General features: G+C 40.3%; 4 protein-coding genes across 10 annotated transcripts; 2 read left to right on the forward strand and 2 right to left on the reverse strand.

Annotated features, from left to right (window-relative positions):
- The first annotated feature begins 29,725 nt into the window (after positions 1–29,725).
- Positions 29,726–56,585, forward strand: LOC132992525 (ceramide transfer protein-like). Of its 7 annotated transcripts, none has more exons than XM_061061872.1 (19): positions 29,726–30,075; positions 33,583–33,717; positions 43,752–43,868; positions 44,029–44,094; positions 47,924–48,031; positions 48,155–48,293; positions 49,279–49,362; positions 49,684–49,841; positions 49,946–50,077; positions 50,172–50,258; positions 50,387–50,479; positions 50,645–50,716; positions 51,767–51,862; positions 52,013–52,145; positions 52,327–52,397; positions 52,484–52,612; positions 52,704–52,833; positions 53,547–53,683; positions 53,772–56,585. In XM_061061872.1, the coding sequence occupies exons 1-18, from the start codon at positions 29,965–29,967 to the stop codon at positions 53,672–53,674; spliced, it is 1,989 nt and encodes a 662-aa protein (XP_060917855.1). In that variant the 5' UTR covers positions 29,726–29,964; the 3' UTR covers positions 53,675–53,683; positions 53,772–56,585. The 7 variants fall into 7 exon arrangements, with proteins under 7 accessions (XP_060917855.1, XP_060917857.1, XP_060917856.1 ...); XM_061061873.1 differs by having other exon boundaries at positions 29,727–30,075; positions 49,985–50,077; XM_061061874.1 differs by lacking the exon at positions 44,029–44,094.
- A 38-nt stretch (positions 56,586–56,623) lies between these two features.
- Positions 56,624–68,538, reverse strand: LOC132992524 (3-hydroxy-3-methylglutaryl-coenzyme A reductase-like). The gene is made up of 20 exons (XM_061061871.1): positions 68,411–68,538; positions 66,589–66,776; positions 65,691–65,802; positions 65,502–65,589; positions 64,268–64,352; positions 64,033–64,138; positions 63,495–63,601; positions 63,256–63,375; positions 62,596–62,729; positions 62,155–62,489; positions 60,811–60,959; positions 60,431–60,625; positions 59,885–60,043; positions 59,641–59,798; positions 59,170–59,275; positions 58,871–59,041; positions 58,612–58,752; positions 58,303–58,461; positions 57,785–57,939; positions 56,624–57,679 (listed from the first exon to the last, which is right to left on the reverse strand). The coding sequence occupies exons 2-20, from the start codon at positions 66,748–66,750 to the stop codon at positions 57,631–57,633; spliced, it is 2,691 nt and encodes an 896-aa protein (XP_060917854.1). The 5' UTR covers positions 66,751–66,776; positions 68,411–68,538; the 3' UTR covers positions 56,624–57,630.
- A 4,760-nt stretch (positions 68,539–73,298) lies between these two features.
- On the forward strand, positions 73,299–77,458 carry LOC132992466 (beta-1,3-galactosyl-O-glycosyl-glycoprotein beta-1,6-N-acetylglucosaminyltransferase 4-like). Its single transcript, XM_061061765.1, has 2 exons — positions 73,299–73,502; positions 74,709–77,458. The coding sequence occupies exon 2, from the start codon at positions 74,710–74,712 to the stop codon at positions 75,997–75,999; it is 1,290 nt and encodes a 429-aa protein (XP_060917748.1). The 5' UTR covers positions 73,299–73,502; position 74,709; the 3' UTR covers positions 76,000–77,458.
- Positions 77,459–90,972: 13,514 nt separating this feature from the next.
- lhx5 (LIM homeobox 5) lies at positions 90,973–110,106 on the reverse strand. The gene is made up of 5 exons (XM_061061655.1): positions 109,247–110,106; positions 106,887–107,110; positions 105,775–106,052; positions 102,039–102,204; positions 90,973–92,365 (listed from the first exon to the last, which is right to left on the reverse strand). The coding sequence occupies exons 1-5, from the start codon at positions 109,417–109,419 to the stop codon at positions 92,016–92,018; spliced, it is 1,191 nt and encodes a 396-aa protein (XP_060917638.1). The 5' UTR covers positions 109,420–110,106; the 3' UTR covers positions 90,973–92,015.
- Positions 110,107–144,179: the final 34,073 nt, after the last annotated feature.

Consider the following 144,179-nt stretch of genomic DNA (forward strand, 5'->3'; position numbering starts at 1 on the left):
TAAGACCATCTGCAACGAGACTGATTATTTGAACATACAGTAGTTATTGTTAATAACAATTAAAAAAAAAAAATCCAAAATAAAAACTTTCATACTGCCTTTTGATCGGTAAAATATTTTTTTAAATTCTGTTTTGCATATCTATATCGAGCGCCAAAGTCGACACAAATGAAAAGTTACTCATAGGCGCTTTGAAATGCTCAACTCTGCAGCTTAAAGCTTCCATATTTGAATCATAATCACCTTTCATGTTGTTAGTTTCTGAAACCTAGACTAGTTTTGCATGAAAAATGACTTATTTATCTGATACTGCATGGTGTATGTAAAAACCCTAATTTCAGCCTCTGCCTGAAACGGTCATTTCAACTGTTGTCTCTTTAAAGCCCCCCTCCCCACGTGCCCACTTTTCTTCTGATTGACCAGTGCTGTTGAAGCCTTCCGGAGGGCAGAACGCTGCAGGGCTGCCAGGGCCGCCAGGGGAGGTCTTGCTTGGAGAAGAGAGCCTATGTGAGCGGTTTCAACGGCTTACGCAGAGGCTTGAAGCCATCCCATGAAATTCTTGGTTTCATATCGGGGAACTATTGTGCGATGTGCAGAACAAGCCGTTTAGCGCCCTCTGCAGACTCATCCTGGGATTACTCCGACATTCAGTTACCTCATGATCTGAAGCTTTTCGCTTAGTGTAGGCATCTTTCATTGTAACACTTTATGTGAGTTTTAAAATGGACAACAGCACAATAGGTCAACTTTAATATAACATTTTTATAGCCTATACAAAAAATAGATTAGCAGGTATCCAAAATTTGTTCTTCTTAATTTATATTTGATGTTGTGCATATTTTGGGACACAACTTTCAGTGACAGGTAGGTATTGCTTGCAGAGTTTTGTGCATGTGTCTTGTTAGGAAAAAGATAACTTAGGTCGGCTCCCAACACAGAAATATCTTTATTCCAAAGGAAGCATGCTTGATATCTAGATTATCAGCCTGCTAACTAATTAGCCAGGGAACTAGACTGTAACACTTTGAAAACGTAGCTTTTGCCAACCCTTCACTCCTCTCTTGCTCCAGCCTCTGGACCACTTCTGGCTCCAAAACATACAAACTCATACAGTAGAGTTCATGATTGCTTAATAAGAAGGCTTTTTAAGGTCATGATAAAAACCTATGATGGTACTGTGTGCATGTTTCTTTTCATCTCTGCACCCCTGCGTTTTTTTTGTTCCAATTGTGTCCCAAAAAAGAGTTCAGCGCGGACGTCTGGGCAGAGAGAGAGAGTGTTAGCAATCCCCAAAAAGCCCATCCTTCCCTACATGGCTGAAGAAGAGGCCATTATGAACTCGAGTGAATGAGCTCTCCTCTCCTCCGCTCTCAGAAATAACCATTACGGGGGGGAAATCTCGAGGAGCGAGGAAGGAAGCCTGCGAGGACGTCCCTCTTACTCAGTCACATAAAAATGCAGATACATTTGCATTTCTATCCAGCAGCTGTTGTTTAATTTGAGGGCTGAAATGGATGAAAAACCAAGCACACACACACACACACACACACACACACACACATTATTCATATCAGGACACACGAGCACGAGCACACGCACACGCAGCAGACAAAGTACTCTACTGGAACTAATTCACTCCTGCATTAACATTGCATGAGCGCGGTTCATGATGTCAGAAATCATGATCTGGGTATGCAAATTATTTTCTATGTCTTTTAACCTTTTTTTTTTCTTTCTTTGCTCTTTAAAAACCAAAACCCAAAGAGTTTGTTAATTAAAAATGTTTTGCAGAATTTAAGCAGGGGAGGGGTGGGCAAAGAGAATAAACAACATAAGAGGAATGACAAAGAGAAGTTCAGGTTAGAGTTACAGTCCAGCAAAACAAGGCTTAAAATCAACAAAAATGAAAGACCCATTGCGGCTCTTAACCTATGGATGTTGGTCCAGACGGCACATAGTCGACTGTACATCTACCTTTGAATGTATGTATCCACTCTACCGTTATTGCAGTCCATAATCTGTAACTCTGCAGACCGGTGACAGGAATGACCGACACAATATAACAAAAAGTCAAAATAGAGGGAATATTTCCACATATTCAAAGTATAAGCTCCCCTCTCCGCCATCTTACTTGCTGAATAAACTAGCTACTGTACACACATGCTTGCTGAAACATCTGAAAGCTGACCTGCTCATGCGCAGCTACCTGCAAGAAACAGAAACCGCAGAGGAAACAAAAGGAAGAGGGGAAATGCAGCATTTTTTGTCAGTACAGAATTATTTTCATGAAAAGTAACTATTAACAGATTACTTGATTTGCTGAACCGACACTACAAAAAAAAAAGTAACCAGAGTACCCTAACAGATTACTTTGTAACGCGTCATGTCATGATTTGGTTTCTTATTTTCAGAGGTTTTCTTGTTGTTTTTAGTTCTCATTCTTGTCTGATGGTGTTGTTTCCCTTGTGTGTTTTCTAGGTTAGTGTTTCATGTGTTATTTTGTAACTTTGTTTCTTTATGATCTAGTGTGTTTTGTTTCATTCTTGAGTTCTGTGTGTCTTCAGTGTTTCATGATTTAGTTTTGTAGATGTCCTCAGTGTTGTGTCCATTCCTTCCTCTGTGTGTTTCCCTCCATGTTGATTGCCCTGATTGTCCTCACCTGTGTCTTGTTAGTCTCACCTGTGTCTGATTACCCCATGTCTATTTAGTCTCTGTGTTTCTTCCCTTCTGTGTCAGTTCGTTGTATGTTGTTGGAATGTCAGTTTTGCTCGTGCTCCTCTGTGGCTCCCTGTTTTTGATCCCTGTGTTTTTTGTTGTACTTTTGAAATTAAGTTTTGCTGACTTTGGCCTTTTTGTTTAAGTAAATATTTTTGGTTTCTGCACTTGGGTCCACCCTCCTTGTTTTTCCAACCGTTTGTAACAGCGTTACCCCCAACACTGAACTGGACTTACATCCACCTAACATTAATGATAATAAAAATACATTTTATTCACAGTATGTAGCACCCCTCTGGGTTACATCAACACAGATAAGGTAAGTGAAATTAAAAACAAAAAGAAGTTGTGATCAAATTGACTAAAAGACAATAAAGCCACACATATCAGACTTGGAGATGTTTTCTAAGGGATCCAGAACATACAATAACGACATGCACAGATATCACCAGAGTCAGATCACATTAAAGCCACAAAAAGTGTTTTTTTTTTAAGAGTTAAAAAAAAAAACAGTAAACAAAAAAATGCATGCACAAAATATGTGTTGGACCTGTTTCCTATCAGGCAGCAAAAGAAAAGACATGATCTCATAATGTTGCATAATAGTTATGTGGGATCAAACCTTTCCAAAGCTGTAAGTTTGATAACCATTACAATGCATCTGTTCCCGCAGTGAGAAGACATTTACATGAACACTGGTGTGCGTCTCTTGTATCGCAACCAACTGTAAGGAAAGCTTAACTGAATGAACTGGACATTTAATCATCATCTCCAAGCCTCCTAATATTTCACTCTTAAGTGAATACACTTCGATAATGTACTGCAGAATTGTTATGAGTAATTTAGCTGGATGTGTGATATGGAGTTTAATTGATTTCTAATTATACGCGCTGGTGGGTGCATAATTTCACGAGTAGAAAAAAAAAACAAAGAGGGGTGTTCACTAAGGTCTTCTTTAGAATGCATCAGGATGCACTGCTTTGTTTTCCCTGTAATTACACACTCCACTCATCTCCCTGCTCATATACTTTATATACACACACACACACACACACACACACACACACACACAAACCCACACACTTTAAAAAAAATGTACTGTGAGAGAAAAAGGTAATTACCTGTTTTGGCCATAACTTCCATTCCACTGAGTAAGTACTTTGCAACATGACAGAGTTATTAAAAACGAAAAAGGACAAACTCTATTCAAGGCTGGAATAAACATTAACCAAGTACATCATAAGCACTATTTATCTGGAAATGACATAATAGCACAAACATGAAAAAGAAACCGATCAAAGAAGTGTTAGACAAACAACAAAAAAGTAAATTTGCAGTTTTTTCTTTGTCAATGAGATCTGTCGGCTTTGAAGAGAGGGATTTATTGCCTGTTTTTGTTTTCAAAGGATCTTTTTCTAAGATAATTGATTCAATGAGTCATTCACAGTTTCACTGTACTGGTCGAGTGTACTTAGACTTGCATGGCTTAATCTTTGTGAAAAGCATATTCTACCAGGTAGCCTCAAACGTGGTCACAGGCACGCTGGGTTAAGTTTTTTTTGCGAGTTAGGGTTCGGGTTGCTAAACGTTTATCTTTTCACTACCCATGGCCATCAAGTCCAAAATCACACACTATTCACTATATGTATATATATTTTTATATAAGGATTTGACAGAGTAAACGTCAGCTTTTCCTTATGATACTGAAAGTCACAAAAAGGTGTTCACTAATAAATGACATGTGGTCGTTTTCATTGTTTCTTCTGCCTTTCTTTGATGGGACAGCTGAAGCGAGACAGGACATGTTGGGAGGAGAAAGTCTGGGATGACAGCAGACTGTATACATATATACTGTATATATGAACGTAATCTCAGTGACATCACCCATTGGTCTCTGAAGCAGACTTTTGAAGCCCATTGGTGGCAGTTGTCATATTGTAAATGCTGTCTCAAATCAACTCTCAGTCAACTTTTCTTATCCCTCATAAAATCCACCCCCTGTACCGTGTGTGCTGATAAGACCCAGGTTAACAAAAATACTGGAATTACACTTTCTGTTTAATAACAATAGACACGCAATAAATAAAAAGAGAAGTGTCTGGTTCTGACTTCTTGTTCAGGCGGACGACAACGAGCTCAAATCAGCGTCCACCCTCTATTTGAGCTCAATAAGGAGCTTGAGACATTGTGATCCAGTTGAGTGACATTCAGTAACAAGGCAAATGACCTTTTGAAAAGCCCTGCAGGTTAAAGCAAGGTCAACTACACGTCTGAACATAGAGGGGTGAAGGGTTGCAGAAGAGGAGGAGACTATAAGAGCGAGGGGGGGAAACATTTACAGTAAGGACAAAGAGGAGGATTTCCAAGATTTTTCAACCTGGGCCCAGCTTTGAAATATTTTTGCGCTCTAAATTATTTTAGGATACGAAGGTTTTTTTGTTTTAAACAGTTGATCGCTTCAGTTGGCTTTCACAAAATGGGCTCTGTGGCCGCAATAAAATCTGGGCTGGAGACAAAAAAAAAAACAGTGAAAGTATGTCTACCAAAAATATTTACGACCAAAGTTGGTTATACTTAGTGAAAGACTTTCTTTTATTAAAAGTTGCTCTATCTGCTCTATTACCAGCTGAAACTCCCAGGAGTTGTTTTTCTTTTCCTCTAAAAGAGCAACAAAAGCATCTTACTCTTGGCAGAAAGGTCAAGGTCAGAATGGTAGGGATCTTTTCTTTTCAGACACTTAAAATAAGCTGGTGTGTGGTAAAAACAAAAAAAAAGATAATAAATCTTTGCTTTAATGATTATTTTGAAACCATTACACCTGCAGGCTGTGGCCGTCTACTTACACGATGCTGCAAAGTTTGATAAATCTGATGTTTACAAATCAAAACATGCCTTAAAAGTATTGCAGTTCCCCTTCAAGACTATTTTATTCCCTTATGTTGCCTGATACCACTGGGATATTTTAATGTGTGAACAGTGATATTCAGCCTCTTGGGAAGGAATTCAAGTCGTGATGCTTTTAGTCGCTGCACGGCGGTCCTTTAAATAGCAGCTTCAATGTGGTGCTTTATAACACATTGGAAAGAGACTGGGTATTTCTGCAAAATGAAAAAAAGAGAGGCAGCTACTCCAGAAATGGAGATTTAAAAAAAAAAAAAAAAAGAACATGCAGTCGATAAAACCTGATGGTAATGCTATATTTGACGTCTTTCTCTTCCTCTAACCAGGAAAGTTCAGCCTGATCTGCCTCTGCTCTGTGATCTATTACCCCACAGAGAGTGGATACTTGTTGTGGTGAAACCCTGCAAATGTCAAAGTGTCGCGTCATTTTGCTCCTCTGAGGAAAACATGACGCAAACAGGTTATTTAAGAAGCACAAGATTTTGTTCTTTTGTTTCTTATATAACAGTCTGTTTTAAAACCATCTAATGTGCCATTTCTTCTTTGGAGAAACTGTTTATACCTGCAGCTTTTGTGCAAAACATTTCAGCTACATCATCACATATGTATTATTACCTTAGGCTTTCTACTATAAATGTCTGCATTGTGTTTTTTTTTTAAAAACCTGCAAGCACCAAACAACCAAAATGAGCATTTTGCAAGTATAAGAAACCCCTTTTATCATAACCTTACGACTGTATCCGTACATTTTCTTTCTTGAAAAAAATAGTGTTTCCTCTCTGTTCACAGAGATAACACCACACAAAGAATCAGGCTATTTTCTGAGCATTAAAAAAGGACCAAGTTACCCAGTGTGACATGAACCTGATGATGCTGGGGAAACGCTTCAGGGCAGTAACCCTCCTCTCTTCTTTCACTTTCTTTTCCCGTCATAGGAACAACTAAAAGCCAGAGGATTAGAAAAGAGGGAAAGCTACCATCGTCGAAGCGCTCTCTGCTTTTGAACTAAGTAAACGCACTGCAAACAACGTCTGTGTGTCACTCTGAAGTGTTTCAGAGCGGGCACAGAACCATTGGAAGAGGATATTAGAAGGAAGTAGCAAGTAGGCGTTATGTACAGTAGACTCGCACACCATTTATCATGGTTCACTGGCTTTGAAAAGGCATTTCTTATTCAACGATCATACTTTTACCTTGGATAAGTATAGCACTAAAATAACCCAAATAATGTAGTCTTTTAGACACATGACGCGTCACACACTGGGAGTTACAATAACTTTAACATAAACCCATTTGAGGCCATAGTGCATGCTCTAAGGAACCACACAAATGTTCAAGCAATTGGTAAGTAAGGTGACTTGGTAAGGGGTGACAGATGGGTCAAAAAACATTGGACTTACACCCAGAACATTCAAGCCTAAAGTCACACTTGAAACTTGGAGACAACAGAACTATTTAAATTCACATTGTGGTCAGTTTCCTCAATGGAAGATGATTGCCAATTACCACTGGGGATGAAATAAGTATATTTGTTAGTTCAATTAAGTTAAATACATTTACATTTATGACATTTCGTTGGCACTTTTTGGAAAGAAGTCCATTACAGCAGGATGGGACATTTGCACCAAGTGTTCTGGGAGAAAACCATGTTGAGTCTTACCAATCTATCCAATCCCTACCTATGAAGGTACTCTGTGAACTACCTTACCTGACTTTTTCTTGGCTCCTGTCCTAATTAAAAACAGACACTAGAGTAAGCTGCCTAAATTTGCAATAAGCTGCTTGCACAGATGACTTGTACTGCACATTTTTTGGCGAGGACGGTCTCCTGATCCCACCTGCCTCAAACATACTTTTAAAGTTTTCCTCATTATGATTTAACAGTAGTTTTTAGAGTGTAAAAGTCTTTGGTTCTGCTTAATTCACTTGAGTGTTTACTCCCTTTTCGGTGTGGTCCACGATAGGTGAATAAGACCCTTCTCCTCTTCGTAAGTTCTTCCTGGTTAACAGTGGTCAAACTCACACAAAGGCTTTTATCTGAAATACATCAGCAATGATATATTTTTTCTTTTACAAAACTGAACTGGCAAATTTTGCTTTGTTGGTGTACCAACAAGAAACGCCATCTGTGTGTGCTTGTGTATGTGTTTGAGTGGGTGTATAGATGCTGTCAAGGGCATGCATGAGTAAGTGTCATGTGAAACTTAATGCAATGAGGCATGTGTGGGCGTCCGAATAGCCAGGACACATCAGTCAAAGCAACATGTAATTATTGAGTTGACCTATAGACTAGTGGGAGTGTGACTGACCAACAAATGGCCATTCATTAAAAGTCAGCAAAATGGAAGGTTTTCTTCAACAACTGGAGTAAAATAGACTCTCACTGTGATGCGGATTGTTTAATATGGGGATAGTGATGTAGACATTAGAGCCCTCGGGGGGTAGGGGGGAGGGGAGTGGGGACTGTCAGGAAAGAGAGGGTGGAGGCCTGCAGGGCGATGGTCCCCTGAAATGAAAACATTTGTGGTCCGCACCAAGAACCACAGTGTGCCTGAGGTACAGGGGAGGTAGACCATCTATTATGCACTGACTTGTTTTATCCCACAGGTTAAGAATCCATCCAGTTTTATGTCATTGTGTGGCGATAAAAACAAACAATGGCGGTAACCAGGAGTGGGGGGGAAGAAACCGCTACCTGGTAAAGGGGTTCAGCATACATTTTCTGCTGGATGTGACTGGACCAGAAAGGTTTAAAGGAATACTACTATATCTCTGGGAAGTTCGTTTTTTTTTTTGCATAGAAGGAGAAGGGAAATAACCACTACTCTCTTGTCTGTGCATAACTAAGAAGCCAGAGCCGGGAGGCAAAAAGCATGGTTAAAACAGCGGAGTGCAAAAAAATACTGTTCCTTGGTTGTCCTATTGAAGCTGGCCACAAAAAGCCAAGGAATCCCCGTTAGGTCCGATATTGAAATGCCAATTTTGACAGCAGGAAAAAACATGTTTAGCCTGGTTTTTAAAAAAACAGGTTTGGTCTCTATAGCTCAATTCTTTATTTGTAAAAACTGCAATGTAGGTCATTTTTATACCAAGGCTTGAGGGACTGAATTGACTGACAGGTGGGTGCATTGTAGCTGTTTGCCAGGAAACAGCTGGAGCTTTATGTTTATAAGTTAACTAAGACCAAACCTGATGTTTTAATTTGTTTAACCTCATTATCAAAGATTTATTTGTTTAATGAAAATGTTCCATTAACGGTTAGGGTTAGGGTTACAAGTCAAGCAATAACAGAGCTGATGTTTCCAGCTGAAGCTAGTGGCTAAATATTGACAATACCACACGTAGGCAGTTGGTTATGCCAGCAAACGTCATGAGGAAGCGGCTAGCTCATAAGCTAACCAAATGCTAATGCAACTAGCATATAATACAAAAGGTCTTGTTATGGAGCGTTGTCATTGAGTTATAAAACCACTTTTAATGTGAATGAAGGAACTTTTTTTACAATCTCTCACTCTCTCTGTTATCCACACACACACACACACACACACACACACACACACACACACACACACACACACACACACACACACACACACACAAGGGTGTAGGAGGTGGGCAATGCCATCCCATATTGAGCTCCATAATTTGTCATCTTCCATTAAGATGGAGGATAATAGATGGATAGTGACAGTGATGTTAATTACTTTCCCCCCTCCTTGTCAGCCAGAGGTTGGGTGAAGAAGAGACAGCAGGAGGGAAAGAAAGAAAGAACCTCCATACTCCTCTACTTACTGTCCTTTACATTTTCTATCGGATTAGTTCATCTTAGAGGTTCAACCTCTCTTCTATCAGCTCTTGATTTTAATCCAACACTTTTCTTTCAGCTTTTCAGCCCGTTCAGTTTAACAATGCAAATACATCATTATGTTCGTCATTGTCTCATTATTGTCCTTTTGCTGGACTCGCCTGCATTTCTGGACAAATCTTCCTTTCTGTACGATTTCCAGACGACATTTTGAGGACTTTTTTTGAAAATGCAAACGAAAAAAGAATTCACTTTTTAGTGGCCTGATCAAATATCATGACGTATCGTTATATTCTTGTCTTCCTGTGAATCCAGAATCGATGTTGTGATATTATTGTTATCGCAAGTTTTCCTGCCATTCACACTCCTACAAATGTGAAACACTGTTAACCATCTTTCTTCTTTTATTCTTTATTTCAAACGATTAAAAAAATAGATGAAAATAAATAAACGAATGGAAAAAAAATCTGTATAAAATAAAAAAAAATAAAAAAGCCAATTTCAATATAATACACATTTGACTCGTTCGAAAAGGGATAGGAAGAAGCCGAGGCTTGTCAAGTCCTACCCCCATTCTTCACCATTAACAAATGCAAAATCCAATAAAATAAAATAAACGGACATTACAAAAAAAAAATACTCCAATCGAGCTATTAAGTAAATCTTTAAACTGACGTAAGAATTTAACAAACACAAGAGCTTTGGTTCCCAAGACTGAAGATCAACGATAATTTTATAGCCTGCTCAACAATTGAATATAATCTATCGTATGGCGAGATATTATTCAAGAAAGCTCGGTTGAAAAGAATGCAGCCATCGGGGTTGAAATATGGAACGTATGGAGTGACAGCAGCACTATGAAGTATTGACTTCTCCTCATGGAGCTTCATGTTTGATTAAGTGTCCGAGAGCGGCAGGAGATGATACATGGGAACGTAAGGTGAGGGTTAAAGAAGAGACTACAAATATTGATCAATGATAGGGTGGTAAACAGAGTGGGGGCAGAAAGCAGAGTGATATATAACACGGTGCTGTGGAAGCCGGCGGAGAGGGAAGAGAGGCACTTGTCAGACCATTACTTAAATTTTCTTGACTGCCGCTAGCATTTTTAAAGAGCATATGGTGACAGGGTGTGAATATCTGTGATACACATACGTTTGGTTGTGTGCCACTTTGCACCGTGGGAGATTTGGCTACATAATTGAATCAATGCACATGGGGGCAAATATGACTCCTCCAGAAATAAGCGTAGCCTATATGACACGTCTAATCCTATTACGATGCCACTCAGCCCCCTTCGTCTAACAGCCTCACGCTCTAAAGATGTCATATGGCGCCGGCTCAGAGGAACCGAGAGAGAGAAGTCATATTCTGCCACACTCAATGACCAATTTTCTACAGAGCGTTGAAGATATTTAATTGTATCTGGTGTCACCGTGACTCAGCAAGAGGTAGAAGTGAAAACAGCCACAGTCATCATTGAAGTAGGAAGTGCAGAATATTGTAATTATACATGAATCATAACCATTTTAGCAGTAAAAAAATCAAAGTTTTGCAAAGGTTAAACACGACTCGTGACAGGATGAATGGATTTCAGGTAGAATTCCTCCTCTTTCCGGCACAGCTTTAATTAAAGGGTACTATGTTAAAGCTCCTGTGAGGAGTTTTCAACTGCTAATGAAACAGACGGAATCTTCTTTGTATCTGTAACCTCTTCAGATGAGGCCATTGAAGCATTGGGAAAGAGTTTTTTGTCATTGATGAGCATTTACAAGAGCAAGAGGAGCTAAGAGATCGATGAACTGCTTTGTCGACGGAAACTTAAAGTTCCTCATGGGACCGTTAACAGTGGTGGAATTAATATGCAAATCTGTCTCCCGCTCCTGCCATGAAAAAAAAAAACATTGGCGGGAAATATCTGCAGCCCTCCAGCTGACTATGTGTTATGATTTAGCTGCTAGCGGGCTTGTGTTTATTGGTGATGCAGATTGTGAATGTGTGAAATAGAGTTGCCGGTATGTGTTGGCTATCTGAGACAACTGAAATCAAACTCCGTCTGATGCAATTTTTCTGGTTGGCAATTGTGAATTCTCCGTCCAGATTGGACTTGTAAAGAGTGGGCTCTCGGGTTGTGCCCAATAATCGGGTCGTTCAGGGTGAGGTACATAAATTGTGAGCTTTGGAAATGACTCAGTCATGCAGTGTGAGCTGACATTTCGCCACAACTTTTCTGCAAGCGTACAGCGCTGCAGAGTTGTAGAGTGACGCTACACTGTGTGTCGTAAAAGCTCCAGTTTCCAAAAGGCAGTCTGGATCAGTTCTGTTCTGTACGGTACCACTTACTGGTGTTTACACTGTCAAAAGTTGGGAATGGTACAAAAAGAAAAAAGAGAAAAAGACGGCTCGCACACTGAAGAGATAAAATCCTCCAGATAATCAAATTCACTAGAGTCGTGACGTTCTGAACAGACCTGCTCTTCATCCGGACTCAGTGAGATGAAGTCTGATGACGAGCGGTTCTGCTCGATACGTTCACCCTGGTGAATTATATTATCTGGAATATTGGAGCCCAGCAGTGTGTGACATGTCCTTCTTTTTGTTTTCTATGACATTCTTGCTTTGACTCAGCAACCTGCCTTTTTTGGGTTGGATGCACATGTTTCTAGATTTATTTTACAATGATACCAAAATAAACGATCTGTACCATCCTACTTTTTTGCAAACCTTGTGCTAGGGTGTGAAGTGTAACAATCCAACTCTGGGCAAATTCCTTTGCTACAGTGGTAAACTCGCAAAAACACAAAACGTGCCGTGTTTAACTATCTTGTGGATTCCAAGAGAGCATAACAAGGCTGGCTAATGTCAGGAAGGGGCGACCTCTGAGGTGTAGAGCTCTGTTGAACGTCCTCCGTTGTTACCCTTTATTTACTGTGACGCGTTCTTCTTTTTTGCTGGATTTAGTGGCGGGCTACACTGTGTCGCACTGCCATGTTGTCATGCTATTAATTAGCTGAAGCCACTGTCGCTATGCCGCTTACACTCGCTTACCAAATACGAGCTATCAGGTTGTAGTACAGTACGGTTTGGCCGTGGAAACGCAAGCAAGATCAGGGTTTACAGAATCAGAATCAGATTTCTTGGCCATGTATGTTTACACACACAAGGAATTTAACTTCGGTGAACTGTGCTCTCTTTTGTACAGGTACAACATTAAATATCAACAATAAACATAATAAGAAAAGATTAATATTTACATGACTAAATATGAAACAGTGCAGTGGTGAATAGTGCAAAAAATGCTGAAGTAACATGATAATAAGTAAAATGCAGTTATGTGACAGATGGGTCAATTAAGATGTCAATTACAGTATTTACATAAATAAGTGTGCGTAGATTTATCATTTAAATTAAATAATATATATACATATATGTATATTCACAGTGACGGTTTACCATGCCAACCTGTACTGATCCAAACCTGACTGTTAACCTGTTGGATAAAGAACAGCTGATATTCATTTAATAATGGCACGTCATCTGAATAAGGTATTAGTCAGTGTGTTCACTTACCAATTTAAGCCTGGTATTCTTGTGTCCTCTTCTAATACCATAAGGACTTTTTTGTTTGTATGCTAAAATGGTATACATGGTATATCGAGCTTCAGACTGACCCCTGGGGTAAAAATCTGACGCTCTTTTTTGCTATATCTGGAACTACTTCTGGTCTGTTGAGAACACACCTTTCTTTTATTTATTACAGTCCATATGGCAGCAACAATGATGGCAGTGAAGACACCGACAGAAGGTAGGAGATCTATAAAGGATGCCATTATATCCACCAGAGCAAAGCCAGTTGGCAGAGTTTGCAGAGACAATGTAATAAGTTGCCCAAAACTTCCCCAAAGGCACAGAGTTGGGGGTCAGCTCCTTGATCGCTTAATGGGTGTGTTCAGGCCAGAAATGGGCTGGGGTACGTGATCTACGTGCACAAGTAGCAGCTGGGATATTCAGGCCAGATGTGCATTTCTACATGGTCCACTAGTCAATGCACAACATACTCCAAGAAGGCTGTATTTACATCCAAGTCTTCCAACAGCTGTGGCAACATCATACTATCTCTTTTTTATTTTTTTGGACTTTCATTAAAGGCTTTATATGTGATTTTTCACACTTAAATAGAAATAAAGTATATCCTCTGAAAATAACTCTGTGAGTCATGACTGTCTACAATGGGTGTAACACCCGAGTCCCACTGTCTGTGATGTTTTCAGAGTTTTCAGAGTCCTATCTTCAGTTTGTTTACATCGCCCGGACGGCCGGCTGACTCCTCCCCTCGCGTATAAAAGTTGTTTAATTGAGGGACTAGAGGAAAGAAGAATAACATACTGTACTCACTGCTTAACTGTGTTTCTAGCATGCTAACACAACAATGCACCACAAGTTGTTTTGGTTTCATGCTGGTGCTCAAGGGCGACATCTGCTGGATCAAAAAATCGCATATAAAGCCTTTAAATTAAGCAGACTGTCATTATGTCATAGGCGTGATCACATCACACGTCATCAGTACTTATCACAGCTAAAAATACAAAATACAGCACATTAAGAATACTGTCTTAATAACGTCTACCATAACTGTTTCACTAGTGGGTCTAATAAATGTGAAATAGAGTACTTGAAAACTGTGGCTGTTAAATCATTCAGCATCAATGTCGGCGCAAACCTTTTAGAAATACTTCAAAGTGCTGCTGAGGATCGCAGAGGGAGCCAGTTGTGCCTTTTTCTGGCAGGCAAAGAAAAAATCAAAGGAAGAAATCTTGGAGGCATACGGTTGGAGAAAAAGCTTGTGGGAGACTCGGAGATGTGAAAGCCGGGAGAGAGAGATGTATGAGATGGAAATGTAGTGAGCTGTCTTTGTGTGTTATGTGTCATCATATCTTTGTGTGACATTGATGAGAGCTGATTTGCATTACACAGAGGATCCCTTTTTTTTTTTTTTTTTTTAAAGAATGAGGCAGATGAGCGGTGAAGGGAGTCAGAGATTTCCCTCCCACGCCCGCATGTCTCATGCAACGCTACACCGTCCTATGACTCACAGATGGGAATTCCTCGGGTGGTGAATCCTGCTGCTACAGTATATCCTCGGCTCAGCACTTTTTATGTGAATTGAGCTGACAGGTTAAAGCCATAAATGAAACTCTCTCTTAATTACTTCCATAACAAGCAGCCATTAGTTTGTGCAAGCCGAGGCGAGGACACTGCATTGTCCTATTAGTTTGCACAGTGGTTTGTCGCATCCATCAGGGCTCCTTTTTGCTCTACTAAGTGTGCAGATAATGTGCTTTCTGATGCACTGCAGCCAATAAAGGGCCCAGCTCAATCTACCAGACCTCCACTTTCCTACTCTACAAGATAAGCAAACATGTGGATACTGCAGTATATAGGAGAGAAGATAAGAATAGCATCTTACTCAGCTCTACACAGTGGTGCAGACATTTTCAAATACATCTCATCGCTGGTAGAAGTGCCTATTCAACACCAGCATGGAAAGAAAACGTCTAGAGTAACATGGTTTGATGCCACTAAAATAATAACCAGTTAAGCATCTTTATGGAGCCTTACCCGGACAAACCTTTTTCAATCTTAACCCACACAGAAATCCAAATAATCCAACAGGATTAAAGATATTTAATAGGGTTCAATCATAGACTCTGAATATTAATAGATGAACCCTGAGTGATGTCAGCCATCTGTTACAGCGGGCGACTCCAGAGGCTCATCGGCAGCAGCCGCCATGCTGGAAATCCTGTCTCAACCTAATTTTCAGTCAACTTAACGACAGACTGAGAGCTGGAGCTGAGGTGAGTTTTAAGCCTCTTGACGAACCGTTACAGTGCACCCACCTGTCAATTACGTCAGAAAAATTCACCCCTCTTACAAAACTAGAATTCTCTCAGACATAAAAGTGTGTACATTTTTTCTCCCCCAAGTACTGACTTCCATCTAATATGGACCTAAAAAGAAATCTAAAAAAAAAAGGCATCAAAAAGATATAATCAGACACCATGAACAGACAATTTCAAATATATCAAACCCGAATATCTGAGCCTCATTCGAGACATACATCATGTCTTAACTATTTGTGATTCTGTATTTTGCCAGTGAGGATAATACCTAATCAGACCTGTTCATATAATAATTTATTAGATATGGCTCAGTCATGTGTTGTGGGGTTGTTTACATACAGTACTGTGTATATATATTAGTAAAATATTAGATAATTTAGGGCAGGAATGATGCTTAAATGTAACAAAATATCAGTGTAATGCCATTTTTAATGATTATACTGTATGTCACAAAAGGACAAGGCAGCATTGTGGCACAGTGACAGTCTGTTTTTTTTTCTCTCCAGGTTTTCTCACACTTGGACACAGAGTATGATCGAAGCAGATGGTTATCTTGAAACCAAGTTATAAACAGTTAATAGATTTATGGATTTTACGCTCCAGCACTGTGTGTCGTGAAAGTGTCGGTCTCTGCCCCTGCAGGCTATTTGTCCTCGTCCTCCTCAATGTAATTTAATTAAGATTAGAACTGAAAAGGTCTATCTTCAGGCTGAGAAAAAAAAAAGCATGTACAGCATATCTTGTAGTATTTGCTCAGCTATACTGAGCCAACACAGCACACAGTCAGAAGCAAATACATGAGAAACAGAAAGGGGACAGAATCATTATTTTTCTTCAAAGTGACCGGGACATTATCAGTCAGTGGAGCTTTTTTTTTCCACTGGACATTTTGACTTTCGGAAAGCAGAAAAATCAAAGATTATTTCTGAATGTGTTTTGGACAGTGGTGACCTATACTGTGCATACTGTGCATACTGTGCATCATTAACTTTAATCTTTTTTTTCTATAGTAGCTGCTTTTGACAATACAATCTCTAGAATAATTCTTGCTTTCTTATATTTGGAGAAATCTGTTTTTTTAAACTCTTCAGCACCATGGAGAGCGACACAGAGTCCCAGCAGGCTTCTTCTTCACGGCTGACATTTAGACTGGTCAAACACAGCTGGAATTAATAATATCACCGGTGGTTGATTAAATTTGTCTGACAGATCCAGGGTTGTGTTGTGCTCACTGCCTCTCTGGTATAAATCACTGGGACACTTCAGTGGAGCACATCCAGCATTAATGATATCAAAGAACAGCTGTGCTTTTCGGGCTGTGACGAGTGAAGATCTCTGCTGATTATAACGGCCGTTGTTTTGCACTTTGTTGTATTTGGATGAATCAAATGAGTGTATTTTATGTGACCTACAAAAAGTGCACATAATAAGAAAGAACTGTAGGTCGCATAACACTTTAGTTTTATAAGCAGAGACAGAGAAGTGTTGAACATGATATTAGAGGACGGAGAACTAGTTTGTACTCAATCCTGGGTTGTTGTTTTTTTTACAATGATTGAGACTTAATGTATTTTACACATATGTAATTTATTATTTACACTACCCTAGCTCGCAGTCGATCTTGCTTTACATTGCATCAATGCAGCCAGAAACTGTGCTCAACACAAACAGCCTGTCAGAACTCAGCCAACACTGTGAATCTACCAAGTGACAAATAAAAACACAAGTGACAGTATGTCAAATCTCTTTTATTCATGAAGCCCACATTTTATTTTATTTTTTCTTCAGGAAAGCTTTACAATCTGGCCATAAGACGTTCTCTTATTTTTAAACCAAGGTAAAGTCTAACATGAAAAATAGAGACACCCTATGAAGAGCAATAGAGGGAGGATCCCCCTGCTAGGACTGGTATGTGTCCTGAGTGGCCATATATGAGTAAAACTGATTAGAAAATAACACACAAAGTGTTCAATGTTGTTGTTTTTTATTTCAAACAATAGACATGCAGAATAGTCCAGTCCATGGACACACAAGCTGTTAAGAAGTTTTCATCCACCAGGTGTCAGAATATACCTTCACTTACATGTTAGAAAATCTGATTTACTGACCTGCAAGAAGTCTCTCTCATTGGTGGACCAAACATGTGCTGAAGTCGACCACTAAGACGATACAATTTATCGTAAAAAAAAAGTGTAGTGTTCATATCAGTCGGCTCGATAGACTGCACTTTATTTTGTGTGATGTTTAATTTCTAGCAGCAGGTGTCGTTATGATTTGAAAGTCTATTTATTCACTTATAAATATCTTCTTAATTTATCTCACTGCATACTCAATCTAGAGCCAATAACTTCCATTTGCTGCCCTCATTAATATCATAGTCAGCACACATAAGGAGTCATGAAATGGTCACTGAAATCTGTTGAGAGCGCTATTCATTTTATTAGATTAAAATATTAATATTTTGAGGGCCGGTGGGCTAGCGGTTAGTTTGTCCTTGGAGCAGGCAACCTAGGTTTGAATCCGACCTGTGGCTTCTTCCCCACATGTCTTTTCCCACTCTCATTTCCCGATTTCCGACTCTAACCACTGTCCTGTCTCCTTCAAAAGGCATAGAAAGCCCCCAAATAAATATTAAAAAAATAACAATAATAACAATATTTGGCACCATCGATTTGATAATTCTATCACAAGTCACCTCAACTCTGTACTACAGATTATTTGCAAAATGTAAACGAGCATTTCAAGAGCCAATCCATGGGCGCTGATGGCCTAGCGGTCAGGTCATGCCTCATGTATGTCGGTTCAAATCCGACCTGCAGCTCATTTCCGGCATGTCGTTCATACTCTCTCCCTGGTATCCTTCTCTATCCACTGTCCAATCAAATAAAGGCAAAAAGCTCCAAATATATCTTTAAAAAAAAAACAAAGAGCCATTCCAGTATTATCCCGAGAAAGTATTACACCGCCCAGATGTTCTGCTTTGCCCCAGCTGGTGGTCATTGCACAGCGTTTTTGTGTTCTGCGCCGCTCTGGCGTGTATGAGAGGAGGACCATCCTCACTCATGCGGGTGACGACTGTAATTCCACTGGAAAAAGGGGAAACCGCTGAGTCGGCAAAGACTGCCTGTCTTGGGAAGGTCAAAGCATTCCCGTGTCACTGACAAATGAGCTGTATTTCAGGCTGCCGTTCTGCTCTGTTGTTTTTTACAACAGGGATGGAGAGAAGAGTGAACACACACACACACACACACACACACACACACACACACACACACACACACACACACACACACGACCAGACCACCTGAAAATGTACTTTTAATGCTCCACTCAGTGGCCATTGTGTCACCCAGATAAACAATCGACTAGTGTAACAGTAGAGACCAACACAATGCTAAGTTAAAATTCATTGCTAATATGAACTGCTTTAACCACATACAGTCAGTCACAACCTGCATCCTGTTTTCTTGGCTACACTGAAACAGATACATTCAACGCGTCATAACAGCGGACACCACTCGCTTTCTCTCTCTCTGCTCACCTGCAGAGGTTTTTTCCACAACTAGACGGTGGGAGCGTGTTAAAGGCTTTATATGTGATTTTTCACACTTAAATGTAGAACTCAAGTATCTCCTCTGAAAATAACTCTGTGAGTCATGACTGTCTACAATGGGTGTAACACCCGAGTCCCACTGTCTGTGATGTTTTCAGAGTTTTCAGAGTCCTATCTTCAGTTTGTTTACATCGCCTGGACGGCCGGCTGACTCCTCCCCTCGTGTATAAAAGTTGTTTAATTGAGGGACTAGAGAAAAGAAGAATAACATACTGTACTCACTGCTTAACTGTGTTTCTAGATCACGCTCATTTCAGGTAAATTTACATGCAGTGTGAAGATACGAGCATAATAAAGATAGCTAGCATTAGCATGCTAACACAACAATGCAGCGCGAGTTGTTTTGGTTTCATGCTGGAGCTCAAGGGCGACATCTGCTGGATCAAAAAATCGCATATAAAGCCTTTAAGCACAGCGAGAAAACAGAGGCAGTGTAGGGCGGTCTGTGACTTATTAGCGTTTCTGTATAATTGTTGTCAAATAGTAAAATAAAAGTAAAAGCCATCTAACCTTCGTACATTGATTTGTAACCATTTTTGCTGTCTTGTTTTTTTTTTAATTACAGAGGTCCAGACCTCAGTGTCCTCACAGCTGGTTACGGCCAGAGGTGCTGTTTGTCAACAGGCGAGGCAGGCAACTGCTTGGGGGCCCCAGACCAGTAGGGGGGCCCCCTGAGGGCTCACAAACTTAAACCAAAGCAGTGACCCAAAATGTGCTAATTTTGCAACGACAGTAGGAGACCTCCCTAACGGGGCCCCCATCTGACAGCACTCACTCTCATTGCCCTGCTAAGCATGGCAGCATTATTGCTGTGAAGTTTGTGGATGAAAGTTAATTATGAAGAGGAATAATCCGTCTATAGGAGAGAAAACAGAAACAGTTAAGCGTTGGGACACTGGGAGACATGATGGGGATAAATGTGGGCTGTAGGGCCTCCAATTATTTCTTACCTGGGGCCCCAACAGACTCAAGAATCGCAACTGGTTACGGCCATGCTTTTAACCGCTGTATTAGATTACATAGATGTTTATTCTTTTTCTTCACTTGTTTTAGAAGTATAATCTCTAACCTTTCCTCCCTGAGGTTTCTAAAAATAGCTGCACCTCTTATTTCATTGAGTTTTGTATAACTTAATTTTCTCAAACAATTAAAAATGTGTCTCTGTGTGGTTACCTGTCATTGTTGTCTTATCCCTTAAACCCTCTAGTTGCTTCTCTGTGGGTTGATTGTCTGCTGGATTCAAACCCACAGCCTCTTCACATGTATGTATCCTATATTTTTATAGTATATTGTTTGGCATCATCTTATCTGACTGACTTATCTGGTATGGTATGAGAGGCTAGGATGATTACACTCAAACATTATGACAACTTCTAGTGCATACATTAAATCTTGCTGAGTCAGGTCAGATTGATTCTGATAGATTCACAGTATTAGCTCAGAGTTCCCTCTCTGTTTCCTTTCAAGAGGCTGCAAATAATGAAGTCCAAACCTGGTTCTGTCTCTGTCTCGTTGCAAGCTGGAAGGGCTTTATCTCTCCGTAATGATGCTGGCTATAATATATGTCCTCTGTATCTTTAACGGGGTGGATGTCTGTGACGTTATAGGGTTGTTTACTCAGCAGCTGAGAGAAATGTTAACTCTCTTTTCTGTTGTAAGCAGACACCTTCAGAAGAATTGTCTTCATTTAAAAAGGACCGTTGTTCGTGCTCATACATTCTTTCATAATCAGAGGATGAGTCAATTACCTAATGAGGCTTTGCTCTGGGTCCGTGCTCCTGACCTGAAATATGTGTCACAATTAATAAAGATGTCAAATCGCTTTATTTACATGGAGGCCAATTTCCTTCTGATTTCACGCTCCGGGTCGGGCTCAAATTCTACATGATGTTCTACAGCTTTGTTGTAGGTTTTCAAATTGAATAAATGTAGAAAATCTCATGATTTTTTTAAAATCATTTCAATGCTTTTAAGTTGATCTGCAAATAAAATGACAATAGATTGCGACACTGCCTTTAACCTGGTTACTTACTAGCTGTTTACGTCCCCCAGGCTTCATCCATCTTTACATTCCATGACAGTTCTTTGAGACTAATCAAATGCACCACAAAAGTACACAACAACAACAACAACCACTATCAATCACAGTAAAGCATTCATAGATTTACTAAATACTTTGTGCATACACTGTGTGCAAAAAAACAACTGCAGCACTGGTGTTACTATGGAAGCAGAAATACCTCCTGCTAGCTAGCAGCTAACTGCCAGCTGTAGCTAACGTTAGCCTGTGACTCAGAAAAACGAGTAAAACTGACTCAATGTGTTTTATAAAGTTTTAGCCGTTTTAATTTAGCACACTCTATTAACTTACTGCAATGGATTTGTATTACTCTAAAAACAGCAGGCAGTAGTGGTGAAAAAAAAGAGTCTCATTCTTGTATTGAATCATCATGTTCCTCGAGTTAAACCGTTTTCAGACTTGCAGACTCATTCTGGCAGCTCTGAAAGAGTTCCTCTCTGTTATGAAGCGTCCCACAGCTCAGCGGCTCAGTGTTTCCTCTTTCAGCAGACAACTTTGATGCTGTAAATCAATTATGGAAAATAGCTTAACAAGTGTAGCGTGTCAAAGTGCTTTAGTGGGGGGGGGGGGGGGGGGGGTGGAGAGGGTGTGTGTGTGTGTGTGTGTGTGTGTGTGTGTGTGTGTGTGTGTGTGTGTCTGTGTCTGTGTGTGTGTGTGTGTGTCCTACAGTTACTTTCTGTGCAGGTTCTCAGTCATGCAGGTCATCTGAAATTCAAAGCTTGATCCAAAGGCAAGTCTTTAAGATCTTCAACCAAGTCCATTCGCCTTTTGATCAAGCTTCAAAATTTACGGTTCTTTTCCATGTTTTCTTTTTTTACTGGACATTTTGGCTAACTAGAAAAATAAGCGCCTTCCATTTTTTTTGTTTTGAGTTGCTGTATTTATATTAATAATTAAATAAATACACTTTTTTAATACATCTTTTATTCCTTAGAAGTTTGTCCTACTTTGCTCAGAAATTAATACAATTATATGAACTGAAATTCTTCTCACACTTTTTTGCTTTTATGATGTAGTATCATTTATTTTGACATTGCCTCCCTCTGCACTGTATATCATTTGGTGTCTTTGTTATTTTGTATAATTTATACTGTGCAGAAATAGAATTTAAAAAACTAAGTCTATTCACAACTCCTTTTTGTTCTGTATGGCTGCTGTATTTGAACCTTTCTTTATATTTGGCATAATGTATTGCAAAGAATAAGTAGTTATATAAGTTTAATGAAAGTTGTTAGACTTTGTAGATTATATGAACAAATAATAAAAAGCTTATAATATGCCATACAATAATAATAATAATATTTATTTATACAGAAATGTTCTCAACAGGGTGACAAAGTTATTCACAAAAAATAGAGAAATATAAAAAGGATGCAGAAATGAAAAAGAAAGATAAAAAAAAGAAGATTAAATGAAAAATATCGTAAAATCCTTCTTATAAAGTAATGTTTGAAAAGGGGATTTGCCGGGGTTAGAGTTAAAGTTAGGGTTAAATTGTAATGGAATTTTAGTCTCAATAATAAAATGTAACCTGAGCAAAGAGGACATAAAGACAGCTCCATCTTCACTAGTTAGCTATATTTTATGGATTAATATGAATTTGTTTCTACTGCTGCACTTCCTCGTCTTATCAAAGAGGTGAAGAAGAAAGAAAGTGACAACAGAGAACTCAGTCCATCCCAACCAAAATACCACAGTGCCTTCTACTGGTCATGTTGGAAACATGGAGGTTCCTGTTGTTTTTAATCCCTGTGATACGAGCTGATTCTAGTAGAAGTCACAGCTCATCAGTCTGACTACAAACAGCATGTCTGCCTAACAGAAAACTGTCTCCTGAGGCGTCGGGTTCACAAACATCATTTGAAGGTTCATGCAATATTTTGTTATTGTGCATTACTTGAGAGGAAGTGATCACTTAACTGAAGTCTATGGGGATGTTTGATGTCGTTATTTAATTTTGCAGCACAGCATTTACAACAGAAGCGAAAAAAAAAATAAGTAAAAAACGCCCCCTAAAAACTGAATTACTCACTCCTGGACATGTTTTAGACTCAAAGAAATCAAGCAGTCAAACCATCAGAATGTGTGAAAAACATTCTTGCTGCAGACTTTATCTTGTGTGAAGTAGTGTACAAAGTTTTCTGACAGTAGGGCGTCTGAAAGTGGTCACAAAGGCAAGTTTCATCCACATTGATCTGTAGTAATTCTTGTTTTGTTTCAGAGACTCCTGTTATGTTTTGAAGGACTTCCTGTTTTCGCACGCCGAGCTTGGATAAGCCCGACAATAACAGGAAGATCACAGTTAGATAAGGTGACCTGGAGGACACAGACGATGCTTGTTGCAGCAAACACAGCTTGGACATTTTTACATTGTGGTTTATGAACATCAACATATGCAGACCTGATCATATTATCATCCTCAATGTTCAAATGTCACTGACAGACTGCATCTTTCAGCCCTTGGAGTTTTGACTTCAAAAGAGTTCATACAGAAATAATTTTAGAAGAACAGAATGTGAAAAAATAAAGAGTTTATTCAGTGATGTTTGTCACTATGTGCTTTAAGTCTTTAGTATTTGAATATCAGAATGTGTCTTCAAGGGCCGACCAGACTGTAAATATTAATGGAGGAAACCTGATCCCATCTGTTCCTGAAGGGCTCTGAAGAGTCCTAAAGAGGGGAAAATAACTTTTTCATCATCTGATTAGGAAATATCACAAATCAAGAAACATGATATACATGTATTTTTTCAAACATATCATGTGTTTGTTTATTTCCTGATATGTCTCTTTGGTTAAGAAAAAGTCCCCGCCCTCCCCCCTCCTCCCACATAACACAGACTCTCATCAGCCCCACAGTCAGCATCAGAGTAATGTGAATGCTGAAACTGTTCTTTATGCGTTACATTAACGCTCACTGGACCTTAAATTTATTTTCTTTACATGCACTCTGTGAGTAGGTTACATACACTGGAAGATTTTTTTTCTCATTGTCCACTGCAGCTCCTACATTGCACCTTTTGTACATTTTGTGTTTTTCATTTTTTTATATTTTACATTTTTAAATTCAATTTTATATATTGTAATAGCATCTTATACTGTACTATTTAAGTTGTTGCTAGTTCTGCTTTATTTCCTTGTTAATTGTTTGGCACCAATACACCAAGTCAATTCCTCAACATAGTTAATAAAATGTACGGATGCATGTCCGCTTATGGCTTCTATATTAACATATTGAAGATCTATTCATTGATTTCCTAGTTTAAGTCTGTTTCATGAGCAGAATGACGTCCCAAGTTGTCACCCATAAATCTAACACATATTTAAAAATGTGATTATGTAGTCTTCTTCTTTTGCTATCAATGCTATATCAAGCTTTATGCGTCATCAGTTATTAATACTTTGTGATAATAAACATGTATTACCAAAGAGCACTTTTGAGGGTATTACATCACAAAAAGTTACAAAAACTTCAGCATCAAGTGCTTTAAAACTTTCAGCCTCTGGCGGTATGAGAAATTGAATTATTGGAAAAACACAGAGACGCTCAAATAAAAAGTCCCTATAAATTGAATATTCTCTGCAGTTTATGGAACCAACTTTTCTTTGACAACCATCAAACCTTATATTGTTATTGATTCTGGTAATAGAGAAAAAAAAAGAAAGCACTTTTAATAGGGAAGTTGAAAAGCAGTAGTCTATCTTCCTGAATGTAAGAGACTAAAATGCAATGTATCAGGACTCATTTAAAGAACTAGTAGCTTTACATTAAATTTACCTCCCTCAGACTCACCTGACCAGTCCAGCATGTCAGATCTACTCAGCACAGTTCCTGTTCTGTTGCTAAGGTAGAAATTGGAGCCAGCGTAGGCAAATATTTCTCATCTGTCTGAACGAGAGAGAGCGAGAGGACACAGCATCCATAATGCATGAGTACTGATCTGTCTGACTGTCTGGACTCACGTAGGTTTTTTCTCAGCCGGTCCACTGAAATTGCTCATTTCTTTAACACAGTTTATCTCCTTCTTCCTGCACCTAACAGAGATCCATGAACAGCCATGCATTTAATTGGAAAAAATTACACTGAATCCTTGAAATGAAATTTCATGAGTGCAAAGCCATTCGACTACAGACCAGTTTGATATCAGAGTAACAGTGTCAGAAGTGAACATTAAATCAGAGAGAAACCACAAGAATAAAGTCTATAAAGGTTGGGGAAATCATTTTTTTTATTTAAGAAGATTAAAGGTTTATAGTGACTGTATGCGATCTGAAATCCATACTGTAAATACTGGTTTTGACCAGCAGAGGGTGCTGTTGCCTTTATCTTCTGGCACTTTATACAGGAATTTTAAAAGATGAAGTTGGACTTGGATTTGACTGTTAGACTGTTTGAACAAATTATGTGGGGTTTTTTTTTCAGAATTTACCAAATAAAACACTTAGTCGCACAATAACACAAACAAATGACCTGACTTTGGCAGTGGTAGAACAGGAACTCTCATGCTCTGCGAGGTAACAGTATAGTTTTTTCAAAGGTGCCTTTATGGCTTTAATGGTTCATGGAGGTCCCGGTTCAGTTTGTACTTCGGTTTAAGGTTCACAGTTCGGTTTATTTTGACGTGTCAGTAGTGCAAGTTACAGGTTGTTCCATCATGTAATATAATGACTTCATCTGAGGCCGGCCTTAAGCTCTTATCCTTCTTAAAATGTTCATTTCTGCTGTGAAAAACTCCCAATTTTGAATGGGTGTGTATGTGTATCAGCAGTTTTTGGGCATCAATATTAACAATATACAGTAGAAGGTTCAATCTTGTCGCTGATGCATCTAGATTTGCATTTCTTCACAGGAGCTTTAAGGGAATCCTTTCTTTAATGTTTTCAGACACTCAGAACGACAATGTGAGCATATGTAGCAAAAACAAGCACTTAGTGGATGTGATATGATGAAGCACTTTTGCACAAAATGCTCCTCCAGTGTATAGCTTACTTGGAAAAGGGGGTTTCCAAATTGTATTTACAGCCGTTTGAACGAATCAGTACACCACGTGCACATGACATAAAGAGACACATGCAGCCTGTTTACACTTTTATACTTCATCCTCCTGGTTTCCTAGCAACTCTTTCCACGTTGTCCAATAAGTGTTGTCACAGTGTCAGGATTAGTGTCACAGCTGTTGCACTTGATGAGATAAGCCCCACACATACACACAGATACATACACATTGTCATTATTGTCAACAAAGCAGCCACCAGCAGAGGGCACAGCAGGCTCGTTAGGCAGGTCAAACTGCTCCAACCTTTTCCTGAGGTTTCTTATGCAATACTTTTCCTGACACTAAACCTCCTACTCCGTCCGTGCTGCTCGACAGTCACGTCCACATGCAGCTGGTGTGAATATACTAATAAACATCACTTGTAAAGGAAGCGTTTGACACCAGTATGAAGTGAAATGATACGTCCATGGTTGGTGCAGCTGCCTCGCTCACTTTTACCCACTTGTAGCAGCTGACCCGTGGGGAACATGCAGCTTGGAAAGTGGATGTGATTTAATCACATTACAGCCTGATCAGGTTGGTCTGAGTCATGGTCCTGCTCTCCTCTGGCCTCTAAATGAATCACACAAGTCAGGGACAATGTGTGTGTCAACGTGATCCAATCAGCTGCTTCAATGCAAGCCAGTCAACCAAAGGTTATGTAGAGTCCTGTTTGTTTATTTATTGAATTAGGGACAGAGCACATTCATCATCATATCAGCAATACAGGGAAAGTACAAATGCCGGAATTAGCACAATAGACAGACAGGTACTTAAAAAAACATACAACAGATTTTACATCTGAAAGACTGAGTAAAGATTTTCAGGGAATTAAAGTGAAATTAAGAGATATAAAACTTTTTACATGCAAACTAACCCTTGTAGAGCGCATTTTTCATGTCTCATACTATATTTTAATACCTGAATTGCTTTAAAGCTCCTGTGAGATGTTTTTAACTGGTTATAGAATAGACTGAAATGAATACTGATGCCTCTTTATGACCTACAAAAGCAAACGAGACCATCAGCGTCAAGAATGATTATTTGTAGAAAGTATTTTTTTATGCTTTTAAACACTGCCGAGGGTTAGGTGTCAGACAAGTTGAGTTACAGGATGTTGCAAAAATAGCCTTTGTTTACATTTTCCAAGGAAAAGCTTATTGATGAGTGATGCAATAGACTGTTAATTCGTCATCAGAAACTCTATGAATAAGATAGTATCGGCATAGAAAGAATAGGTATTGCTTTGTCCACAGTGGGAAAGTAAAGTTCCTCGCATAAAAAATTAAGATAATGGGTTTACTATGCTGTGATTGCTCCAGCTTTTTAAAAAACTCATTCTCCCTGACCACTTCCAGCCACTCACCCTCTTCCTTTTGACGGAGGGAAGTTGTATTGTTGCAGCTAATAGCAGTCTTGTGGTTTCTACATTTCATTTCAGGTCTCATGATTCCGTGGAACTGCATCCGACTCACTCAACCCATGACATGGCTGAGAGCTATCATCTCCAGTAACGGAGGTGGGTGTGTGTGTGTGTGTGTGTGTGTGTGTGTGTGTGTGTGTGTGTGTGTGTGTGTGTGTGTGTGTGTGTGTGTGTGTGTACACTAAATTGCTAAAGGATTATCACCTGACTCATGGTTAAGATAAGCACAGGCTTAAGTCAAGTAGGTAAAGAAGACAGATAATTTCTTATGTAACTAACTATAATGATGTTAAATATTTAAAGTGTTAAATTGTAAAGCCATCTGAGTTGTCTAAGCTGCCACTGTATTTATTTTATAATGCACGTCTCTTTATTTGGCTGTTAATTTCACTGAATCATGTAAACTAAGAAACAACACTGGCTCATACTGTATTTAGGCATTAACGTTCAACAGAATCTTATTCTGATTTGTGAGTGCAGGCAGATACAAGCTCAAATAGGAAGCCATCAATAAAAAAAACATGTCTACATAAAATGCATTAAATCATTTTCTAAACATAACATGTCGGCCTTCCCTGCAAATGATAGCTTTCAAGGATTTGACCACACACACACACACACACACACACACACATCTCCTTATGCTTCTGTGAATGTAAACAGGCCTCAAATACAGTAAATCTCTGGTCTCCCGTAAGTTCACGCCTGCAATCTCTGCCTGTTGTATGAGTGGCTCTGGAGACCACAATGGTTGTTGCTGCACGGGGTTTTAAAGGCCCTCGTCCTTGAACATAATTTCAATTCAACAAATAAATACTCGTATGAGTGTACAGAGATAACCGATGATGTTTTAACCAGTAATAGTCTGGAATAGGCTGGTAACCTAGTCTAAAGGGCACTTCCCCCATGGGCAGACGCACTCTGGGCTGAGACAATTTAATCTTTAAATTGTTTTGGTATTGACTGCGCCATCAGCTCGAATGACAGTCTGCCTGCCCAATCACAACTCCTATAGTTACCTACTCCAACTCTTTCCCCCTGCTGTCCTCTTCTACTCGTCAATTAAGTGTCTGTATGAAATAAAACATCAGCATAGAAATTAGCAGTTTTATTTAAGTATGGGGTTATGGAGAAGTTGTGCTTGTAAAGTGAAAAGACATGGAATTAAAGATGCTGCAAAATCTGCAAAGACAAATCACAAAACTCTAAATTTATCTCAACATTAAAAAAAAAATACTTAAGATGCAGTAGAGCAAGGCTTTCTCACTCAGCATGTTTACATCAGTTGTATAAGACTGAGTGTAATGGCTATAATTTCATACCATTTGGATGCAGTCAGATGGAGCTAAAGATGAATTCAATGATTTTGGATTTAGAAGGAACATGTTGCAAATGAGGGTGTACTGTTAAACAAAAAGAACGGCAGACTGATAGAAACTATGAGTTATAGCGGTTTTGCACTCTTTATTTTTGTTTATTTTTTGCAATTCATACCGTATCACAATATTCTACATATTTATTAAACATATATTCTTCAAATAAGGTGCAGACCTAGTTTAAAGCTCATTAGCAACCCACATTGTATTCCTAAATTTGTAATGGAAGATAAGATAAAATAAGATAATCCTTTATTTAGCCCACAATGGGGAAATTTACATTGTTACAGCAGCAAAGAGCAAAGATTGCAGACAAAAAGTGAACACAGTACAATTTAAATAAAAAAAGAAAAAATTAAGATTGTACAAAAAAAAAATAGATACTAAAAAGTAGATTTAAAAAAAAAAAAATAGATCAGCTATTTGACAAAAGTAAGTAAGACATAAGTATGCTTGGTTAGGTTTATATGCAGGTTTAAAAATAAATAGAAACTGCACTTATGCCAGAAAAAATATAATTTCTATTGACAATATAAGAGATGCATAAATGATAGATGGATGGGTGTGTATGCTATAATTGGTATATTGATTTTTTATTTCTTTAAACAAGATTCTTTATTATTGTTGGTAAACTATCTAAGTGAGAGACCTTATTCTGTTTCAGGGAATTCCCACCCGTGTGATCAAGCCAAAATGAGGCTAATAAGTTCACCTGCAGTGGCCAAAACCTTGACACGGAGAGATGTACCACCTGGGTCTATTTTCAGAGAGCGCTATAAACATGAGGAGGAGGAGGAGCCTGGTTTCCTGTTTAGGAGGAGTGGATTTGGTGACGTCACGCCGGCCAGCGCCCCTGCGCACCCATAGTGCGCACCACACCGCACAAGTTGGGGCACGGAGACGTCAGTTGAACATGGCGTTATGCTGGAGAGCTGTCACCGGTCAACAGAGGAAAACAAGAACCGACACGACGACTGCGTTTATCTGAAGCCCCCTCACGGTTTTAACCTTGTGATATTGTGAAGCTTTAGCCGTTTTATTTTCAATTCATCCTTTTTTTTTTTTTTTTTCCGCCACTTTGTGTTTTAGCTAAAATAGCGAAATACGAAAAAATGTCAGACAACCAGAGCTGGAACTCGTCCGGTTCCGAGGAGGATTTAGAGCCCAGAGAGGAGCCTGGACCTCTGGTGGGGGTCGTCGACTTAAGCGGGGTCCTCAGTAAGGTAAGAAAACTGGAATTCACCTGTGTTTACTGACTGTGGTGCTAATGGCATACCTGTCAAATCTGCGTCTGTTTACATGTCAGAAATGAATCTATGTTCATATCATGTTTATGAGAGGGATGCTTCACCGACTGTCAACATTTCCACGTTGCTGCTCATGATTATTATTATAGATATCGCCACAGAAGCAAAACGAGTAGTTAGTAATGTTATACGAGGTGTTTTTTTTTTAATACAGTTCATGGATCTCTCTTTAAAGGGTTGTGATGTTGATCACATCTCCTATAGGACCTACTCCAACTCTTTCCCCTGCTGTCCTCTTCTACTCATCAATTAAGTGTCTGTATTAAATAAAACATCAGCATAGAAATGATCAGTTTTATTTAAGTATGGGGTTATGGAGAAGTTGTGCTTGTAAACAGAATTAAAGATGCTGCAAAATCTGCAAAGACACATCACAAAACTCTAAATTTATCTCAACAATAAAAAAAATACTTAAGCTGCAGTAGAGCACCTCTGGTGGGTGTCGTCGACTTAAGCGGAGTCCTCAGTAAGGTAAGAAAACTGGAAATCACCTATGTTTACTGACTATGGTTGGACAAAGTCGTCTGTTTACATGTCAGAAATGAATCTATGTTCATATCATGCTGTGTTTATAAGAGGGATGCTTCACCGACTGTCAACATTTCCACGTTGCTGCTCATGAACATTATTGTAGATATCCCCACAGGAGTAGTTAGTAATGTTATACGAGGTGTTTTTTTTTATACAGTTCATGAAAAGGGTTGTGATGTTGGGGAATGGAAAAAGTATGTTCAGGATCATATATTCAGTATGACACAAGCTATGCATGGGCATAATGTCATAATGGCATATAATGGGCACACAAGGGATTAATGTTGACTGTTGCAGGTAAAAACTGCAGGTCCCCTGACAACATGACTTTATTTTTTTTCTCTAAAGTGCATTAAACAAAAATAAATTTCAAGGCAAGTTTAGTCATGTTACCTGTACAATATCCCACTATGAATTAATGACGACAGTTCTTAATCACTCTTAATAGTTTGTAGAAATGGCAGACAAAATACTGAGTGGCTTTAATACATGTTCAGTGACGTGCTGTGTTTGCAGATGAAAAGGAGGGTTACCACCCTATACGAGGTGGGTTTTTTTTATACAGTTCATGGATCTCTCTTCGAAGGGTTGTGATTATTTTATTGTCATGTTGGGGAAAGGAAAAAGCATGTTCAGGATCATATATTCAGTATGACACCAGGTGATCTTAGTAATATGTCATTGGTTACTTTATTCCTGTTGTTTCTTATTCATCATTGCACTACGGTCACTTTATTTATCTCTTTTTTACCTTTACAGTTATATTGTTTATATTAGTTCTGTTGTTCCATTATTCACCATGCACCTTAATAACTTATCATTTAGTATTTGCCTACTTGCACATAGCTCTGTATATATATATTTATTTCTTGTTTACTGCACATAGCTCTGTATATATATATTTATTTCTCGTTTACTGCACATAGTTCTGTTTACATCTGGTCACTACTGCACATAGTTCTGTTTACATCTGTTAGTCCGATCACTGTCCACTTATATCTACTCTTTTATATATTTTGTATTTTTAAGTTAAGTTTAAGCTTTAAGTTGTATTTAAATTGACACTTTATATTTAGGTTAAAATGTTTCGTCCACCTGCACTGTTGTTAATTTACTGCTCTGTGTGCCTTTGAATTGCCACCCGGGGACAAATAACGTTTTTTGAATTGAATTGAATTGAATTGGCAATGCGTGCACAATAGTGTAACCAGTATTAGGCAGGAAATGTGTCATGATTTGATCTTATTTAGTTTTGTATTTTAGTGTTTCTTTATGTTCTAGTGTGTTCTGTTTCATTCTTGAGTTCTGTGTGTCTTTAGTGTTTCATGATTTAGTTTTGTAGATGTCCTCAGTGTTTCTTGTATTGTATTCCTGCCTCTGTGTGTTTCCCTCCATGTTGATTGCCCTGATTGTCCTCACCTGTGTCTTGTTAGTCTCACCTGTGTCTGATTACCCCATGTCTATTTAGTCTCTGTGTTTCTTCCCATCTGTGTCAGTTGTATGTTGTTTGTCGGTATTGTAAGTTCAGAGTAGTTGTCTGGCAATGTCAGCGTTTCTAGTGTTTCCTTGTTTTCCTGTTTTGGGTTTTGTTCTTGTAAGTTTTTGTTTTGCATTTTGCATCTAGCCTTTTCGTTAAAATAAGTAGTTTTTGTTAAGAATCTGCACTTGGGTCCAGTTTGTTATCAATCCTTGACAAAATGGGCACACAGGGGTTTAATGTTGACTGTTGCAGGTAGAAACTGCAGGTCCCCTAACAACATAATGCATTTAAAAAAAAAAAAAAACGTCAAGGGAAGTTTAGTTATGTTACATGTACAATATCCTACTATGAATTAATGATAACAGTTCTTAATCATTCTTAGTTTGTAGAAGTGGCAGACAAAGATACTGAGTGGCTTTAATACATGTTCAGTGACGTGCTGTATTTGCAGATGAACAGGACATTTAATTAAACCTGTTATTGTTTCGGGTAGCTACTATTAAATGTTTATGGCTGTCAAAAAGGAGTCAAGGCATAGTGCTAATCCTGTTCTGAAGGGTTATTTCCAGTTGTTGCATGTTCCTATGTTATTCTCTGATAACAATGTGAGTAAAGCAAATGGTGTTAGTGTTATGGGCAAATTTCCAGCGGTACTCTTAACATGGCTACAACAACAACAACAACAACAACAACAGTATTTACAGGGACACTTTTACAAGTAAACTGAGTTCACAATATAAATAACACTGCAACTAGTACATGCTCCATTTTCCCTTGGTAAACTCTAGACAGTTAATCCTTGCTGCTATACAAAGTCGTGGTAACCTATTTGGCCATATGCTTCTGTGCACTTGTGCAACACTTTGTTTTGGACAAAATACAGAGTTTTAATGAGTTAAGCTGCTGGCAAGCTAATGTGGTATTAATCTCACTGTACGCTGCCTTCCTGTAAACAGATTGCTTGCTGACCTGCTAACCAAGCATATTGCAAGATTAAGCAGATCTGTTACCAGAAAAGCTCACCTGTTCAATCATACTAAACCCAATAAACGTCATAGGTCCTGTGAGGATTAATGAGTCTACACCTTACGTAAGGTGTCAGGTTTTTCCTTAAGTGCAGCGGTATCCGGTTTGGCCATATACCCAGTTAGTTTCACTACTAAACTCCAGTGAAAGAAATGCAACACACCGGTCCTTTGATTAAAACTCTGCAGCATTTCTGATGTTCTTTGTAATTTTGTGGTGATTGTCGAGACAGTAGTTTGTCTTTTGTTGTGTAAGACGTTAATATATCGAGAGAGTGAGGTTATTGGAAAGATGTTATATTCCATTCCCATTGTTGACATGTCTCATTTTCTTGTCCCTCAGCAATCAGCAGGATATTAATGAATGTGTTCTATTCATTTTTTCAGTGGACAAATTACATCCATGGATGGCAGGATCGTTGGGTGGTCTTGAAAAACAACACATTGAGCTACTACAAGTCCCAAGACGAGACCGAGTATGGTTGCCGGGGCTCCCTCTGCCTTAGCAAAGCTGTCATTACTGTGAGTACTATTACTCTTCTTCACAACAAGGCAGGGTTCTCCCTTTCTGTTAGCTCTGCCACAATCGTTTGACTGTAAACTTCAGAACTTATTTGATGCACGTTCTTTGTTCTTGAATAGTAGATTTTATTTGGCCACGGTGTCTTTCAAGAATAAACACCAATGTTTGTGCTTTCTTAAATAGAAGAACCTAAACTCACAAAACAGTAAATATACAAACTTCCCTCAGCACACACCCAACCACTATTCAGGACCTAGGTACTAGGATACTCTCATGTTTATTTTATTTAAATATTTATTTAAATAGCAAATGGAGGTTACAAACCACCACTGTGTTCCCATCTCACCTCCTGCTTAAGCCAGTGTTACCTTTTCTCGATGTCTCATTCGGACAATACTCAACTGGTGGTGCTAAGACATTTTATTAGCATGACCGTGACTTCCACAGTGAGTACACTTCTACCATAAATAATGTGTAGCTTTGCTTATAAATGTAACTGAAAAGTATTTCATTGTTAAATTTTAGTGGAGTCTTAACCTTCTCCTTAGGTCGGGTTTACTAGCTGTTAAAAAAGGAACACATCAGTGTTGTTTTACCTTATTTTTTGCTTTGAGAGTTGTCAATACTTTGTAAACCTTCTTATCATCAAAGCAGAAATTTGGAGATATAACAACTTAAAAGAATGATTTAGTTTATGTAGGTCTTTAAAAAAAGTTAGGGACAGAACTGAGTTCCAGTTAAGATAAAGTAAAAGCATCAGGACAAAAGACCAAAAACACAGTTGGCAGATGACACTAACAACAACAACAACAACAACAACACCACACAATACAGTTCTTACAAATAGTAAGATCTAAAGCAATCCAAAAGACTGATTTGTTTTAAATGAAGTGCCCTCAGCTGATTAACTCACTGGAACAATGTCTTAATAGGCTGTAAAGCTCATGACGATGACGAAAGTTGTGCTAAGGTGTTGTTGTGTTTTTGTGTGGTAAAGTTTGGTCAAAGAATAATGCACCATTTAACTAGTTGTCTGATTTGGGGAGAAACTCATGCTTTTGCATTGCAAATTCACTGCAGTATGAAAATGAACTGCTTTTTGCCTTACTCTTTTCCACATTGCGTTCTTCTTTCAAATCTCGTACAATCACACCACGAGCTAAAAACTCATCAGTAGCTTCGCATAGTAAATTAAATCTAGCACTGCAATGCATATACAATTGAGTTGGACTTGCTTAATGAAATTTAAGTTGTGTGGTTGACATTTCATCAAAATGCCAAATCCCGTTTATTAAAAAATGCTGGTTCAACTTTTCATGACCAGACTTCTGTTTTTTCATAGCAGAAAATCACAATTTTCTATTAAATTACTGTTTCTATTACCATGGAATCTTTACAACCTTCCTCTTTTTTTTGCCTGTAACCTTTCACACAGTTTTACATAGTTTCACATGTGTTATATCTGATGTGATTCAGATGTCAGGCATCTATCCACCATATGTTTCTCTTAAATTCATAAGGAAAGGCTCTGCTCCCTCCTGCATCCATATGTCGGCTTGAGGCTTGTTTACAACTATAATCAGACGAGGAACTTCACCCTGGACTTTCTCAAACTTGTTCTTCCACTTAAAGATACAACCTTAAAAAAACAAAACAAAGTTCTTTGATTATTTCTTAAGTTACGCTTGAGGGTCTGTGGCCTGTCAGGTGACTGTTATGTTTCAACACAACATACTGTGTGGTAACACTTGTTGGGAACATCATCATGAGACTAATAAGCTGTGGCACTGTGAGAGTATGAAGGAAAATACCAAGTCATGCATGATAGCATTGAAGGACTGAGAGTCCCATTCCTATATAACATTTACTAAAATCCTTTCTCAGAGACTCAAAGGAGCTGCAACAGTTGGCTAAGCACAAAAGAGATAAATCTAGGTATGTCAGCGTTGAGGACTGGATGTTCACGCTGTTGTACCTCACATCATTTGTCTTTTTTAACCCAGGTCAGTCATTGACTGAAGCCCCGTCTGCATGTCTCCCAAAACGGTAACAAGGGAAATGAAAAAAGTTACTGTTCCCAGGCAACATAAAGCGGGCTTTTCTATTAGCTGTATTTGTTCAGCTTCATCCATTCCCAGCCTATGTAAATATTAACCCCCATGTGGTGATCTGCACCAGCCATTTCTCATTCCAATGGAAATGTGCGTCACAAGTTGTGGGCGTAAATAATTAAGAGCTAAAGTTAGTGATGGTCATGCACAGACAGTTATTGCCTTCTTTTAACAATTTATTTTCCCTTTTCACCAGTAATTCTTTTTTTTTGAGTTCTCCAACTTCGTGCCTCTTGCATGAACTCTCAGACACAGATGCATCACTTCTCATAAGATCTGTGACGTGTCCAGATGCTTTTTTTCCATTAGCTAAACTAAAAAGGAAAAGCTACTTTCACAACCATTGTGACATCATTATAGAGCAATAATCTGCTTCTTTGCTTTGATGATGGATTTCTTTCTTTTTACCCCTGCTTGAGTTACAGACCGGGAACACTATGGAAATTAGATTAATAAGTACAATGATATTCTATAATTCTAAGAGCCCCACTATAAGACTAACCCATCCTCATGTACTGTGTGCTTTAGTGCTGCAACTAAAGGCATTCAACATAGTTCAGTGCGTGTTACAGTAAACCATTAAACCCTTACATCTGTTATGAAATATGCATTGCTCATTTGAAGGTTGGTCATTCAAAACAGGTGCAAGTTGAGAACCTGTTTATTGCCTTGCCTTGCTTCCATTGTTGCTGGTTTTGGTGTGGATGAGGGGGCTTGACCATTGGGTCACTTTCAGACAGGCAAAGGATAAGCATATAGACCTACAGTATATTGTTTCCATTATAGTTAGATGCAACCAGGACATGTTTATTTTTATTTTTGTAACTTTCAAAAGACGACTATGTTTCAATAGTAGCTTAATAATGTAGGTTTAAAACATTGACCCTACTATTTGGCTGATCGCTGCAGCTGTAGTGTGCACATTAGATTTTATTTCCTGTAAGTCAGGAGGAAGTTAGTGGTAGAGTTTCAACATTCACAGACTCTAGTTTGTAGACTGAAGGTGAGAAAAGTTGGTTAACCAGTAAATTAAGGTGTTACTTCTACATGCAACCAGAAGCATAGAATCCACACAATATACTGAATTATGATTGAATAGTTTTTCTTGTGTCCTAAAACTGGCTGTATTCAATCATACCAAGCAGACACAAGAACAGCCTGAATTATAATACTGTCAGATAGACCCACACTATAAAATACTGCCTCAAATTTCAACAGACTGGAAGCAGCACCTGGTGGACTTTGTCTCAAATAAAGGAGGGTATTCATTGCAGAGCTACTGGATTAGATTGCATGCTCCACCTATCAACACAAAAGGCAAGAGAATGAAGTCATGGGTGCTTCTTAATTATAGGGGAACTTGATGACATTATTGAATTGCACACCGTTTAATGAGATGTACAACCTTTCTGTGAGTTAATGCGGGCAGAGATAATTAATGTTACATTAGCATTAGCATCAGGAAGGTTTGACCTGACAATAACTGGTTATATTAACATGGGAAAAATAGCAACAATAATGATCAACTTTATTTCCATTGCTTCTCTGCATTGCTCAAAGTGCTTTATCCTCAGCAAATTTTCAGTCAACATTATCCTCGAATGGGTAAAATGAAAACTAATAGCCTCTTGCTGAGAACTGCAGCTGTGACATCGACTTATTGGCTTCTTATGTTCTCTCCATCCAATCCTGAAACCTGACGTGATGGGTTTCTGCTGATGTAAAATAGATTTTCACAATTCCCTACATCTTACAAGTATAAAACAGAGCTACATGTAATTTTCCTCCTGCGTTTTTAGGTGTTGACAATCATCAATTGTTGATGTGAAACGACGAGTAGGCTGCTATTTGATTCTGCATAGAACAATTACAATTAGGTTGTATCTTTTGTCTTTCAATTCCAAACTCCAAGTTAGTAGTCAGACAGTTAACAAGGTAGGTAGGTAGGTCATATCTTATTCATTATTTGGCTATTCACTTGCTGCAACAGATAGCTCAAAACACCAAATACTTCTAGAAAGTGATTTGTTCCATGCAGAAAGTGATGGATGACTTTTTTATGTTTATAAGGAAATGACAAACTCTTAAATTATCATCAAGAATACCTATTCCTTTTTATTTAATGTCGTACAGCTAACATCAGCCACATAAGAATCATGCCATTCTCGTTTACTACAGTAACACTATCAATGCCTCTACTTAACAGATACAAGTAAAACCATTAAACTGTGTTGACAGTTTGCTTTGGACCATTTGAGTCTATCAATCACAATTTTGTGGTGCATATGATTATATGATTGTCTGTGTTAGCATGCCTCAAAAACACTGCTTTTGCAACAGTACCTATAGAGTCTGCAAACCACCGTGGCCATTTTTAGCTCCGTGGTCAGTTAATAAGAGCACACTGGCCTACTTATAATTCCCTCTCTCAGTGGAATTGTGTAGTAGAGCAGACTGGGTCTGTAGTAATCAGCTGCTGGATACTTTTGAGTTCTTCACACCAAGCGACAATGGATGTGATGATAGACTACTTTCCTCATCATCTTTGGCACATACCTGTAAGAGACAGAGAAAAAAAAGATAGACGGATGGTCAAGTGGAAGTTGAATAGATTGACGTCAGGCTTTGTGGAAATTGCAAAGTTTCTTCAGTGAGGAAATGAGATTCTTCCTCATAGCATGCAACATCCTCTGCTTAAGCAGGTCATGGGGAGGGTCGACAACCATATATTCATCTGTGTGTGTGTGTGTGTGTGTGTGTGTGTGTGTGTGTGTGTGTGTGTGTGTGTGTGTGTGTGTGTGTGTGTGTGTGTGTGTGTGTGTGTGTGTGTGTGTGTGTGTGTGTGTGTGTGTGTGTGTGTGTGTGTGTGTGTGTGTGTGTGTGTGTGTGTGTGTGTGTGTGTGTGTGTGTGTGTGTGTGTGTGTGTGTGTGTGTGTGTGTGTGTGTGTGTGTGTGTGTGTGTGTGTGTGTGTGTGTGTGTGTGTGTGTGTGTGTGTGTGTGTGTGTGTGTGTGTGTGTGTGTGTGTGTGTGTGTGTGTGTGTGTGTGTGTGTGTGTGTGTGTGTGTGTGTGTGTGTGTGTGTGTGTGTGTGTGTGTGTGTGTGTGTGTGTGTGTGTGTGTGTGTGTGTGTGTGTGTGTGTGTGTGTGTGTGTGTGTGTGTGTGTGTGTGTGTGTGTGTGTGTGTGTTAGTTTTCCTTTTCCTGTAGTTCCTGACTGTTTGGTGAGTCAGTGTTTCCTCACAACTGGAGCCACCGGGATCCCGTTTTGGTGTCAGAGGCCACAGAAAGATGTTCCTGGCAGCTGAAGATACAAGACACTATGTTTGTCATGATCTCTTCTGCATAGTTATGTTTAAACTTGTACATGTGAGTCATGAAAATAAGTGAAGTGTGGTGCATCGTTGTAGACACCATCAGTGTTTGCATTGGTTTAGGGCCGTCTCTCTTAAACGGTACTGTCAGTGACTTTTCAAAGGCTGTGTCCTATTTCACTTTTTCTAAAGGCAAAAATGTGTACAAGCTCAAAATGATGAAAAGGCAGATGACAAAATCGGATTCCAAAACTTTAAGAAATTACAGAAGGATTTAATCTGTTGGTGACATTATTTTGATTTTGAAACTGGTAATTCTCACTCTCCTGTCCAGTTTCCCTTCTTACCTGTTCACTTGTAAGTTAAAAACTATTCCAAACAAACCAAATACACGAATATGAGTCCCTTGAATCAAAGGTATTGACACTGATGATCTATCTGAGTGGGGTATGAGGCAGAGATATTTGCTGGCAGAGGCACTTCACTGGGAAAAAAAACTGCTTTGTTGTGTGTCTGCTCTGGCATCCCAGTGGGTGAGACCTACATTTGGTCCCTAGCACCAGTTCAGTCTGTAATGGTTATTTTGTCACACAGACATTGGGGTTCTAAAAGCCCCATTTGAGTTTTTTCTCAGAGAAGAAGGATGTTTCGGTTACGAGTTCTGACATTATCTTTTACCTGGAAAAGAAGATTGCCATCAATAGTACATTAATTGGTCTCAAGGGTTTTAACACTATCAAGTTGGACTACTTGTGGTAACAGCTCTTTTTATCCTCTTCGGAATCAGAATCCTGGTTAGTATGCTGCTGAGTATCGCCTTAAGACTGTATTCCCTCTCTTTAAATTGGTGTTTCTTGGCCCTGGCCGGGTCATGTTCATTGTGACATTGCTTAGTGGTTTTCCTTTATCCACTCTTTATCCACTGGCTATGCACTGTTGCTCAATCTGTGGCCTCTTGATCTCTCTTCTCCATGCCTTAAAACCTCCCAACCATCAGCTTTGGACCACCAACCTAGGCTCAAAGCTCTGATGCAAGCCAAGGGATGCAAACACTAACACACACCTGTAGCTCTGAGCTTCCAGTCTGGGAGCTGACTTAGCTTAGTAAAAGATATAAGTGAGGAACGGTTCATCAGGAAACTGTTAATGATAGAAAGTTCAATATGGAATAGCAGGAGGACGTCAGGATTAAAACAGAAAATATTGTCTTTTATATAAACTCAAAGGTTATTTGTGAAAAATAGAGATACATCTGGCAAGCTAGTGAACCTGACTGCTGATTCAGAAAACAAGTTGTTTTTATAGGGCAGAACAAGTCAGGTTGGACAAACTGATTTGTTTTCATGGTCAAAGGTGAAATAAATTGTCAGCAGTGTGGGAGTCTTACACCGTTTCTTGCGACATGCAATTGTAAGACATGTTTCAGTGACATTTCATTCAAGAGGAGAAACTTCTAACAACAATTGAAATTGATCCAATAGCTGCTGTGCCTGATCATAGAGGGCTTGATTTTATTTTATCTGACACCGGGTAACAACATTTCTTTAGCTCTTCATATTGAATTTCCACCTCCACACTCAAACCACACACTCCATGCAAGTCTTTTTTTTGGTCTGTTTTCCTTTCACATAGAGCTCATCCTCAGCATATCTCTAATCTTGTGGAGTGCAAGGCTGCTGCTAAAATGACCTTCCTGTGATGGATTATTGTTTACTGTAGCCTTGGAGCCCAGTAACCTTCTCAGACCCGGCGCAGGCTTTCATTTCTCATCCCTGCTTACCAGTCGGTGTACTCATGACCCTGCGTAGTCTAGAGGTGACTTAGAGGAATCTATTTTCTCACTTTCCTTGCAACCATGTAAAACTAAAATATCACCAAGCAACAAGCAGTTCTGTGCAGGAACACTAACATTTTCTGCTATTTCACATGGTTTTAGTGTGTAGTTATCAAAGATACATCAGGGACTATACACTTTTGATTTTCAAATGTTGTGGTCAGTTTTTTTTATCATCTTGTCGGCTTATATCAACCTAGTAATCCAAAATGCTGCATGCATTTTTCTAATTTACATGACTTTTGCAGATCTAAGCAAGCAGTTGACAACTGTTGAAAAACTGTTATAGCATTCTTGTCCACCGTATGCTTCCAACTTAAGTAAAAAAAAAAAACTTGTTATGGTATCAGAACCGGTGATTTTTATTTGTATTTATTACAGACTTTGAAATTCAAACTCTCAGCAATAATCTTTTGGTGATACAAGAGCATTTACACAAGCAGTATAAGGGTTAAAAGTGTGTTTTTAATGTTAATAACAAAATTAGACTACACTTAAGCTCTATATGCCATAGGAGACCTTGTTATCCTTTCCGATTCAGTTGTTGATGGTAGCATTACTGGCCAGTTGGGATTGCTAAAGCCAGCAGCGCACCTTTTATGACCCTGCCTGTTTATTTAAGGTGTGTACCCTTTTGTTTATGTTTTTCATCTGTGCTTAATTCTTCGTCTGTCTGTTTACAAACAGTAGCTTTATTGCAGTGAAAGCATCAACTAGGATAGGATAGATTACAACAGGAAACATGTATGTAAACTATTGAAACAGTGTTTATTGACAGATAATACAGCATCACACAATTATAGAATAAAACCCCTCACACTCCTCCTTTGAAACCCCTTTAAAGACACTAAAGTTGCCTGATTATTACTTTGCCAACCCTGTAGAGTAACACAACCTTCAGTTCTTGCTCAAGCTGCCCTTACATTCACCGGGTGATAACAGATTGTGAGGGAGCAACTGTTAATGATAATATGTGCTTGTTTTGTTTCGACTTGTCTCTGTGAATGCAACATTATTGCAGCCTTAAATAGATTAACTAGAGTTGGTAGACTGGAGCAATCAATTCAGTATAATTGCACTACTTATACTCACAAAACTCTATTGATTCAACAACCGAAAGGATCAATAAAGCATCAATTTAAAGTATCACAGATACTGAAACAGCTGAAATGGCTGTTGTCATTTTTGCAGGATTGCAGACTCTTGGCCCTTACAAAATCAATGACTGATTATGCAGTACAAATACAAACTAAGACAGAGATACCAGATGTGTTTATTGTAATCGGGGAAAAAAAGAGGAATGCAGTACTTTCTTATCTGGCCGGTTTCTCTACTGCTTTCAGTTTTACTGCAGTCTCTGGCATTTCTGCTCATTCAGTCTTTTCCATTTCTCAAGCTGTGTCCTCAAGTACAACTGAACCAGCCAGACACATATATCAGGCTGCTCTTCCCCCTGTGATTAGACCTTGAGAGTGTTTTAGCCTTGAGACTAACTGCAGGGGTGTCCTGATGCATTTGGTATTCACCACACAGCAGGTAAATACCTTTGCTGTCATTACCACTACTTCCACCTCCACCCTTTCCTAGCACACACAAACACACACAGACACACACACGAACACACACACACACACACTCCCTTGTTGCTGGCAGTGCCGGCGCAGCAGTTTTCAGCGCTGACAATACACTAGAGGGCTATTAGGAATATGCTCTGTCCTGCAAGCTGCCTTAAAAGGCCAGTTATCTGCCACTTCTCCTCCTATGGGACTTTGTCTGGAAACTAAGGCTGCTGTGCATCTGCTGCACTCCTCTGTGACCCATATCTCTGTGAGATATAAACTGCAGATAGACCTTTGAGTGAAGAGGCAACTCTCATCACTGTCAATGTGGTGGATTAACATGTTCTCTGGTGTTCACGCCATCTCATGAACAGATTGTCGACCACCATGTAACAGGAGGGAGAGAGTGGCAGTCTGCTATTTCAGTGTCATTTTAATAGCTGTTTTCAAGGCTGACAGCCTCACATATGCCTCCCCCTGATCTTCCTGAGTAGGAAAGAGATGTGTGCTTCGTCTTGCTATGAGGAGAAAATGACAGCAAGCTGATAAACGTATGACAGCATATCAAGCAATGTGGGTTCCTCTAACAGGCCAAATATCACAGAATTGTACAGTATCTGACCCTGTTTTTGCTTATATCTAGCTTTGTGGGATTGTGTTTTCCATAAATGGATGATACTGATGATTGATCTGTTAACAGTGCAAAAAACAGAAACAAAAAAACATACAGATAATTAATGTTATCATACATTTAACCCTTACTAGAAGTTGTAAAATGTTATCTTTTATGGCCTTGGCTCAGGTTAAACCCTTTTGTAAAACACAATCAGTTGTAGGAAAATCAACATTTTCCAATTTTCCATTATAATTCAGTTTGAAAGTTAATCAAAACAAAAAAAGGAAATGCATTCAAGAAAAATAATTCAGTTACAACAATTTTTTTTTTTTCAAATACCTTTTGTATTTTGGTCCAAGACCCTGGGTCAAACAATAAGTGCCCAAGAGACACTTGTTTTGCATGTGATGCTGCTTTAATCAGGTTTTTACCCCTTCTTAAAAATGTTGGTTATTTATAAATTGTGTTGGAGACCAGGGGGACCTCTGCAGATTTTTCCGCTTTTTGTAAAAATAAACAAGTTAAATGAGAAAAACTCTTCACAGCGGAATATATTCAATGCACACTAATCTAATTAGCATCCTGCTGTCTGTGTATTTTCAGCCTCACGAGTTTGATGAGTGCCGACTGGACATCAGTGTAAATGACAGCGTTTGGTACATGCGAGCACAAGACCCAGAGCACAGACATCAGTGGATTGACTCCATTGAGCTGCACAGGGTAAGTAAAGCACAATCTGTTCATCACAGCCGATACTTAACATTTGTTTTCTCTCCAAAGAAACCAAATCTTTGATACACTTTTATCAAAGCATCTAATACAAGTTTGGAATTTGTAAATGTGTGTGTGTTTTTATTGTATGCGTGTGTGTTTCTATCAGAGTATCAGAGAGGGGAGGAGAGACAAGGCAGGAGTCCAGGGAACAATAATCATCCCTCTACCACTGGTGCGTTTGTTTGCAAGTCTGTAGGACTGAAGGACTCCCTGAGTGCTTTACCTGTCTTAGCATAATACACTGTAAAACAACGTTTTGTGTGTGTTCAAATATGCACCTGTATTTATTAAGCTAAAACAAGATTTATGCATGTATGCTGTATAGAGAGTTGAATCCTAGATTGTTCACTATGGCTACAGAACGCTTTCACTTTCAAATGCTTACTTGGTAGTTGTCTTAGGTTTAGAAAACTTAATCAATCAAACATCAATCTTTACTTGTATAGCACCAATTCATAACAAATGTTATCTGAAGTCACTATACCAAAAAGAGCAGATCTAGACCATACTCTTATCATGTTATATTATTTAAAGAGACACAATATTAAACCACCATGAGCACAGCACTTAGCAACATTTAGCAAAAAGTAACAGTGGAAAGGAGAAACTTCCTTTTAACAGGCAGAAACCAGGCAGTTGTATTAACACACATTTAAATGCAGATTAGTCAGCTGGTCTACGGTTAAGAAAATAGTGAGTCAAATAGTTTCCTCATCAAGGCTAAACATGAGATCGAAGTGTCTGTGGGGAAAAAAAATGTCAAATTGGTTTGCAGTGTGGTTAATGTTAGCTGTGCCAGCACCGCAAGCATTTGGTCCTTCTAGCAGGATAACATCCACATCCCTGTGATGGATATGCATTGCTCTTGTCGGGTGGTTACATGCCAATTTAATCTGACACTCTCTATATACACGCCATCTGTCCACCGTGCTGGTTAGCATCCAGGTAGTAGAGCAACATGGCAGAACGGCAGGAGCCATTAATCAGAGTTGCATCTGCCAAGTCTGAACTTTCTTATTAAATGGTCTAATCAGAAGATAATGAGGTATTTTGAACTAGGTTTTCAAAAGCGTTGGGAACATCAGTCCAGATTAAAGAGATGCTTAATTTTAATATAATATTTCCGAGCCAATATTCCAGTTTTTGCGAAAAGGGTTCCACTGAAAAGAGTTTCAAGACTTATGAGAGATAATGCTGTGTCATTTGCTGTGTTTATTGATTTCCTGCAGAAAAACCTGAACAATCAGTGCAATGGGGCTTTACAGAGCTACAAATATTAAGCCCTTTAAGTGCTGACTGAAAAGCCCTGTAGTGCAGAGAGTGCTAAAGTAGCTCCCATTGTATACAGTCAGTGTCAAGGACAGGGGAAGCAAGTTGCAATCCCTACTGTGGACTGCAAGAGCACAGGACAATGGAGGAAAGGAAGAGGTTTATAGTCATATATACAAAGTTACCAACCACCAGGCATTTAAATTGTGTTACGCGTTGTAAAAAAAATAAATAAAGAATCCCATGTGACATCTAGCAATCTCTGTTGCTTTAATATCCATTTAAGTTACAACATAATATCTTATTGCTCAACATTAACAAAAAGATTAGTTTGTTTAAAGGTCTTAATCTAAGGCAGATTTAATCCAGCGTGGAGACATGCCTGTGGCTCTGTCTGACATGAACGAGGAGTAGTCGGTTGCCACACCTTCTCTCTGTCTGCAGAAACAAACACATGTTCACTCGTGGTCCTAAACTTCGGGAAAACCCCCTCCTCTCCTCCGCTAACTCATTCCAGCACAAGGGAGGTATCGTGACTCATACTCAGAATCTTGTGCACACACACACTCACACACTAGACTATAGAATCCCACCCATATTGAGTCACCACAGAAAACTCTTCCTCTTCCTAGAAGCCCCTTCTTCCTCTTCTTACCCACATTACTCACAGCAGCAGCACTCAGCAGCTCAGCGTCTCCAGGGAGACACAAAACACTACAGCTAACACATCACTCTGTTGATAGTTTCAGGCGTCTAAATGTGAAAACAACACTCGTTTCTAGGATACTATCCGTATATTAATGTAAGCTTTTGCTTGTACATTCTCAATGTACAAGTGACAGCCATATGGTATGAATTGTGGTTACGCAAGATACAGTTTATGACTTTTTTTTTATATTGAGATTTGATCCATTGTTATAGTCAGATTTCCTGTTAACATGACTAAAAACAGGGAAGTACTTTTCTAAGGAAAAGTTTTACTGCTGTGGACCTGCTTGATCAACAAGTACAAATTAAATGAACTTTTTAAAAAAAAAATGCATTAAACACACTTATTTCTCATTCACATGTAATTGAAAACATTATAGATCGAATTGGGAAATTAATCACCAGAATTATTTTTTAACTTTCACCTCAGGAATAATCCCGTAGGAATAATTTATCTTTTGTTTTCTTCCTTTTATTTTACAAGTGTAAAACATAGTGTGCATTATTATTCTCCAAAGCCAGTTGTGTTTGTGTCCCTTCTGGCTTTAATCCTGACACATAAACAAACTCCCTCAGTGCTAAAGAGAATCTTCAAAAGATGTGAATACGTATATTTATTAGGGCAGGACTCCCATCGGTTGATTAATGATGCTTTTAGTCCTCTTTGTTTTTTTATCTCCTGATTTTATCATACAACAAAACCCTGCTTGCCTGCTTTGATTTGTTATCAGCTATCAGACAGATGGAGCACCCTCATGCAGACAGATAGATAGTCCTATCTGTGCTGATGAAGTCACTGGGGTAGCAGCAGTATGTTTGCTAAAGGGCAGGCAGCAGCAGTGACTCAAATCCATGTGAACACAGGCGGAGTTACTTGTGGTCGTTGACCGACAGTTACCCCAGCTCTAGCAAAAGCTGGTCACGTGCATGTACATGTCCTGCCCTCTGGTGGTTAAAAAACGAAGTGTCTCTTAAAGGGGAAACGCATCTCTGTAGCTTCTCTCTGCCAGTGTGTGTCTGCGTTGTTGAACCTTTCCCTCTCTGCTGTCCCTGACTGTCTATTTTGAGGACCGGGCTGTTATGTAAACTGAAAAGGGAACCAGTCAGGTTTACAAGAAGTCACTTGATTATTCATTAGTGGTGTTGCTTTGGTTACTGAATCCGTGTCGGGTTGTGATGAGATCACTGCAACCTGTCAAAATATTCATTGCAGCATGAAGAATCTAGAAATACATATTTGCTGTTTCTGAATATGTACATTATATTTTAATGTAAAATATCAACAAATTATAATATGTGGTTGGTCATTTGCAGGGTAGAGTGAAACTATTTCTGCTGATCATTTTCTTACCCTATATCTTGTTTGAAATTATATCCATATATCTTAAATTTTCCATATATTGCCCAGCCTTGACATTCTGTCATCATGGATCTAAAAAAAAAAGCAATATTCACATTTGGGATTGGTATCTTATAAGAGAATTTAGATATTTTTTTCATGATAATATAGTTAAAAAATAACAGCTGATTTTCTGAAAACGTGTTCATCCATTTATTATAAGAATCTACCATGGTAATGTCTCTCCTCCACATGATTTTCATGCTAACTTCAGGTAGAAGAAATGATAACTAAACATTGATGTGTAGTGTAAACATGGGGGGGTCAACTCACAGCTGCATGAAGGAAGCATGTTGAAAACTTGTGAAAGAAACAGGAATGGATTGTGTTACATCTGAAGATACCAGGTGAGAACACTTAGGATCTGATAAAACAGAGATTACGAGGGTCAGTTTGAGTGAAGGGTTTTTAGCAGCTGAACTTTTGTTTGGTGTCACTGGGTTTGTTTTTGTCAGTCAGCGCTGGATTGCTGCTGCTGTTCTGGACACAGCCATGTTTTTGATTATGCCTTTTGTTTAAATGTTAAATTATGATTTTTAGTTTGTATTTCATTCATTAAGTTAGGCTTCTTTGTAACAACATGACTAACTTGTAACCTCATTGCCTCGTCTGTTTTTCTTCACAGGCTGATTCTGGATATGGCTCAGAGTCCAGTCTGCGCAGACATGGCTCCATGTTGTCTCTCACCTCAGCAACCAGCGGCTACTCTGCAACCTCCACCTCCTCCTTCAAGGTAAATGTTAACTGAGGCAGAAGATGTGTACTGGCTTCAGTTTTGTATATTTACAGACACTGGAATGGCATCATTATGTAGAATGCAAATAGAGACGACTCTGATGCGTTGTTGTTTTTGTAGAAGGGCCACAGCCTCAGAGAGAAGCTGGCAGAGATGGAGACATTCAGAGACATCCTGTGCAGGCAGGTGGACACGCTGCAGAAACACTTTGACAGCTGTGCAGATGCTGAGTCTAAGGATGAGCTGCAGAGGGATAAAAGTAAGAATCACTGACGCCTACACCCCTTTTTACATGATGGAACTCTGAAACATAGATGGTATGTTTGGGGAAATAACATGCCCCTATGAGTAGTTAGTAAAGAGAGCATAAAGGATACATTTTTAAATATACTGTACATCAACTAATCTGATAATTGCTTGACACATTTCCTGGTTCCACCTTTTAAGACTTAGTATTTATCCATGTTTTCACACATGCTCTACAGAAAATTTTAAGAAAATGTCATGACTGCCTGCCCCTGAAATATTACTCACACATGTCCGTCACAGCGTTAGGTTCTCCCTGTTGGACAAGAGTGGGGGAGATGACTTTACGAAACGATAAGTAAATAAATCAACAACACAGAAATGTAGTTTTCTGAACTGTTATTGATAAAAGTTAAGTGGTTGAATTCTGGGTATCCAAAATAAGAAAAGAAAAGATGACAAGAAGTCAGTCATGTGACAAAGACAATCTTAAGCTTCAGTAGTCTGTGAAAGAGAATACAAATATTTGTTGAAATGAAGAACAATGTAGAGATTCTTGTGAGGAATCTGTGTGTGCTGTTACTCAGAAAGCAGTTATTCTACAAGCTCCCTCACCCTCACCCCATCTTGGCCGGCTGGACATTTGCTCATGGCTGCCTGAACCGAGTGCTCCTGTGGACGACTGCAGTGAATGAAGCCCTGCTTTTGTTCTCCTCCCCTCCCTCTCTCCCCCTTCCTCCTCCTCTCTCTCCTTTCCTCTCTCGCCCTCTGTCCATTCGGAAGATGAAACCAGACCATTGTCATGTTGTCCAGCACAGCAGAGTCCTGTCAGTCGGACGGTCTGCTGCCGCTGTTGCTTAAGTTGTGAATGAGCCACAAGGCGCCCCCCTGCCCTGGACCCCTGCTGGACTTTTAGCAGGGGTCTTAAAGGAAAAGGCCTGTGTGCAGCAACTACCTGTAAATGTTTCCTTTCTGAAACCTCCTTTTTTCTCTTTCAGTCGTGGAGGATGATGAAGATGACTTCCCTAACACCCGGACAGAAGGAGAGTTTCTGCACAACAACAATGGCAGCAAAGAAAAATGTGAGTGATGCAGAATTCTTACTTCAGGCCACTGAAACTTATTTTAACGATATTTTTCTACAACCTTAAATAATCATGGTATAAAAGGATTAAACTAAAAGTCAAAGCCTCATAAAGTACTAAACAAAATGTATGTTTAACTTAAGTAGCAAATAAAAAACTGTTAACACACTTGGATCAATAATTCTGGGCGTGGTTTTTCAAAAAATGGAACCTGAATTACAAAAAAATGGATTTAAAAAATAAATAAAAATGCTTAAATTAGATTTATACTGATTTGGTGTTTGTTTGAGCGAGACCCTGTGCTTCTCTCGTGTGCAGTGTTCCAGTCCTTGAGTCCCAAGGGAATCAATGGCATAGATTTCAAGGGTGAGGCAATCACATTCAAGGCCACCACAGCCGGGATCCTGGCAAATCTGTCCCACTGTATCGACCTCATGGTGAAGAGAGAGGACAGCTGGCAGAGACGACTGGATAAGGTAAAAAACATGTGGATCTTATCAACCGTGTAGCATCCACTTCTTTGAAATTAAAAAAAAAAAAGTTATTGTCAGCATTTAATTTCTCAGCTTCCTCCCCACAGTTCCATATCTCTAATGCTGCTGGATTTCTTTCTTTGAAGGAGATGGAGAAGAGAAGAAGAATAGAGGAGAGCTATAAATCAGCACTCAATGAGCTGAAGAAAAAGTCTCACTTTGGAGGTCCAGATTATGAGGTGAAGCCCTCGTCCAAGTCCCCCATAATGCAACATGTTGTTTCAAAGTATGTGTTGATTTTACCAATGAAATCCTCTCTCCACCTTCATGCAGGAGGGTCCGAACAGCCTCATTAACGAGGACGAGTTTTTCGATGCGGTTGAAGCTGCTCTCGACAGACAGGACAAGATGGAAGAACAGGTAAAGAACAGATCACATAGAGTAGTTTAAGATAGAAACTACAACGGTGATGTTCTAGTGTAATTGATTTCAAAAATAGTGTAATTACTTTTTCTCTGGATTTTCATACTCTTTTTGTCCGTGTGCAGTCTCATACAGACAAGACGAGGATACAGAGATCCAGCCCCGTGCCACCTGCAGACATTTACTCCAGCTCCGGCTCGCACAGATTCTCCGACAAGGTTGGTCAACCTTTCACACAACAACAAGCTGCTTACACTTCTCCCTCTGCTCCACCTCATTCCTTCCACTTCTGTGTTTTTTTTTCATTCACTTTTACATCTCATTCAATCTTTTTATCTTTTTCCCTTTTCCCCCATCACCTTCATCATCATCCCTCCCTGTAGCCTCTTAGTCAGTCCTCCCCTGCTCTGATAGTGAGCGCCCCTCCTCATCACATCCACAGATTCAGCACAGAGGTAACTCACTGCAGCTTGTCCAACTTCACCTGTTGGGACTTAACAAGTTTGCATGACTGTTAAAAACCGCTATAACAGGAAGCTCAATCAATAACACTTGTTTAAATCCCCTCAGCAGCATCAAGTGTGAGCTGTCATCTCCTTTTAGTGTGAAATTATACCCGATAAAGATGATCAGTGCTATCAGAATGTGCCCTACATACCAGAGGTACCAGAGCACAGTATTTCCTCCACTCAGTGTGCACATTGACTCACTGTTTTCTTAATTTTCGCATGCTGTTTTGTGGCTGCTTCTTGTTGATGTTCGATGGCCCAGTATCAACATAAAGTCCTTTTTCTTTTGCCGCCAAAGTAAATAGAAGAGGCTTTAGTGAAACTAGAAAAGCAGGTTAGCAACTTTCAGACAGCTTTGGAGGGGACTGTTAAAGGCAGAGAGTAAACAGTTCATGTCAACTAAAACCATCTGTCCATTAGGGCTGGGCAATATATCGAGTGTTTAAGATATATAAATATGTTTTCAAACAAGATACAGGGTAAGACAATATCGTTAATATGGATATAGTCTAAGTTGCATTAAAATAACGCTAGAAGTGCCAGGTCACCTTTTCCTCATCTCACTGATGATGACTGACTGTCTGTCCCTCTTAACCCTGCTCCTCCTCTCTCTCTCTTTTATTGTATTTAAGGAACATTTTTATTTTATAATATTACTTTTTAAATTCACAAACAGGTAGTTTATTTTTCCACGTTTTCACTGTTAATAAAATACATATTGATATATATCGAGTATCGCCATTCAGCTAAACAATATCGAGATGTGAGTTTCGGTCCATATCTCCCAGCCCTACTGTGCATTCATCTTTAAGATTTGATGTCCAGATAAAGTTAGTTTTATTTAGCATGATTTCATTGTGTTGTATGTTTGCAGCTTGTGTTCACACTCTTTAGCAGACTCCATTGAGCCATGCCGAGCTGATATATGAGGACCATTTCTACGACCTGATAACATAACCAATCATATCCTCTCTGTCCCCGGCTTTATGTGCACAGGTGGAGGAGATGGTGCAGAATCACATGAACTACTCTCTGCAGGACATGGGTGGAGACGCCAACTGGCAGCTGGTTGTAGAAGAGGGGGAAATGAAGGTGAGAATATTTCAGTTACTTTAAATAACAAAAGAGAAAAGTTTGATGTAAATTGTGAGATTTTTCTCCTTGCACTCAAATGTGATTTGATGTTTGAATAAAATGTATCTGGAACAAACATAAGGGATAATTATTTGTATGTGTTTGCAGGTGTACAGGAGAGAGGTGGAAGAAAACGGGATCGTTCTGGACCCGTTGAAGGCCACTCATTCTGTAAAGGGGGTGACCGGCCACGAGGTGTGTCACTACTTTTGGGACACCACCTACCGCAATGACTGGGAGAGTAAGTCTTTTCAATTTGAATCAATAGTAAAAAAAGAAATGAACCTGTATTTCTACTCTTAAACAAAGTGCTCTACAAAAATCTTTGTATTTTAAACATCTAGAGTGACCAGTGAGGTTCATAGAAAATGATTTCTAAGAATTAAAACAGCCTCATTGTAATGCTCTCATGTCTCTTTTAGCAACAATTGAAAACTTCAACGTTGTGGAGACTTTGTCGGAGAATGCAGTGGTTGTTTATCAGACTCACAAGGTAAGCTCGGATGGATCTGATTGTTTCCTTTTATGCTCTATATGATGATTTGGATCTGAAATGATAATATCTAATGTGTGTTTCAGCGGGTGTGGCCTGCCTCCCAGAGAGACGTGCTCTACCTGTCTGCCATGAGGAAGATCTTAGCCAACAACGAGAACGACCCAGACACCTGGCTCGTCTGCAACTTCTCCGTCAATCATGACGATGCACAGGTGAGCGATAAAGTCCTCTCAGAACTTAATGAAGCCTTAACACGTTATGCTAAGAGTTTGTTTTCTAATTCTTCATCCTGTCATCCTGCAGCCGAGCAGCAGGTGTGTTCGTGCTAAAATCAACATCGGCATGATCTGTCAGACGCTGGTCAGTCCACCAGAGGGAGACAAAGAGATCAGCAGAGACAACATCCTGTGTAAAATCACCTACGTCGCCAATGGTGCGTGTCCATCTTTGCTATTTGCTTCTGGGTCATTTTCTTGTTTTTGAAAGTCTCAGAAATTAAATCTAGTTCATTAAGCAAGAGGATTTTGAAAGAGTCAAATATTTTGTGAGGTGACAGTCAGCACCATATGACCTCTAATCAATCAAACTGAATCATTTCAAATGTTTGCCACTTTTTCTGGGCCTAGTTCTTGTTTAGTTCTTTTTGCCTCTATCAGAGAGACAAGATAGTGGATAGAGTCAGAACTGGGGAGTGAGAGAGAGTGGGGAATGACATGCAGGAAAGCAGCCACAGGTCAGATTTGGATGACACGTCTCCACTTCCTTCCAATATACAAATGTGAGGCCAAAATAACCCAAGCTATTGGCGTTGTGATGTTGAGCTTTTGATGACATTTGGAGCTTCTGTCACAGTTTAGAAGTCCCACCCTTCTGCTTACCAAAGGCACATTTATAATTTATGATGAAAAGTTCAATGACTCTTTTGTTGGCATTGTTTCCTCTCACTGCTCCTCCTACTCTGATAATCCGGTGCACACAGCCTTTTATATTAACACACTATCAAAGGATGGCAGCCTTTTTTTACCCACATAAAAAGATATGGTATTTGATGTTGACATTGTAAAGACAAACTCTAAAGGTTTAAAGCAGCTTGTTAACGCAACCCTTCCTGCTGAGTTAAAAGTTCTTTCCTGTGTGTGTGTGCAGTGAATCCTGGAGGCTGGGCTCCGGCCTCGGTGCTCCGGGCCGTGGCTAAGAGAGAGTACCCCAAATTCCTGAAACGCTTCACCTCCTACGTGCAGGAAAAGACCGCTGGAAAACCCATCTTATTCTGAGGCCCAGAGGTAAATCAGAGGTTTACTGATCTGATAGATCATCGCTGCAGCTTTTAACCAGCACAGGATAACATGAAGTTTTCTTTTTCTTTTGCAGTTTTGACACACGATGGACTGAACTGCATGAAGGGGCGGCTTTAATCAGACACTCTGCTGCTCGGCTGCTGTGACACGACGACAAGTTCTTTCAAGCTGAATATTTCCCTTCATTATTTTGTGACACTAGTTAGTTAGAAAAAAGAAGGGTTGTAACAGTGCCCCCTGGTGGTAGGATTTAAAAACAAGCGACCCCTGAGATATTTGTAAACTGGTAGTGACATAATAATGGATCATTATCATTTCTAGATTTTCCTTCTGCTCGTTTTTTCACTTTCTTTCAATTTGAAAAAGAGAAAATACAAAATAGTGGAGATGATTTGACTGTCAACAGAAAACCCAGAAACACACAAACATTTCCTCCCAAAGAAAGTTCCTAGAGCAGCTCGTGATGCCTCAGTCGATGCCATATTTCATGCTCATGTCTCTTTTCTTACAGATATATTAATATATAAATGTAAGTATGTTCTATAAGAGGTTTGTAAAAAGGAAACAGATCTTTGCTAATAGACAGAAATATTTTATTCTTGCCATTTCTAGTTCCTATTTTTGTCTAGATTGATCACTATCATTTCTCCATCATTAGCAATCTGCCAGCTTTCTTTTCGAGCTGCTAACGTTTTTTGCTAGTGAAACATCATCGATTGACTTGAAAAATCATTTTTACCTGTACCGAGTCCAGAGGGCTGTCATTGACTTATGACCCTGATGATGTAAGACTCCACCTTTTTGTGACCGCGTCCCTCTCATGAAAACGCCTCTCGCTGGTGCTGACGGAGGGACGGGGTCCGGAGGACGTTCATGTACATTGTTGCTTTTTGCTTTATATTTGTGTCTTAGCACATATTTTGAATGTTGTACATAGTGTCACTAACATTTCTCTGAAGGTCTTTTTGTGACTGAGTCAAGCCCAGATGCCTTAGTGTAAGAGGAACATATAGAGATAACGATTACTGTAACTAAGAAATCATTAGTTAAGTGCCTCGCAGCCATTCCCCCTTTCTTATTCGATTCTCTCAATTCAAATATATTCATGAACCAACTGTCCTTTAAAGGGCTATTCTGGTATTTTTGAACTTGAACCATATGTTTTTTCACACTTTGGGCCCACTAAAAGTGTTTTTTTTATGTCCACTGACAAGCTCAAATGTTTAAATCAACCGTTAAGATGATATTACCAAAAGGAGATACATTTTTGTTGCATCACTCTTTTTTAAAGCCACCAAACTCCGCTGACTAAATCAGTACTTCTACCTCAGAACACCGGAGTTGTTGATCCGTCTGTGTTTAAAAAAAACAAACAAAAACACTCAGTAGAGGAAACAGCAGATCTCATGCTCTGTGAGGTAAATTTGATGTTTTTTCCTATGGAGTCTGGTGGCTTTGAGGGAGCAATGGGACAGCTGATCTCTGTAGGTATCCTCCGCAGACTGTTACCCGAGCCTGTTAGTAGACTAACTTGCACTTTTAGTAAGACACACTTTGATTCATCCAGCACCAGGAAATGGTCTGGAGCTGCTGCAATCTATAAAAGCAATTATAAAGCTTTTTGCACCACTCAGAAACATAGACCCCAAAAATGTTAAAGTAAAAAATATTCAGCAAGCGCCGTCATTCTTCAATCAGAGGGCTTGTTGGATATTTTTAAACCTTGAATAGTTTGAAGATTCAAGATTTAATTCAGTGCAAGAGTCTCCGCCTCTTACTCTGTCCATGTGCCTGGTATTTGTTACATGTGCTGGCATGAAAAACAACCCCGTCTTGTAAGCAGTAATGATTGGTGTTCGTAGCATGGATTGTGTCTGAAAATGTCGCTTATACAAATGCAGGGCTGCAAAGTCCAAAGTTAGCAAGGATGTAGATTGTGCTAGTCCTGGTGTTTTATTTGCACATTTTACATTTAACTTAAAGTCTGTGTAAAGCGACATCAGAAACTGGTTTCTAAACTCAATATAAATGTTGGAGACAGGAGGGCAGCTTAAGAGAGACAGGAAATGTTTGGAGGGGAGAGTTAGGGATGACGTGCTGTGAGGGGCTGAGGTCGGACTTGAACCCACGGCGACTAGGACTGTAGCCTCCGTACATGGGGCATGCATCATCACCGCTAGGCTATCGCTGCCTCGCCTTGAGAACTACGACTGAATTATGGATTTGGACTGTTAGTTTTTTTTTTTGGAGGGCTCGATGATGATTATTTCATTCAGCAGTCCTCAGTTGTATGACAAAGAAAATAAATATTTTGTATCGCTTTACACCGACTTTAAAATAAAAATATATTAAACTCTGGACTTGACAGTTTTACATTTGGAACTGCTTACATGGCACCAAAGCGACCTCGTTTTTTAAGCGTACATAATTTGGTCGGCATAGCTTCTCAAACTTTTCTCATTAAAGCATCACTATCTAAAAAAACAGTACTATGGATGAACCTGTGGCCAGCACAAAATGCATTTTCTTGGGTTATGCGAGTGATTTTTTTTTTTTTAGCAGTTTTCAGTGTCTGCGCTTTGATTTTTCGAGCTTTGTTGCAAGAATGATGTGTGAACGAGTGTGAAGCCATATGATGCTCAATCTCTTGAGTGGAAAGAAGCCGGGCTGAATCTCTTCCACCTTCAAAGCATTTCAACGTTTTTTTTTTTTTTCGACACAAGTGTAGTCATAAAAAAAAAAATCTGAATGAATGTAATTAAGAAATACTGTTTTTGTAAATAATATGTTCATACTAATGCTGTGGGATCAACTTACAAAAATGTACTGTGACATCACATTTCTTCTTCGGCTGTTCAAAAAGTGAAATAAATAAGTTCACCCTTCACCTCTTGTGTTTTACTCGTGATGATAAATGAAACATCCTTTAGAGGAGACAGTGTTATTTATTCTTTTAAATACAACCTTTTCAGATGAACAACTTTAAATTAAATATTCTAGCTAGAGCATGCTATGGCTGAACTTCTCCTGGACGTGCGGTATGTAAGGCCACTTCATTGCTTTTTTTAAAGGACAAACCTGCACACATTGTAGTCAGTGGTACATTAAACCCAACGGTCCAATCATTAAATCGTACCAGAAAAAAAATAAATCTTAAATAAGTTAATATGGCTTTGAACTTCAACTTTTTCCTATTTCCCCTTAACACTGTAACAAAAAACCATCAGCAGATGCTTCCTCCTCCTGGAACCAGCAGCCACACTCATCCTACAGTATACACAGTATACAGTACCACCATAATTCAATAAGAGAACATACGGCACTGACTTCCTTTAAAATACATTCAGGCAGAAAGTTGGCATTTTAAGTGTCATCTTAAGCAGCAGCAGCGCTATCTCAGACGAGCTTTTGGCAAGTGCAAAGATCCATTAGTCAGAGAACACCAGGACAGTCACGCATTGAGTTACTGCACACAGTTTTCCTCTTCTTTGTGGGACTTTAAAGGCCGTTAAGCTCTTAAGAGGCACTGGATACTTGTCAAAGACTTAGTGCAGTGTCGAGGGTTTCACCTTTGATTATTATCTGAACCTCATCAATAATTCACAGTTGTCTCAGAAATCGGGGGCCAAAAACAATATCGAATGTTTTCCACAAACCCTCCTGCAGTGTTCAGCTTCAGAGACACGGCACAAAATCAGAAAACACGACGTTAACATCTTCAACCATAAAGTCTTTCTTTTGTGCAATTCATCAGGCGAGACACAAGCGAGCACAAACTGTCTGAGGTCTTCAGCATGTGTTGGGGCTTTGGAAGTCTTTTTTTTAATCCACAGCACTTCAGATCCATTCGATTAGAAAACTGAGTCATCCCTCAGTGTTCACGCTGCAGCGCTCGCTCGCTCGGTCTGAAGATCCACCGTCGACAGTTGGTGTCACGCAGCCGACTCCGATGGAGAAGTTTCTGACAGGTTAGATTTAGATCTACAGGCAAATAAGAGAAAAAAAGTCAGAAATCCCTCGAAGGAGAACGGCGACTGTGTTTTCCAAATCACAAGAGATAAAAGCATAAACAGTAGAACATCCGACCTGTTGTGAGTCAAGTGGCTCTTGACGAGGTGACCAGCAGCCAGAGCGGCCATGAGGGAGAGCTCTCCTGCCAGCACCGTGCCGCAGACGATGCGAGCCAGCTGACGGGCGTTCTCACCTGGCTGGTCTGAACTTGTACCTTGAACACCAAGCATCTGAAAGACACACGTGTAAACAGCGTTCTGGTTATTTTCTACACATTAGAAAAACAAAAGAGGCGACAGAACATTTTCCTTTTTAGCCTTTATAACATCCAAGTCTGCAGCAACAGCGCTTTTACTCTGCAACCCCGTAATACTTGTGTCCCACCGCGGGATTTCATATTGCATTACAACGTTGCAGAAGCACGAGAGGCACAACGTGTTAAGAAACAGCAAGAGGTTTACATCCACACACACAGCGCTGTTTCACTCCAGTTTGCATCCTTCTTTGTACCAAACCCAAAATGTATTCTACAGCGATAACTAACAAACAGAAAAACACAACATAACATTTACAGAAACCACTCATGACATTACCTGCAGACAGGCCTGCTGAGGAGTCAGGTTGGTGCCTCCTCCCACAGTTCCCAGCTCAATGGAAGGCATGGTGCAGCTGATGTACAGGTCCTCTCCCTCTGCACCAGCATGCTCCATCTGAGTGATACAGTTAGAGCTCCCCACCGTCTGAGCGGGGTCCTAAAACAAATGATGGATCTCTATTAGTCATCAGTGTTCAGAAACATTTATCTGTCCATCATTTTTTTAAATGTCACACAGGTCCATAAGGATTTACTGTTGATGGTGTGACTCCGTGTTTGTACATGTATAGAGAGGCTGAGAGGTTACCTGTCCACAGGCGATGTAAATGGCTGCTACAATGTTTGCAGCGTGAGCGTTGAAGCCCCCGATGCTGCCGGCCATCGCCGAGCCCACCAAGTTCTTGTTGATGTTGAGTTCTACCAGAGCGGCCGTGCTGCTTTTCAACACCTGCAAACACATGAAAGGGTTGTTTTGAACCAGCTGTATATATCAGCATACTTGAATAATTCGCTGCATTAATTAACTGTGATTGGATCCCTGACTGATGGATTTCAGTTGTCCGTACCTCTCGGACCACCTTGGCGGGAACGGTGGCCTCACACACGGCAGACTTCCCACGGCCCAGGATCCAGTTGATGGCGGCAGACTTCTTGTCAGTGCAGTAGTTTCCACTCACAGCCAGCACCTCCACGTCTGGAAACTGCTGCTGCAGTCTGTGCAGAGCCTGCTCGGTGCCCTGATTAAAAAAAAACAGACACACACATCAGTGTTTACACGAGAAGAGAAAACAAAACAAAAACTGCACAGACAATAGAGTGAGCAGACTTGAGATAGACGCTGGACCCTTTTAAGACTTGTTTATACCTTAGAGAGCATGTTCATGCCCATGGCGTCTCCGGTCCGAGACTGGAAGCGGATGTACAAGTTCCTCCCAGCTAAGCACACCAGCAGCTTGTCCAGACGAGCAAACCTAACAAGGACAAATATTTATTCAGTATCTGCAGGTCCTAGAATCCTTCAATACACAAGCAACTACCTGAAACCTAAATATCTCAGCTTGCCCGACATATAACTGAGACTTATATACAAGACTTTTTTTTACAACAGAACATATACTGAGGTAAACAATTCTTTGAGTGATTTGGACATGGCACTGTCCTGTAGTTTGTCTGCAGTACCTACCTTGTTGAATGAATATGAATATAAATCATATAAGTCGCCTTGTTGGTAACTTAGGAATGAGTCCCTTAAAAATCTCATTTCGATCATGCTCTAGGAAACACCTTTTCTAAATATTCTGGGAGTTATTTTTGCTTCCACTGTGTTTCTCCTGACCTGCTGGTTTGGTCGAAAGCCTCTTTGATCAGGCTAAATCCATCCAAGGTCTCGAGCCAGACTTTGACCTCTGCTGCCCGGCACGCTGAGGGCAGCCTCACCACGGGGCCCCTGGTCATACTGTCAGCGAGGATCCTGCTGCGGCAGCCCCCGCTCAACTGGGACAGGAAACACAACACGCACGGTCAGCGAAAACACACACACACACACATTCAGAATCTCAGGAAGATAGCCCCTCACTCACAGAAAGCGCTCTGCATCCTCTGTTGGTACTGGCTACAAGACAGCCTTCTGTGGTCGCCATGGGGACGTGAAACTGCTTCTCGTCCAACAGGAGAGGACCGGCGACTCCGACTGGCACCGGCATGTAGCCGATGACATTCTCACAGCAGGCGCCCATAACCTGCAGAGCAACAACACTAAGTGTTACAGACAGTTTGTTTCAAGAATCTAAGAAAATTGAAGGTTAATTCTAGTAAATTAAAACCTTTGACATGTTTTTGGCTCTAAATGAGAAATAGGCTCAAAGATTTTTTTAATTGCTTCAACAGATCACTTCAGCCGGCAGCTGTTAGATGAACTGTTACGGCTCAAAAACTAAAAACAGACCATCTGTAGAGAAATACATGTACTAAAACTTCTTGTTTCTGTCACTGTCAGGCTTAGATTGTTGAAATCAACAGGAAGGGATCATGGGTAACGACCACGGCTGCTTCTTTATTCACAATCACTTCAAGCATAAACTGATATATAAGTGGTTTGCATTTGAAGATATCCATCCTCTCAGTACCTTCGAGTAGTCGTAGTCCTTATAAGGCAGACCAGTCAAAGCGAAGGCAACAGGCAGTTTGGGTGACAGCATTTTCCTCCGTATGGCCACGCCCCTCTCCCGAGTCTCGAGGACGGTTTCCAGTTTGTAGTTGAGGATGTCACGAGAGGCGACGAGGTTCATCACCTCAGTGTCGCTCAGAAAACGGGCACCTTTCTGAAAATCGATAAGAGCAAAACAAGTTATTTTAGAAACCTTCAGCTCAACACACAGAACCAAAAGATGTGTGTGTGTGTGTGTGTGTGTGTGTGTGTGTGTGTGTGTGTGTGTGTGTGTGTGTGTGTGTGTGTGTGTGTGTGTGTGTGTGTGTGTGTGTGTGTGTGTGTGCTCTGCCAGCTGACCTGAGGATCGGAGAGGACGTCCAGACACTCCTCAAGCATGCGGGGCTCCGAGTTACAGCTACTTTGTGTTACAGAAGGTTCTGGAGCAGGACACTCCCCGTCAAATGAAAGACAGGGGCCATTCTCCACTACTGCAGCAGGAGTCCAATCTGTTGTTAATGAGAGTCAAAAACAACATCAGTTTTTCATCTGTTTTCTGTGCTGGCAGTTCTCTGATATTAAGAGCAAATAAACACTCGGCATCAGCTGTTTATTGTCAATTCAATTAAATTCAATTCAGTTTATTAAAGGCTTTATATGCGATTTTTTGATCCAGCAGATGTCGCCCTTGAGCTCCAGCATGAAACCAAAACAACTTGCGCTGCAATGTTGTGTTAGCATGCTAATGCTAGCGATCTTTATTATGCTCGTATCTTCACACTGCATGTAAATTTACCTGAAATGAGCGTGATCTAGAAACACAGTTAAGCAGTGAGTACAGTATGTTATTCTTCTTTTCTCTAGTCCCTCAATTAAACAACTTTTATTCGTGAGGGGAGGAGTCAGCCGGCCGTCCTGGCGATGTAAACAAACTGAAGATAGGACTCTGAAAACTCTGAAAACATCACAGACAGTGGGACTCGGGTGTTACACCCATTGTAGACAGTCATGACTCACAGAGTTATTTTCAGAGGATATACTTGATTTATATTATATTTAAGTGTGAAAAATCACATATAAAGACTTTAAGAAAGGGGACAGTCCAAATTAATAAAACACATGATTATACGTGGGTAAAAATGCCAGAATTAGCCAAAACGCTACTTTTCATCTGTAGTCCCCTGGCCTCGATGTTAAAGAGGCTTTTTAAAATTAAAATTAAAATTAAAATTGTCGCTGGCTCACAGCGTTAAGTTGGAAATGTTTCAGCTTCAGGAACACTGCAGCGCTCGTTAATGTCACCAACCAATCAAAATCCAGAAGTGGCCGGACTTCTGATATAAACTCTGTCAACGACAACAACATCAGAGGAGAACCTAAAAAAACCTTTTCCTCACACGGATTATCTCAACCTAGACTTCTGTTCTTTTTTTTACTGTGAAATGTTAAAAGTGTAGAAGTGCTGCTAATACCAGGACAGGATTCCTTTCCAAAACGTCCTTTATTTAAGACGCATATTGAGCATAATGATGAGTTTAAAACAGACTTATTGGTCACTACTACGTAGGGAAGTGGAACCTTTGTCACCTAGCAACAGTGAAGTTGTGGGCGCTACCAGCATAGTAAACTAAGTTAGTGGATACAGATTCTTAATCAGTGATTTCATAAGTCATAAAGCTGAGAAGGGACAATTTTAAGACTTACTTTTCCCTGGTAGCACCTTGTCAGTCTCAGGAGGAGCTGGAGAGTCTGAGGCTGATGATGATGGTGATGGTGATGATGATGATGATGATGGTGAAGATGATGATGATGATGGCGGGTTGGTTGGTAAGAAACCGTTCAGCATCTTCTGGGGTCTCGGGGCTTGGTAATCTCTCCAGCAGCAGTCTCCTGTCACTCTTTGCTTCTGCGTCGAAGGAGAACTGACGATGGGACTCTTCAGGGACAGGGAGGACTCGTTCTCAGCTTGCTCGAAGAAGACGTACTTCACAGCCAGCAGGAGGGCGAGGCCCAGTGTGATCAGCTGCTCCAGGTCCATGCTGGCAGGCGGAGGAGAGACAGAGAGAGCCATCGTGAGCGGGTCGCCGAATAAACTGAATAAAATGTTTTTTGTGACGTGAGAAATCGTCCTATGTTTTTTTTTACCTGGTGAGCTTTAAAGACAACATGGGACCACCAGAGTCCAGTCTCTCAGAGATGGGCCCCTCCACTGTGCGGTTGTGACCTGGATTTTCAGATGCTAATCGAGTGTGAGCGTGAACCAACGCCAAACCCAGAGACTGAGGACAACAGGGGAAAAGACACCACAGTTAGAACGAGTCGTTTAGAAAGGATCTAATGTCCATGCTAAGGACATTGGCCAGAACCATCCATGATTTCTATCTGACTCTTATTTGTGTAAATATTTCTTGCACCTATTATTGATATCTTACTTACATTCCTATTCTATTTGATTAATATTTTTATTGCTATATTTTGGAGCAACTGTAACGATCGAATTTCCCTCTGGGATTAATCAAGTATTTCTGATTCTGATTCGTGCACCAGTTGAAGTGTCTTGCCCAATTGCTCAACCTTTTTGGACTCTGGCATTCACAGAGTTTAATTTACCCTTTAGACCCCGGTAACATTTTAGAGTGTTTACACAGTTCACAGATTGCACACTTAAAAAGGTCCAATCTGTAAAACATCTACTGAATTGAATCATAAAATGGCCCTTACTATCATCAGACAATAAGAAAGCACACTACAGTCCTCTCATACGGACACTTTTAGGAGGGTAAAAGGCGGAAGGTAGTGTCTCACCATGATGATTTTAACCCTCTGTGTCACAGGGTTGGGCTTGTTGTCTTCCTCTTCAGCCAGCACGCAGGAAAACTGGCTCAGCTGCCAGATTGGACGGCCCTCTCGACTCTCCCTGGACAGCTACACACACACATACGCAACACACAAATGTAAAAAATAATATTTTGTGATGTCAATGATTCATTGAGACTTTTTGTCTGAACTATATGATTTTCAGAACAGCTGCATATCATCCGTACCTCCAAGACAAGGGAGACGCAGGCGGGGAAGAAAGTCATGAAGACAAAGTAATTGGCCAGAACCGACATACAGCCGAAACAACACATGATCTCCAACTGAGGCACGCCTGCAAAAACAACAGAAAATGTATTTTACAAACAAATATGTGACTGATCTAGTAAAAAATAAAAATAACACTGGGTTCCAGTGTAGCCAGCAGATATTCCAGATCAGAATTTAATTTTCTGTACTCTGGGTTTGAGTTGTTAGAAGGGATCTATCACTGGATTAGTGACTCCTCTCATATTAAGAAGTCTCTTTTTATATAGATATAAACAGAGATTTATGAACAGTTTATGAGCTTATGGATTGTTCTGTGTCTTTTGCTTGGCACAAGGACTTCCCTGCATACAGCCAAAGCCCTCATGGACGATACTACTTGGACTACAAACAAAAACTGGAACGCTTCTGACACCAAAAATCCTGCCTCTTGTCTACAAAATTTGCATTTATATGCCGAATTGTTCGATAGAGATTTGCAGGAAAATGTATATTTACCTGACATGGTGCCAATACCAATAACCAAACATTCAACCAGAGCATCCAGGGTGAAGGTGGGACCCAGGATGGCCATGCCCTGGGAGATGTTCTCCCTAACCTCCTCCTGTACACAACACACAGGAACCACAGCACTAGTCAGCAACACTTCAGTTGCAATTTTTATTATAATCAACAGTTTCTACTTCGGTTAAAATATCACAAATACCAAAAAGAAAGTTGTGTGACATTTTACCTGAGAGTTGGAGCTTAGGGCAAATTTGGCCAGGGTACAGGCTTTGGACAGGTCGATGAGGAGGAGGAAGAAAGGCAGGGCTTCACTGCAGGGTAAAGAGTCAAATGACAATCAGAGACAGACTGTGTAAGATTTCACTGCAGAGGTTACCAACACTATTGAAAGATTCATGACCCTGAAAGTCACAACAATAACCTTCTTTTGTTGTGTTAAATTCCTTGTGGTGTGTCTGACAGGACTGTAATTGTGTTTCTTTAATTCTAAACTGAAGGGTGGGCAGTAGGTTTGAATAAAAAATCTTAATTATGTTAACTTTCCTTGAAATACTGGGACAGAGGTCATTTGTCTGACTGACAGGGACAGAGTGCTGAGTGCTGTTTAAAGCTCTAAACCAATCACACAAAGTAAAGTTAGGAGGTCAAAGCAGGCGATCTATTTCAATCTCATCTTAAAACACAGCTTTATAAAGAGAGCCTTTCCTTATTTTACAGATGTGTAATGGTGTTTTATCTTTTTATTTAAACCGGATCATATCATACAACAAGTTTTTGTTGTATTCTAGAGCCAGTGTGAAGCACTTTAACACATGGCTTTTGAGAAGTGCACTCTTAATACATTATTTTCTGGTTTTCTAGGGTATTGGTTCCCAACCTGGGGTCGTGGCCCCCCCTACGGAGGGAGCCTGAGATCTCAGGGGGGTGTGAGGCTCTGTCTGCTCGGAGGTTGTCAAAATTAGATTTGCACATATTAAAGGTATAATATGTAGAATGTTGGGGGAATCAAGAATCACTCCCATGATTCCCCGCCAGCCTCAATGTCATCTTTTGTTATTGTTTTGATTGAGAGCCCCCTGGTGGTGGATTTGACAAACTGTGCGTTAAAATCATGTTTAAACTGGAAAATTAATACAAATGTCTTTTGGAAAGAACATGTGTGTTAGCATACTCTGATTGATTTTATCAATATATGTTAAATATATGTTCATTTTTAAAAGCAATGTATCTATTTTTTCCCCCGTGTGGCTCCTGGGGGGGGGTCAGCCTTTCTCAGATACAAGTAAGAGGGGCTCCAAGGACAAAAGGTTGGGAACCACTGATCTAGTGTAGTAACTGAAGTACACAGACAGAACAGCAACATATGAAATCCACCTCAACCAAACGTTTTAGAGCTCTAAAAGCTATGACTGGGGGACTGTTTACATAACGATAACTCTCAGTGAATATGGAGAACTTACTTGAGCCCCGTCAGTTCTTTCCCAAAGAAATGGATGACCACTGTACTGAAAACGAAGCTGGAAAACACTGTGAATAAACCTGCGATACCTGACAAGAGAAAAGGAAAAAAAAGTGGTTGAAAGTTGAAAACATCAAATATGGGACATTCAACTACAAAAAGCTGTGCCGTTTCAATTTATCATACAAACCTAGTATATATTTGGATCCCAATTGTCGGAGATTCTTGAACTGGAAATAGATGTAAACGATGGCCATGCAGCGTGTAACTGTCAGGATGATTATGTCACTGCTTTGGCTTTTCTACAAGAGAAACAGACACATTTTTCAATACGCTTTCATCAACTGCTCCTTGATTTAAGGCTGGATCACAACTATCACAGAGACTGCAGAAAAATATTAAAAGGACGGCGGAAGAGGCTACAGTTTTAATAATAGACATAGCACCTCAATCTGTGCGTTTACAGGAGAGACGTAACTCTCACTCTCTCATGACTGGTGATTTTATGGAAAACCAAAAAAAGGAAATATGCTCGGGTGGCAATAAATACATCTGGCCAGCCCGTCCTAATATTGTCTATGTGTATGGTAGACACTGCTTAGCCTATATCTAAAGGCTGGGACATTAAACGAGTTACAATTTTTATTATTATTTTGGCTTTCACGATCATGAAAACAAAATAATCGAGATTAAACAATGACTGTGCAGCATGCTGTGTTGCGTTTTTTTTCTCATGTGTGGTAAATGTTTCAAAGTGTTCTTGTATTTTGGCCCCAAGATTACATCAGCTCTGTATTTTTCACTTATCCATTTTCATTTATTGCTTGTTTTATGAAGTATTCAGAGTGTTAGAGTTCAATAAATGCATGTGATCCAGATGTTGTAAAAGCATTGCAATGAGTAATGTTGTTTAACATTGAGATCAAATTTAAAAATAATAGTGATCATGATCTTAGACATAAGTGAGCAGCACTTCAAAACATATTGATATATCTTAAAAACGTGATATATTGCCTGGCCTTTCGTTGATCCCATTTCAAATGACCTGCCACCTCCCGTTCACAGCAGGCTTCTCTCTTAAGACTCACCTCTTCGACCTTGGGGCACTCATTCCAGGTGCACATCTGGCTGCTGGTTGCCAGGCTGTTCATAGACATGAGGCAGACGGTGATGGCGAGGGTGCCCACTATCACCTCCCACGGGTGGGCGGCCACAAACAGGCCATGGAGCCGGAACAGTCGAGCTAACATGGTACCCGGTTCTCCTTCCTGTTTACCTAAAGTCACAGTGAGAACACAACAAGGATGAGATCAACAACCAACAGGTTTTTGATTGATTAATTTTTGATTGATTAAATTTATTTCAGACATATCAAATAAAATCAAACACATCAAAAATAAAAAAACAAAATGAAAAGCACGAAAATACAATAAACAAAAAAACAATGTTCAAATTATTTCACAAAAAAAGAAAAAGAAAAAGAAAATTACATATATTCAATTGATATGCCTGAAAAGGAAGAAGTATAAAACTTATTTAATCCTACCCCTTTTCCACATCTCAATAATTAATATTTATTAAATTAAATTAACTTCCTGTGTTCCTTATAATCTCTCTATATATACAATCTATCTATATTACTATATTTATGATACTATATTTGATATTTACAATCCAATGATTTTTCATACATATATACAACTTGATATACTATGATTTTTTATAATTTATATATTTATACAATCCATATACATCTATATATACATATCTATTGTACAATTTGATATACTATGATTTTTTATAATTTATATATTTATACAATCCATATACATCTATATATACATATCTAATTGTACAATTTAATATACTATGATTTTTTATAATTTATATATTTATACAATCCATATACATCTATATATACATATCTATTGTACAATTTAATATACTATGATTTTTTATAATTTATATATTTATACAATCCATATACATCTATATATACATATCTATTTGTACAATTTAATATACTATGATTTTGTATAATTATATATTTATACAATCCATATACATCTATATATACATATCTATTTGTACAATTTAATATACTATGATTTTTTATAATTTATATATCTATACAATCCATATATCTATATATACATATCTATTGTACAATTTGATATACTATGATTTTTTATAATTTATATATCTATACAATCCATATACATCTATATATACATATCTATTTGTACAATTTGATATACTATGATTTTTTATAATTTATATATTTATACAATCCATATACATCTATATATACATATCTATTGTACAATTTGATATACTATGATTTTTTATAATTTATATATTTATACAATCCATATACATCTATATATACATATCTATTGTACAATTTGATATACTATGATTTTTTATAATTTATATATTATACAATCCATATATACATATATATTTGTACAATTTGATGTACTATGATTTTTTTATAATTTATATATTTATACAATCCATATATCTATATATACATACCTATTTGTACAATTTGATATACTATATTTACATTTTATATATTTATACAATCCTTATATCTATACAGTTTGGTACAGTATGTTTACAATTATACATTTGATACAATCTATATATATATATCTATATATGTATATACAATTTGATATAGGCTACTATATGTACAATTGACATATATATATAATACACATTATTGTTTGTTGTTGTTAACATTTGTTACTTCACTACAGCAGAGGACATCGTTAGCATCGGTTAGCTTGAGCTACATCAGCCGACACACCCCGGTCTTACTTTCTTACACAGCCTGTCCTCAAGGTCATTTTATAACTTCACGTTTTTGTGCGAGTGTCTAATAGAAGGATTTAATTTACGTACGTTTCAAAAGAAAGTCTTCCTGTGGTCACAGAGTCCTTTTCATGATGATGACAGTTGAACTGCTCAGCTGGCTGTTTCCTTCATCCTGACGCAACCACTCCAACATGGCGACGCAGGCTGTGCGTGACGTGACGTGCGTAACTTCTTCTTCTTCTTCTTCTTTGGGTTTTAGCGGCAGTTGGCATCCAAGAAGTTGCACTGCTGCCATCTGCTGGATTTAACCACTTTTTACATTCCCTAAATCCTCCTCAACAGACCCAGTTCTCTTTCACCACAGTCCAAAATATGTTTTTATATCTCTCCTTACAAGTCCAGCGATTTTCCATTTCTGACATAATGCTCTGTCTTTGTGTTCACAATTCAACAATTAACAACATGTTCAATTGTTTCTGCTTTATTGCATGCCTCACCAAGCTCCAAAACCACATGGATGCTTCCCAATGATCTGTAACAGCTCTGACCACTGCACCACCATGCAGCCCCCAATCGCTTATGCTCACTTATTTTCTTGAGGTCTGCTCCTTATGAATCAAAATCCAGCAGAGATACTTGCGTTCCCTCCAAAAAGCCAAAGGAATAATTTCACAATGTGCCCCCTCCCTGTCCTCTGAGTTCACTGAGATGCGGAGAGAACAAACCATGCAGCCTGCTGTAACTCTTTTATTCCGTCTGCCATCAGACCGTTTAATCCTTGATAGTAGTCACCTGGAATGAAAACTTCATTGTGTCATGTTATTGTTTGTTCTTGTGTTTAACCACATGGGGGGTTTAAACTTGTAACTCTTCCATCTGTGGCCTTTTCAGAAATTATTTGAAAGTGGTCTTTTAATGTCATGTACAAAGCATGCCTTTTCTAACCATTAGTCAAAGTCAAAGACAACTTTATTGTCAATTTCAAAATATGCCAGACGTACAGTGGAATCGAAATTTTGTTTGTTTCCGTCCCGCGGTGCAATACAACCAAAATAAGATAAAATAAGATAAGGTGAAATAGATCAAATAAAATGAGGTAAAAATAAGATAATAATATTTACAGTAATAAATTCTAAATTGTGCAAAAGGTACAAATTGGTAAATTTAATTTAATTTAATTTAAAGAAAAAGTAAACTCGTGCAATGTGCAATAAACTGATTGTACTTTTGAGATGTTAGCTTCAGAGTTATTAGTCCAGAGTTCTTGGTGGCAAACGGGAGGGGGTTTCAACGTCCAGTGTTCGTGGGGGCAGAGGGGGGGGAAGGAAGAGAGGGGAGAGAGTTAAGCTTCCTGACAGCTTGGTGGAAGAAGCTGTTTCCCCAGTCTGGTGGAGCCGGCCCGCAGGCTGCGGTACCGTCTCCCCGATGGCAGGAGGCTGAAGAGGCTGTGTGAGGGGTGGGTGGGGTCACGCACAATGCTGGTTGCTTTGCGGGTGAGGCGGGTACCGTAGAGGTCCAGAAGAGAGGGGAGTGGGACACCGATAATCCGTTCAGCAGCCTTCACTGTGCGCTGCAGGGTGTTGCGGTTGGCAGCAGTGCAGCTCCCGAGCCACACAGTGATGCAGCTGGTCAGGATGCTCTCGATGGTGCCGCTGTAGAAGGAGCACATGATGGTTGGGGGGGCTCGTGCTCTCTTCAGCTTGCGGAGGAAGTAGAGGCGCTGCTGGGACTTCTTGGCCAGTGATGTGGTGTTGGTTGTCCAGGAGAGATCCTCACTGATGTGAACCCCCAGGAACTTGGTGCTGCCCACTCTCTCCACAGCAGCACCGTCGATGGTCAGTGGAGGTGTAGGAGTGGGGACTCTCCGGAAGTCGACAACAACCTCCTTGGTCTTGTCGACCTTCAGGAAGAGGTTGTTGTCTCTGCACCACGTGGCCAGTTGGCTGACCTCCATCCTGTAGTGCGTCTCATCATTGTCGGAGATGAGACCAACCGCTGTTGTGTCGTCCGCGAACTTCACAATGTGGTTGCTGCTGAAGGATGGAGCGCAGTCGTGTATTTATTAATACATCAGTTGTTGTTCTTAAACTGTGTATTTTCACATTGTCTGGAGTGGATTGTTACGGATGGGGCCACACGAGGGTGTCAGAGTGCTTCTGAGCATCTCTGTCAATGTACTGATGTACTGTATTTTTATTCATTTATTGTCTATTACATAATTATGTCTGCTGTTTGTTTGTGACTGTATGTAGGTCTGGGTAGACTGTAAAAAAAAATGACCTCTGAGACAAACAAAATGATCTCAGTCTGAGTCTGAGTCTGATTTATCACCTGTTCTCATTGATTTCTCATCCTTAACACTAGAAAGACCAAGGCAGTCATTTTGACTGTTTTTAAATTTTGCAATGTAATAACTTACTTAAAATAAAACCTATGTAACTGCAGGACCATGACTTTTCCTAAATGTGTCTATATTTTATTCTAGCATTGTTATTTTATCAAAAACACAAAACACAAAAGAGTTTTGAGTATTTCTACCTTGAAAGTCCATAGCGGGCATATTGACTGCATGCATTATAGCCAGTGTATCATTTCAGGATTTGCTACTTTTTCCCGCTCTTGAAGGTAGAGGTGGGCGATATGGGAAAAATATCATATCACGATTTTTTTGGGGGCAAAATCACGATCACGATTTTATCACGATGTTCTTCATACTGTTTAGACAAATTTGTAAGTTGCTGACCACTTCAACCAAATTTATTTCCCTGTATAATGTTTTTAAATGCACAAAAACTGTGCAGACAAGTTTAATCTATTTGAAAAACATATTTGTAGGAGGTCTGGAGGTCTCTCACCCAGATCATCTTTAGCAACAGAAATGTCTTTCCCTCAATTTGATCGATATTTATGCACAATTTGAAGGTTTTCCTCACCACTTTGAAATGATGATTTAGTTATGTGTCCTCTTTTTATGTTCATCAGGAACATTTTCACGCAGTGATGCATTCATTTAAAAACATGTCGACTTCGAGTTCTTGTGTTTCTGTTTTTCTACCGACGATCATGTAATCCAGGCCGCCTTTTTCCTGTTTATTCAAAGAAAAACCGGATAGGATCCCTCTGATCCAGGTGTAGTCATTGAGGGATTACCAAATCCGGATTATTGTTGCTTTAAAGGGGACTGCGCATTACATACTTTGTCCACAGGGGGCGCCAAATCCCCAGAAACAGCTACTTTTAATAACATATCTAATGTTTGATAATGATGCTTTTTAATTAAATATTTTAAAAGGACAATCCTTTATTGTTTTACAACCCTAACATGAACCTCGTGTACTTTGTCACTAAGGCAAAAACAGCATTCTATTTTTTTTTTTAATTGGTTCCCAAACTTTTTCTGCCGCTTTTTCCCAATGGGCAGATGAAAATATTTTCAAGCCTCACCACCCATACCTGCAATATAAAACTTCCACATGAACAAATCTGCAAATAATAAGAAGATGGATTTCTTTCTAAGACTTTGAGTCCTGCAATAATTCCAATGACTAGTTTTGAAAGAGTCCAGTGGTAAACTGGTTTTCCTGCAGTCCTGACTGGTCACCCGTTAAAGCAATATGAAGCCTAAGATGAGACAAAGGAGACCCTGAACTGTAAAACATTGCACTTTCAAAATGACAGAAAATGGTCATTTCCAAAAAGAAACACATATCACATATTGTTATTAAAAAGAAAAGTGATGCAACAGAGCGATTAAAACATGACCCTGTCCTTAATTTTTCTAAACGTGTTGCTGGCATCAATTTAAAATAATGGCAGTCGAGAGGGTCGAGAGGTGCGGGGCGGACTAAACCATTCAGAAGGGGGGAGAGGGGCCTATGAGACAGACTCCACATTTTTTCCAGAAAGGATTTCTGAATGTTTGTTCATTTATTCAGACAATTTTAGTTTTCTTATTGCCCCCTCCCCACTGGGGCCCTGGGTAGTCAGTCCCACTTTTCCCCCCACTACAACGCCCCTGCATAAAATCTTCCAACAACAATGACATCTCAGTTTCAACATTTGATAAGTTATCCTTATATGGTCTTTCCATGTTTTGCAGGTCGTCACGTTCTGATTTTATTTCCATTTTTACACATCGTCCAAACTTTTAAGAAATTGTGTTGTCTGGGGTGCCAACAGCCTAGCGGTTATGTTGCATGGGACACCTCCTCACAGAGGCCGTGGGTTCAAATCCGACCTCAGCCCTTTGCTGCATGTCTCTCTTCTCCCAACACTTCCTGTCAATCTTCTGCTGTCCTACCCAATAAAGGCAAAAAAAGGCCCAGCAAATACAAGAAAAGTAAAATAAAATGTGTTTCATGTAAAACAAATATTGATCTTTTATTCATCCTTGTCTCTCCTCGTGAATGCATTTCACTCCGTTTCTTCTCTTCTCTCTCACAAAATACACCATCACACATGTAACACGAACAACGTATTTAAAGGATATAGTGGCTGTGATCACCATCACCCCTTCCCCTTCATTACTAGATCTGGTTACTGACAGGTTTTTTTTTTTACTGATTGTGGTCCTTTCAGCTGAGTCTCACCCGAAAGGCGGACCGTTCACAGAGAAAGGAATGTGCCACTGTGAAGGACAACCTTAACTTTGTCCTGGGTGTTCCTTAACTCTCCTCTTCAAGTGATTTCAGATCAGATGACTGCACGCGGTTTTCATTCATCCTTGCTAATGAGCTGCAGGGATATCTGTTTAGGGATAGGTCAGATTTGCGCACACGCAGCTCACACTATTATTCCATCCAATTTCCAGTATGCAGGCTAATATTGTTTGTGTGATGAACACTGGCGTTGATATAAAAAAAAGTGAATCATCATAGTTGCACTTTCTGTTATCTGTAAGCGCGTCTGCTTCTCCTCTTTGAGACCCACCTTCTTCTTTCCGGGTTGATTCCTCTGAGCCACACGCGTCAGTGGACACTTATTTCGCGCGTAATGTACTTTTCGGTAACCTATTTATTCTTACTTTGGAGGAAGATGTTGTAAATCAACGATGCAGTTCGGGATGTGCGCGGTTTCGGATGATACTTTAATTAGGATGGCGTGCAAGTCGTGAGCAAAAAGGTAAAGGATAGTTTGTCCACTCTTCCAGTTCGAGCGCAGTGTGCCCTCTAAGATCAAGGTGAGTAACTAATATAACTGAAGGTTTGTGAAATTCACAAGTGGGGATTAGCGGTCATCTTTATGCAAATGTACAGTTTTGGTTTCAGTTTACTCAGTGTCTCATCGCAGAAAGAAAGTCAGACAGAGTGTTTATAATTTGATTTTGAAGAAACACAAGTCTCTCTTCTAGTAATAGTCTATTTCACTATTTCTATTTAATGTTGAGGAATCTGCCTTTCAGATCAAGAAAAAAAAGAGAAGCTTTAATGATATTGCAAAATAATCTAATTTTCAATTTCGGCTAATGACATCAGAAAAAATGAAAGCAGGGTCATTCATTCAATATGACACCAGGCTATAATGTATTTAATTGAATGTTTTTGGCAGTGTATAAAGCCTGCAAGGGAAAGACAACCTATGAACCAAAACACTAAAAATAAAAAGCTCATATAGGCCTATAATGACTCTCAATGATGATTTTATTTTTCATGGTCAAAATTAGATTAAAGAATGGCTTGATTGAAAAGATTAAATGCACCATGAGGGGGAAAAAGGCTGAGTTCAGTTAAATGTGGTTTCCATTCATGGCCTATTTCACTACTGTTACTGGGATAACAAATTGGAATGACACAAAGTACTCTTTATGATTATGGGGTTTAATAGGAGCAGCTGCAAATGCCTGGATTATTTGTGTTCACTAACTGTATGTGGATAAATGTATGTATATGTGTAAATATAGACAGTACAGTATGCTACCATTGTTGTTAAAAGCATTGCATTGGGGTGGGTAACAGCATTATATCCTATAACTTACCTTCATGCATCTTAAGCCACCTTAAGCGATCACACAGGGGAACTTATTATGGAACTCAAGATCTCAAACAAGCCGCAAACTCAGCAAAAAAAATGAAGCCAATGTGGAAGTGAAAAAAACCTCCAGTTTATCGAGTGACCAGAGAGTCCTGGAAGTCACATACACATCCATTCAGCTGTTTGTCGGGAGGTTTAAAGTTCAGTTAGTTTGACGAAGTTAGGTTGAGACAGCATTTCCTCCCCTTCTGTAATCAATGGGTGACATCACTCAGGCTTTGTCCAAATGTATTTACGGTATATGATGCATTTTCTGTACTATTTTAAAAACTTAATTGGATTGGAGAATGCTTTGTTTAGAAAACAACATGTTGTTCTTTTGGTTTCAGCTCTCGTTGTTTCTCTCTCCCTGCAGAATGAATGCAAGATGCTCATTACTGAAACTGAGAAGAAAGTTCATCCCTTCACTGCTGTCATTGCTGACTTTGTGTGTCCTGCTGTTGATCACTGTAAAGTACAGCTCCATCACTGAATCTTTACCACCACCTGTCGACATTCAGACTTTTCAAAAGTACAATGTGAACTGTAAAGCGATCTACGACATGGACCCCGTTGAGGTGGGGAAATCGCTCATCACCAGAGCAAAGCAACTTGTGGAAGACACCGATGAAAGTCTGTCTACGGCCACCTCAAACTGTCCCATGTTCATGAAGACAAGAGGTTATGATGATGTGTGCGTGTTGGAGGAGGAGGAGGATTTTCCAATTGCTTATTCTCTGGTTGTGCATAAATCTGCGTGGATGTTGGAGAGGCTACTCAAAGCGATTTACTCACCAAATAACATCTATTGCATCCACTACGATGAAAAGTCCTCCGCTCAGTTCATCTCAGCCGTGACAAGTTTGGCTGGGTGTGTGCCCAATGTTTTCATTGCCACCAAGAGAGAAGTGGTATTTTACAGCGACATTACGCGACTGAAAGCTGACCTCAACTGTCTGTCGGACCTTCTGAGGTCAGAGGTCCAGTGGAAGTACGTCATCAACCTCTGCGGTCAGGATTTTCCCCTCAGGACCAACATAGAGCTGGTGTCAGAACTCAAGAAGTTGAACGGAGCGCACATGCTGGAGACATGTAAACCTACCAAGTCCAAGAAGAAAAGGTTTACTTTCCACCATGAGCTGAGAGACAATCGTGAATTTGGCAAGTGGCAAGAGGCAACGAAGCAGAGAAAGACGCCACCTCCACACGGTATCCAGATGTTCACTGGTAGCGCCTACTTTGTCTTATCAAGACACTTGGTCGTTTACTTGAACTCCTCGGCTGTGGTGAGGGATTTGCTGGACTGGTCAGAGGACACCTTCTCTCCGGATGAACACTTCTGGGCGACGCTTGTGCGGATACCAGGCGTACCAGGGGAGGTACCCAGATCCCAGGGTGACATCACCGACCTGATGAGTAAGACCAGGCTGGTGAAGTGGGAATACCTGGAGGTGGAAGTGTACCCGCCATGCACGGGGGAACATGTCCACAGCGTTTGTATTTTTGGCGCAGCAGAAATGCGTTGGTTACTGAGCTATGGTCACTGGTTTGCCAATAAGTTTGACCCCAAAGTGGACCCGGTTGCAATCCAGTGCCTTGAGGAGGAGCTGGAGGAAAGACAAAGGTTTTTCCGAAAAGCAGCCGTTTCCTCCTGTTCAAAACGTTAACCCAAAACTCCAGTGCTGACACATCATCAGATGCTGTTTATCAAGACACCTTCAGGTGAGGCAGGCCCCCTGTAGGCTGATCAGAACCCGGGTGCATTTAAAGGTTGGGTGAGAATTCTTTGCTTGATTAACCCTTTAATCGTCCACCAGAATCCTGGCAGTGGTTTTGGTATGAACCTTGTGACCAGACTTCCTCAAGCCTTAAAGGCAGCTTTTTTTGATCCAGCAGATGTCGCCCTTGAGCTCCAGCATGAAACCAAAACAACTCGCGCTGCATTGTTGTGTTAGCATGCTAATGCTAGCGATCTTTATTATGCTCGTATCTTCACACTGCATGTAAATTTACCTGAAATGAGCGTGATCTAGAAACACAGTTAAGCAGTGAGTACAGTATGTTATTCTTCTTTTCTCTAGTCCCTCAATTAAACAACTTTTATACACGAGGGGAGGAGTCAGCCGGCCGTCCGGGCGATGTAAACAAAGTGAAGATAGGACTCTGAAAACTCTGAAAACATCACAGACAGTGGGACTCGGGTGTTACACCCATTGTAGACAGTCATGACTCAGAGTTATTTTCAGAGGATATATTTGATTTATATTATATTTAAGTGTGAAAAATCACATATAAAGACTTTAATGATACTATAAGAAATCTATTTTTTGTATTTTAAATACATGAGCTTGAATTGTTATGCTGACATACATGGCATGACTTGACAATCCACTGTGAGTATTTTTTTATCTGAAGTGTTTACTATGCAGGAAATGTGTGTCTGAAATGACTTTCATACTAGTCATACACATCGAGTATGTAGCATGATCCGAAGTCACAGTATGCAATTTTGTGTATGCGAGAAATACCAGGATGTAAACTAAATCTGCCAGAACTTTTTAAGTATGAAACGGGTGTTTACTAGTCATACTACTATCTCTCCACTCCATAATGCACTGAAGCTCTCAAACTGTCCAATCGCGGAGCTTGCCAGCAAGCCGACTAGCAGCTTAAAATAAAAGCTCCGTACTGAAATACATTTTACATGTTGCCAAATAATATTAAAATGACTACTTAGCTGTTTTAGTAATGGAAGTTAGCATGGCGCTAGCTTGATGCTAGCTCATCAGTGAGCTCGGACTGGAAATATGTTTCAAGACCCGTATTTTAGTATGTTGCTAAGGTATGCTAATGTATGCTACTAACGGCCGGGTTAGTATGCAGTGTATATATTTTGAGTATGTAGTAGGCAGTATGTATGTGGTTTTTGTTACAGCTAAACATGTTATATTTTAAAGGTAATGAAGGATGAAACATGCTCCGACATGCGTTTCTATGTATTTACATTTAATTTATTATTTACAGTTTAATTTTTTTACAAAAAATCTTCTAAATATTTTTATGTTTTCACGACGGCATCAACATCAGGAATCCTCTGAACGATCAATAAAATTTTACTTTTGATAATTTGGTCATTGTTTGTGATTTTGTCTCAGTTTAAAGATCACACGGGTGTCTCGTTTGCTGTGGTAAGATGTCAAAAACAATCGTCTGACTTTGTGTTGAATTATGTGCATGGGGACAACTGAGTAGTTCATGCACGGCATCTAAACAAAGCAAACAATGAAAACATGCACGTGTACAATCTGCATTCTTTCACCAGTGAATAGCTTTGAGAACGTCGTGTCCTTGTGGTGTGCCGCTCCATGGAAGAAGACACATTGTGGTTTTTATCACCACATTTACTTCACAGACTGTGTTTAAAACTTTAAAGAGGAGATAGTTTTGGTAACTAACTGCTCTACTTTAAATTCACATGCTGAAGTGTGTTTCCTGTAACCCAATGATGTTACTGAATTAGCTGCATTTGGACCTTCAATATCCCTGCAAGACATCATATGACACACAGAAATTAACCTTTTTAACAATAATCTGTTTGATTCTTCATTCCTTGTGTTGAGTTTGAAGTTTGAAGAAATTAAGTTTCAACTTGGCAAAATGTCACTTTAAAGGTATGCAACATTTAAACATTCATATATATCATATGTCAAATGTTTCCTCACATATCAGGGAGAAAAGAGTGAAGTCAAACTCCCTCTGGATTTGTTGTTCTCAGCTCTGTGTTAGTAACACGTTCCTATAACTCCACGACTATTTGCAGCGAGTATTAGCGTATGCAGTTATTTTTCAAATGTAATAACGCTGTTACAATCACAGAAATCTAATGGTAACTTGTTACTTCACATGAAATTGTAGACAGCGACGTGAGATTAAGGTTTATTGACATCGATTCAGCGGGAGAGGTCACGCTGACGTCAGCATCCTGGGAGAAATGAAATAACCCGCAGTAAACACACGCACAGGCTGAAAGTGGAAGAAAGCCAGACAGTTCTCTTAATATACTGAACAAAGGTGAGGGGGGTATAATGGAAGAAGTGTGTCATCAGAATGAATCATAAAGTACATTTTAGCTTCGCTCTTTATTGTGAAACAGAGAAGCAGCACTTTCCTTTGTACTCACCAAATTCTTCAGTTGTCCTTACGCTGTAAATTAGGGTCACAACATGACAGGATAAGAGCTGGTGGTTAATTTCCAAATAACATCTGCTGCACGGTATTTCCATGTTTCCTAGTGGTTGTAAACACAGTGGTTTAGGAAAAAAAGTGGCACAGACGATATTAACTGAGTGGCACCAAACAAAGCTGAGAGCACATTAACAAGTCCAAAAGTGTCAAAGGGAGTAAAAATGTAAATGCAGTTTCTCATTCAAAATGTTAAACCATTCGACTTAACGACCCCTGAACCTGAATTTATTAACATACACACAGGGATGTTAGTCAGCTACTTCTTCTTTGCCACTGTTAGTTCCAGAAAACGGCATCGCTCACAGTCATGTAAGGTTATCAGGTTCACGTTAACAATTCATTTCTAGATGGTTTATGTATGTGAGCTACATGACCTAACATGAGGAAGCTACACCCGTGTGTGTGTGTGTGTGTGTGTGTGTGTGTGTGTGTGTGTGTGTGTGTGTGTGTCCATCAGAGTGTCAGGCGTGTCTCTGTACATCCACAACTGTTTTTCTCTGCAGACCATTGTTCCAAAGAATTTGACATGGGTGTGGTGGACATTAGGAGACGATTCTACTAGTTGTCTAAAATAGACAGAACTTCTATTATAAAAAAATTACCCCAACGTTCAGCTGGATTTAATATCTCAGTTAACACTTTTTATAATACAGGAACTGGTCTCAATCACAAGTTTTAAGTCTTCTTTTCTGCAGAATGTTCAATTTGTGAAATGGTCTCATTTAGAGTGAAGAAAATGAAAAGAGCAGGGAATGCCGCAGGCTGTGGTAAGTTATGAATGGCGATCTCCCAAACAGGATGGAGGCATAGCACGGTGTATCCAGGGTGGTGACAGTGGAAAAGCCAAATTTGAGGCTTTAAAATAGTATAATATAGTAAAATATTAAAGTGCGCATGGTTAGATTAAATTAGGTATTTTTAAATTGTTTGGGTTTTTGGGGGGGGATATGACAGCTGAAAAGAGACAGTAAATGTTGGAAGGAGAGAGTGGAGGATGACATGCTGTGAAGGGCCAGGATCAGATCCGGCCCGCTGACTGCGTAATGACTCATTAAAATACATGCAAACAGTTAGTGTTCATTTTCATTTTCATAAAAAAAAAAAAAAAAAGCAGATGTTTAAATCTCATGTTTATTTTTCTTGATCAGCTTATTTTTTGAGCATTGTTTTAAAAGTGAACGACATATTTTAAACTCTTTTCAATCATAAATAGATATCAAGTTCAGAATAAAAAATAGAAGATAAATCAGATTCTAAACATGCGCATTTTACAAACATGTTAAATAAATCATGAAGACTTAAGGCTGTGTGACTTGTATGTTGCTAACTTAAGTTCAATCAGGAGAGACTTTAATTAAACAGTTAAAACAGCCCAAAGAACATCGATGCATACAACAATGTGTGCAGGACATTGAAAACATATCATCATGTTAGTTCTATGTTTACCCAGTGGTCCCCATTAAATTAAGAAAAGTCAGTAAATATTAAGCAAAAAAAAAAAATGGAACATTGAATGGGGTCAAATTGACCCTAAAGATAATCGGAGGGATAACCCTTGTGTTCTTTTTTGTAAATAAAGAACTGTCATGTGTTCCTTATTGATGATGATGAGTTTCAGTGTTACAATTAAAATCCTTCTAAATCTTTGAAATTGTATATATGTTTTTAATCTGAAGGGCTTTTTAAAGTACCTGACACATAGACTTGGGTAACAATTTTAATTGTAAACATTTAGGAGGTTTAAATTGCTGGGGTCAAATTGACCCCCGAGGATAAAATATGTTAATAAATGTGTAAGGTAACAGGAGGGTTAAGAATGAACAACTCTTTATTTAACAATTTAAGAAATAAATGTGCAAAGTCTTTGGGGATTAGACTCCATCGTGATGACTTCATGCACTCAGAGGGGTAATGTGGCCGACAGCAGGATAGGATACCCCCCTATGGAGTCTAGACCCTGGTGGTGGTGGTGATAGAAGAATGCAGGATGTGATGAGGAGTGGGTTTCTGAGGCTGGATCTGAACTCTGCTGAGCTGCACTGGAGGTGACAGGGGCAGAGGAGGGTTGCAGCGAGCGCACTGAAAGTGGAAAAATGTGACCGCGGCAGGAAGATCGGTTGAGAGAGGTTGCGGCAGAATCAGCCAATCACCAGAGCAGTGAGACGGAGGAAGTGGTAGAGAGGGAGTATAAAGAGAGAACAAATGTGTGAGAGAATATAACTAGTCTTCCTGCTTGAACATACGCTCAGCTCCTCATTGTAAATGTTCTGTGAGCTCTTCTTGCACAATCTTGTTCTAATTTCAGTGTTCAGCATGCGCCTTCCTGTTTGTTTCATGTCATCACAAAATTTATACACTTCCTCTCCGCACTCACTCGCTCTGCACTTAAACTTCTTCATTTCTTCTCACTTCTGTTTCAGCAACGTGGTCGCACCTGCACGCACCGTCATATTTGTCTTTTGTTTTGGCTCATTTTTCCTTTTTAGAAACTCTGAGATGAAGCCTTTGAATAATAAACATGCACTGTGACGATGAATGTAAGGTTTCTGAGAAGCCGTTTGAAAATATCGTGCACCGACTTTCAGTGGTTTCTTCACACACAATTGTTACAGTCTGTGGTTGAGAAAAACACGCTGAATCATGCTGAAAGTCTTAAATGAATCAGTCTATTCTGTGTGACTCAAGTGTCACGTATCTATCCCACCTGCATTGCTCTGTTCTGAGCAACAGAGCAGCTTAGTAACAACTTGTGTTTAAGGATTTTTTGGGGATGCATAAAAAATCTTAAGGCCAAGATAAAATCATTTTATGATATTGCATACCTAGAACCTTTTAAAGGGGACATATTATGAAAAATCCACTTTTACAGTGTTTTTCAACATACTGTATATTTGGGTAACCTGAGTGTCTACTGACCCACAAAATGTGAAATAAACCCATCCAGTCCTTTGTTTGTGGTCTGCATAAGTCTTACAACACAGAGAAAAACGCTCCGTTTCAACTTTGCTCTCCTTGTGATGTCACAGTGGGATTCTGATAATCCTGGTATCTCCACCCATGGACTCCACCCCCAGCCTAGAGCAAAACTTTTGCACAGGTCCGCCATTTTTATTCTCACTAGCGAAGGAGTGATGTCTACCGGGAAAACTCGGGGGGGGGGGGGCTCATTGCATTTAAAGAGACACACACACCAAAACGGAGCGTTCTGACAGAGCTGGTTTATACAGGGTCACAAACCTCCTCTGGTGCTTGATTCATGTTATATTTTGAACAAAGCACAGCACAGATGTTTCATTTAGACCACAGGGGGACTGTTTGAAAAGGTGGAGAAGGGGGGATAATATGTCCTCTTTAAGTCCATAATGCAGAGAGTGAAGGTCATTGTCATAAAGGAGTCAACACATTAAGAGTTTCACTGAAAAAATGTGAATCTCTCGAAGTGTACATCTCAAAGTGTACATGTCTGCAAGAATAATTAGGCCACTTGTTATGTTTTCTTGAAAGCATTCAGACATCCGCCCACCTCTGCGGGGGAGGGGGGGGGGTTGAGGGGGGTTAATATCAGAGTGGTGGGAGAGTGGTTAAAAAAGGTAAAGAAACAACAGCGTCAGATAAACACATTTCACGTTTTTGATCTTAAAAATGTTAAGCCTTGTTCAAGGACTTTGCAGAATATTTGTTGATCTTATTTAACCTGAATGCTGAAGTTAGCTGCAAAGAAAGACCACATCTGAGGTGCTACAGTCTTGAGTGTGAAGAAAAAAAAAACAAAAAAAAAAAAACTGTTGATGCAATGCCGAGCAGCACACAAGTCAAGGCCAACACCTCTGAGTCAAACAATGTGTGCTGCTGAGCAACACAATAGCAAGTACAAGTGTTGAACAAAACAGCAGTCAGTGCTTCAGACTTAGCCTGAAGTTTACACAGTCCTACCCTGCAGACAAAGCAGCCACTGTTTCCACACATACATGGCACAGTAGGGTCAACGAGGGTGTCACTATTTGTGTGTCTTTGTCTTTGTCAACTCACTGATCGGGTCAGTCGTGTTTTTTTTGCTATTCGAGGAGGTATTTTGTCAATGCTGGAACCTGTCATTGTATAACGTGCATACTTCATTTTGATCCGCTGTAACAGGAAATCACAAGACGACGACCGCACGGGGAGAGGGCGTCCTTCAAAGATAGGAAGAGGCTGTGTGGAGAAAAGCAAGTATACGAGAAGTAAGGGAAAAGGAAAGACTGCCTACTCGTTAAACTTCAGGAATAACTTTGTACTTTTTAAAATTGAACTGTGGTGAGGTATGGGAGCCCAAAGGGGACATACATCAACACCATTTATTAGATGATTGTTCCTGTGACGATGAGTCATTTCCTGTTCAGCTCGTCAGTTCAAGATAAAAAGCTGCTAATCTAGACAATGTACCAGGAAGCTGCACTGTTGTCATGCTGCAATGGTCTCCACTGATGAGACTGTTATAGGACTGTTTCTATGTTTGTTTTTGTGCTTCTGCAACTTCGGGGATACGAGATCTCAAGAAAACAACCGGGAAATTTGAGTGATCACATGTAAACCGAGTAAATAAAGTGTATGGATGCGTGTCTGCTAAGGGCTTTTGTATACTTAAGTACTTTCATGCTTTCATTCACTGATGTACCTGTTTTTTCTTTTTCAATTTCATGGTTTATTTTGTGGCTTTTTAAAAAACTTTAATTAGAGATATGACAGCGGAAAGAGTCAGAAAGAAGAAGAGAGAGAGAGAGAGAGAGAGAGAGAGTGGGGAATGAAATGCGGGAAAGGAGCCACGGGTCGGATTTGAACCCGTGCCGCCTGCATGATGGACCAAAGCCTCCGTACATAGGGCGCACGCACTAACCACATGGCTACCTAACGCCATTCTACAAGACCTCATGGGAGTTTAGACAATTCTTACAAAAAATAAACTTTCACCTGTATCTTTTTTGAGTGTAAAATAGTTGTCATTAAAAAATTTAATTTTTGCACCTTTTACTTCATAACTGTACTATTTTAATCTATTATTACAATTTTAGAATTAACGTCATCTTATGTACACAATCATTTTTTTTTGCTTCTGGTTTGATTTAGTTTATTGTGTCTCCTTTTGTCACTCTCGTTGAAGACACTTAAAACCGAATTGGTTTTATTATAAAGGTGCTACATTTAAAACATCTTTCACCTCAGCCTCTAACGTTGTGTTTTTATTTCATTCTTTAATTCAGTTTTATTATTTATTTAAAGTGACTTCATATCAACCTGACCTGCTTCCTCTTGTTGCCTCATTCTGCACAAAACCAGTTTCCTGAGTTCAGGCCGTTTTGTTGTGATGTAGTAACGATGTGTGGCCACTTGATGGTGCTGTGGTTACGTGTTAGTATTAGAGGAACAGCGCACACAATCTTCTGCTTTCCCTTTTGTCTTATTTCCACGCTCTCTGCTGTGTTGCCTCTGAAAGGGGAAAGAAAGTCACGAAAGGTGAAGAAAAATGCAAAAGATTCAACGACTGACTTCAGATTTATACATTTATGACGAACCCATTCATTTGAACTCTACAGTGATCTGATAACTAGACAACCTTGCTCCCCCCCAACACACACACACACACACACACTCCCCTCCCACGCCCCAACATGCCCTCTTTACTCGCTCTCTGACTACCAGTTTATAACCACGGCTTGATATCTCAGCACTCTGTGTGCTTAACAAATCACTTTTTATTGTATCCCTCCTTTATGAGAATCACTGCATGTATTTTTTAAAGGTGCACTTGCTTGTACATTTTTTTAAGGCTTCAGTATAAAAGCTGTTAATTGATATTGGCCCCAGCATGTGATTCACTCTCTACATACTTAAATATCTTTGTTTTAATTTACCGTTTAGCACCTAACAATGAAGTATAGCGGAGAATTGGGCAGCTGATTTGTCAAATATTTCGCTGCAGGGTTGGTACAGAGCAAGCCAGAGCCAGCAGCAGAGTGAATGTTTGTTAAAATGAATGTTTATTTATGATAACTGTGTCAGTAAATAACTATGTAAATGTATTTATTTAGCACCTTTAAGAGCAGATGTCACAAAGTGCTTGACAATAAAAGATTAAAAAGGCAAAACAGAGAGGAATAGAAAATATGAAATACAGATAATTCCATAAAAGCAGACATATAAATCAAACAAAGGCCGGTCTTCAACAGATCAGGGTCTTCACTGTTAATGATGCAGGTGTTTGCTTTGCTAGCATTCTTGCAAATCGGAAGTTATAAGCTTATTGCATGACTGCAAAGACGCCAAAAACATAAATAAAACAGATGTCAGGGTCATATGTAATAACATCTTGTTTGTTGTGAAATAAGTTTTAAGGATGTGCTCTAGTCAGAGGTTTTTTTTTATCACGAGAGAAACTCAAATTGGCCCGAAGATACATCATTATTTTACAGTTTCTTATGCCTTATAGGCGATATTGTATTACATGCTTTAAAAATGATGTTACATATTGTATGACTGTAATTTGTTTAACATTACGCCATGACAACCTGTAGTCTAGGGTGTGTAGGGTTTGAAAGGGAAGCCGATGCAGATTGGAACAAAAAGTCAATTTTCTTACAGCACGACGTTAAAAGGACCAAATTAAAATCAGATTGAACAAGTTTGTAGCCGTTGGGGGAACAGGGGCGCTGCTTGTCAACAGGCAAAGGCAGACAACCAGTAGGGGGAGGGCCCCTGAGGGCTCACAAACCTAAACCAAAGCAGTGGCCAAAAAATGTGCAAATTTTGCCATGACAGTAGGAAACCATCTGACAGCACTAACTCGTGTTGCCCTGCTGTGTGTCGCATGCTTTATTATCGTGAAAACCAAAGTCTGTCAATGAAAGTCACCTGAGAAAAATGAAGAGGAATAAACTGTCTGTAAGAGAGAAAACAAATGACACTGGAATAAAGTTGGAGGTACCCCCAAGCCCCCCCAAATGATTTTTTCCTGAGGCCCAAACAGACTCTACTCGACTGTGTGTGGGGGGGGGGGGGGGGGGGGGGGGGGGGGGGGATGTTGGTCTGTACAGTTGTTGTTTTTTAAACAATATATGAAAACTATACAGATTAAAGCTCCTGTGAGGAGTTTTTTATCTAGTTATGAAACTAAATGAAATTAATACAGATGTCTCTTTATGTTCTTAAAAAACAAACCAGACCATCAGCGAGAAGCTTGATTGTTTCTTTTTTGTTATTTTAAGTGTCTGTCAACCCTGCCGCAGGGTAGGTGTCAGACGCTGCAGAAACGACCTTTTAAAATAAATAAATACATATATCCTCTCACTTACATCATAGGGTAAAATCAGCAAAGACATCAATCATCCTGATCTGTCCACAGTCGCCAAAATTACAGGAAAAAACAGGAAAGTTCCTCACAGGAGCTTTAAATTAAATAAAGACTGTAAGTTAGTCATAAACAGGAACATCGACTATTGCAACTCTCTACTGGCAGGTCTTCCTACATGCACTGTCAAACCTCTGCAGATGATACAAAATGCAGCAGCACGACTGGTCTTCAACCTTCCTGAAAGAGCACATGTCACTCCGCTGTTCATCTCCTCACACTGGCTCCCAGTTACTGCTCGCATCAAATTTAAAACTCTGCTGCTCGCTTACAAAACAGCGACAAAAAACGTCTCCTCCTTACTTTAACTCTCTCATCCAGGTCTACACTCCCTCCCCCCCTCTACGCTCTGCCAATGAAAGGCGTCTGATCCAACCTTCACAACAGGGTCCTAAGACGCTGACTAGACTCTTCTCCTCTGTCGCCCCCCGGTGGTGGAATGAGAGAGTCCCTCTGCACCTTTAAGAAAAAGCTAAAGACCCAGCTCTTTCATGAATACCTACTAACTTAATGATGATGGTCTCCATATTATTGATGATGATGATGGTAATGACGATGGTTTTTGTTTGATAACGACGACTTATAAGATGGTTTCTATACTGATTAGAGCTCTCAAGAACTGCCCTCAATGTTGTGCTTTGCCTCTGGTCACTTCCTGTCAGCACCTGTGTGTCCAATCAGACTCAAAGCTGATCGTTTGCTCTTACTGACATTGTTCCCTTTTTTCTAGATCCTTGCTTGTGTTGTTCTTACTCTCTGATGTACGTCGCTTTGGATAAAAGCGTCTGCTAAGTGAATTGCAGAATTGTAGGAACAATGAAGCTTTCTATTTAAAAAACTGGATCAGGGCATATAGGTAGTTGTTGCTGTAATCTGTTGTTATTTTAACCATTATAGGATTGTGATAAATCTGTACATTGACGATCAGCTGTGTTCCCCGTCACCGGAGGAAAGTTTCTCGTTCTGCGTCTGCTCTGACAGCCACGACTTAATGTGTCCAAAAAGGTGCCCACCTGGGTGCATAAACAGCCTCTCTGACAGGCCCGGCAGCTATGCATGGCTTACTCCTCCGTTGTTCATTTTATAGCATGCATGTATCACTTTATGGCATCCATCTATCCTGTAAACCTTGAGAAGGCTGTTGAGGCTCCGGATAAATCTGAGGGTGACACTCTGACACTCCCTGATCTGCCCGCCTGTCCATGTTGCCTGAAATCTCTCTCGGCGATCGTAACTTTTTTCTTTTTTTTTTTTCCTCTCACGCTTCCTGACATATTCCTCGCTGAAGCAGAGGCCCTCTTTTTGTATGTGTGTGCGTGCGTGTGTGTGTGTGTGTGTGTGTGCTATCAGATAAACCAGCTTGGCTCCTAATGTTAGCTGTCAGGCAGCAGCTGACAGAGAAATATACAAAAAAAAATGAAATATATGGCAGCATGATGCAGCGGAAAATAAGAGTTTTGTGTGGGAATGAGTTGCTGTGATTTACTCTAAGTGGGTGAGTGTGTGTGTGTGTTGAAATTGAGCTTGGCATATAGACATGTTTGTGTGTGTGTGTGTGTGTGTGTGTGTGTGTGTGTGTGTCTAAAGGAGTATGTGAGTGTAATTAATGATGTGTTCCTCCTCTTCATAGGGTAATAGGATTTCCCCACCCCAGGCGGTAAAGAGAGTGGGAGGGGGGAGAAATGCACCGATGTATGTGTGTGTGTTTGTCTGCAGTGTTAGTGAATGGGAGCCCCATGTAGTGATGCCAATAGAGGGCCTGTGTTTGTGTGTGTGTTTGCGTGTGTGTGTGTGTGTGTGTGTGTGTGTGTGTGTGTGTGTGTGTGCGTGTGATGGGGGGAGGGGGAACAAGCGAGTGATTTATAACAGCTACTCCAGGTCTCTCCTCTCTCCCACAGCAGCACCGCAAACACATCCATTACAAAACTACTGATGTTAATGGGATTGTTGTGTGTGTGTGTGTGTGTGTGTGTGTGTGTCTGCATGCACATATGAGTGTGAGTGTGTGTGTGCGTGATACAGAGGGTTGCACAAGTGTGTTTATATGTGTGTGTGAAAGTGATAACCAGATGCTACTATAGGTGAAAGAAAGGTGAAGGTTACCGAGGGCGATTCCTGGAGGTTTACTGGTGCTCAAGACACAGCACAAGTTTCTATATATTTGTGTGTGTCTATTTGTGTGTGTATGTGTGTGTGTGTGTGTGTGTGTGTGTGTGTGTGTGTGTGAGGCTCTGCGGGAGAAACACAGCCGAGGAGATGGAGTAATAAAACCAGAGTTGAGGAAAATACTCTTGAGAGTAAACAGAGGGAAGCAAAGAAGAAATAAATAAAGAGGATATACTTCTCTGGTAATGGACTGGTGGATGCTGAGGACCACATCCCCCTTTAGTGTGTGTGTGTGTGTGTGTGCGTGCGTGTGTGTGTGTGCGTGTGTGTGTGTGCGTGAATATATATCCTCACACACATAGTGTCTGCCTGTCTCCTCTCACATTACCCTTTACATTAAAACCAGTCAGGGGGAAAATTACTGCAGACCTGGGCCACCGTCGGCCCACCTGGCTCCACAACAAGAGGAGGGGATGTGGAGCCAGAGGAGGGGATAAAGAGGAGGATAAGGGGAAGAGGAGTTAAGGGGGGGGGGGGGGGGGGGGGTCAGAGGGACAGGGCTGTCCAACGGCACTCAACTGACGTCACTTTCATGCAAGTAAGAAAGATTTGTACCTCAGACCTTTGGAAAAGTTTCGACTCGGCTTCTGTTTGCAGCGTCAGCTAATGCTCGATTTAGAAACTAATAGAAACAACGATTTTAGAATTCAACCAAAAAAAAAAGCTTTTCACAAATCTTTTTTTTTTAATTAGAAAATGGAAAGAAATGACTTTGTGTTAAGCAAAAGTGTTCATTTCAAATGACTAACTCATAGAGAATTATCCCACCATTCTGTATTTCCTCTCATTAGCTTTTTAAACGTTTAGCTCTGTTAATTATTTAAGCCTCTTGTTTTGTTTCCATCCCGAAAAAAAAAACTAAACTATTTTGTTTCTTTCTTAGCGCTCTCTATGACAATTTCTCCTGCAGCAGAAAACTGTCATTTCAAAATTAAAATATAATAGAACAATTCTTATGAAAGCACTGGGACCACTTGATTTCACCAGAGAGACAAAGCGAGCTGCTGAGTTTTGTAAATTCAGCTGAGGATGAAAGTTGAGTGTGAATATTCAGCGATGGATGCTAATGTTGTTCTGATAAGATCGAAAGGAAGCTGTTTGCTTTGCTAGCACAGTTGCTAATTTTCCATTTATGACAACTGTAAAGGGTTTTTGTGTAAGCGTTAATCACTCTGCGTCAGTTCAAGACGGGATATCAGAATCAGAATCAGAATCGTTTTTTTTTATTGCCAAGTACATTTACACATACAAGGAATTCGTCTTGGTGTATTGGTGCAAAAAACGTTTATGTTTTTACGCCCCTGTTCCACCTCGTCTGCAATGGCTAACGCTTGGAGAGCAATGCTGGGTCGAACATCACTGTGTGTCTGAGTGTGTGTATGTGAAGCTCCCGCCGATCCGTTTACACACCATGCCTCTGCAAAGCTGTAACACAACAACGACGGAGGAACTTGTTTAGGTGCTGGTGCGAAATGTGTAAAGGTCTGAGGTCATTGGACCCCCTTTAAAAAAAAGGCTGACTCAGCTGTAACACATGTAAAGCCTGTTACAGTTTAACACTTTTATATTATAATGACAAATGTAAAGATGGTGATTTTTTTTTTGTAACATATCTTCATATTAATATATTTCATGTTCACACTTGCTGGTCGCGTTAAGTGACAGGAGAGAGCTGCTGCCTGCCGGCTATGAGTCACTGACCTCTTGATTACTGTCACTTCTGGCTCCGAACACCAAAATAAAGAGCTACTGCCTTATAACGCCTTATGTGACGTCTCAATCCAATGCATGACGTCACTGTCAAGCTCTTCTTATATAAAGTCTTTGAGCTCGACGGCATTGGAAACGAGGGGAGACCTCAATGACCTTTCTGAGAGTAAATAAAGGTTCAGATTATTCTGGTTATAACACATGAAACCAGGATGTTGTCGCTAGCTTAGATAATAAAGCTTATTTCAGTCACTTTATTACCTCTGGGTAGTTTTTTTAAATATGACAATGCATCATATTTTATATAAAATTACATGTTTTTTTAATCATAGGCAAGTAAAAGGACTTAACTATAGCTGGTAGAAATAGGTAGGTAGGTAAAATCCGATCTTACTGATGAATGTTTTGTTTCTGTGTGATGATGTTTGACAAGAAATCCAGATCCTAAATGTTGTAAGAGAAGGTTTTATTACGAGTGCTATTTACATAGAAATAATACAGCCTTGTCCCCTTGTCCCCCCCCCCCCCCCCCCCTTTAATGCACACACACACACACACACACACACACACACACACACACATTCAGGCAACACACACACACACACACACACTCTCAGGCATCCAGGCACACACACACACACATTCACTTTTGTATCCAAGAATATCTCATATACATCAGAAATAAGACACACTCTCTCTAGATCTTATACAATGTTTGAAGGAAACTCCAAAACAATATTCAAGTGAGCTTGTTGTGGACGAACAGAGACGCAAGAGTGTTTTTGCTTAAGACATTTGTTGTGCATGATGCAACCGAGCTGAAAGAGAAACAAAAAAAAAAAAAAGAGATTGAAAATGGGGATGTTCATACTGAATAAAATCCGCCTATTTGGGTTGCGCTTCTCCCTTTTTGAAGCAGTATAATAAGGAGAGATTAACATATTGTTTCGTTTAGTTCCACAAAGGCTGACTTCTCCAATAGAGGCCCCCCCCGATGACACTTGGCCCTGAAACTGCAGGATTATGAATTGGCATTATTTAAGGGGAGGAAAAATTAATCATAATTTGTCCTCTGCAAAACAAAGATGTTCATGTAAACACAGCACCGACTGAGCTGAGATTTTTTTTTTTTTTTAAATTATTATTCTGTGTGCTTTAAGGCCACTAGATGGCAATGAGTGCTTCGGAGCAGACATGCAGCGGTAATGTCACAGATGTTGCCTGCCCCCTCTTTTGTTTTCTCTCTTTAGACGAAGGAGACCTCAGCTGTTGAAGGAGATTCTCCATTATGGGTTCAATGTTCTTTTGAAAATCATTTCCATTAAAACATGTTTTTTAAAAGGGACAGTGACAAAAGGAAGGTCAGGTGAAGCAGTCTGTGGAGCAGAACTATCAGGGCCGGGCTGGATGGGTGTGAGACTTAATGTGTGTGCGTGTGTGTGCGTGCTCGAGTGAGTACAAGTGTCTGTATAATTGTGTGCGTGTTTTGAATAATGGTATAGACATCCTTCTTTTGAGCTATGATCAAGAACACTTTTCGTGCATTAAGGGATTTATAGCTGAGATGTGCGTTCGAGGAAGTCAATGCCAGAGGTGTGTGTGTGTGTGTATTTGTGTGTGTGGGGGCGGTGTCTGTGAAAAAGCAGCTTTCGATTTGACACATTGACGTGAAGATGAGAGTATTTAAAGCAACATTTTTTCGACTTTGTGTCTAGATTGCCACATACAAGTTCATATATGAGCATTAAAGCGTGTCTTGAACCCTCACTATTGAGTGTATTTTGGAAAATAGGACAACAAAAACTGAATGGAAAAAAAAATAAAAAAACGTGGTGACAAATGAAGAGAAGTAAAGATGTCCCCTCGTGAAGGGGAAGGCGAGGAATGAAGCGTTTTTGCTGGGTGGAATCGTAACATTTATTTCAAATAATTCAAGTCCAGTAATCCAGGTAGGGGAGATGCTTTGGAGTGTCTACCAGGGAGCAAATATTATGGTTTTCCAGCCAGCTGTCCCATTCTTTATTCCCTTTCTATGTCCATGTTTTTTTTAAAAAGTCCTTTGTAGAAATTCCAGCTGTACCGCTCACTCCACAACGTCTCTGTTTTTTTTTCTCCTGAATTAACTAGGCTGACTGTCAGCCCAGGAATGGTCCATGTTCTGTAGGTTTGCTGTCGCGTCCTCTACCAGGCTGCGGTTTCTCCCATCTCGGGGCCTTGGTGGGACATGGGCGCGCTGTAGCTTGAGTTACTGGCCAAAGAGAACGGGGGACTGGGCCCGCCCCCGTAAGCCTCCCCGGGGACAGGCTGCAGGGAGCTCGGTAAGCCGGGCTCGGGACTGGGAGTTTCCGCGTGGGAGATCATGTCCGTGAACCTTTGGTCGTCTGACGGGTGGTGGCCCGAGCCCTCCATGGCACCGGGGCCGGAGCCCAGGATGTAAGGGGACTCGGCCGGAGACTGGGCCTGCGAGGATGGGGGGCCGTGGGGGAAAAAGTCGTAGTTACTTCCTGGTCCGTAATAGTCGCCTTGGTATTCTGTGGAGAGACAGAATCACACGAGGTTAGACTTTCTATCATATCAAATTTGCATAAAAACCTTCCAAGTCCCCCACATCAGCGTGTGATTTCACACCCACCTCCACCTCTACCTAAGTGGGTAAATTGATCATGTCCAATTTCCAACCAACCGCTCTCCAACAGCCTCATTTGAGTGTATAAACAACTCCACACCTCTCCACCTCAGTTCTCTCATCTTTTACACACTGCGCTCGTCTCCCTCAGCCATCAGCTCGCAGTCATGCGTGCACCACGATGGATTTCCCCCCCCGCTCAAACTTCTGGATCTGGATGACAAACTCTAAAATGAGATTCCAGCCTCCCTGCAGCCCTGCCAGGTCCTGTGGGCTGCATCTCTCTCTCTCTCTCTCTCTCTCTCTCTCTCTCTCCGCTCCCTCATGTCTGATGCAGCTTCCAGCAACATCCGGACGCCTCACCTCACTGGGCTGTGGCTATTTCCTGAGCTCCACTGATCACGCCCCATTATTCACAGCGTGCAATCCAGCCGAAGCTGCAGCTAACTGTTACTTACATTACCAGCAGATCTTCTGATTAATCGTTTTGTCAATACGCCCCAGAAAATAGTGCCAATGAGAGGTTTCTAAAGCCCAATGTGACCTCTCTATATTGCTTTTCCCCCCCGGATTTATAATCCCAAATCAAAATATATCCCATTTAGAATGAAACTAAAATAAAATAAGATTGAACTTTATTAATCCCGATAGATCTAGAGCCAGAATGCTACAAACTACAGTAATATAAAGACATAAAGTGTATTATGAGGGATAAATGTAAAAACAGGGTGCGTTGTGTTGAAAAGACATCGAGATACGATAAGTTAAGCAACAAAAGTAAGCTAAGAATAAAGTGATGGCACCTGCACTGTACTGTGTGTAATCTGACCCAGATAATGAATGCAAAATCACAATTATTATATATTATATAAAAGCACTTTTGCACTTGGTAGCAATAAACGTAATGGATCTTAAAAATTGCACATGGTCCGTCATATCTTAAAAAATATAATGCACAATACAGAGGAATTAAATGACCCGGAGGCGGACACATCTGGCTGTAGATGTTCTACCTGATGTGTTTGTGGACAAAAACATTTGCTGTTCAGATTTGTTATTTGTGTCTTTTAATGCCTAATGATGTTTTTTTTTTTGCATTTGTATGTTTGGCTGCTCGTTGTTTGTGTGAAACTCTGTTAATTGTGCTGCTGCCTTGTCTTGGCCAGGAATTTTTAAATCTCAATGAGTTTCCTTCCTGGTTAAATAAAGGTTAAAAAAAAACACATTAAAAAACCATGCTGTAGCTCTGTATGGGAGATCACATGGTGGTTAACCAGACAACAGCAGCAAATCCTCACTTTTCATTGGCTGTAACCAAGCGATGTAAAGTATTTTGGCTTGAAAATGACTCTTCCATCATTTGTTAATGTTTGCATATAGACAAGCATGAGACAAGGAAGCATTTTCACAAGGAAAAAATGACATGGTGTTAAAATGAGTGGTTTTTAAAGGCCGGAGTTCCCTTTGTTCAGTCTGATCCTCTCCTCTGCTTTTTGTAAAGTGTCTCGAGATAACACTTGTTATGAGTTGACAAATAAAAATTGATTGATTGATTGAGACAAGAGAACGGGGTTTGAGTTGACAGCATAGGCTACATAAAACACAGACGTAGTCTCGGTGACGTCTCCCGTCGGTTTCTGACAAAGGTGTTTTGAGCCTGACTATGTCGTCTCCATATTAGAAACGCTGTCTCATTTATAGAAATAAAAGTCCTCGGAGCGGGTAGCCATGGTTACGCTCTGACCCTTTGCACTGCTTCATGTCACTCCCCGCTCTCTTACCCCTGGTTCCTACTCTGTCATCTGTCATCATCCACAATAAAGGCATCAAAGCCCCAGATAATCTTAAAGTTGAAACAGGTTCTGTACAGCTTTTTACACACACGCGCACTACTGAGAAAAACAGAGCGCACAGTCAATTCTCCTGACTTTCACCTGCCCTGCTCCATCTCAGCTCACGTCGACTTCACACAGAAGTTTAGAGGACAATGACAAGCGCACTAAATGAAAAAATTCCAGATAAGTCAAGGTGAACATTTTGTCCATCTGCGTATACATGCAGCAGCTCACCCTAACACTTTAGAAATGTTTAGGAGATTTGCAGCATTAGTGACAGATTTACTAAACTCAGTGTTTAACGATCAATGATGCATCAGACCAAATGCTTCTTTATCAAAAAACTTTACGACTGTGTATTTGAAAGGAAAAAATCTTTTGAGGTCGTCCCCTAATACTATGTTTAAAACTGGCTGAATATAACAAGTCCATGTAGCCATGACCGTGTCACCCACAGGTTAGTCGTCTACTTTAAGTCTCTAGTTTTGCATTGTGGGTTTTTGCCATTTTTGGTTTTTGGCCCAAGAAAGGTGGAAATGCTATGCTGAGCGTGAATAGCCTGTTTGACAGTTAAATACAGTCGGGGCTTATCAATAGTAAGGAAGCCATTTGCAAAATCTCCCAATGATTTTTTGTCAACTTGACTCTGAATAGGAACATCATTTACAAAGAGAATTTCATGCTGTGTTGAAGAAGGCTTGAACTTGGGATAGAGAACATAAAAATCATAAGAAAAACATTTTCTAGGGTAATAAATCAAGCGTGTAGTAGTTTAATATTCTCTTAGACTTTTATATCCATCAGAGAAAAATGAAGGTTTAAGGCACTTCCTATTGGCTTCCTCTGAAACCAACAGGCAAAATATACTTTTCCTTTAGAGTCTATGATATGCAGGAATTCGCACCAAGCATCAGATATTGCTTCTTTAGATTGTTAATGATTCCAAACCTGAAGTTAGTTGACTTAAAGCTGCAAATATAAACCTTACAGTGGCACTACAGCAAACATGCAGGATTCTCAAAGTATGTAGGATTCAACATCTGTGTCTCATGCATGTCTGGGCAGAAATATAGAAAATGTAATGACAAATTTGAATCTCCGTGTTGTCTTATTTCAATCAAGACCACAAAGGTGATCTGAAAAATTCAATTATCTTTCGTGTGGAAAAAAAAAAGATTCATTGAAACTTCAATGTCAGGTTTATGAAAAAAAAAAAACTCCCTTTTCTCTGCAACGTTTGAGCAAAGCTTGATGAATTCACTTCAAGGTGCTGCAGAAAAAAGAAAAAAAAACCTGACATAATAATGACAGAATACAGCTCAAATTCCTTGCTTTCACAGAAAATCTCCTGCACACGCTCGGATTTACAAATAACCTCTAACGCTGAGTGACATGTTTGTGCCTCTGAGAGGGATTCAGCACGACGTCGGGGCTCTGACTGATATTTGATGTCTGCAGGTGTACTCACACTGATACGTCAAACATTTGTGTACATTATTTATACATTCACAGAGTCTCGAGTCTCCTTTGCTCCGCGTTACAAGCGGGGGTTCATGACGGGAAATGAACGAGTTGGTTATCGGTTAAAGGGTGATAGTATTTGAGCACGCTAATTTGCATTTAGTAACTCGGATTTGAAGATAATTGTCCCTTTGATTTTTGCCTCAACTTCAAAACAAAATAAAGAAAAAGGAATACTGATTCTGCTCTCTGCGTGAGGAAAATAAATTAACAGTAACACATTTCCTCAACAGCTATTTCCTCTGGGACGTATATAAACTTCTCTATAAACAGTTCATAGAGGAATTGAGAGGTCTCTGAATACAGAGTTACACAGGCGGCCTTTTGACCCTTTTTGATGAGGACTTCAACGCTCTGGGCAAAACATTTCTAATTCTAATCATCTGCTTGGAATCTGAGATGAGACAGAACTTTCAGTGACAGAAATCGTATATTTTTGTAAACTACAGCCAAAGCTACATGTCGATAAAAACAGAAGAAAAAAAAATCTGCTTTTTTTTTGTGGTACTTTCTTTAAAAGACCCATTTGTTGTATCCAAGCGGTGCAAACATGAATCCAGAACACTTGGAGATCCATTTAGCACAAATGTCTTTTCTTCTCTGTGTGAACTTTTCAATATCTTTGCTCCATTACTGTAAGAAAAAAATCCATCAAGTAACCAATGTGCAAAAAAAAAAAAAAGTTTGACAAGGATTTTCTGTCATGCAATTAGGCACCCTGTTTGGTTCTTTCAGTCTATGGTCCTAGAAATATAAAAAAACAACATGTTGGGCACACTTCTATTTCACATTGCAGATGTTTTGAAGCCTCAACCAGCACTGTTTTTCAAGGACATTATCACTGCAGCCCTGAGTTCCCCCAAAGACAACTAAGAGGGGTTTCCGTTACGTCACACTTAGCTGAACTACGTTAAGGAGTTGCTGGCTGTGTTTTACTTTCAGAGGAGAGCAATGAAGATGGTGTCAGTTTCCCAATCACTTGAAGAAAGCAAATCGCCTCTTTAAACATAACTCCAAATCCAAAAAGTGCTATCCCTTCAATTAAAGTCAAACGTGGCACTACTTTGTGTTATAATTTAGATTATATAAACATGGAAATACGATAGTCTCACGGTTTCTTGAGGTGCGTTCCATTTACCTGGTAACTCGGATTTCGCAGCTGGCAATGATGTCACACCCGAGTTGACCAAGTTCCAGTAACGACTTGGCAAAAAGTGTGAAACGCTACATGAACGCTCCTGGAGTACCTTCGTTTGGTTAGCTAACGCCAGGCGATAACAACACTTGTAGCATGCTATCGGTGTGATTAATGTAATTACGCAAAACAAGGGTTGTCAATAAACACTTCAGTGTTCGGCTTTAACTTCACTGTTGATGCGGGTAGCGGCCATGTTGGATATCAACTCAGGCTTCTGAAGTTCCTCCGAGTTTTTCTCGTCAGAACTGCGACTTTAGGGGACGTTCCTGATGATGTCTCGACTTCCGAGATCAAATGGAACGCACCGTTAAGAAGCCTTTTAAAGCCAAACGATGGCAGCTGCCATATTGGAAATGCTATCTCGACCTGACACACAATCAATCCAGAAACAGACAAAGAGTTGGAGCTGAGGCGAGCCTTTAACCTCCTGACAAACAACCACAATGCACTCATCTCTTACTTAACTCAACCACGCCAATAATGCACATTTCTGCCCCAACTCTTGAAATAAAGACTTGAGCTATAGCCCACAACCGTTTATTTAACCAGTCTGTAAACATGTCAAAATGTTAATTTTAACATAGAGCTTAATGGGGAATCCTTATCTTTTAGAGCCAACCTCAAGAGGACACTTGAGGAACTGCAGTTTTTTGCACGTCTGCACTGGCTTCCTTTATCAACACTCGAGGTTCCTTTTGCGCTTTAATCTGACTGACCAAAGGTTCCTTTCACACAAAGCAAGGGTAGAGTATCAGCAAAGTCATTGAGGTCAAGTGAAGTTGTTCCCTTGAAAGTATTTCCAGAAGTTGCTTAAGAGAAAAACAAATTGTCAAAAACACTTTGCAATCCATCCACTCCACATGTTGCTGATTACTTTACACACTGTTTGCCTCCATTAACAATTACAAACCACCGCCTGTCTTCTGCCTCTCACCTCTATCACAGTCTCTCCTACAAACCCCCCCCCCCACCTCCCACCTCCCGACTCCCTGTGCTCTGAATTCCTTCAGCTACATTAAACCCTCTCTGCTCCAGCACCACCTTGGGCTGGGATTGGCGACTGACCATTTTTGGCGCCGCTGATGTTGCACTTGCATTTCTCCAACCCCCCGACACACGCTCCTCTCACTCCTGCTTCAACTGAACTAACAGGTTAGATTTAAAGACAACATGCCACCTGATTTCATTAGCTGCTGCACACGGCTGCTGGGAAATGATCAGCAGAGACAATAAGACCTGACATGACTTTCACAAACAAGCTAATTATTTGATCACAAACAAGCCCCCCTGTTGGTTTGGCTGACCTTGAGATTGAGCAACAAGCGTTGCGTTGTTGGCTCTGGGAACTACAATAACAGACACACACGCACCGTGCCACACACAGGCATTCCTCTCTGTAAGCACAGGTGCGTGAAGAAGCAGCGAGCTCAGATAAAGGCGAGCGGACCGCTCTGTGCTGCTGCAGCGGCACAAAAGGGAGTGAAAGCAGCATGCAAAGAGAGATGAGAGCGAGGGATGATGGTTTTTTGTCCTCTGTTTTTTCCCCCCTCCCACACCCTGTGTTGCAGCCTTGACGGCTCCAGGCTATTGTGTCTTCAAAGCCGGGGGGTCCTTCAGGTTTGACATGCAGCGGCTCAACATCAAACTCTCAGACTTTTCATGAAATCAGACTTCTGAAATACAAACGACAGGTGAATCTGGTTTCTTCCCTCCACTTCAGGGTGAGGTTGCCGTTGCGTCAGCGTGGCGTTATTATCTGCTGGCCACTTGCTTTTGTCTCCCAAAAAAAGATTCTTTCCTGATCCACGAGACCAATAGAGGCTAAACTACTCTACAATCCTCGTGTTTTCTTCAAGTAGTCCTGACGAGCGTTTTTCTTCTGAGAGAATATTGATTTCGACGCCTTCACAGCAACTGGAGATCAAATTGTATGCCAGCACACGTACAGTCAGTTAAGGAGAAATCTACTATGAACTAGCTTTTCATCTCATCATCAGTTTCTTTTGTACGTGTAGAAAACAGCGACACAGGTACGCCTTCACTCCTGCATCTGAAGCATCTTTGGTGGTTTGATAGCAACAGATATTTTAAACAATCAGTTAAGGGACATTAACATATCAAAGGAGTATTCAGATTTTTGTATTCTTTTACATTTTAAGACATTATTGCTGACTCTAATTGCATCCTAAAGGTGTGAATGTGAGTGTGGCTGATTGTCTGTATTTATATGTCAGCCCTGTGATTGACTGGCGTACAGTCCAGGGTATAACCCCACCTCTCGACCAATGACGGCTGGGATCAGCTCCAGCCCCCCCCCCACGACCCCGAACGGGAAAAGCGGAATAGATAATGGATGGATTCTGTTGTGAAAGTTAGTTACTATCATGCCGATTCATGTCCCTTTAGAGTTAATGCTCTTTTTGTTTGAAGTAGTTCATTTAAGCAAAAAAGAACGGCTGTGACATCGTGATTGACAGCATTCAGTTTTATAGTTTGCCCCTATGTCGAATCTGTTAACATGGAGGAGGCGGAGTTTATGACCTATACTTGCAGCCAGTCGGCAGAAGAAAGCTCTAAATATTTTGGCTTCACTCCCAGGTGGATGTTTCTCTGTCCATCTTAATGGGCAGTCCAACGACCCAACACAACACCGTAAAACAAACATACTAACTGTACAGCAGCATTTTGAATAGATTCATAACTTGTTCTTCTTTTTTTTGGGGGGGGGGGGGGGGGGGTTAGTCAGTCACTCCCTGCTAAGTGCTAATGCTAGCTCTTTAACTGCAAATGGTGCAGCAAGAAATTCAGTCAGTCTCACAGACGATTGAAATAGATCCTGAAGTTTATGTACTAATTCAAAGGTAGACTTTGAATCATGAGTCCAGAATAGTTTTGATAATGTATTATAAAATACAAATATTTAAAATCCACTTCAAGAGCATGGTTTTTTTTTTTTGGATGTTCAAGGTCAGATAGTTTTCAGTCGATTCGTTGTTACCCCGACTAATCCTACCAAAAGATATAATTTCCTTGTAAGCTTCGTTGCCAAAGAAGGTGCTGCAAACGATGGTCTATTCTATGTCAGTCTATTGTCGACTAGAGTCAGAATCTTCTTCAGAATACTACTATCATGTCAAGCTTCAGATACCTGCTTTTAGAAAACGTCTTTTGTACAATCGACTCTAATGTGTGAATTCCATTGAAAAACGAGTCTTCTTCTTCTTCTCTTGGTGAGGTGTATTCCAAGGAGAAAAAATTAACAATTCAAGAGAATGAGAGTAAAGAAGTGAGCACAGAGGTTCGATCAAATGCTGTAACCTCTGAAAGTTTACAGGGCACAGCTCCATTGTGGTTGAAAGCCGAGGTTGGGATGACTCTTCTCTTAGGAATCCTATTTGACAAGTTAACTCTTACTAGTGTTTAAATAGAAAGCGTGCACATACATCATTCCAAACCGAACGTTTTTGAGCTTGAACAGGTGACTGAACAATGCCAACATGTTCCTCCGATTACGCTGGCAAGAACCAGACGAGACTTTTTGTGTTAAAGAGTAAAAAAATTAAAATCCTTTCAAGAATATTTTCCAACTGGAAATGAAAACTGTCTGCGCACTGAGTGAATAACACCAACGGTTAGAGACAAAATGTGCTGTGTATTTGTGAAAAAACAGATGAAAACCTTTGACCTTTCCGTGTCCAAAGAAACAGAGCAAACATCTTTAGTGTGCAGTAACTAAAGAACAATACTTCCTGTCCGCTTTGAGGTACCCTTAGTATCTATTTAAAGTACCCATTGGAGTTCTTAATAATCAAGCTGTTGTTTCAAGGTACCCTTAATAGTCTCATCAAAGGTTTATTAAAGTGTCTTCTATTCTGAAGCACCTACTTTGAGATGCCCTACGTGTCTGCTTCAAGCTACCCCTTGGTTTTAGTTACAGGGTATCCTTTTGCATCCTTTTCACGGTGTCCTTATCATCGGTTATGGAGTGTTGTAGAGCACCTTTTCTCAGTTCACTTAAAGAGGACATATTATCCCCACTTCTCCACCTTTTCAAACAGTCCCCCTGTGGTCTAAATGAAACATCTGTGCTGTGCTTTGTTCAAAATATAACATGAATCAAGCACCAGAGGAGGTTTGAGACCCTGTATAAACCAGCTCTCTCAGAACGCTCCGTTTTGGTGTGTGTGTCTCTTTAAATGCAATGAGCCCCCCCTGAGTTTTCCCGGTAGACATCACTCCTCTGTAGAGAGAATAAAAATGGCGGACCTGCGCAAAAGTTTTGTTCTAGGCTGGGGGTGGAGTCAATGGGTGGAGATACCAGGAGGGGGGAGGGGATTTTTCTTTTTACCAGAATCCCACTGTGACATCACAAGGAGAGCACATTTGAAACGAAGCATTTTTCTCTGTGTTGTAAGACTTATGCAGACCACAAACAAAGGACTGGATGGGTTTATTTCACATTTTGTGGGTCGGTAGACACTCAGGTTACCCGAATATACAGTATGTTGAAAAAAGTGGATTTTTCATAACATGTCCCCATTAAATGTGAGTATTAAGTTCACCTTCAGCATGTGTTTAATGGTACCTTCCAGCATTCTTTTCTAGGTTTTCCGTTAGCCTCTTTTCAAGGCACCTCCTTCTATTTTGTTTATGTGTTATACCAGTTTCAAGGTATCCCTTAGTGTCTGCCCTTATATCCTTAAGCATCCTTTGAAGACACCTTTAAACATATTTCACATGCTAACCTTTTGCTGCAGTTTTAACGTTCCCTTTAGCATCAGTGTCACTGTACCCCTGAGCTCCCTGCAGTGCACAACCTGGTGAGTCAGACTCTCTCTGCCTCCATTGAAGTTAAAACTTGAACACTGTTTCTACCAGCCAGTCAGTGTTGTTGACGGTTGCGATGAGTTACATCATAATATGGGAGCCCCATATTCAGAATGAAGAAAAACATGCTAATTCCATAACACTAAGAGTTTATGACCCTGCAGTATGGTCACAAGCTAATATATAATATGTCTTACCTCCGTAGTAACCGTAGGCCCCAGGTCCTAAAATGTCTGGGTCCTCCAGCCTGCCTCCCAGGGGCCTCATCCTCCTCGGGCCCCTGAAGAAGGCGTGCCGCCGGGCCCCCAGTGCACTCAGCTGCTTCATCCGTCTCTCTTTGGATCTTCTGTTCTGGAACCAAACCTGCACCGAAACCAGAGACACGGGGGAGGGGCGTCAAGGTTATCAGCTTAAAAAAAGTTGAAGTTTTCAGCCTTTTCATTTTGCATTCCATTTCAGATTGCACGTGATAATTCATCAAACGCCATTTTTTTTCCACTCAAACATCATCCGTGTCAGAGCAGAGACACGACTCACGCTGTTGTAAGATTCAGACTCCGATCACAATCACTACAAGAGCCAGTCTGTTGCATCATGCACACAAAAAAAAAAAAAAAAACACACAACTGAAGCAAGGGTAGGTAGAACTGAAAACAAATTAATATGTATCAGCTTCATTTAGAATCCGGGATCATTTCAGGTGATTTCTCTTATCTTTTCAATTTCATGCTCACTGTTTCAGAGTCTGCTTTGGAGCCATGACACAATCAGAATTCAAAACGCAATAGTTTTAAGCATTGGAGGGTCTCTGACTGAAAAACAAAATCTTTTCTCACCATGAGGAATAGTGTTTGCTTCTTGTTCTATAATTCTCTGACACCTCTGTCAACATGTTTAACTCTATAACGTTTGGGGTTTAACCTCCTTTTTATTTGTGTTTACTGAGGTTTAAATTGTCGTTAAAAAACAACTGATTGCATCAAAGGTTAACTAAATATGTTAAATCATGGGTAACGAGAAGGTTAGAATCGAGCAAATATAAGAAAATCTTCAGATGATTCCAAAGAAATATCAGCGTCACACGTCTCATCTAGTTCTGCAGAGGCATTTTAGACCAATTACTAACTGACTAACTAACTGGGAAATATATGTACATCATAAGATTTAGGGCTGCGTCAAATTATTATCAATATTGCATCATGGCCGAGTGCAACATCCAAATTTCAGATCATGCTTTTTATCATGTGATGAGGTGAAACGTGTAACACACAGAGCTGTAAAAGTATTGATACATCATGTCACTTTTACGCTGATGATGCCAAAACAAGCTTCCCCGCTAATCTTGAATCTTTCCATAAATATAAAAATCTTTCATTTTAATCCCAAAAACGATGCTTTTCTTCATCAGGAAGCTCTCATAGAAGTTCCACGACATAAGTGTAGAAAGTACAGAGTCGGAAAGATCAGCAAAAAGAGGCTGCGTTTGAAATGAAGTCTTACTTATATCTATGTGTTTGACGATAAAAAGACTCAAAAGAATGAAACGAGAGCAACAACAACAAAAAAACACACTTCCAGCATCACGTCTCAGCTGTGAAGACATCTTTAAATAAAAGTAATTTGAATGTTCAACCGAATGCACCTCAGTGTTTGTGCAGCTAAACAGCCAAAGTAATGGATGGCAGCAGAAATGCAAACTCTAATGCACCTCAGTACAAGTTTGAATAAACAGTCAAAGCTATAAATCAGAGTGTAAAAAGGATCATCATTCGTGTTAAATAAACCGTCTTCTGAGGAGGGAACAAAGGACGGATTTCAGAAAGTGTGGAAACATCACACGCCATATGGAAGAATGTCTGCATTATAAGCTCATAACACATCTCGCATCACTGCTGAATAATGATGTATGTTCAACCCCAGCGAGGCTACACCAGAGGCAGAATCCCACTGTGCTGCAGATTAACAAAAACACACACACACACACACACACAGAGAGAGAGAGAGAGAGGGGGGGGGGGAAAAAACACCTAAAACCACTTAGGCTGTGTTCTGTGTGCTCCAGCAGGCAAAGGCGACACCTGCTTATTGAGAACAATCGTCTAACTGTAGGGTACATTTTTATGGAAATGCTGTCGCTCCCCTCCAGAGAGCGTTGCTTAGGGATTACACACACACACTTGCTGGAGAAGCAGCAAGCGTGCGTGCATGTGTGGCTCGCAGGGCTCCCTGCGTTGAGAGCAGTGGTATTTAACACACAGCCAACGAGCAAGGAGGAGGATGACGAAACAGAGACTCCATTTTGGCTCCAAGCAACGAAAACACAGAGACAGACGGACGGAGGAATGGACTGCCTGATTGATTGATTGAGTTCTTTGGATGCACACACACACACACACACACACACACACACACACACACACACACGCACACACACATTCTGCAGTATATGATATAGATGAGGTCTACTTTAATAAGCAAAGGCAGCAGGCTGTAAGTGAGTAAGAGCAGAGAGGTGGGAAAGGGGGGTGGTATGTAAATCTGTGAAATCAGCAATAATTACAGCGAGTGCACAAAAAGCCACATCACAGTTGGCAGAGATGGTGCTAATCATCCTGACACAGCCTGCACCCAGACAACATGTGTGTGCATATGTGTGTGTGTGTGTGTGTGTGTGTTTGAGACAGGTCCAAAATCAGTGTGTTACACTGCACAACATGTTTGTTTGTATGTGTGTGTGTGTGTGTGTGTGTGTGTGTGTGTGTGTGTGTGTGTGTGTGTGTGTATGTGTGTGTTGCAGGGGTTCCTCTCCCGCTTTTGGCAAAACAAAATGAAACCTTTCATTAATTTCATGGCTGCGCAGCTGAAACAAAAACACGTGTGATCTTCCCAACAAAAACATCGTATTCACCATTATATCTGCGCATCGAGAAATTGGATTACAACATCCTGATTTCACAGAAGAAGAAGTGAAACGCCTGCAGATATGGATACAGCGAATATTTGGAAGGATTACATTGGAAAACTTAAAAAAACAATAATGCATTGAATTAAATGTGTGAAGTGAAAGTAGAATTTATGAGACTATAATAAACATATGGTATATCGTTTTGATTTTTTTTAATAGTGTAACAAAAAAACTCATGTTAGGGAATGCATAGCTTCCCAATGCAAATTGAGCGTAAAGGCAGCTTTTATTATTTAACACATATTTCTTCTATTAGCTTTATTTGAGGGAATTATATAAAAAACAACCTATTTTATGTCTCTTTTATAATTCAATTGTTACTTTTTACTTGAGATCAAATGCACTTGAATCATTTTAGGTGTTTTTAATGATTCACTCAGGGGGGATTCCATAGAGTCAACATGCAGGATTTTACAATAGATTCTTTTTTTTTTTACATAAGACCAAAAGCAAATCGTCTTTTAAGGCAACATATAATAATTTGATTTATCCTCATCATTGATTTTTAAGGAAATGTCATGTTTCAGCATCTCAAACAGTCCACACACTGAGATACATTAACTGAGATGATGTGCACATTTTCAGTGAAGGCAACTGTTGTCATTTTAAATGTACATTGTGCACATTTAAGAAACTTTTTTTCAAATGCAACCACAACAAGAATCAGTCTCCCTGCAGACGTTTTAAAGTGGATCTCTCTCCTGCTAATAGATCACATCATGTTTGGACGTTTCTCCAACAGATAATGAAGCCTTCAATTAAATCCCCGAGCGAAATTAAGAAGTAATTCCACTGATTTATAATCCTTCATTTCTCTCAAATCTGTCTTTGTCTCTCACACAAAGAAGCCTCAGCAGCAGCAGCAGCGCGCACACGCACACACACATACACACACACACACACACACGCACACGCGCACACACACACACACACACGCACGCACACGCACACACTGAGCTGAACCTCACCTGGATGACGCGCATGTTCAGTCCGGTCTCCTGGGCCAGCTGCTCCCGGATGTGCCGGGTCGGTTTCGGCGTGGCCACAAACGCGGCCTTTAACGTTTCCAGCTGCTTGGCCTTGATGGTGGTCCGGGGCCCCCGCCTTTTGGTGCCCGAGTTCTGCTCCTCGTTCTCAATATTGTTCGTTTCTTTATCTGAGGACGTGGAATTGTCCGTCTCCTTTATGTCGTCCTGTATCGGGTCCTGCAGATCCGGCGATAAACTCCTATCCGTACACGACGACACTGAGTGGGGGGGGGGGGGGGGGGGGGGGGGGACAAACAAGAGGAAGGTCACGATCCGAAATGTCAGGGGAGGGGAAGGAGGGAGGGAGGGAGGGGGGCTTAAATTAGGCCTTGAGATGCGTATACACTGAAAATCATCTCGCCAATATATGTTTGTAAATCTGGATGAATTTGTAAAAAATGAAGACTTCTGGATGATTCATCTGTGCATCTTTTCCCAGCAGATATCTCTCTTTCTTTGTCTTTTTTTCCCCAGTTTCTTTATTTTTTTGATTTGCAGATTTGGCCCCAAAGGAACGCCTTTTAAAATCGTTTTTCCAAGATGCGCATATCAACTTGGCAAACACAATATGTTATGTTGGAGGGAAAAAAAGCATACATTAAGGATAATTACATACAGATTTAAAAAAAAACCTGACACAATGTGGCTCTATAGAATAAGAGAGTGTTGCTGCAGGGTCCTCGTCAGCTTGCTCTGAGGATGAACAGACTGTGGAAACAGAAGCCGCACACACAAGCAGACTATCCGACATTCCCAGCGGACACTGGCGTACAATAACAGAACGCCGTTGTCCTGTGAAAGGTAAATATTGAAAGCACTCATCTGACAAGGTTGTTGGGAAATCCTCTCCACGGACTCCTCGAAATGTTGAAAAATCTTACATTCCAAAGCTTCCATCCTTGTCTTTTATAATGTCTCTTGAAGTAGACTGTCTGATCTATATGGTTATGTTTATAGAGCTTTTTTTTGTGTCCTCGCATAAAAAAAACACACAGAATAAAAGAAAACGCACACACACACACGCCGGTGTATTATATACAGTGATGGTTTACCTGAATTTAAGCTGACTTCCTTTATGGCTCCGGAGCTCGCATAATCTTCTTTACACACAAACTTGTTCTCGTCGATCACGTAGAGCTCCTCTCCCGTGGACAGCTGCTTGTTACACACCATGCAGGTGAAGCAGTTCAGGTGGAACACCTTGCTGCGCGCTTTACGCACCAGGTCGTTCGGCGAGATTCCCTGCAGGCAGCCCGCGCACTTTGTGCCAAACCGCCTAGAAATATAAACGACAAAAAAAAATTAAGTTTATTTTTCATAATTCAAAAAAGAGATTACAGTTTGGTTTTTTTGCCCTGAGATCGCAAACAAAATGTGGCCATGATAAGGACTTTTTATTACGTCATTTAATGGTTAGAAAACAGAAAAAACGGCAACATTTTATATCTACACATGTGCATATCAATGGCAATATTACACAGTATTAGACAATATAAATATAATGATTCTAAAATTGGTTTTCGGTGTAAAAAATATCAGAACATTCACACTAAATTGAGGAATTAAAGAATGCAGCTAATGAAGTAAATCGCAGCAGCATAACTACAATAAAAATAGCTTTAATAATAGCTTTCTTCATTTTAAATTATACTACAGAGAATCATAAAATATTATTTTTTTATTACTATTTCCAAAATGTATGCCCTTGTAATAATTGTCAGTTTCAGTTCAACAGAATATTTCGGTAAAGTGTGATAAATAATAAACAATATTCTGCAATATTATTTTTATTTTATTTTGAAAATCGTTATCGACACGGCTGAAGGAGAAAATTATGAAAAGCTGCGGGCACCGTAAAAAGATTAAAAATAAAATAAAACTTGAAGACTTTAAAAAAAAAAAATCCTGCTCTCTACACCCCTGCGCTTTATTTTGATGGAGGTTGCTCTGACAATAACCCCACGCAAAACGTATTAGTGACAATCAACACATTGTAGACGAGGATATATTACAGGATTAGGCAGAGTGGGAGCGTTTTAGCGTGAAAATCTGCTCTTAATCCATATTCACCCGCTTAAATACGAGCTTCACTGGGTGGGAAAAGACTCATCAATTTGATACACAACAAAAAAATATTATAATTCCGATGAAGTCGCCTCCTGGTTTTGACAGGATGAATCAGAAGAAGCTTTTTAGTTTATAATAAAAAAGGTGTTCAAAGATAAGGCCTGATAAATGAAGGTGTTTTACAGTTTCTCTTTTGACTCATGTTAAAGATTTTTCCAGGCTCAAACTGGTCGGTCTACCTGGATTTCCAGCCGGCCTTTCCAGAAGGGGGGGAAGCTTAAGCCCCTGGGTGACAGCAAGCACTCCCTTTGTGTATCATTGTTTTAACACTAATGTAGGCTTGTCTCTCCATTTGCAATGGTATCGCTTCACTGTCCCTCTTTTTTTTTCACATGCATGGCCGAGCCCCCCCCCCCTACCCCCACCCCCCCAACACCCCCCCAGCGAAAAGGGCACAACTCTACTTACACAACAAATGGACATATTAGGGTGATTACTGTTTCGCCCGGCTAATGGCTCGTCCATTTAAATCCAGCCCTTGATGGGACCTGTGGTAATATGATGGCCAAGGCCGCGCGAGGCCAAAACCAGCCCAGTCCCCCTTAAAAAAAAAAAAGGGGGCTAATGTGTCTTACATGTCATTAGACAATTTGGGAGAGAAAATAACGCACACATAGAAATGAAAATGATGCTAAGAGAGAGAGAGAGGGACAAACAAGGGCTTCACTTATCACTCAATTACCTGAAACACTTTTTGGGAACTGTGAACCGGTTAATGGCCTAATGGCTGTTTGGGAAAGTGTTGTCTGCACGTGGAAAATAGATTAAAAATGATCACACGTGCCTACAAAGTGAGATTATATTTTTTAATTGCCCCTTTTCTTTGATTTTATGAACCCATAATGTGACCACTATTAGAATTTAGTGACAAGTAAAATCACGTAAATAGCTATTTTTTTTTATTATGTATTCTAAATGTAAACGTGTTTCATTTAGTGCAGATGCATCTTAATGAGGTTTATCTAAAATGCTTTGACCCCTGACTTGATATTTTGACCCCTCATGTGCAGGCATAATATCAGTTCAGGCCACATTGTTTTTGCTGAAAGAAAAAAAAAATCCCCCGTTGAATTCTATCCTATTTTTTTTAAATCGATACTTAATTTTTATAATTTTTGACCACACTTTATTCCAGTTTAGGACACATTGTTTTCTCTTTTGTATTTATTTTAAATATCTAGGCCTGCTCTGTTATTGAAATCAATATTGTATCCATGAGATATTGTATAAACTTTGTCGCACCAGAGCATATTAAAAAAAAACAACACATTTTCAGTCCAGTTACCTGAAAAAGTCCATTTTGCAATAGAGCTTCCCGTCCCTGGAGAAGCACTTCTCGGTGAGGTTGCAGTTGCACTCGCAGCACTGGACGCACTTGGCGTGCCAGGCTCGGTCCAAAACGTTCAGGAGGAACCGGTCCAGAATTGGCCGTTCGCAGCCGGCACAGAGGACCATCATGTCTCCGGCCTGCAGGACGCCGAGTGCCGACCTGCCCACACTGACTGCGCTGCTCGGACTGGGGCGACCCGGATCTACGGGGAACAACGTCTTGGCTCCGGGAGGTGTGTTGCTGTCAGGCGAAAATTGGACGAACCCTTCAAAAGTTAAAGAGGGTGACAACAATCCTTAAGATTTATTGTAGTCCTGGTCCTGTTTGGGGTTCCAGTCCTGGCACTTGTCACAATCCAAAATCCAGAGAGGGAGAAGAGGAGAGCTTCAGCATGGTTTCTCAAACTATTCAAACATCATAATTCAAAACGTGTTTTATTTTTCTGATGTTTTATCCCTCGCTCTTGCTTTGTTGTTTTGGGGCTCCACTCATTTCCTCCGGGCTCACCCTCACGTCGCCACTTTCAGCATCACTGTGCCTGGGTTATCACGAGGTTTTGCCAGCGCGGCGCGCGTCCTGCGCTCACATTGGATGACGCCCCTGTTAATTCCCGTGCCAGGAGAGCCAATCAGAGGACAGTTGTTATGGTTACACGCTCATAGCTGTAGCCTCCAAGCGAAGCCTGAACCACACGCCGTGGAAAAGAGAAATACCAGGGCCGAGGATGCAGCTTGTTTCCAGCTTTTAGAGCCCAGTCTGGATGTGGAAGCTTATAGAGACATATACGGGTTTTTTTTGAGGGGTGAAAGTGCAACCAAAGACCCCCCCCCCCCCCCTTTAGCATTCTGGTCAGACCTTAAAGTCCACTAAATGAAGGTTAGGAAATACCTGCACAACAGGCACGGGGAGGCCGTCTGTAAATGGCTCCTGGATTGAATGTGAATAGCTGCAAAGGGAGTGGGAGTAGTCGAACAAGGGGCTAATGCTACACAACCTTATAATGGCCTTGTGACAAAACGCTCGTGCATTACAGTGCGCAGAGGAGGGGGCTCGCGGGCCTTTTCTCATGCAGAAAGCTATTTACAGGGAAATGCGATGGATTAGCTGCAGCTCATCAATAGGGAGATCCTGCTGGTGGTCAGCCGCTGCTGCTTTAACAGAGTGGCCTCCAATCGAAGAGGGATTTCAAATATTTACCAACAGACGCGTTTTGTTAGTTCCAGTTAAGCAAACAGGCGATGCGTTAATTTATGGAGGAGGGGGACTTGTTTAACCTTTTTTTTTTCTCAACCTCAGTGATGGTTGGTGTGAATGACACGAGGTGTGAATTTTGACTCATTTTGACGGATCATTGATAACATTTAGAGAGGGAGGGGTTAACAAAGGGGCTTAAGAAATCTATCTATCTATAAATATATGGAGGATTGTTAGTGACGGGCAAGAAGAAATAAAAACAGGGACGCTCATTTTTTAATTGTATTTTGAAAGTTTAGTCAAAGTTTAGACAAAAAAGTAAAAGTGTTTAGAATGAAGTTCAGATTTGAAGATAAAATGAATCAGAAAAAAAAAAAAAAAAAATCAACCCAAGAATTAAACATAAAAAGTTATTGATGTTTGGACATCAATCTTGAAGTTCAAATAAAACTGGGTTTTTTTCTCATATTATCTCATTCATTTGCATTTTGATAATTCATTTAACGTGCCAAGACTTTTTTTTTCTTTCTGATGAATTGTGAACATTTCCACAATAAAATATTGAATAACAATTCCTCTGATGAATTTTCTTATAATTGCCCTAAAAGTCTTCCACGTTTCATTCATACAATAAAAAAAGAGCATGTGTGAAAGTTTCTGTTTCTCTCAGGGATTTAAACTCTCATATTTGACTTTTTCCTCTCCGTGATGATTTTAGACTTTTTAAGCTGTTGGCTGTTTGTGTTTCGCCATTGTATTGTTGTTGTTGTTGTCTTTTAATTCCGAAAGTGTTGTGATGATGGACTTTAAAATCATTACTATTAGTCTGGGTATTAAAGGCGGTTTCATGTTGATATTAGGAGAATTCATTGCCTAGGGAAGCTCTGGTTTACCCTGTATATTTCAGCCCTTTGTAGAGACAAGGCTGAAAGAGTTTCCCCCAATTAACTGGACGCCCTTTCGCCTGTAAAACGATTGGGAGACACAAAAATCGAGAGAGGGAATAGTGAAAGAGAGAGAGAGAGAGAGAGAGAGAGAGATTCTGAAGAACAGACGGTGGGAAAAAGAACATGTGAGGAAAATGCTCCAAGCCGTGTTTGAATGCAGCCACATCACATTGTGTAAAAAAGAAAGAATAAAAAGCCCTGTTTGCTCTGCTCTGCTCTTCTGTGCACTCAGAGGGCGAGAGACACTCACCTGTGCAGAGAGAGGGGGGGGAGAGAGAGAGAGAGAGAGAGAGAGAGAGAGAGAGCTGTCCGTGGTGCTGACATGCAGAAAGCACCAAGGACAGCAGCAGGCTTTTCTCCTTTCAATGGGAATCCTGCATTACAAAGTCACATTATATCTCATATTCTCCATTCTGCAGACTCTATTTACATGTTGAATGGGCTCTAGCATGTTGATGTTCTGGTGGATTGAAACTCGGACCTGAGGCCGGTCGTCACAATAACAAGGCACAACACTTGAGCCTCCTATAGCGACTATATCCATTTTTCATTCACACAAAACACTTTGTGTCCCTCTTCCTTCAAGGACATTATCCCTCTTACTTACAATTGATGTTTTTTATTGTGTTTTTAAGATGCATTATATGCAGACATCTGTAAACCTGAAGTGTATGCAAGGCCTCTCAGGTAGATGTAAACATGACACATTGTGTAACATGATAATATATAAACTCACTGTTCGGACAATATAATAGTCTTTTATTCACAGTGGTAATAAAGGCTGAATAAGTTTGATTTTTGGATTCCCAATTATTTAAAATAAAATCCTCAGTCTCCAATATGAATCTAAAACAAGTGATTAAATAACCTTCAGTGGTTACGCATGTATCAGATATTATCACATGTATATTGTTGTTGAATTACAACAATGAAAAACGTATGATTGAATATTTCAGGAATAGGGTTTGCCTTTGTTTTGCATTGTAAGTGGTTGAGCCTCTTGATTTAAAAAATGAAGCCAATGGGAAAGTGCCTTAAACTTGCATTCTATCTAACGGCCTGCAGGGGGCGACTCTTTTAGAAAAAAGAAGTCTAATTGTATAGAATTCTTCTTCCATGTCTTTTAATTTTTCAATTGAGTGTACAGACTCGATGGTTCGTTTGAAGTCTTCACCAACACAGCACGATGTTCATCGTGAACATTACGGTCCCGTCCACCCATCCATTATCCTCAGCTTATCCTCAGCCAAGACGTCCTCTAAATACTCTTAACAAGTCTAAAATAGACATGTTAGGGTATTTCTGGGGTTGTGGCTACCTGTGCTTGTGGCGTCGCTAACACGTGAGGAAGTTCTGGGCGGCTTTAAATCGCATAGCTTTTAAAAAAAATCCCCAGGCCCCAGTGTTTCTCCCCCCGCAACTCAGGAAGATTTCAGGTCCTGAAAATGTAAAGACATTTGTAAAACCTGGAAAAATCTGAAGGCGAAACAGACTTTACTTCTTTTGAAGAATCCTTCGACATCTTTTTGTCCCACCACCACGAAAGTAGCAAAACATTAAAAATCCCTTAATTATTATTTTTTTTTTTAAAGCACTAGAGTAAAACTCAATTTACCAGTCACCTGGAATTCATTTGACGTTTCCAACACATTCAACTGAGTGGCAAAGTCTCGGCAACTCTTCCTCTTCACAAAAGATTTGAGAGAAGCCTTCTCAGGTTGGAGCTCTGAAGTATGGATTGTTATTATTAAGCGCCTGAAATACAGATCAGAAAGCCTTCAAGCCAAGTAGAAGTTACAGAAGAGGATTGATAAAGAGCTCAGAATCATACGAGAGGTATTTTGATGAAAAAAAGAAACAAAAGAATACATATTTATTCATTTGGAGGAGATGTGTACTGTTTATGTGTGCTTACTTTACAGACCAGCGCAACATTTCTGTTTCAAGGACCTACGTCTGAAATGAGCATCAGCCCCCTTTTCTTTCCTCCTCTGCGAGGCCTTCAGGAACTATCTGTAGAGCCGCAGAGTGTGTCTCTCTCATTTAGACATTTTTTTTTTAAATACCTATTTTGATTCACAGGAAGTAAACAGTTCTTACAAACCCTGAACTCGATGTGTTCCCCGAGCTTCTACAGAATCTGCAGAATTTAAGGACAGGAATAAAAGGTTATATTGTTTGCAATAATAGGAAATATATTTTTTTTAAAAACAAGCAAATAACATTCTTTTCAGTGGAGAGGCTGTGTAGTGGAAGCTGAAGTGAAGCCATGTCGAGGTAAAGACTAAAAATGTATGTCAAAAAATAAGAAAATATCAGCCCCCGTCCCTCTCTGCTCCACTCTGCAGCGTGACAGCCCGGACACCTGAGCAGACCAGTTCCTCCTCCCTCCCTCCCTCCCTCCCTCCCCTGCAGCCGCCATTCCACACACGCAGTGTCACCCCCCCCCAACCCCACGCACGCAGACACGCACGCTCGAGACCACCTCCAGGGCCCCTCTTTGGCAGGGCCGGTCCCAAGGGAGAGGTTAGTATGATGGATGTCTGATTGGTAGCCCTCCCTTAGGGCCTCCCTCTCCGTCACCTCTCCGCGCTCTGAATTAAAAGGCCGTTTGTCTCCTCGGAGTCCTCAGCTGTAGAGCGCCGGCCTGCAATTTCACAGCATTCAGAGAGTGAGGGAGACCATTACAGAGGAGGTTGTCAGGGGAGCCATCAGAGCCCCGGACACGCCTGAGGGACTCTCTCTTTCCCCTCCATCTTCCCCCCCCCCCCCCCTCCTGCTCCTGTCTTCTCCTGCTCAGCTCCACCGACACCTCCGTCCCACTACAGGCAGCCAACCCTGAGCTCACAAATATATAAATATTCAAGGCCTGCGTTACACTCCAGCATGCGTGCACCTATATGCATATAAGCAGCATGCACACACACACACACACACATCAACACACGCGTCGTCTGGGACATTTTTAAATCTCTCTCTGTTGGTGCTGAAATAAATTAACACATCAAGACTACAGAGCTTTTGAAAAAAAAAAAAAAAATGACACATTCTTCTATTTGCATAGGTTAGCACAAGTTGTGACTGCAGAGAATATGTGCCCTCCCAGATAATGTCAGAAAACCAAAAACTGTCATGTCTCCCTTCAAACAAGGGTAACACAAACAAACTGTGCCTCAATTAACATTAATTATGCATGAGACACTTGAAGTTGATCAGTGCCCAGTTTGATGATATGTTAGCTTCAGGGGGCATTTCTTACATTGAAAGGACTTTATAAAAAAACACATTTGTCTGCCATTGAATAGACATTTGAAAGAGGTCTTCGAGAAAAGGCAGAAAGTGTCTTTTTGGCTCATGTGGATGAAAGACACCAACTCCCAGAATGCACAGCACCGCAGGCCACTCCCACTAAGGTCCTCGATTTCAGAATCAGAATCAGAAATACTTTATTAATCCCAGAGGGAAATTCGATCGTTACAGTTTATCCAAAATATACAATACAGCAGTAGAAATATAGTAATAAAAACATTTACAGACACATTTATATGCAACAGCTTCCAGTGACGCAATATTGCGTCACTGGAAGCTGTTGCATATAAATGTGTCTGTGTGTGCTCCTTTTCAGACTTAGAAATAGAGAACTTTCCAGTCTCAGGGGGAAATGAGGGTGGGAATGCACGACCATTCAAAAATACTACCAGTTTACTACTGATACAAGGCTTAATACAAATGGGTGAAGTATCCCTTTAAATTCCCTGCGAGCGAGAGGGTATGGCGATGAATTTTATACGACGCGGCCGTTTTTGTCTGTGACATTTTTTACATCATGTTCTTGCCATTGAGACAATTTAGACAAACCTGCCTTTAACCCAGTAAAGAGTTGACTTCATACATCGGCTGAAAAATGTATTTCCTCAAGTGTCCACTTGAAGCTGGCTCCAAAAGCTAAGTAATCCTCATTAGAGCCCATGTTAAAAATGCAATTTTTCACAGCAGAAATAACTATGTTTACATCCTGGTTCAAGAACAGTTTCGGTCTAAATAGCTAATTTCTGTATTGCTTCACACCAGAGTCAGTTATGCACACATTAGCAAAATTAGGCTCATGTCTGATTTCAGCGACAGGCGGACCCGTTCTACTAATTTGACCTGTTACAAGCTCGATCAGAAAGTTAGGTGGAGATCGCATTTCCAACATGGCCACCGCTTCAAAACGCCCCTTCAGAAACCAATGGGTGACATCACTGAGACTACGTCCATGTTTCATACAGTCTGTGTTATACTCTGACGTTGCATGCAAAACCATTTTAAAGCAGAACCCGTGTCAAATGAACGAGAAGCTTCACTATTGTCTAAATAAACAGCATGTTCCGTTAAATCCAAATGCATGAATGTATTGAGAATGAAAAACCACAAGTAACTTGTTTGGAGAGATGAGCAGGAAATAGCCATTGTGTGCAGTGCTTTTGCTCAATGGGAAACTGCATTTGTGTCTGTGCACATGTTCCTATTACAAGGACGTGCAGAACGAGACAGTATAATCAAGAACAGCAAACATGGTGGGAATCTCAACCTTGCAAATATAACAGAATGAAGAACAAATACAAACAAACGGATTCACCTTCAACCCTGTGAGCATTGAATGAAGGAAAAATAAACACCTAACAGCAAAGATACACTAATCTTTATGTTGCATCCCGTGTTACACTTGTGAATTTTTACATGGAGTCACAAGTCTTTGTGGTTAACTGTTCATCACGTCGATTGTCCTCTCTGCACTGAGTGCTGGGTAAAGTGCTGTGACTTCGTGTGTGTCAGTGTAAAAAAGACAGGTGGAAGGGACCTGGGTGGTTGTAGAGAGTAAAAGCCTCACACTGCGTTCAGTTCAGCCCCTGTCATTGAGATATAATGAGGCAGATCACCTTTCACTGTGGGCCATCCTAATGAGGTAATGAATGGGGGTGTGCAATGCACCTTTGCCCTCACCTACTCTATTAATCAGAGTAGGGTCACACACAGCCGCTAGGACCCAACCTCCCCCCATCTGGCAGCGCTAATGGACCAAGCGAAGGATTGAAGGTGCTTTTAGTTAAAGAGCTGTGGTTAATAACCAAAAAAAGAAGAGAGGGATGGCTACCCCAGAAGGAAACTCAGAGGAAATACAGAGAGAGAGAGAGAGGCAGCTTTTTACACCTGACGGGTAGTAGGAGTGAGAAGTGAGAAGTGTGAGTGCGACGCCGACCTTAGAGCTCATCTGAGGCACCTTGAGGAAGGATCAGAAGGGTCAGCCTGCTATCTGGACCAAGCAAGATTCAGCATCAGCAAACTGACGTACATTTACCTTACGGACCGCAGTGATGGACAGCATCACTGTGGTACATTCCAAGGCAAGAAATTGCTCGACATTTTCCATTTGGTACATCTGTCATGGGAAACAAAAACATACAGAAGTGAATCTTTACTGGGAATGGGAATATCAGGGTAAAGCACCATGCCATGCAAAACCATACCATATACAACAACGAAACAAGATGGTCGACAGTGAGGATAGCTGATACGCTGTGAGGCAATCATCTAATGCAGTGGTTCTCAAACTTTTCACGAGTACCATCTCAGAAAATCTCAGAGCACCACCATTATGGTCAATATTGAAATACAGTCTAGGGCTATTTAAAGGCTTTATATGTGATTTTTTGATCCAGCAGGTGTCGCCCTTGAGCACCAGCATGAAACCAAAACAACTCGCGCTGCATTGTTGTGTTAGCATGCTAATGCTAGCGATCTTTATTCTGCTCGTATCTTCACACTGCATGTAAATTTACCTGAAATGAGCGTGATCTAGAAACACAGTTAAGCAGTGAGTACAGTATGTTATTCTTCTTTTCTCTAGTCCCTCTTTTTTATACTTAACTTTAACTTAACTTTTATACGCGAGGGGAGGAGTCAGCCGGCCGTCCAGGCGATGTAAACAAACTGAAGATAGGACTCTGAAAACTCTGAAAACATCACAGACAGTGGGACTCGGGTGTTACACCCATTGTAGACAGTCATGACTCACAGAGTTATTTTCAGAGGATATACTTGATTTCTACATTTAAGTGTGAAAAATCACATATAAAGCCTTTAACTACATATACAATTTACACAGGAGGCCATTTTATTCCTGATATGCATATTTTTTATTATTGACATCACACCATCAAACTAACTGGACTTTAGGGGTGAGGCATGTTTAGGCACGGTGTGCATTGCCAAGTGTGAGTGCGCCCTAAGCCTTAATAAAATCTAAAGTTGTTAGTTATATAAAAAAGGCAAGATCAGGTATCAAAAATAGAGAAAGTAACTTATAGAGACTTAAAATATGTCTGTACCAGCATGTAAACATGGTTAATTTAGCTGTAAATCTGTTGATTTAATATGGAGCTTACCTGGGAGTTACTCGCTTTTTTGAGCCAGCCTCTACTGGACACTAGAGGAACTGCAGTTTCTGACTCTTGAGCAGTGGCTTCATTTCTCAGCCCTGGAGGTTACAGCTAGATCAGAAACAACTCAGGCACTATTGTGGTTGAACAGCATGCACAGAAACCACTGCTCCGCCAACTTAAGTACGGGAGAATAAAAAATGTGAACAAATAGGGCTGCTGGAAGAAAAAGGTCTTTATCACAAGAGTCAGAACATTTCACCTCTGAGGCCAATTGTGTCCGCACAAAAAAGATACGCAGAGAGAAAAAAGGTTGTGTATTGGTAGTGAAACATCAAGGCGAGCCGAGCAGATGTAAGGATTAGATTTATGTATGAAGGACAAACAGGAGCTGAAGGAGTAACAGGAGCAAGCGAGTCAAAAGAGACTAGACCAGCAGGTCAAGTGAGCATGTTTGAACTTGTGTTATGATCCTTTCCTCCTTTTGATTCCTCCGCCATGCTGATGACTTACTCCAATTTTGTTCAGTAACACTGTATGTGACCTAATTCTATGAATGAAAATGTAAATGGATGTATGGATGCTATTTGAATTGAATTGAAATATGAATTATTCCGCTCGAACACAGAATACAATTCATCAAAAAGGAAATGTCAGTTAACGTCATATGTCATTTTAAGATACATTTCTACAACTCTGGTTCACTCTCAGAATGTTAAAGGCTTTATATGTGATTTTTCACACTTACATGTCATAGAAATCAAATATATCCTCTGAAAATAACTCTGTGAGTCATGACTGTCTACAATGGGTGTAACACCCGAGTCCCACTGTCTGTGATGTTTTCAGAGTTTTCAGAGTCCTATCTTCACTTTGTTTACATCGTCCGGACGGCCGGCTGACTCCTCCCCTCTCGTATAAAAGTTGTTTAATTGAGGGACTAGAGAAAAGAAGAATAACATACTGTACTCACTGCTTAACTGTGTTTCTAGATCACGCTCATTTCAGGTAAATTTACATGCAGCGTGAAGATACGAGCATAATAAAGATCGCTAGCATTAGCATGCTAACGCAACAATGCACCGCGAGTTGTTTTGGTTTCATGCTGGTGCTCAAGGGCGACATCTGCTGGATCAAAAAAATCACATATAAAGCCTTTAAAGAAGAGTTTTTAAAATTAAAAATAGTCGTGTCGTTTGTTGGACGGACATTGTGTAAAGAGCATTTTTCCAATACTTGAAACTTCTATAACTAATTAATATTTATATAATCATCAGAATACAGTTTAAAAAACAGATCAGTTCATAAAATTCTGATTGTAACGCTCATAATATTGAAAAACATTTTCTGAAACATGAAGGCTTGTATTCGTCGGTGTTTGTGTGTTTATCACAAAGACTGTAAATATTAAAGGATGAAGCCTGAGTGACGTCACACATCTGTCACAGCAGGGGGCTCCGGAGACTCATCGGCAGCAGCCGCCATGTTGGAAATCCTGTCTCAACCATCCTCAACATCGAGCTCACCTGTCAATCATGTCATGAAACTTGTCAGATAGATAAAGCTCGAGCAAAGGAAGAACACATTTAATGTTGGACATGATCACTCATCAGCAACAATCATAAGCCTTTTTCACATATGCACTCCGGATAATATCTAGATATTTACAGGAGGACTTCTCCGGAGATTCTCCCGACCTAGTCGTTCACATATGCTCCTCACAGCGGGGGACTATCCCTGTCAGAGGGGAGGGGGGGGTGGGGGTCTTTCCTGAGGAAAGACGTGACGTAAATAAACAACGTGGAAGTAGCGGCTGTAGCAACAGAGTCCGCTACACGACGCTATAATGAGAATATTTGCCTTTATATCAATGCTATGTGTAATCCAATGGAATGACAACATCCACAAAAGAGAGGAGAACAACATACTGACGAACAGAAAACAGAATGCAGTCGTTTAATTACATGCACGGAGATCGTAGTGGTCGCGGGCAGACACTTTAGCCGGTCACTGTATATATAAACGTCATTCTCTTTCTATTGGCTCAAATTGAAATCTCCAGAGTATATGCTGCCGTGTTCAGACATCAGCTCAATTGGATTTTCTGCGGATAAAACACTAGGGGTCTGGCCGGAGAAACTCCGGGTAAAGTCTGCGCCAAAAATGTGTCTGTTTGCGTTCACACAAAGCCTAAAGAACCTCCAGGTAGCCAAATCTCTGGAGTTTTTCAGGAGATTTCTGTATGTGTGAAAAGGGTTATAGTGTTTTCACCTCACAGAGGAGTTCAGATTGTATCCTTGTAAACATACAGTTTTTTTTTCCTCCAACAACTCTTTTTTTTGCTATTTCCATGAAGTTATCTTTGTGTGAAGCAGTTGAAATCATACACACAGTTCGTACATGATAATGAAGTGTGTTTCTGCTTTTTGAAGATGAATGTTAAGTATGCGAGATATTTCCATTTTATATGCGTATAATGAATGCACAGTTGAGCTCATGGCGCTCTTGCTCAACACAGCCATCTTTTCTTATCGTCTCTGAAAAGAAGATTCAGACATACAAAGCATTTTTTTTTTCCCCTTGCAGTTTTGCAATTCATCGAGTGAAGGTCTTTTGACATTGACAGATTTCTGCTCTCTGAGTGCTCTTGGTATTAAGACACAGGTTTACTACATGCTCCTTCAAGGGTTACTAGGTAAAAAAAACAGCAGGATCACCACCAGTTACATGGACGATACAATGATTACATAATACTTGTTACAAGATGCGACAAGTCATGGTTTAAAAAAAAGAAAAGAAGATTGGATCAAATAATCTTTATATCAATAAAAATGTACAGTATATACCTCCTCCTCCACTGGTCATAAAAAAAGGGTCTGGGGGGTGAGTTAGACTGGACTCAACACGACAAAGTGGGGACGCTGGGCAGGGAAGGAAGAGGGAGAGGGAGAGGGAGAGAGAGGGGGGAGGAAATAATCTCGGCTATGTATGTGTTCTCAGCATCCCGTCCTCCCCTGGCTAACCGCACCGGCGGCCACTTGAATTAGCAGCAGAGGATTATGGGCAGAGAGCCTCATTAATCTGGGCAACAAACAGTGGCCAGTGTGAATATTTGCACCCAGAAATTGAAAAGATTAAGTCCTATTTGACAATGACTGGCAGGCTCTGTGCTGCAAGAGGCTACTGTTAAATATTCATATCCTGGACTCCTTCTCTCTCTCTCTCTCTCTCTCTCTCTCTCAGTGTCATTCTGCCTCGTCTGTGTGTTTTGTGTGCGTTTGTGTGTCTGTGTGTGTTTTTTTGTCTGCCGAGGTTAGAAGTAATGTGCAAAGACAATAAGTGAGGGATTTTGTCATTTATCTCAACCATTAAGCCCACAAATTGAATATTTACATACACCAAATTGGCAGAGCAAGAAAACAACACAATAAAATGTGTTTTATTATTAATCTAGTGTGTCCTCATACAATGGGTTTGTTTAAAATCTCAGAAGAAAAGCACATTTTTCATACGTAATCCTTTGAATTGTTGAATCAAATACAGACTCTTTGTCTCCAGTTACCCTCAAGGGGATGTTTTAATGTCCGTTTTGATTATTTCCAATTCATTTGTAGGTCTGAAGACGTTTAGTTTTTGAAATGTTAAGTCTGATTTAGGGTACCCTTTACAATTTATTCTCTTTCTTTCTAACACAGGGTTTGGTCTGTTTTAAGGTACCCTTTAGCTAATGTTTAATGGGCTTTTTCTTCTTTGTTTTCAGGTACCCAAAAGTGTCTGTTGCACCAATTTCTTTCAGTGGATCAGGTGTACCCCCCTAGTAAAACATTTTTCTGTTAAGGTCTGTTTTAAGGTATCCTTTAGAGTCAGTCACTCACTTTCTAACGCATGGTTAGATCTCTGTTAAGGTACCCATTTGGCGCCCAATTTTCCCTTTTCTAGAAACTGATATGTCTGTTTTTCAAGTTCCCTGAGAAACAATGTAATGTAATGTAATCTTCTATCCTGTTATTAAGTCAGTTTAAGGTCATCTGAAATGAAAGAGAAAAAATTGGCTTCAATCGTGTGATCAGGGTTTGTTCAAGGAATATTTTACCTTCTCTTTCTATTCGTTTCTTACATGGAGTCACATCTGTTTTGCTAAATGTTGCTACGCTCATGATGAATTAACGCTGGGTCTTAAAAAATAAAATAGCAATGAGTAAGGTCTTTTTACCTGCTCTTTTGTAATATTAAATAACAAAAAGTATGGTCTTTTACCTGCTTTTTGTAAAGTGTCTTGAGATCACACTTGTATTGAATTGGCTCTATACAAATAAATATGGATTGATTGATTGATTGATTGATTGATTGATTGATTGATTGATTGATTGATTGATTGATATGTTTTAAGGCATCCATTAGCATCTGCTTGTGGTGAATTTGTAAGGTGTGTTTGTTTAGGTTTAGGTTTAAAAAAAAAAAGCACTGGTTTGTTTTTTGTGATACATAAATTACAGCGGTTACTTTTATAGATTTCAGTAAGATCATTAACTTCCATAACCTCAGTAACGATGTGAAATCACAAGCTATTTAAACTGATGTGTTCAGTTTTCTTTTCTTGCTGAAAAATAAAATCCACAACTAGTTGAAGAGATATACAGACACGCCTCCTCCTCTTAAAACACACTTACAAACACACACAATAATGGCGAGAAAAAGCATCAGGGGGTCCTGCTGCTGTGACATCCCATCGTTCTGCCTGCCCTGTCAGCCTGCCAGGAGATTCCCTCCCGCAAACTCTCAGCAAATACACCTGCTATTCATTTCCTACAAGGCAGAGAAGGCTCGCCAGACCTGACAAAGCTATTTACCCACCTCTAGCCCCAGCCTGTGCAGACGCTATCGCTAATGTTTTCCCTTCTGCAGGAGATCAATATGTTTGGAAGCAGACAAACAACCCTGCTCTGCCAGCCAGGCTCTTCCCGTTTAGCAGGCCACCACTGGGGGCCCTGACAGCAGATGTACACAACCGAATCAACAAGCGCCGCTCCTCCAGAGTCAACACTGGACACAATCAACAGTGCGGGATCTAAGAATGAACAGCGCAGCCCATATGTGCCATACCAAGGATCAACACTCAGCCTCACTCCTGTGCCAAGTTACGTCTGCTTCCAAGAGACAAACCACACACAAGACGGATTTAGGCACGACCGGGGGAGAATTATCATAGACATGTAAGCTTCTGGAATAAATAAAAAGCATCATTTTGGTTTGTGAGTTGGAGGGCTGCTCATCAAAGCGTCCTGGAAAATGCCAGAGAGGACGATCAGACGGACACAGAGCAGCTGACAAATATGCATCAGGGGAAAAAAAAAAACACATGCGTAAGCCTTGAGTGTGATGTCACAGATTGAAGCCGCGCAGACACACACACACACACACACACACACACACACTGACGCATACTATAGGCTATAGGCCACACATGCGGTTATCATCACCTTGTTCTATTTTTACTCTATTTTTAGTAGCAATGGGTGAACACTTAGGAGCTCTATTCCAGCACACACATCTTAAATTCACACAAGTTTCTGTCCACTTACCTGAAGGTGTGCTGCACAGTCACTCCGCCATGTCCCATCAGAAAAGCAGAGGCCTTTTAATCCTGCAAAGTAAAAAGTCGAATATCAGTTAAATTCACAATCATGCCAATTTATTATTTGATTTTTTTATTATATATCTAGACAAATACGCTGTTGTAATTTAATCAAAATGTAAATTAAAATGAATAAAATACATAAATGACTCTCCTACATACCCTTCTTATGAAATAGATTTTGACAGTCTGCCCCTGAAATCTCCAACAGAAGAGGGAGGGGGGGGGGGGGGGGGGGGGGGGGGGCTTCAGGAGGAAGTCACTGTATGAAGTTTACAGAATATCCAAGATGGCAAACACAGGAATGGACTCTGACAGTGTTTGCCTTTATGTCGATGTTATTAGGAATTGGATTTATTCACAGAATAAACCAATGAGTGAAAACGAACACACTGGCAAACAGAAAAGAGAGAGTGCAGATCACACATCAGCGCACCCCCAACTTCTTGCAGACATTTTTTCACTGGGTGCTGGCAGGAAAAAGTCTGGGTGAAAAATGTAGCTGTGTGCAATTTGGGGAAGTTTTGTGCATGTGAAAAAACAGCTACATCACTGCACTTCACCACTACGTTTATGTTTTTGCTAATTTTTAAGGAGTTTAAGAGAGAATCCCGCTTGACGCACTGAGTAAACATCGGCGGCAGCCAAACCAGACAAAACAAACACGGAGCGCCAGACTAAACCAACATCCAGGTCCCCCGATTCCTCCTCTGGATAAACCGGCAGGCTCTCCACGGCTGTGTCTCTTCTGATTCCCTCTCATCTCACTTCTCTCACCCCTTTTGTTTTTCCTCCCCTTACCTCTCTACTTCTCTCACCTTCTCTCCTAATTTTTTCCCCCGTTTTGTTTTCCTCTCCACTTGTTCCTTTTAATGTATTTATAATCCACTATTTCCTCTCCTCTTTTTTCATCTCCCCTTGTGTTACTTATTCTTATGTCCTCTTCCCTTGTTTATAGAACTCTCTTTTTCTCGTATCTCTTCTTGTTTCCTCTCCTTTTGTTTCCTTCCCTCAACACATGTAATTCTCCTCTCATCCCCTCTCGCTTCCTCTCATCCCCTCTTGTTTCCTCGCTTCCTCTCCTGTGTCCTCTCATTTCCTCTTGTTCCCGCTCCTATTTCCTCTCATGTCTTCTTGTATCCTTGCCTCCTCACTTACCTTGGACAGACTGCTTTCATGTCTATGCTGATGACACTCTCCTTTACAGCTGCACACCGATGCTGCACAAGCTTTTACAAATCTTCAGCATGCGTTTGATATTTTCAGGAAGCACATTCAGTGTGTTACTGAAAAGCTGAAGGTTTGAATGGATTTTAAAATAGAAACAAGTCATGTTTCTTCTTTTATGTAAAAAATGAAATCAGTGGAGTCTACCGTTTAAACCTGTCCTTGATTATACAGATGTGTTTTCCATGAATGTCTCTGCTCAAATTCTTCATATGGCTGCGCAGTGTGTATCATGGTGCAGTGAGATTTATCACAAACTGAGGCTTTCTTATTCACCACTAGACTTTTTATTCTAAAGTCAACTGGACTGCTTTAAATACACACCGGGATAGGATCCACAACCTTAGTTCTTTGGACATTGTGCAATTATCGCACCTTTCACTTGGAACAATCTACAATCTGACTTTATTTTTAAAACTTACTTACCATGAATGCTTTTTTTTTTATATCTTTATTAAAAGTCCAGGCTTTCTGAATGCAATTTTTTAAGCTGATCATGTTACTATTTTTTACATGTACTATGAGTTTGATTGTTGTTGTTAAAACTGTGTATTGCTGCAATTCTTGTTCAGAGGGGTGTACCACAATGTGAGCTAAGAGGGTAAGCCGGATCTGGTGAGCCTAAAATCAAAGTTTTCATGAAGCGTCATGAAGCTGGCTCTCTTTTAACCTGGCTAGATCACCGTGGCAACTTTGACTTCTTCACGAGTTGCTGAATATGAAGCTTAAAAGACAGCATTTCATCAATTAAGAATCTGGGGCATTTATAAGATGATACAGACTCAATAAAAGAGTTTCATGTGCAGTAACAAAGGTCTCTTCTAACTGACAGAGAGCCTTATGTTGTGTGGGAGCAGAGCAATAAATAACAGTATCATCCACATACAAATGGAAGTTTCATTGGTAAAATTATGGCCGGTACTGTTGACGTACAGTATAAATAACATTGGTCCCAAGACTGCGCCCTGTGGCACACCATTTTCTTTTTTTTTTTTACTTCAAGACATCTAGAGGTAATGCCTTCAGCCTGCAAACACTGTGATCAGTTTGATAAATCATTTTCAAAACCAGGTAATTAACTGAGGAATATTCTCTTTGATTTCAATTTGGCACTTTATGCACATATTTGTCATTGCGTGAAAGGCTTCCAACATAATATTGTGTATCATTGTGAGAGTCTAAGAGTTGTCCATGTCACATTAGAAATAACGATAAAATCAAAGTAATTAATTAATTTACAAATTAATATATGCTCTTGTTTCCTGTCTTTAATTTCCTCTCTGGCTTCTTGTTTTCTCCTCATCTCCTCTTTTTTACCCCCTCCTTTTACCTTTTCTCTTGATTTCTCTCCTCTTTTTTTCTTTCATTATATCTCCACTTCTCTTTTTCATGTACTCACAATCAGCAGAGCCATTATGCAATCTCCACTTTCCTGTTTTTTGTATCCTCAAAATAATGCAGACCACGGGAGATACTACAAACATATAATCATCTGAATGTACTATAACATCTGTCTTTTGATGTATTTTAAATTGGTGAATCTGTATAAGAGGGAACATGAAGAGGTAAGCCTGAGCGACTAATGTCTGTCTGCGTGTTTGTGAGTGTATGTGTGTGTGTTTGTGAGAGAGAGAGAGAGAGAGAGAGAGAGAGGGAGAGAGAGAGAGGGTGTATGTGTGCTGCAGAGAAAAACACAGAGAGATCGAGAGAGTAAGTGTGAGTGTGCATTTGAATATTCCTTTTGACATGAAGCAGCTGTGTGCAAATGTGCATGTGCATACACTGAAGGTGGTCTTGGGGTTGGTTTTTTACATGCGAGGGCGTGTGTGTGTGAGTGTGTGTGTGTGTGAGTGTGTGTGCATGTGCAGAGTGAGAGTGTTAAGTTGTTCTGTGTTGCGGAGATAACAGCCGATCTCTATCAGCTGCATCAGGGGCTTAAGACCCCGATGGGCGTGAGGGGAGAATGAATTTTCCTCACCACTCTGCATATTACAGGATTACACTGCACCTTTAGATACGCTCAGGCTGAGCCTATCTCTGCCTTTTGGCTATACGCATGTAGATTATTGAAATAGACTGTCACACAGAGGATGAATAGAAGCAACACCGCGGGGACTGTGCCGGGCCCTGAAATATATATTAAAAAAAAACACTGAAGTGAGATAACCATGGTAGGATTTTGGTTTTTGACATTGTTCGGACAGAATAGTGTGCCGTATAATCCCGGCATGTGACTTGTTTTATTTCCCCCCCAAAAAAAACACAATGTGCTGTTTTGCTTTATTCCCAGAAAAAAACTAAATCTGAGGGACAGCCAGGTAAAAAAAAATGCTGTAAAAAAAATCAGGGATACATTTTAATAATCTCCATCATGTTCAGTTGATAGGACGAGGGTAAAAGTCCACTTGAGGTGGATACTGATACAAGTGATGGACTCTCATCCATGACATTGGTTTTAAAACAATAATCAATTTTGTACATTACTACGATTCTTATCTCAAAAAGGGGACATAAGTAACTTTAAAACATACATTTTCTTTCCTTTTTTACCTGAATCCCAATCTCTTCCCTTCAATGACAGGTTTTTATTAAATTAGTTATCAGTTATATGTTCCTCTGTTTGTACTTTGGTTTTGTTTGTTGCAATATGTTTGTGTGCTTTCACGACTTTGTGAACCAAACAAAGAATGTATGTTTCTCTTTAATTAATTTGTCTTTAGTAAATGTTTTTTGCTTCTTCATCTTGGTGTTAACTATCTCAGGGGTCACCTTAAACTAACTTATGTTATACTCATAGTAAACATTAAGAGATTAATGATCATTTGAATTCTTGTCAATTTTGTGTTTACTGCCAATGTCTTTTTAGTTTGAATCTGTTGCTTCTCATTATATTTATATACACCTTTTAAGCTGCTGTCTTCATTTGTTTATGCCAGGACTAACTTGTTAAGAGATTTTTGGATCTTGGTTGCGATATTTATGGTAAAATAAGTCAAGAAAAAAAAGAAATAAAACCTAACCAAAATGCGACTTTGAAAAGTTCATCTTCTTTTATCCTTTCAAATCCAAAATGCAAATAAAAAAAATTAAAAATAGAGAAGTCAAAGTAAAATGTGTCACAATATGGAGAGGACTCTGTCATACTAATTGGATCCTCAGAGCCATGCACGTACAAATCTGACTCTCGAGGGGTTTCTTGATCGTCATATTTTGTGGCATAAGTCCACTGAACACGCTGATTTAAGTGACTGGATGTGAGTGTTGTAAAGGCCCCTTGATTAACCCCTTGTCTGTAGCTTCTTTGACTCATGCACTGCTAAACATCTAAACATTTCTAGAAAATGTAAGCATGGTCTTTCCTCACATGTCCCTCACAGCAGGAGAGTCTTCAGTCCAAAAGGGGGGGGGGGGGGGGGGGGGGGGGGTCTCAGGAGGCAGGACATGTTGTAAAAAGGACTCTTCAAATTCCCAGTGGAATATTTATTACACATTCAAGAGTCCAATGCTTCTTTTGTGTGTTTTTATAATGTACTTTTAATGTTTGTCTTGACATTTACATTATCATTATTCCTGTCTGTCCGTCTGTGCTGCCACTGACGAGACCTGCTCAACTCTTTTTCGTTGTTTTTATAGCAATGACCATGAAGATTTATTCTTGATGACAATTTTTGTGCAAATGGATGCATTCACAGTATTTACAAAAAAGTCGAAAAAACAAATAAATGTCCAGCAGAAAAGAGTATGAAGCAGCTTCATTACTACAGGATTATCCCAAGTGGTGGGGTGCCGATGGCCAAGCGGTAAGGTCGAACCCTATGTACGGAGGCTTTAGTCATCCAAGCGGGCGGCCCGGGTTCAAATCTGACCTGCGGCGACTTTCCTGCATGTCATTCCTCCGTGGTTTATACTCTATCCACTGTCCGATCAAAAAAAATGCCCCAAAATAAATCTCAAGAATACCCTACCCTTTCTCACCAGTAGCATGGTGTATAAGTCATTGCACCTGCCTGTTCACTAGCAGTGAATATTCCTGATTGTTACCTGCTGCACTCACACATCGGCTCACCCCAACGTCTTTGCAAGAAAGCCGACAGGAGAAAAAGGGCGGCTAAAGTCGGGTTGAACTATTCTGACATTTGGGTTCACACATGCAGCTCACCCTAACATTTCAGGATGTTTGCAGGAGTACAGTGCATGTCAGGCTTTGATCCAGGCCCCCTCGGTTGTGCTAGCTCCTCCAATAAGATGAAATCAGGTGCATCAGAGTCTATAAACCGGGTCCACTAGTGCATTATTTGTCGGTAGACGACGTGAAGGTAGAACAGGCTGGCCTCTTGGTTTGATGGCGGGGTAACACAGGGGAGCAAGGGGCCTTGCTCTGCTTCTTCTTCCTCTTCTTCCTCTTTCCCCTTCAACACCTCCTTCTTCTCTCAGCCCCGTCTTCCCCCCCCCCCCCTCCCTTTTCCCTCCTCGAAGCCTCTGGCTAATTACACCTTTTTTCAAATGCAAAGCAGCGGCAGAAAGTGAGATGATTTCTCGGCGGCCGCTTTAGGGAAGAAGCGAGGAGAGAGGAGAGAAAGAAAGCCACGGCAAGAAAAGAGGAGCAGGGGGAGAGACGCTGAATGGAAGAAAGAGGTGACTTTCTTTCCTCGGCTGGCAGGGACCTTTGAAGTTGGGCAAGACGGAGATTGTGGGGTGGGGTTGGGGGGGGGGGGGGGGGTCTTTCTGTTACGGAGGTAAGAAAAAAAAGCGAGGGGAAGATCGTGTTAACGAGATGGCCTCTAAAGACGAATTAAATGGTGGGAGAAAAGAAACACGATCAGGCCCGGCCCTACTTATAGACTCCTCACAGACTCACTCCTTTGAGCCCGCGGAGGTGTTCCAAAAGCCTGAATTCCTTAGCTCAGCTCTTTAAAAGGCTTGGAGTGTGTGGGTGTGTGAGTGAGGGGGCTGCATTGGGGGCAATGGGGTGTGTGCGTACGAGTGCGAATGTGTGTGCGGGAGGGTCACCCGTCCCTTAGTCACACATCCCGGCCCCTCAATGGGGAGGTCAGGGACTTACACACCGATGGAGGGTCAGAAGTGGCAGGGATTACACGTCTGCTCTAAGCCCCCTAAGATCCCAGTGTTTTCACTCCCTCTCACTGTTTGTTGTTTTGTGGCGGAGCAGACGAAGGGAAGAAAAGGAGACGGTCGGGGAATTAGTGTAAAGCTCGGGAGATGAATGGGCATCTTATTCGCACCTCTTGTTGGCTGTTTTTCAGCCCCCCCAAAACAGCCCTCCCATTCCTTGTCGCAGTGAAAGCGCGTTAGGGTTTGCCTTTGTGCGGACAAAAGGAGACTCCCCTCCTGGCTTTCATGCTCCTGCTGGAGCAACAAGAGGATTTGGCCCGCCGTGCAGCGCCCCCAGAGCTGCTCCAGCTTTGATTGGACATCGGCAGGAGAGAGAGAGAGAGCTCTGCCTCTCTTTCTTGATTAATCAAGTGATTCCAGTGCTCTCAATAACACCTTCTTCTTTTTTTTTTTACACACTCTTTCTGTGTCTCAATAATCCCATCCTCCTCCCCCTGAAGACCCGACCCAACCCCCATGACTATACCTACACCTCCACCACGTCTGTCTTTTCTTCCCAGGGCGACGAAGACGAATTTTCCATCAGATTTCTTCATTTGCTTCATGTGACTTTGTGCTAATCTGATGCGTGGGCGTTTCTATTTATCACCGCTGGTACATGAAAACAGTAGCCGAACTAATTTAGAGGGTTTTTTGACCAAGAGTTAAACCAAAGTGTCATTCAAAACACAAGTGTCTTATTTGTCTTTTTTCTCTCTACGGGATGAGATTGTTATCCGTTTTAAATACAAATCTCCTCGACTCATGCATTATTCTGCTCTCAAATAAGATTTATATGCATCGAAACGTGGTCACACTCCACAGATTGTCATTATTTCTTGGTGCTGCATCAGACTCTATTCAATTAGATTTATTTTCTGTTCAATTTAAAGGCTATCATTTGCTTGGTAGAGAACAGTGCCCAGAACATAACACAGATATGGAGCACTTGAGGGAGCAAATTATTTTTATTTTTTATTAAGTGGCTGACCGGGTCGCCGTGCTGTATCCACTTGAGCTCTGGCAACTCCTCCATTATGTCGAGGAGTTTACATATCTGGGGGAAGTCTCGTCAGTAAAAAAAAACACAATGCATGCATGAGGCTCGGGAGAGACATTTGCAAGCCTTCAAACCATCTGTAAGTAAAAAACACAAGCTTTGACTGTATAAGAGTGGTGTTAAATCAGTTCTCCTGTGCAGCTCAGACTGCTGGCATGTAGTAGAAAGTAACAAGAAAAAGACCTGTCCGATCCACAACCGCTGTCTGCGGAAGATATGTTGCATCTTTTGGCAGGAGATCTCCAAAGAGGATATATTTTAAAAAATGTGGAGCTGGAAATCCAACACGGACAGCTCCATTGACTCAGAAATGTCCTTAGAATGGACCAGGACCTCGTTCCTAAAGTCGCCTTGAGATGGACCCCGTCTGGTAAGAGGGAGGCCAAAAACAACCATGAGGGGGAACCGTGACCTGGGGAACTTAAAAACCGACTAACCGAACTTGTGGGGGGAGGGGGGGGGGGCACAACATGTTGCAGAGGACAGGCTTAAGTAGAGATAGTTGCAGCCTCCACAGGGAACGAAGAGGATTAAGTAAGTAAGACTGGTAATGCAGAGAAATACTGAGTCCAAGCACCTCACCCGGTTCATGGTTGAGGTTTTATTTATTTTTAAAGTCTTGACATGTTGAAAGATCAAGATGTTAATCTTGTTTTTATCAATGCTTTATAAGCCCAAAGAGAAGATATAACCATGCACAACACGCCTTTTTGTTTTTCTAACGTGCCGTTTACGAGGCCGGAGATATGCATGCTTTTTAAACATTGCTTTCATGTACACAACTAAATGTATCATGGATGTAATTGTTCAAATACTTGACTCTGAACTACACCTGTCACTGGAGGAGGGAACACCAGAGAGCTAAGACTGCATACAGCAAAACAGATGTGCAGGGTGTCAAAACAAGAGACATCACAACACAACTGATCCAGTGGTTGGGAGCACAATATACTCCCTATTGGCCGAATTGACCCAGTGATTCATTCTACAAAAGGTGGGTTATGATAATCTAGCATTAAAAACATCTGTAAATAATGCACAGACAGTTCAGAGGAAAGGGGGTAAACGGGGGGTCTTTTAGCTTATTGTTGCCCTGAGGCCTTGTTTTATGTTGATCCAGCACTGCCGATATGTCAGAACCCGTAAGAACCTGCTCTTTTCCCTTAATTATGACCTTTTTTTCAAATGTTTTTTGCTCATGAAACTCTGCATATGACCTTCAGTGAAGATACTTTTTCATAAAACAGTCAAATAGTGAGCTGAATCACTGAACTTCTCTGCAAGCTTTTATCACATTGCACCTTTCATGCCATGACCACTTGACTGTGCTGCTATATGTATGCTGCTCCTCACCTTTATAGCCTGTTATCATATCTCAGCTGTTCTTATTGGTAATAGTTCTGAGTATTTTAAGAATGGATTTAGTTATTTTTAAAACTGTTTTTACAAGATGTTATTTAAATGTGTATATTTTTGTATTTTCGTTCTCAGTTACACGGCTGTGGAGCACGCTGGGAGGACACCATTTTTTTTTTGTCATTTGCAGACGCATAAAAAAACAGCCAATAACCCTTTACAAAATTCTATTTTTAATTACCGAATGCACTCAGGTTCTGATCCTTTCATTTTCAGGTCTTCACTTCTGATATTCTGTCTTTAGAGAAGGCCTGCTCGAAGATGAAACAGATGAGACGGAAATCAGATCAGAGAGGTAGAAGTCACATTTTAGTTTGACATGTTTCCACACATTTGATGGACAAATACTTGATGATGTCTTTCAAATTCAACACAATGTAAAAACATGTATTTTTTTGCTCTTAATTAGCAGCTTGGTAAACACAGAGAAGGTTTTTCTACATCACATGTCTGAATCCTTTACAATTTCTACAGTGAACATGCTTCTATTATACATCTCTTCCTTTTGGACCTTAGATCCCAAGTGTGTTTACCTTATCATTTCTGCAGCTTTGTATCTGTATGGGGGTTTTCAGGGAGTAGGTGGGCGGCTGTTACAGATGCTACAAAGACAAGAGAAAAACAGAGAGAGGGAGGCAGAGAATGGGGGGGTTAGAGGTGGTGATAAACAGAGTTGGGTGGGGGGTTGCTTTGCAACGATAAATCAAGTTCCAGACTAATCTATTTAGCATGCTCTCACCATTATCCTGTCAGTGAAACAGCTAATTAATTAACTGATTCGACAATGAAGAGGTTTTGAATGAGCCCATTTAGATAATTACTACAAGGAGCCGATCAGGCTGGGCATTTACAACTGTCACACAGGATCCAGCTTTGGCAGCTGCCCTTCACTCCAGCCCCCCGGTATTCACTGTTATAAAATAATCTCCATACAGCACGGCGATGAAGGCGACCATGAGGATCACAGGTCCGAGCAGAGCCATGTTTGTTTACTGGATTTGTATTAACGAGGTAGAAAAAAACCTTTTTATGCACGTGTTTATGTTGAGCATTAGCAGTGTTGTCCTTCAGTAAACAGCAGCTTTCTGTGAATGGGTGTTTTTCAAAGAGCAATAGAATTCAATACATGTGTCTGCGGAATAATGGTGAACAAGGCTATGGCCTACTGATGAGTTTGTGTCTTCTAAGCGGTTGAAAAGTTGACTTTTCTGGAAAAGTCAAAAGTTGCGTCCATCACCCGGTGGAAGTCAGTCGGTCATATTGAGCTTGTTAAAGCATTGAAATCCGTGTTCTTTTATGCGATGCCTTTGGGTCGTTAAAGTCTTTATTTGTAATTTTTCACACTTAAATATAATATAAATCAAGTATCTCCTCTGAAAATAACTCTGTGAGTCGTGACTGTCTACAATGGGTGTAACACCCGAGTCCCACTGTCTGTGATGTTTTCAGAGTTTTCAGAGTCCTATCTTCACTTTGTTTACATCGCCGGGACGGCCGGCTGACTCCTCCCCTCACGTATAAAAGTTGTTTAATTGAGGGACTAGAGAAAAGAAGAATAACATACTGTACTCACTGCTTAACTGTGTTTCTAGATCACGCTCATTTCAGGTAAATTTACATGCAGCGTGAAGATACGAGCGTAATAAAGATCGCTAGCATTAGCATGCTAACACAACAATGCAGCGCGAGTTGTTTTGGTTTCATGCTGGGTGCTCAAGGGCGACATCTGCTGGATCAAAAAAATCACATATAAAGCCCTTGAACTGCCTAATAAAGCAGTGTCCCAACAATGTTTACTATGTATTCATGTATCTGCTTCTTGTTTGGTGCAGCAGGACTTTTGATGACTATGCTCACATAATTGAACTCCATTTTGCATCAGCCAAGATTTTAAAAAAAATCAAATAGTATTAACCATGTATGATGTTCTCAAGCATCAAGCCAAGAAGACAGGAGCATGTTTTAACTCCAGAAATACTTGTGATTAATTTTCCAATATTGGTTTGTCCCCCGTCCCGTTGGTCTGCTACAGTAAAAATCCAGTAAGACATAGTTTGGAAGGCCTTTACTGGCGTCACTATAAACATTTGTGATGCTTTCTGTAGTAGTAGTTTAACTTACAGTAAGATTTCCACGTGTTAAGTCTACAACTTCCTGGTTTAAAAAAAAAAAACGGATAGAGCTAACAGAGAGAACAGTACTTGATGAAAGAGGTTCCATGCTTAAAAAAAGACCATGACTCTTGTAATCCAAGAGGGTCGAACCTGAAGTACTTATGTGGAATTACACAAAAAAACAAACAGCCATCGTAGGAGGAGGTTAATTAGCTTTACAAATAAAGGGATACTGATACTTGAGCTCCTATCTTTAAAAAAAAAACAAAAAAAACAATTACTTTATCAATTCAGTTTGATTAAAGTAACACGAGTGTTTAGCAGCTTATTACTACGCTGGATACATTTATAAGCTTTTAAGCTCATCTTTAGATAAAGTTGGTGTATTGGTATTTGTGGGGGAGTTTTTTTTTGTATCCTCGTGTTTCTCATTAAGAGAACACCTTAAAGTGATCAAGATTGAGAGAATACCTTCATGCTCAGACGTACATAATGAACTGTTTACATGTACTGTAAATAGACCAATGAAAACGTCTTTAAGACAGGTAAGCCTGGAAGATCTAAAATGAGAAAACAATTCCATAAAGAAGGAGTACTTAGAAGTCTTCAGCCTTGCTTAATTATAGATTGATTTGAACTTTTCCACACCATGCAGTAGGGTTGAAAATTACTTGCAATTTCACAGTCATCGTGTCATATGAACAGGCGCAATAAACACATCAAGACTGCTTGAATCTTTTGGGTTTTTGGACGAGGGGGAACACGTTTTCACTCTAAGCATGCAAAAAAAGTGCCAAAAATAGATATAGCACCAAGTAGCTTTGAGCCACCATCAGATTAGTTGATGTCACTTTTGAGGTGACTGGGAGGAAAGCTTCTCGGCATCTGAGGAAAGAGAGAAGACAGAGGAAGATTCTGTTGGATGGAGAAGTTGTGTTTTTTTTTTTAAAGACAAGTCAAACAGTTAAGTCGATGTTAAACAATGTCATTGCACATCACAGGTTTCTCTCATACATGCAGGTCTACCAAAGATTTAAATAATGGACTTTAAGTGGACTTAGCTGCTGTCACTTCACACACTGGTTTGTGGCAACCTTTTAAAAGCCTAAAATTTGGCATCTTGTTTTTTTTTTTTAATCTAAGAGTTTGGTCGAGGAAGTGGCCCTGAAGGTCCAGAATCCAACCAACAAAACAAGACTTTACACAAGATACAAAAAAATGTACAACGCAGAAAGACATCTCACTAAACACAACATCATTTTAAAACAAAGTCAACAACCAGAATCTCTTAAATAAAAAAACAGAGCACAGACGTCTTGGGGAGTCTTATAGCACAATTAAATACACAGCGAGCCAATTTGTCCTGGCAGCCAACAACTAATTTAGATTCGGCATCAAATTACAGAATCTGAAGGCACAGGACCAAATATTGGTATCAGAACTTTTCTGGTTTTGGTTTACAAAGAGTATCGGCCGATTTAGTTTGAGTGGGATTTAGCTGCACGCTAGAAGACAATCCGTGTGGAGTGCAAAATGGGTGGAACGCTGGAACGCACAGCAATTATCTTAAAACAATTTAGCATTAATTAATGTAGGCTAATTAAACAGATATTTACATGCAAGTGCAGCTAATAATCTGTTGTCAGTAATATTTCTCAACTTTTGAAATAAGGGGGGAAAGCAAGAAAAACTAGAGACCAGAACCATTTTTTGGAAAGAGGCTGTGGATATGTTTCATTACGTTGTAACAAAGGGAATTTTAACATGCGCCTAATTGGGATTGACTCATTTTCAGCGACAGACTCTAGTGGCCACTCAAGGAACTGCACTTGTGGCACTTTTCAGTCGTCTTTATTTTCAGCGCTAAAGGTTGATTTCAACATTTTAATGACTTAGCAAGCCATACATCAGCTTCTCCATTATCTCGTCGAGCCTCCTGCTGTGTTTGACTGAATGAACCATCGTCCCGCTGTGATCACCCTCATCAGCTCTGCACCCAAGGGTCACTTCGGTCACGTCACACCTCGGGCATACAAACACTGTTTGGTCCTGTTCATAGTGTGGGAAATCCCAAGTTGAATCCAGACCAGCAGGCTGAGCACAATGCCCTAAAAAGGCGATCATCTTATCGCCTGTGAGTCACTGATCAAGGGTTTTGTCTCGTCACCTTTTTTATTTTTTTTCCACTCCCTCTGCGGTGGACAGCTCAATCCACTCCATCAGATCACAAGCTCTTCTCTCCATATCTCCCCTTTTCACTCCCTTCCTCTCAATAATGGTCAATCCCACATCAATACGCAGGGGCTCCTTTCACTGTGTCGATTCCCAGAGGTGGCCTCATTACCCTGGGGTGTTTTGTTTGTTTGTTGCTCCGTTAAAAGAAGCTGAATTGAGCAGCAGGCAGGGGTGCACTGCATGGAAAAAAGGAGGACCCGAAAGAGGGGGGTTGGTTTCGACTTGGGCACAGGGTCCTTTTGGATCAGAGATCACAGGGTGGGAGGTCATGGGATGTTGACTGCAGCAGTGATGATAACAGGAATCATTTAAATGAGGATGATACTTTAAATTAAGATGGTACACGTTGAGTGATGAGTCACGTTAAGGGCAGCAGAGTATTAAAAGTTATGATCAACAATTTGACTGTTTTAATAACTCATCTGGTTCATGTTTAGGTCACACAAGCTGACAGCAGGAGGCAAAATGTGTAGCTTGTCAAGGTGATTTTGAGCAGTCCAAGACATATAACTCACGTTTATCTGTTTAGCACAGTTTGTTGTGTTTCAGAGTTGTCTGCTATTGATTAAGGCTGATTGAATAAATATGGACAGTTAGTCTCCGTCTCCTTCTGTTGTACAAAAATGAAGCCAAAGTACCCGCTGACAGGTAATGGGCAGAAGGGATTCGGCTGAGATTCCCGCCTTTTCTACAGATCAAAACACACATTTAAAGCAAAAGTACGTCACTATATTCCACCTTAAAATAGTATCGCCAAAGGTGAATTTAATAGCACAATAACATTCGGCTGCCCGTCCCCAGATTGTCCACAGCACGGCCCAATCACCCGTTCACTGCAGTATGTAACTCATTGAGGTAGTATTGCGAGAAGTGTGTACAGCTTAACGGCACTAGCTCAAACACGGACAGGCTTTCAGTAGCCAGTTAGCTTGTCTCGTTTAGTGTTCGATGCAATGGCTGAGGGTAAGAGAAAAGACGAGGACGGTGACGGATGAAGTGAAGAAGAGTGAAAGAGAGAGTGACCAAGAAAGTTACAAAAAAAAATCAAAATAACGCATCTGTACTGCAAGAATCTTACTTATCAAACTGAACGACATTAAAGGAGGTTTGTATGCAAAACCTGAAGTTTTGTTTGTTCAGATTATGTTGATTTGCTGAAGCCTTTGCTGACGTCATTTGGGTTCTTTTACTGAACTAAAGGAGTGGGTTTTTCTCACAAAGTCATAATGCTACTTTGGTGAGGAATGTGAATACTTTGTCCCTTGCTAGAGTTTACCTTGACATCAGGAAATGTTTTAAACTCTGCATCATGTAGCTCAAAAATTCTCTTTGACCACACACAAATAAAACGCCTCGTGTTTTACGATGTGATCTCTTATTTTTCTGATTCTGGAAAGAGAATGACACATTCACACACACCTACACACCTAGACACACACACGCGCACACACACACGTCTTTGCACCTTGTGAAGGACACGCCAACCGATTAATTACTAGCTGCATGTCGTTTTAAATCTGGTGGAAGGACAGCCTGTTGTTCCTGCAGAATGGGTTGTAATTAAAGGGAAGCTGAGCTGCGGCGGTGGAAAAGGCCACACATCAGCCCCCTCGTGGGTCCGGACGCCACTGATGGGAATTTATGGTTTTCTCCTCGCCGGCGTACGTGCTCACCGTGCAGCTTTGAATCCAGACGTGTTAACTTTAGAATCATCCGCGGCGCAGAGGTAACTGTATGGATGTAAAAGACATTTAAAGGTTCAGTGGGTGAACTTTACTGATGTTTTTATTGTATTTGAAAATGCTGGATGCCAACATACGATCAGGGGGGCTTCGGGGGGGGGGGGGGGGGGCTTGGTGTTTCCAGGGCCCCCCAATATCTGATAAGCCATCCTATAAACTATAATTACATATCTGCCCAGTTAAGAGGCGGGGCTTAAATTCAAACCAACTTATTTTAACCAAGAGGAAACCTCTGGTGTTGAAAAATGAAGGCAATGCTGAAGTGCAAATAGCTGCAGTTCCTTAAGCGTCCACTCGAGGCTGGCTCCAAAAGCCAAGGATTCCACATTTGGTCACGTCTTAAGGCCCGCCTCAGCTCCACCTCTATGTCTGATTGTAGACTGACTGAAAATGTGCTGTAGTGGGCATTTCTAATATGGTGACTGTCACTTTTAGACTTCATAAGAATGAAAAAGCGGGATTTTCTGGCACAACTTCACCAACTAGCAAGGTGCATGAAGAGTGAATGCTCAAAATGCTCCAGCAACACTTGTAGTCTGAAGATCAACTTTATTAATAAATTAGACCGACGCGTTTCCCGCTTGTGGCCTTCATCGGGGTCATGATTGTTGGGCTACATAAAACCAATTTAGAAACAAATGGATGATGTCACTGAGACTACGTCCATGTTTCATACAGTCTTTTGTTGCAACAGGCTGCAGACCGCTTTTCTGGTGTTTTTAATGATGAGGATATTCTTTTGCTGGTACTTTCTGTACTGACTTCTGAAGATACATCTTCCAAGAATGAAGCAAAGCAGATCTGACTGTTGCCACACCGTCTGGGTACAGGGATGTAACAACTGTAAGAAAGTAAAAAATTCAAGCTCTGCCCCTTGATATAATTTCCTTGTAAATTAAGATATAAAATTAAATGAAAAAAATGAGATATTTCATATGTTTCTGAAATTGGGATTGCATTTTTATCAAATGTAATTAATGTCTGCTCTGTGCTATGACTCACTGTGCAATAAAACCCACTTTACTGCTATTGGCTAAAGTATTTGCCAGGTAATATCCAGCAAGTTCCACCCTAGAAGGTTTCAGAGCAACTGAAAAATTATAGCTAACAAAATAGCCACACGAGCGATGCATAAAGAGTTTTGAGAAAACATAGCTAATGTTGTATTTGAATGCTTGCTGCCATGTGGGTAGCAAATAGTTCTGCAACTCTCCATGCTGTGACTATAAAATGAATTATATCCAGAGGTAGATGCTCTGTTAAAAGCTCTGTCTGAACATTGGCAGTGTGCAGGGCCGGGCAGACGTCAATCAAAGTGTGATCAGCTTCACCTTCAGAGTCTTTTTAAAAAAGAAAAAAAAAAAAAAGGTCAAAAAGTCGAGTTTGCTGTTTCCAGACTTTTTGGTGAATTTTGACTTTCACTCAGTTTTTGGATGGTTGATTTGGAAGACTTGTAACTTTTCTATCATACATGTGTTGTTTTTATTTTTAAACCAAATATCTATAGGCTTTGACAAAAACCAGAAAGAATAAAAGGAACGGGAAAAGAAAATCACTCTCACTTGGGGGGCACAAATCAAAGCGCACATACAGCAGAGGTACAAGTTAGCATTGACAAATTTCCTCTCTCCCCAAACAAAAGTGAATTGATTTTTATGACTCCTCTTCAGCTGAGGGATTTATTTGAACGAGCTAAAAGTGTCTACTCCACTACGCAATAAAAACTATATACCCCCCCCCCCCCCACACTCTACCCATATTAAACCCTCCCTCCTTTTTTTCCCCCATCCATGAAAATGATTTCTATTTCATCTCTGTCTTCTCATTTTCCACTTTTCTTTCATGTTCTTCGTCACCCTCTCCTCTCTTTCCATTCTCCTCCTCCCATATCTCACAGTTGTATATGTCTGCCTGTTTTTTTTTTTTGTTTTTTTTTTACATTTGCACACCTCCATCCCTCTCTTCTTTTTTTTTATTTTTTTTACTGTTCGCTTCTTTCCCTATCGCTCCATAAAACACTCCCTCCGCCCGCTGCTTTCTGACGTCTCTCCTTCCACCTCCATCCATCTCCTCCTCACTCACTCTCTCCCTCCCTTTCTGTCTCTCTCTCTCTATCCCCACCCGGCAGCCCCCACAACCCACTCCCAACCACCACCACCTCACTCGCTCTCACAGCCGTTCACTCCATTTTTCTGCACATGAGATTTGCCTAACAATAAGTGGCTCTGCCCAAGGTCAGATAAGAGAAGCACAGCCCAGGAAGCCACAGCCACTGTTTCTTTCATCCCTTTTTTTTTTTCCTCCTCTCTCTCCTCACAGCTTTCGAATTATCTCTGCAGCACATAATAATAATTACTGAGGACGGCAACATAGAGATAAGAATGCAGGAGCTGAAATGGCGAGAGAGAGAGAGGGGGGAGAGAGAGAGAAAGAAGAGGGGGGAGGACAGGTTAGAAAAACTATAGAAGCAAGAAGGAGCGTGGTAAAGGTATATTAGAGAGAAGCTGTGAGGCATGAGAGAATAAGGAGGGAAGGGAGAAGTTAGATGACAATGTAAAGGGGAAAATGGTGAACACAGGGGAAAAAAAACCAGCAGAGAAAGAAAGGAAATTATGATAGGATAAGGCTGCGGTTATTCTAGTTTTTCTCTTCCTGTCAGCAAATTCCATAAAAAGACTAAAACCATCGTTAATCTGCCGGTCGATACCGTCTGACTTCAGTGTGACTGGAGATTTGAATAAACATTACTTTAACGTGCATTCATTGAGGACTATATTCAACAGCGGATTAATAAATATTTAGTGAGAATCAGCTGATCTATAGTCCCAGGAGGAGTCCCAAGACCTGAGGATACTGGACCCATTAATGCTCAATAGAGAACACAGGATTATTAATCCGCCGCTGAAAATAGTCCTGAAACGATGTCAATGTGTTCTGCTGTTTCTTTCTTCAAACCGGAGAAGCAAACAAAACGACAACTCTGTTTTATGAATGGGAAATGAATTCCTATCATATTTTAATTTTATACAAAATAGGGATTTTCATTTGATATCTTTTATGTCTGGTTGCCTGAATAAAATGTCCTGGCTGAATATTATTGAATTTGTTAAAGCAGGATTCATGCAGAGGAGCTATACTGGATCACATGAGACCGTACAAGTGTACTTGAATGAAGTGGATCCTGATGGTAAACATGGGCCTTTGCATGTTTGAGTTATGTAATTATATATATGCTTCATGCAAACATTACTCAAACAGAAGAAAACACTGCAGCTGTTTAGGGACTGACTTTTCAGCAGCAGATTAATAATCCTGTGTGTACTAGTGAGGATTTATTGGTCCAGTATCCCCTGAACTATAGACTGATAAATAATCAAATAATATATCCATTTAATAATCCTGCTGAGAACAGTCCCTAAACATGCACTGACCCCCCTCATTTTGAGTATTTGCATATTTCTGCATACCACCCTTAATTTTACAATAAACCTGAAATGTAAATATTTAGAATATTCATAGTTTCTGAAGCACATATTTTTCCAAACTTCCCAAGTGTTCCTTCTTAATAACTCCTATTCTTTCTTTTGTATCTAACACGTGATATTTTAAATGTACTGGAACGTAGGTTTATAAAAACAACATTCATTCTTAAATCTTGAAACTGTATTTGTTGTAGTTTTACGCACAAGTTCAACAGAGAAAGAAGAACATTATAAATCATCTTGTTAACTAACTGAGCTGAAATGGAAAAATAGCAGTTAAATATATTTGGGATGAGGGCAAAACAAACGACAGCTTGAGATCAATTTAGGGAAGGAAACTGCAACCCAGTGCCGTGGTGGCATATTGATGAATTCTTAATAGGAATTTCCACATAACAGAGTTCTATGGCAGAGAAGGAAGATTTACTTTTTAGTTTTTTAAATTGAAGTTTAATGACAGTCACAAAGTATAAACTTTATGAGGAAACTTTCCTCCCAAAACAAACTCCTTATTTTACCCTGGCTGGGTCAAAGTTGTATTTTAATCCACATCAATCCAAAACAAATCAGCTAACCCTAAACCAAACCACACAGCAGGCGGTTTCCCCTAGTGGACTGGAAGGTGGGGGGTCTCAACAGGCCGCTTAGAGGACTCTGCAGAAGTCTGTAATGTTTACAACATATTCAAGATGCTACAAAGCCACAAAGTCTGCCACAAGACGACAGCTTTACCAGAAAATGTATTCTATGTGTAATTGCATGTACACACATTATGGTAAACTTCAGCTTGTATAGCGCTTTTCTTTTCTTGTGACTCCTCAAAGCGGTTTCACCTGCACATTCACACACTGATGGCAGAGGCTGCAAGGTAAAGTGTCCATCAGAATTAACTAATCCCAGTCATACACACGTATACGCAGCCGACGAAGCAGCGGGAGAAGCTTGGAGTTAAGTGTCATGGCTAAGGACACACGGGACATGTGGCTGCAGGAGCTGGGAATCGAACCCTCGACCTTCCGGTTGAGTGACAACCGACTCTACCACTGAGCCACAGTGGTGTCAACTTAAGAGTGGAAAAGAACAAACTGGGGGCAGAAAGCAGCCTCAACATGTGCACGACGACGAGAGTTAAAGACAGCTATAAACTCTTTTAGTTTCACAGACAAACCTTTTGACTTCTTGTTACTGTCAGTGTTGTTTTCCAAGAAATGTAAAGACAGTCACAGAAAATACAAAAGTTTAAAACAACCAGCCGTATGCTCTGAGAGGAAACTTTCCTTTCAAGGCAAACAATCTTACTCTAGCTGTGGAAGATGTACTTTCATTCACCTCAATCTGAATCAAATCATTTTGACGTCTAAACCTAACTTTACCTCAGTGACAGCGATGGCAGATACGAGTCCCGACTATAACTGTGATTTGCGATGCTTCTGGAGGGCCCAGATGATGAGTTTGTTTGTTTAATTTGGAGCCCTTGCTGTTAAAGAGTGAAACGGCAGAAATGGTTTTTATTACCGTCTTTAATACTTAGAAAAAGAATCACAGAATGAACGCTCCCCTAATTTTTGTACAAACTTCACGCCCGCACCTTCAAACCCCAGCGTGAGGAGGGAAAGCTAGTGGACACCAAACAAAGGAAATTGCTTTCTGTCTTTTTAATGCCGGCATGTGGTTCAGAAACATCTCTGCACCTGTGACAATACGCCGCTCACTGTCACATCAGACCCCGGCTCTCTGCGGGGGTCAAATTGCCATATTGCTACGAGATGAAGTGTCCACCCGACTTGATTACATTTCCACAATCACTCTGGGAAGAAGAAGAAAAGAGGACAATTTCTCTTTACGAGTTGTTACACCTGCGCACACACTCGTCTGCTGAGGAAACCGCTGTGAGCAGTCTGAGTCTGTAACCGCCAACGACCTGCAGCGCGTCAATCAGATGGAGATTTACAGAAGTTATGATTAACTTAGCGTCAGACTCACAGACACAGACACACAGGACAAATTGTGCCTTTAAATCTCGCTGTATTGTTAAAATTACACCCCAAAAAAAAAAAAATCATCATGTGCAGTTTAAATTTAACTGTGAGCACGTCCAAAACTCAAGAAACGTACTTCGTCAAGTCTGGTTGTTTTCTCCTTCATTTCTTTGTTGTTTGGTATCTTTTGTAAATGTTATTCCTCGACTTCCTCTTTTCATGTTTGAACAGTTCTTCTGCAAGAAAGGTAGCTGTTTTTCTTAAATATAGCTCTTATGTATTGTACAATTGTCGTGTTAAATGTCTTCTTTTAATTTTCAACA

This window comes from Labrus mixtus, chromosome 17 (assembly GCF_963584025.1).
Source record: "Labrus mixtus chromosome 17, fLabMix1.1, whole genome shotgun sequence".
Lineage (NCBI taxonomy): Eukaryota > Metazoa > Chordata > Actinopteri > Labriformes > Labridae > Labrus > Labrus mixtus.

What these genes read in the sequence shown, in the direction of transcription:
- LOC132992524 (XM_061061871.1), bottom strand. Translation starts at nt 66,750, where the DNA reads ATGTTAGCTCGACTGTTCCGGCTCCATGGCCTGTTTGTGGCCGCCCAC. An exon ending in CAAGGTGCTACCAGGGAAAA is followed by an intron (nt 60,960 to 62,154) that starts GTAAGTCTTAAA and finishes CATTAACAACAG; the next exon opens with ATTGGACTCCTGCTGCAGTA. An exon ending in CCGCCAAGGTGGTCCGAGAG is followed by an intron (nt 58,753 to 58,870) that starts GTACGGACAACT and finishes ATGTGTTTGCAG; the next exon opens with GTGTTGAAAAGCAGCACGGC.
- lhx5 (XM_061061655.1), bottom strand. Translation starts at nt 109,419, where the DNA reads ATGATGGTCCTCTGTGCCGGCTGCGAACGGCCAATTCTGGACCGGTTC. An exon ending in TGCAAAATGGACTTTTTCAG is followed by an intron (nt 107,111 to 109,246) that starts GTAACTGGACTG and finishes TTATATTTCTAG; the next exon opens with GCGGTTTGGCACAAAGTGCG. An exon ending in GGAAGTCAGCTTAAATTCAG is followed by an intron (nt 106,053 to 106,886) that starts GTAAACCATCAC and finishes CCCCCCACTCAG; the next exon opens with TGTCGTCGTGTACGGATAGG.
- LOC132992466 (XM_061061765.1), top strand. Translation starts at nt 74,710, where the DNA reads ATGAATGCAAGATGCTCATTACTGAAACTGAGAAGAAAGTTCATCCCT.
- LOC132992525 (XM_061061872.1), top strand. Translation starts at nt 29,965, where the DNA reads ATGTCAGACAACCAGAGCTGGAACTCGTCCGGTTCCGAGGAGGATTTA. An exon ending in TAATCATCCCTCTACCACTG is followed by an intron (nt 44,095 to 47,923) that starts GTGCGTTTGTTT and finishes TTTTCTTCACAG; the next exon opens with GCTGATTCTGGATATGGCTC. An exon ending in TAGAAGAGGGGGAAATGAAG is followed by an intron (nt 51,863 to 52,012) that starts GTGAGAATATTT and finishes ATGTGTTTGCAG; the next exon opens with GTGTACAGGAGAGAGGTGGA.